This window comes from Sorex araneus, chromosome 3 (genome assembly GCF_027595985.1).
Source record: "Sorex araneus isolate mSorAra2 chromosome 3, mSorAra2.pri, whole genome shotgun sequence".
In the NCBI taxonomy this organism is placed as follows: domain Eukaryota; kingdom Metazoa; phylum Chordata; class Mammalia; order Eulipotyphla; family Soricidae; genus Sorex; species Sorex araneus.
Genome location: NC_073304.1, coordinates 121,517,808 through 121,661,383, shown reverse-complemented (window position 1 = coordinate 121,661,383; position 143,576 = coordinate 121,517,808). Strand labels below are relative to the sequence as shown.

At 48.2% G+C, this 143,576-nt stretch overlaps 3 long non-coding RNA genes across 15 annotated transcripts; all 3 read left to right on the top strand.

Annotated features, from left to right (window-relative positions):
* Positions 1–28,106: 28,106 nt before the first annotated feature.
* On the top strand, positions 28,107–33,002 carry LOC129403418 (uncharacterized). Its single transcript, XR_008629228.1, has 3 exons — positions 28,107–28,191; positions 29,408–29,476; positions 30,496–33,002. It is a non-coding gene; the product is annotated as an uncharacterized LOC129403418 (long non-coding RNA).
* A 29,237-nt stretch (positions 33,003–62,239) lies between these two features.
* LOC129403421 (uncharacterized) lies at positions 62,240–66,166 on the top strand. The gene is made up of 3 exons (XR_008629237.1): positions 62,240–62,378; positions 63,550–63,734; positions 64,551–66,166. It is a non-coding gene; the product is annotated as an uncharacterized LOC129403421 (long non-coding RNA).
* A 15,969-nt stretch (positions 66,167–82,135) lies between these two features.
* Positions 82,136–125,736, top strand: LOC129403417 (uncharacterized). 13 transcript variants are annotated; one of them, XR_008629222.1, is made up of 12 exons: positions 82,136–82,519; positions 88,381–88,555; positions 104,526–104,616; positions 108,758–108,854; positions 109,320–109,444; positions 110,191–110,271; positions 115,386–115,478; positions 117,748–117,876; positions 120,997–121,073; positions 122,158–122,418; positions 122,827–122,940; positions 125,449–125,736. It is a non-coding gene; the product is annotated as an uncharacterized LOC129403417 (long non-coding RNA). The 13 variants fall into 13 exon arrangements; XR_008629216.1 differs by lacking the exon at positions 122,827–122,940 and adding an exon at positions 119,716–119,772 and having other exon boundaries at positions 82,139–82,519; XR_008629218.1 differs by lacking the exon at positions 122,827–122,940 and having other exon boundaries at positions 82,139–82,519; positions 108,763–108,854.
* The last annotated feature ends 17,840 nt before the right edge of the window (positions 125,737–143,576 follow it).

The window sequence follows — 143,576 nt, the reverse complement described above, 5'->3', positions numbered from 1 at the left end:
CAGCAAGGCCAGGTTTCTTTGGGCAGGCAGGCCAGGTTGTTTGGGGCTGTCAGGGCCAGGTTGCATTGGGCCGGCAGGGCAGGCAAGACAAGGTTGGTTTGGGCCGGCAGGGCCTGGTTGGTTTGGGGAGGAAGGGCCAGGTTGGTTTTGGCCGGCAGGGCCAGGTTGGTTTGGGCCGGCAGGGCAGGCAGGGCCAGGTTGGTTTGGGAAGGCAGAATCAGGGTGGTTTTGGCCGGCAGGCCCAGGTTGGTTTGGGCCGGCCGGGCCAGGTTGGTTTGCGCCGGCAGGGCCAGGTTGGTTTGAGCTGGCAGCGCAGGCAGGGCCACATTTGTTTGGGCAGGCAGGGCCAGGTTGGTTTGGGCCAGAAAGGCCAGGTTGGTTTGGTCCGGCAGGCCAGGTTATATGGGCCGTCAGGGCCAGGTTGGATTGGGCCAGCAGGACAGGCAGGGCCAGGTTGGTTTGGGCCGGCATAGCAGGCAAGACCAGGTTGGTTTGGGCCGGCAGGGCCAGGTTGCTTTGGGCCGGTAGGCCCAGGTTGGTTTGGGCCGGCACGGCAGGCAGTGTAAGGTTGGTTTGGGATGGCAGGACCAGGTTGCTTTGGGTCGGAAGGGCAGGCAGGGCCAGGTTGATTTGGGCTGGCAGGGCCGGGTTTGTATGGGCCGGCAGGTCCCGGTTGGTTTGGGCCGGCAGGGCCAGGTTAGTTTGGGCCGGCAGTGCCAGGTTGTTTTTTGCCGGCAGGGCCAGGTTTGTTTGGGCCGGCAGGGCAGGTAGGGCCCGGTTGGTTTGGGCAGGCAGGGCAGGTAGGGCCAGGTTGGTTTGGGTCGGCGGTCCAGGTTGGTTTGGCCTGGCAGGGCCGGCAGGGCCTGTTTGGTTTGGGCCGGCAGGGCCTGGTTGGTTTGGGACAGCAGGCCGAGGTTGGATTGGGCCGGCAGGCCAGGTTGGTTTTGGCTGGAAGGGCAGGCAAGTCCAGGTAGGTTTGGGCAGGAAGGGCCAGGTTGGTTTGGGCCAGCAAGGCCAGGTTGGTTTCGGCCGGCAGGCCAGGTTGTTTTGGGCCGTCAAGGCCAGGTTGGATTGGGCCGGCAGGGCAGGCAAGACCAGGTTGGAAGTGGCCGGCAGGGCCAGGTTGGTTTGCCCCGGCAGTGCAGGCAGGGCCAGGTTTATTTGGGCCGGCAGGGCCAGGTTGGTTTGGGCTGGCAGGGCCAGGTTAGTTTGCGCAGGCAGGGCAGGCAGGGCCAGGTTGGTTTGAGCAGGCTGAAGCAGGTTGGTTTGGGTCCGGCAGGGACAGGTTGTTTTGGGCCGGCAGGGCCAGGTTGGTTTGCGCTGGCAGTGCCAGGTTGGTTTGGGCCGGCAGGGCAGGCAGGGCCAGGTTGGTTTGGACAGGCAGGGCCAGATTGGTTTGGGCCAGAAAGACCAGGTTGGATTGGGGCGGCAGGCCAGGTTGTTATGGGCCGTCAGGGCCAGGTTGGATTGGGCCGTCAGGGGAGGCAAGATCAGGTTGGTTTAGGCCGGCACGGCTGGGTTGGTTGGGCCGGCAGGGCCAGGTTGGTTTGGGCCGGCAGGGTCAGGTTTGTTTGGGCCGGCAGGGCAGGCAGTGCCAGGTTGGTTTGGGCAGGCAGGGCAGGCAGGGCCTGGTTGGTTTGGGCCGGCAGGGCCTGGTTGTTTAGGCCAGCAGACCCAGGATGGTTTGGGCCGGCAGGGCCAGTTGGTTTGGGCCGGCAGGGTCAGTTTGGTTTGGGCGGCAGGACTGGGTTGGTTTTTGCCGGCAGGGCCCTGTTGGTTTTGGCCGGCAGAGCAGGCAGGGCCTGGTTGATTTGGGCCTTCAGGTCAAGGTTGGTTTGGGCAGGCAGGGCAGGCAGGGCCAGGTTGTTTTGGATCTGCATGGCCAGGTTGCTTTGGGCCAGCAGGGCCAGGTTGGTTTCGGCCGGCAGGGCCAGGTTGTTTTTTGCCGGCAGGGCCTGTTTGATTTGGGCCAGCAAGGCCGGCAGGGCAAGGTTGGTTTGGGCAGGCAGGGAAGGCAGGCCAGGTTTGTTTGGGCCATCAGGTTCAGGTTGGTTTGGCCCGGCAGGGCCGGCAGGGCGAGGTTTTTTTGGGCCGGCAGGGCAGGCAAGACCAGGTTGGTTTTGGCCGGCAGGGCCAAGTAGTTTTGGGCCGACAGGCCAGGTAGGTTTGGGCCGGCAGTGCAGGCAGGGCCAGGTTTGTTTGGGCCGGCAGGGCCAGGTTGGTTTGGGCTGGCAGGGCCAGGTTAGTTTCGGCCGGAAGTGCCAGGATGGTTTTGGCCGGCGGGGCCAGGTTGGTTTGGGCCAGCACAGCCAGGTTGGTTTGGGCCGTCAGGGCAAGGTTGCATTGGGCCACTAGGGCTGGCAGGGCCAGGTTGTTTTGGGCCAGAAGGTCCAGGTTCGTCTGGACCTACAGGGCAGGCATGACCAGTTTGGTTTGCGCCAGCAGGGCCGGGTTTGTTTGGGCTGGCAGGGCCAGGTTCCTTTGGGCCGGCAGGGCCAGGTTGCTTTGGGCCGGCAGGGCCAGGTTGGTTTGGGCCAGCAGGGCCAGGTGGGTTGGTCCGGCAGGGCAGGCAGGGCCAGGTCGGTTTGTTCCGGCAGGGCCAGGTTGGTTTGCGCCAGCAGGGCCAGGTTGATTAGGCCGGCAGGACCATTTTGGTTTGGGCCGGCAGGGCCAGGTTGGTTTGGGCCCACATGGCAGGCAGAGCAAGATTGGTTTGGCCGGCATGTCCAGGTTGGTTTGGCCCGGCAGGGTCGGCAGGGCCAGGTTGTTTTGGGCCGACAGGGCCAGGTTGGTTATGGCCGGCAGGGCCAGGTTGCTTTGGGCCGGCAGGACCAGGTTGGTTTGGACCGGCAGGGCCTGGTTGGTTTGGGCCGGCAGGGCCAGGTTGGTTTGGGCCAGCAGGGCCAGTTGGGTTGGGCTGGCAGTGCAGGCAGGGCCAGTTCGGTTGGTCCGGCAGGGCCAGGTTGGTTTGGGCAGGCAGGACAGGCAGGGCCAGGTTGCTTTGGGCCGGCAGGACAGACAGGGCCTGGTTGTTTTGGGCAGGCAAGGCCAGGTTGGTTTGGGCCGGCAGGGCCAGGTTGGTTATGGCCGGCAGGGCCAGGTTGCTTTGGGCAGGCAAGGCCAGGTTGGTTTGGGCCGGCAGGGCCAGGTTGGTTTGGGCCGGCAGGGCCAGGTTGGTTTGGGTCGGCAGGGCCAGGATGGTTGGGGCCGGCAGGGCAGGCAGGGCAGGTAGGTACGGGCCGGCAGGGCCAGGTTGGTTTCGCCGGCAGGGCCAGGTTAGTTTGGGCCGGCAGGGCCAGGTTAGTTTGGGCCGGCAGGGCCAGGTTGGTTCTTGCAGGCAGGGCCAGGTTGGTTTGGGCCGGCAGGGCATGCAGGGCCAGGTTGTTTTCGGCCGGCAGGGCACGCAGGGCCAGGTTGTTTTGGGCCGGCAGGGCAAGCAGGGCCTGGTTGGTTTGGGCCGGCAGGGCCAGGTTAGTTTGGGCTGGTAGGGCTAAGTTGGTTGGGCCGGCGGGGTCAGGTTGGTTTGTGCCGACAGTGCCAGGTTGTTTTGGGTCGGCAGGGCCAGGTTGGATTGGGCCGACAAGTGCAGGTAAGTTTGGGCCGGCAGGGCAGGCAGGACCAGGTTGGTTTGGGCCGGCAGGGCCGGTTTGGTTTCAGCCGGCAGGGCCAGATTGTTTTGGGCCTGCAGGGCCAGTTTGGTTTGGGCTGGCAAGACCTGGTTGGTTTGGGCCGGCAGGGCAGCCAGGGCCAGGTGGTGTGTGCCGGCAGGGCCAGGTTAGTTTGGGCCGGCAGGGCCAGGTTGGTTCTTGCAGGCAGGGCCAGGTTGGTTTGGGCCGGCAGGGCAGGCAGGGCCAGGGTGGATTGGGCCGGAAGGGCTGGCAGGGCCAGGTTGGTTTGGGCCAGCAGGGCCAGGTTGGTTTGGGCCAGCAGCGCCAGGTTTGTTTTGGCCGGCAGGGCCAGGTTGGTTTGGGCCGGCAGGGCAGGCAGGGCCAGGTTGGTTTCGGCCGTCAGGGCCAGGTTGGTTTGGCAAAGCAGGCCCAAGTTGGTTTGGCCAGGCAGGGCCAGGTTGGTTTGGGCCGGCAGGGCCAGGTTGGTTTGGGCCGGCAGGGCCATGTTGGTTTGGGCCACTTGGCCAGGATGGCTTGGGCCGGCAGGGAAGGCAGGGCAAGGTTGCTTTGGGCCGGCAGGGCCAGGTTGGTTTGGGCCGGCAGAGCCAGATTGGTTTGGGCCACTTGGCCAGGATGGCTTGGGCCGGCAGGGAAGGCAGGGCAAGGTTGCTTTGGGCCGGCAGGGCAGGCCGGTCCATGTATGTTTGGGCAGACAGAACCTGGTTGATTTGGGCCGGCAGGGCCAGGTTTTTGGGAGTGGCAGGGCCAGGTTGGTTCGCACCAGCAGGGCCAGGTTGGTTTGGGCCGTCATCGCCAGGTTGGATTGGGCCAGCAGGGCAGGCAGGGCCAGGTTGGTTTGGGCCGGCAGGGCCGGCAGGGCCAGGATGTTCTGGGCCGGCAGGGCCAGTTCGGTTTGGGCCGGCAGGGCCAGGTTGATTTGGGCAGGCAGGGCCAGCTTAGTTTTGGCTGGCAGGGCAGGTAGGGCCAGGTTGGTTTGGGCCGGCAGGGCCAGGTTGTTAAGCCAGCAGGGCCAGGTTGGTTTTTGCCGGCAGGGCCACGTTGATTTGGGCCAGGCAGGCAGGCAGGGCCAGGTTGGTTTTGGCCGACAGGGCCTGGTAAGTTTGGGCTAGCAGGGCAGGAAGGGCCAGTTTTGTTTGGGCTGGCAGGGCCAGGTTGGTTTGGGCCGGCAAGTTTAGGTAGTTTGGGGCCGGCAGGGCCAGCAGGGCCAGGTTGGTTTGGGCCGGCAGGTCAGGCAGAGTCAGTTTGGTTTGGGCGGGCAGGGCCAGATTGGTTTGGGCCGGCAGGGCCGGGTTGGTTTTGGCCGGCATGGCAGGCAGGGCCAGGTTTGTTTGGGCAGGCAGGGCAGGCAGGGCAGGCAGAGCCATGTTGGTTTGTGCAGGCAGGGCCAAGTTGGTTTGGGCCAACAGGACCGGGTTGGTTTTGGCTGGCATGGCAGGCAGGGCCAGGTTTGTTTGGGCAGGCAGGGCAGGCATGGCCAGGTTGGTTTGGGCCGGCAAGGCCAGGTTTTTTTGGGCCCGCAGGACCATGTTGGTTTGTGCAGTCAGGGCCAAGTTGGTTTGGGCTGGCATGGCCAGGTTGGTTTGGGCGGGCAGGGAAGGCAGGGCCAAGTTGGTTTGGGCCGGAAGGTCCAGGTTGGTTTGGGCCGGCACGGCCAGGTGTTTTGGGCCGGCAGGGCAGGCAGGGCAAGGTTGATTTGGGCCAGCTGGGCCAGGTTGGTTTGGGCCGGCAGGGCCAGGTTGCTTTGGGCCGGCAGGGCCAGGTTGGTTTGGGCCGACAGGGCCAGTTAGTTTTGCGCCGGCAGGACCAGGTTGGTTTGGGCCGCAGGGCAGGCAGGGCCAGGTTGGTTTGGGCCGGAAGGTCCAGGTAGGTTTGGGCCGGCAGGGCAGGCAGGGTCAGGGTGGTTTGGGCCGGCAGGCCCGGGTTGGTTTGGGCCGGCAGGGCAGGCAGGGTCAGGGTGGTTTGGGCCGGCAGGCCCGGGTTGGTTTGGGCGGGCTGGGCCAGGTTGGTTTGGGCGTGCAGGGCCAGGTTGGGTGGACGTGCAGGGCCAGGTTGGTTTGCGCCAGCAGGGCCAGGTTGGTTTGTCGAGGCAGGGCCAGATTGGTTTGGGCCGGTAGGGCCAGGATGGTTTGGGAGGACAGGGCCAGTTTTGTTGGGGCCTGCTGGGTAGGTAGGGCCACGTTGGTTTGGGCCGGCAGGGCCAGCAGGACCAGGTTAGTTTTGGCCGGCAGGGCCAGGTAGGTTTGCGCTGGCAGTGCCAGGTTGGTTTGGGCCGGCAGGGCAGGCATGACCAGGTTTGTTTTGGCCGTAGGGCCAGGTTTGTTTGGGCCGGCATAACCAGGTTGGTTTTTGCAGGCATGGCCAGGTTGGTTTGGGCCTGCAGTGCAGGCAGGGCCAGGATGGTTTGGCTGGCAGGGCCAGGTTGATTTGGGCTGGCACAGCCAGGTAGGTTTGGGCAGGCAGGGCCAGGTTGGTTTTGGCCGGCAGGGAAGGCATTGCCAGCTTGGTTTGGGCCGGCAGGGCCACGTTGGTTTGGGCCGGCAGGACCAGGTTAGTTTGCGCCGGCAGGGCCAGGTTAGTTTGGGCCGGCAGGGCCAGGTTGGTTTGGGCAGGCAGGGCCAGGTAGGTTTGTGACGGCAGGGCCTGGTTAGTTTGGGCCGGCAGGGTTGGTTTGGTTTGCGCCTGCAGGGCCAGGTTGGTTTGGGCAGGCAGGGCCAGGTTGGTTTGGGCCGGCAGGGCAGGCAGGGCCAGGTTGGTTTTGTCCGGCAGGGCCAGGTTGCTTCGGGCGGCAGGGTCAGGATGGTTTGGGCTGGCAGGGCCAGGATGGTTTGAGCCGGCAGGGCCAGGTTGGTTTGGGCCGGCAGGGCCAGGTTGGTTTGGGCCGGCAGGGCCAGGTTGGTTTGGGCCGGCAGGGCAAGGTTGATTTTCACCTGCAGGGCCAGGTTGGTTTAGGCCGGCAGGGCCGGCAAGGCCAGGTTGGTTTGGGCCGGGAGGACCAGGTTGGTTTGGGCCGGCAGGGCTGGCAGGGCCAGTTTGGTTTGGGCCGGTAGGGCAAGCAGGGCTAGGTAGGTTTGGGCTGGCAGGGCCAGTTTGGGTTTGGCCGGCAGGACCAGGTTGGTTTTGGCCGGCTAGGCCAGGTTGGTTTGGGCTGGCAGGGCCAGGTTGGTTTGGGCCGGCAGGGCAGGCATGACCAGGTTTGTTTTGGCCGTAGGGCCAGGTTTGTTTGGGCCGGCATAACCAGGTTGGTTTTTGCAGGCATGGCCAGGTTGGTTTGGGCCTGCAGTGCAGGCAGGGCCAGGATGGTTTGGCTGGCAGGGCCAGGTTGATTTGGGCCGGCACAGCCAGGTAGGTTTGGGCAGGCAGGGCCAGGTTGGTTTTGGCCGGCAGGGAAGGCATTGCCAGCTTGGTTTGGGCCGGCAGGGCCACGTTGGTTTGGGCCGGCAGGACCAGGTTAGTTTGCGCCGGCAGGGCCAGGTTAGTTTGGGCCGGCAGGGCCAGGTTGGTTTGGGCAGGCAGGGCCAGGTAGGTTTGTGACGGCAGGGCCTGGTTAGTTTGGGCCGGCAGGGTTGGTTTGGTTTGCGCCTGCAGGGCCAGGTTGGTTTGGGCAGGCAGGGCCAGGTTGGTTTGGGCCGGCAAGGCCAGGTTGGTTTGGGCCGGCAGGGCCAGGTTGGTTTGGACCGGCAAGGCCAGCTTGGTTTGGGCCGGCAGGGCCAGGTTGGTTTGGACCGGCAGGGCCAGGTTGGTTTGGGCCGGCAGTTTGTATGTTCTTGGATGTGAACATTCCAAATCTTTCAACTCTTAAGCCTGGAACTATAGATTCCCAAGCAGCGAGAAGGACAGAGACACTAACTTGATAGTGTGAAAGCAGTAGGGTTCTATTCCAGTATACTGGGGTCAACTATCTCACCCACAGAGTGGTTTCTTGACTGCTAACCCGAATTTAGGCAGCAAGCAGTTTAATAAGGGTTTGATTACATAAGCAGTACTTGTCTAATTGTTTCTGAAAAAATCTCAGCTAGCTATCACACAAAGGTGTTTTGGCAAATGTCTAGCATAACAGTGGTCAGGCAATAGTTAAACATAAGTTTCCATTAATAGTTCTGGTTACATATGCAACTCATTCTTTTAGGGTTCACAAAAGACAGTTCTGGGCCATTTTGACTAGGGGCATAATGAATGTTTGAGCCCACTTGCTGGCCTAGGAACTTTCCCAGGTGGGTTCCGGTTGGCTACTTTCATTGCTGAGAAACCGAGACTGGTTTTGCTGATTTCTGCAACATTAACAGGCGTCAGTATTGCCCTTCCACAAGAAAACACTGTTAGGCGGAAAAGAAAGAGTAGGAGGCTCTGGGAAAAATTACAGACTTGCACCGTTAAGATTTGTTTTGGGGTAAGTGTATTCTTTCTCCTTCATTTTTTACACAAAAATATTTATCAAAGGAGTAAACTCATAAAGTCTGTTAAAGCCTGTCCTGTAAGATCTGAGTCCTGTCAGATGTCGCCCCCAAATAAAGACAAAATAAAGAACTGAATCTTGAGAATATATGGCTGCATTTTAAAACTTTGCTGTTTGTAGACAACTTCCTCTTTGCTTTATTTATGTGTGTAGGGAGGGGAGGGGATTTGGTATTGCTGCCAGACCCAGCAGTGCTCTGGGATCACTCCTTGGGGATTCAGTGTATGAAGTTAAGGCTCCACATGCATGGCGAGATCCCTGCCCACTGGTTTTTCTTTCTGACACCTGCAAACCTTTGAAACTGCTTTGAAGCTGCAGTCTGTGCTTCATACTGGCATCATGCTGGGAGCCCCAGGCATCAGCAGCCCTGCCATGACCTCTAACAGCTGGACCTCATCTCTTTGCACCACCAGCCCCATCGTGCCAGTCAGTGTTCCTCTCACAAGGCCGATCGTATTTATATAGAATTTGAATTCCTGGGGTCATTGATAGGCCAGGAGTGCAGTTCCTGGCCTTGCAAGCAGCCTGCCATGTGGCAATCTCTGGCACAATGCAGGGTCCCTCAAGCACTGTCATGAGTAATCTCAAAGTTCTGCCACTTGTGGCCCTAAAATTCAAAACTTTGTTCTATGAATCTGGCTGGTGGGTGTTTTGACAAAATACCATTCTTTTTTCCCATTCTTTTTCTGTTTCATGCTTATGATACTCAGTGGGGTTCCGAGGACTAAACCCAGGCCAGCTGTATGCAAGGCCAACATCCTAGCAGACTGTAGCTCCAGCCCATAAATTTATTCATTTTTGATTGGAGGCTCTGCTAGGCATTGCTCAGAAATTACTCCTGACTCTGTGCTCATTGATCCCCTCATTCACGGCGTGGGAACTTCTGGGTGATTGGGAATGAATCTGGGTTGACTCCGTGCCAGCAAGCACCCTGTGCTCTGTGCTATCTCTGTGGCCGTCATAAAAATGATTTTACTATGGGTAAAGTTAAAAAAGTTGTGAAATTAGATCTTCTTTTTTCTCATTAGAACGCAACTTACTCTTTCAGTTGTGTGTTTTTATTTGGGGTCCAGTCAGCTGTGCTACGGGCTCACTCCTGAGTGTGAGCTCAGGAATCACTCCTGCTGGGCTTGGGTAGACCTTATGAGGTGAGACATGCGTATGAAAAATGCCCTCCTTGATATGTCGTCACTCTGCTCCCAGACCTAATTTTTATCTTTTGTACAAGATTTCTGTTTAGATATTATAGTATTTTCAGTTAGAGTGGACCAAAGGCACCTGAGGGATGGGCCTGCAGCTCAGCTGCTCCTGTCTTCACCATGGGTAGCCCAGATGCCAACCCACTTCTGCATCCCCTGGATACAAAGGAGCATCTGACAGTGTCTCCCCTGGGTGCATGTGCTGAAGGGTGTGGCCAGTCAGGACAGTTCTGGCACCAGGGCAGGGACTTCTGGTTAGGGCCCTGTGGTGGTTCCCTCTCTGATGCTCACAGCTCTGATTTATCGTCCAAGTTTTGGGCAGAGCTTCGTGCTGATCCTCAGGAATTAGACGTTGGAGAGAGTGTCACCCTGCTGACCATCCCCAGGTAGTTGGAGAGTGACAAGATGACAGAGCGCAATGACAGGCTTCCAGGGCTGTCAAACTCTTGAGTTGATTCTGGAAGGAGCCCTGGGATGTGTCTCCTGGTCGGAGTGCCCCATGCTCTGGTGTTTGACATCTTTGTCCCTGTTTGTTTTGTTGAATTTGTATTTGGGGGCTGGAGCGATAGGGCAGCAGTTGGCGTTCACCATTCACGCGGCCGACACGAGTTCGATTCCTCCACCGCTCTTGGAGAGCCCGGCAAGCTACCGAGAGTATCGAGCCTGCGGCAGAGTCTGGCAAGCTACCCGTGTGTATTGGATATGCCAAAAACAGTAATGATAAGTCTCTCAATGAGAGATGTTACTGGTGCCCACTCGAACAAATCGATGATCAACGGGATGACAGTTACAGTGACAGTGTTTGGGGGCCATACCCAGGGATGTTCAAGGAGTACTTGCAGCTCAGTGCTCAAGCATCCCCCATGCCAGGTCTTGGGAATCTTTTGATGTACCAGAAAAATAGGCTGGTTTGTTCAGGTTTGTTTTCTGAGGTAAGATGAGGTGACTTGCGGTGAGTTGATGGGAGGGTCACACCCTATTGTGGAGAGCCTCCACAGGACCGAGTGCCTCGTAAACAACACCTGTTCTTGTTAATTTCACCGTGCTTTGAAAACAGGATGTCCTGTCACGCCCACAAGGTGTAACTAGCCTATCAGCTGCAGACACTTGGGCGTAAACAAGCAGCGAGAGGTATATAAGGAGGGAAGCTGCCTAGCTAGTGGGTTCCCCCCTGGTTCCTCTTCCTTCGTCCATCCATTGTTTGTCCTCTTTTCCGTTTGCATGAGAAGGTTTCTTAATAAATCGCTGCAAGAAGAATCTCCGGGTTGCGTTTTATGATTCTCAGGGGTCACTTCTGGCTTAATACTAAACATTGGACCAGCGTGCTTGGGGGACAAGATAGGAAAATGGGGATTGCCCGCTCTACACACTCTCCCTGAGCCTGCCCTCCTGTTTCTCCAGAGAGCCTGCTGCTCTGTTTCTTTTCTTATTATTTGTCCCACAGGGGAGGTGCTCACAAGTTCTTCATGGCTCTGTGCTACCGATTCTCCCTGACCAGTGGTAGGGGCTTCTAGATGTGCTGACTCCATATGCACCCTAGAAACTACAGTGACTCGGGTCCCAGTACCTGTGTTTACCCTATTTTGTCCTTCCCACTCTGGAGAGCCTCTGCCTGCGCAGTCACACAGTCTCACGTTCCCTTGCTGCTGTATGCGCAGTTCTGGGCATGTGCTGGTTCCAGGGAGCTGGAGGAAAGGGTCTCTCCAGCCTGCAGAGGGCTTCGGGACCAAGACGCTTCCCTGCTTTGAGAGGGATCGAGGGCGGTCCTGAACCCTTAGTTCAGAATCCTATGGCACACATGTCCTTGTACAGCTTTGAGTCACTCACTGGACATTGAGTGTCCTGTTCTCTCCCTAGTGATCAGGGGCTGTGGCATGCATGGTGTGTGTGCTTAGTGTTTTTGGTTTCAACCCAGCATCACATTTGGGGTCCTGCTTGGTCTGTGCTCAGATGTTCCTCTCTACAGTGCTCACTGGAACAGTGGTGCTGGGACTCAGCCTGGGGTTTTAATGTGCAACTCTCTCTTGAAACCTTCTAGTATAGCGCCCTCACATTTTACCCAATCCAGCTACCTTAGCGTGATCTCTGGGCCCATCCACCGGAGTTGCACATGTAATATCGTTTCTCCTGAGACTGTTTGCCCTGAGTCCCTCTATGGCCCTGGGGGTCCCATTGTCACTATCTACAACCGGGTGGAACAGGCCCTTACTAATGCCCCCTTGCGTACCAGACACAGAATGTTCCTTGATGTGGCCGTAAGCTTCACCCCCAAAGAAGAACGTGCCTGCACGCTGCCTTCAGAGGAAGCTCTATGGGGACTTGATGCTGTAGACCTGCCAGCACCTGCAGGCTGTCGCTGGGAGCCATGTGTGTCCGACTTTCCTGGAAGATCCACCGGGGCTCCTGTGAGTTCAGAAAGGACTGGGATTCTGATGGACAGGATGTTTGACAGCTGTACAGACCACTATTTCTTGTGGTCCTCTCTTTTCTTTCTGTTTTTCTTATTGGGCCAAACCTGTAGGTACTCAGGGGTTACTCCTGGCTCTGTACTCAGGAGTACACATATATAAAAAACAATTCTCACATATATAAAAAGCCTTATATATGTGAGAATTGTCTATCCTCAGCCTTACTGTGCATATGAAAACTGTGCATTTGGACCACAACATCCCCTTTTGCTGGATGTTGTGGTCCAAATGGCATTCAAGTGGGGCTAGAGTGATAGCACAGTGGATAGGGCTTTTGCCTTGCATGCAGCCAACCAGGGTTTGATTCCCAGCGTCCTATATGGTCCCAGAAGCACCGCCAGGATTAATTCCTGGTTGTAGAGTCAGGAACAACCCCTGAGCATTGCTGAATGTGACCCAAAAAGCAAAAAAACATAAATCAAATGGGATTTAGGAGATTGACTCAAGTTGGATACATGCAAGGCAAGCACCCTATGTCCCATACTGTCCCTCAAGTTCCTCTAAGTAACTCCCTCCTATTCCTGAATCAGTATAGTTCTTGTGCTACCCTTCACTTGAGTGTATTCATTTTAGTTTTTCCTTTTGGTTTTGGTTCAGCGCTCACATCCACATTTCTTCTAGCTCTGTGCTGAAGGATCACTTCTGGCAGTGCTCAGGCATCCATGGGGGTCCTGTGGATTAACCCAGTCTGCAGCTTACGAGGCTGGTGCATTACCCACTCTACTACTGCACCAGGCTTGCAACTTCATTTATTATTTTGTCATTTTATTTCTATTTGGTTTGGGGGCTACACCTGGAAATATGCAGATTACTCCTGAGTATATGTTGGGAAATTTCTCCCTGCAGTGCTCCAGAGCCATATGGATGCCAAGGATGAAATCCATGTTTGTATATCAAGTATGTGCCTGCCCCATTGTACTATCATTCCAGTGACATGTTCATTTTCTTTTCTATTTTTATTTTTTGGCATTTTGGGTCATACCTGGCTATGCTCAGTATTGTTCCTGGCTCTGTACTTAGGAATTACAGCTGGCGTTGATCAAGATACCATATGGAATACCTGGGTTTGAACCTGTGTCAGCTACATGCAAGGCAAACACCCTATCTGCTGTACTATTGCTCTGGATCCAAGAAGTTATTTGCTTTTGGTCTCACCCCATCAGATACCACGCTACTTCACTGCGCGGGTTCACTTCTAATGATTCTTGGGAGTCTTCAGCATGACTCAGTAGTTCTTTGAGTATTGTGTCTCTGATAGGCGCCAATCTGGGCATATAGAAAATGGAGATTTTTATATTCCCATCTTTTTTGTTTTTTTGGGTCACACCTGGCGATGCACATGGGTCACTCCTGGCTCTGAACTCAGGAGTTACCAGTGGAGTTGCTCAGGGGTCCCTGTGCGATGCAGGTAATCGAACCTGGGTCAGCTGTGTGCAAGGCAAAAGCACTACCCACTGTACTATCACTCTAGCCCTGTTCATTCCTTTCCTGTATTTTCTAGGGTTTTATCATGGACACAAGGTGTTGACCTATAGCCTTTTCCTTGTAACTAAACTGAGCATTCATTTCTGTGGGGTCAGGGCATTCTGGGATGAAACCTTTTCCAGTTTCTCAGACCTTTTGAATCATAGGGAAATTTATCCTGTAAAAAACCTTATATATGTGAGAATTGTCTATCCTCAGCCTTACTGTGCATATGAAAACTCATTCTGGAGGGAAGCCTTATATATGTCAGGAGTGTGGGAAGGCCTTCATTCACACCTCCAGCCTTCGTCAGGATAGGACATTTCATACTGGAGTGAAACCTTTTGTATCTTAGGAATGTGGGAAGGTGTTTGGTCTTTCCTCAAGTCTTTCTAGTCATAGTAAAACACATACTGGAGAGAAACCTTATGTTTGTACACAATGTGGAAATGTCTTCTATCAATCTGGGGATCTTACTAAACAGTGGAGAGACACTTCATCAGTGTCTGCTATGTGGGAAGGCTTTCACTCTACCCTTAGGCCTTACTGTGCTTAAGAGGATTTGTACTGGAGAGAGCCCTTATCTATGTGAGGAGTGTGGGACAGCCTTCCTTTATTTTTAGCCTTCACCAGGCACAAGAAAATGCATACTGGAGGGAAACCTTTTGTTTTTAAGCAATGTCGGAAGGCCTTTTCTCAGTCTCTAAAGGTTGCTAAGCACTGGGAAATTCATTGTGGGGAGAATCCTCAGGCTGTCAGACAGGTGGGGATTTCATTGTGGGGAGAATCTGCAGGCTGTCAGACAGGTGGGAAAACCTTCAGTATGTCCTCATAATTTACTCGGCATATTCAGTGTGGATAGAAACCTCGTCAATGTCAATAATGTGGGAAGGTCTTCAGTCTTTACTCAGGCTTTACTCTGCCTCTGAGAACTTATAATGGAGAGAAGCTTTATATATGTAAGGAACTTGAAAAGGCAATTTGTCAGTCTTCATCCCTTACTAGACATGAAAATGGATACCAGGGGCCGGAGCGATAGCACAGCGGGTAGGGCGTTTGCCTTGCACGCGGCCGACCCGGGTTCGATCCCCGGCATCCCATATGGTCCCCCAAGCACCGCCAGGAGTAATTCCTCAGTGCAAAGCCAGGAGTAACTCCTGAGCATTGCTGGGTGTGACCCAAAAAGCAAAAAAGAAAAAAAAAAGAAAATGCATACCAGTGTGAAATCTTACGAATGTTAAGAATGTGGGAAGGCCTTTGTGTTCCACTCAGGCCTTAGGAGACAATGTTAAATTCATACTGGATGACATGCCCTAACCCCAAGTAAGAACAGGCCCCTTCAGTAATACATGGTTTGTTTGTATAAGGAAGTGGGGTGACCCAATGTGGAGATATGGAGGAAATAATCCGAGTATTGTGGGACACACTTCCCATGACGTCAGCACATAAGGGAAAGGTACTTGCTTGTTATCACTCGGGTGCAGCGATGTCAGTGTCCCAGCATTTGGACTTGATGAGTCTGTTACCTTGTAATTAATGGGCCTTAGTGATTGAAGCCAGGAAAATGGTGATTAAATTAGAATTAAATAAACAGGTACTAAATCCTCCCCTCACTTCAGGCTGTCAAGGCTGACCTCTGTCTCATTCTTTGCCCAGACTCTGGCTTGGTTCACAGGCCCTGGTTTGGTTTGTGGGGATTAATGACAGAGATTAACCATGATGCAAACCCTTTGAAATTAGAAAAACGGCAAACCTCCATTCTTCAAGCCCTCTAGTAGTATGCTCTTGGGAGAGTCACTGAGCTGTGCTCAGGACATCATCCTGTCTCTGAGGTCAGCAATCCACGTTTGGGGTGGACTCAGGGAAACTTATGTGTCCCTGGGGTTGGTGTCACATCAGCTGCATGCAGGGAAGTACCTTACCTGCTGCAGCATCTCTGCACTCTCTATATTCAGGTTTCCTTAGATTTAGAAAACCATTAAGGAAAAAATTTCATAAAGTATTAAGTAAGCAGAATGGCCTTGACAAGTTTCTTTAATAGGGTGGATAGAGACACTTTACATGGACTTTACTGTGCATAGAAAGACATTTGCTGTTTTTTGAGATGATCCAGAGGCCCCTGAATCAGATGTTTTACAAATGGTGGGAACATGAGAGATTCACCAACATCCACCCCCATCTCAGTAGGAAAATCCACGTAACTGTGATTACTAGTAATAAAGGGTAAACCTGGGTTCCAGTGACCTCAATTCAGCAGTAGTGAGGGGAGAAAAAGAAAGGTCAGACTTTTGCTTGGAAGCAGTAAAGTTCCAGCAATCTAATACTCACCAGAATGGAAAACACCATTGTGATCTGTCAAAAAGGCCAAACAAGGACACAAAATTACAAGTATGGTTTACTGACTGTTAGCTTCATGTATGCGTCCATTCTGGGGTTGGTCTACATGCCCCGTTTTATATGCTTACTTATATATTTTCGTTTGGTGGCACACCTGGTAATTCTTAAGGGTCACTCAAGGTGGTGCTCGGACCCTATTTGGGATACCAGGAATGGAATTCACGTCGACCAAGTTCACAGCAGGTGGCAGTGCACTGTACTCTCTCTCTGTGTTTATAATTTTGTTCTGGAACTGCCTCCTGGGTTTTCCTTACAGAAAAAAACTACTACTTGTGTGTTATCAAGGGGTAGAATGTTGACTGGACAGTGCTCTCTGATGTCTTACCAGCCCTTGCTCCTGTTCCAGTGTCTCTCCAGGTCTCTGGGCTGCTGCGTGGCCAGTTCCTCTCTGCATCTTCAGGACTGACTTGGAGGTCACTGCTTTCACCCCACCTTGATTGATGACTTCCCCAGAAACTCATTGCCCCATGCCCCACATGCTTCCTATCTTCCTGTTTTCCTTTAAAGAGCCCCCTTTGCATTTCTCCTGATGGACTGTGTGAGAGCATTGGTTCATTGTTTGCCCAGCACAAGACCAGAGGATACTCCTTAATCCCCACTATCCCCCAATGTGTGACAGGCCACTCCAGCAGCTCCCTCTCCACCCCTTTACGCAAGCCCACCCCTTCGAGCCACAGATTCAGCTGGGTGGGGATAATGGTTTTCTGCACATCTGAAGTCTGGACCTTTAAGGCTGCTTGCTGAAATGGAAGTGACATCACAGTGGGGCCTTCCTGGTGATTCTATTCCTGGAAATGGGTGAGAGTCATTGTTCACTTGGGTAAAGGACAAAGTGGGGCCCCTGTGAGCACGTGGGGATCTGAAGTCGATTTTGTGGCAGGACGGGAGCAGGCTCCCATGAGTGCTCAGTGCCTCCCCATCTCCATACTGAGCTGCGGGTCACCACCAGCTTGGGGGGCACTTTTGCACTTGTTTTTCACTTGTTCCCTGATATCCAGGTGGTTCCTGAGGTGCAACGGAGCTTTGGGGGGTGCAGGGGTCGAGGGTGTGAGTGTGTGATCTTGAGGGGCTCCTGCAGCCACAATCGCCTCCAGCTGTGAGATGGGGCAATGGCAGGTGGGTGCAGGGCTCAGAGCGGGGGCTGTGGGCCTGGGGCTTAGGGACCTGCCGTGGGCAGGAGCTTGGCCATCTGACCCCCCAGCTGACCGTGTTGGAGCCTTGGCCCCAGTCTCGCTGCTGTAGAATCTCCAGATTCACTTTGAGGGGTAGAGTCGAATCACACTCAATGGCAAGAGATCCTGTTCCGGTCCTACTTTTTATTGGCTGCCCTGGTGGGATGGGGCATCCCGAGCAGTGGATCTGTAGGTGACTGGGGTTTGCCAATGACAGTTTTCTTTTTGGGCCATTTTTGGTGTGGGCTATTTTTGGGTGGCTATTATGCCCTGGGATACCCCGAGGGCTTACTCTGGCCCCCGACTCAGATATTATTCCTGGAGTGTTCTGGGGGCTGTGGGGATGCAGAGGATTGTCTGGTGTCAGCAAGGAAAGTATCGTAACAGCTTTACTGTCTGTTCGAACAGGAATTTCTGCATTGTAACATCAAGTTGCAAGCTCTGCTGAGACCCCTGGCTATGAGGTGAGTACTGCAGGTAAAGGGTATGTGTGTATTTGTAGAAAGTATAGCACGTAAAGGGTGTGTGTGTGTGTGAGAGTGTGTGTGTGTGTGTGTGTGTGTGTGCGTGCGCTCGAGCATGTGTAGAAAGTTGTTTTTCAGAGGAGAGGGAGTGAGGGATTCCCCTCACCCCCTACCCTTATAGAGCCACATTTCAGGCTTTTTTTGCAGGGGGTACAGTCCTGATGTTGGTTGTCGCTGATGTGCAGGAGCTCCTGTCCTTGGAATCTGCCCCTGGCTACGCCTTTGAGAAACTTTTGTGGGTCCCAGGGAGGAATTCTCAGGCCAAGGCAGGGATGAGTTTTCAGTCTTGTAGCCAAACCCAGAGCTTGTGTTGCGAAAGGCAGCACAGATGCCAACCCATTTTGCCTCCCCTGGGGAGACAGAAGCATCGGGCAGTGTCCCCCAGGCAGGTCTGTGAGCTGGTGCCTGAGGGTGTGGCTGGGTGATGACATGCCATCAGACACACCATCCCCAGGTAGGAGGAGAGTGACAGGATGAGGCGAGGCAGTGACAGGAGGCTTCCTGGGCTGAATGTCTCTAAGATGTTTCAGGAAGGACCCTGCCATATGACTCCTTGTCGGAGGGCCCAGCTCTTTTCTGTATGAACCCACATTTGAGTCAGTTGTATTTGGCTTTTGCACCACACCCAGTGTAAAGGGTACTCATACCTCAGTGCTTAAGGATCAGTTTTGACACGTCTCAGGGACCATAGAGGGTGCTGGGGGGTCAAAGGCTGGCTTCGGAGTGTTTTGTTTTCTTTGGAGGGCTACAACCAGTGACTCTGGGAATACTCTTGGCTCTGCACCCTGGCATTGCACCTGGCAGTGCTTGTGGAACCATGTGTGACGATTGGGTTCACCAGCCCGACCTGCTGTCCTGTTACTCTGTCCTGCTGCTATGTTTTCTTTCGTATTTATTTTTGTGCGACAGTGGAGGTGCTCAGGCCTTCTTGGCTCTGTGCTCTGGATTCTGACCTGATACTCATCACTGGTCCCCCGGATGTGCTGGCCTCATTTGCGCCCTGGTAGCTAGAGTGACTCAGGTCCCAGGTTAGGTGCGTCTCCCATTTTGTCCTTCCCCCTGTGGAGAGCCTCGCCTGCTCTCTCACACAGTCCCGCATTCACTCGCTGCTGTTTACAGTTCTGAGAAAGCCCCAGTTCCAGGGAGACGGAGCAAAGGATCTCGGGCTTTTGGGCTCAAGACACTTTTAACTGCTTTGAGAGGCATGTGCAGTGACCCTGAACTTTGCTCAGAGTCCTACAGGCTCATATGTGCACACACAACTTTCAGTCGATGCTGGACATGGAGTGTCCCCTTCTCCCTAGAACATGGGCTGTTGGGTGCAGGGGGTGTATGTTTAGTGTTTTGGCCTAAAAGCAGGGTTACTCCTTTGGGTCCCACTGGTTCCGTGCTCAGTTGTTACTCCCCACAGTGCTCATAGGAGTAGTGACTGGGATGTCCCTGGGGTTACTGTGAGCAAGGCCGCCACCTTCAGTAACCTTCCAGTAGAGCATCCTCACATTTCAGCAGATGCATCTCTCTTAGAGCAATGTTGGGACCTGAAGTGAGTGGAGTCCTGTGAGCACACTGCGTCTCCCCATCCCTGCACTGTGAGCAGTGGGGCTGCGCCAGCTTGGGGGGGTCCTTTAGGACTTGTTCTTCACCTGTTTCTGATAAGCAGGTTGTTCCTGAGGCGCGGCGGGGCTTTGAGGGACCCAGAGGCTTTGGGGCTGTCGTGGGGGCTGTGTCCGGATGCAGGGGTCTCGTACATGAGTGGGTGATTGTGGGGGTGTACCTTTGTCCACGATCGCCTCCAGCTCTATAAAGGTTCAGCAGCGTGTGGGTGCAGGGCTGAGATCGGTGGCTTCGGGCCTGAGGGCTTCAGGACCTGCAGAGGGCAGGGGTTGGCCATCCCTAACCTCCCAGCATGGGACTGAGCTGGCTCTGTCCCAGAGCTGTTGGTCCTGGTGCCACTAGTGTAGAACCTCCAGATTCACTTTGAAGGGCAGGGCCCCAGCTCCCCTGCAGCAGGAGGCCCAGTTGTCCTCTGTTCTATGACTGTCATGATGGGGCTGGGTTACTCAGTCATTGGGTCCCTGCTGGTGTTTGCAACTGACATGTTTTCAGTGTTGTTTAGGTTTGGCTTGTGTACCACATCCGGAGATACTCAGGGTTTACTCTCGGCTCTGCACTCGGGAATTCCTGCTGCCGTTGCTTTGCGGACCATATGGGATGCTGTTGATCAATCTGGTTTGGCTGTATGTGCATGTACGCAAGTTTCCTACCCACTTTATTCCAACTTTTGTGCGTTTTTTTCTAGGTCAAGAATTGCTGCTTCTTAAGGTCCAGTTGAATAATACCTCTCCTGACCAGATGACCCCTACCTGTTTGTTATGGTGAGTAGTGAGGTTAAAGTTTTGCATTTTTTTAAAAGAGAAATAGTTGTTTTCTGGGGTGGGTGGTGTTGTTTTGGAAGCTTTGCTCAGGGTCACTACTGATGTGGTGAAAATAATTTGATTATAAATTGCCAGAGCAATAGTAAAGCAAGTAGGGTGCTTTCCTTATAAGCAGCGAACTCAGCTTCGATCTACATCTGGCATTTTATATAGTCTCTGAGCCCCACTAGGATGCAGGGGTCGTTTGTGTGACTATGTGATCCTGGGGGGCCCCTTTCGCCACCATCGCCTCCAGCTCCGGGATCGGGCAGCAGCGGGTGGCTGTGGGGCTGAGCACTGGGCCTGCTGTGAGGGTGGGCGGGGATTGGCCTTCCTGACTCTGACAGCACAGGACTTTGCTGGACCCTGTCCAGAACCTTTTATTTTGTTGTGGGGACTTGTGTTGCTGTAGGTTTTCCTGGTGGTCCTCAGGCCTTCCTTTGGGCGGTCCTCAGGGAACAGCCCCTGTCACCCTACCTGCTGTTCTCTCTTTGACTTTCTAAGAGATTTCCTTCAGTGTTTGTGTTTAAAAGTGAAGGAGTGAGCCCATAACAAAGCTAGTTGGGTGGAGTGACAGTACTGCGGGGTGGGTGTTGGTCTTACCCATGACTGACTGGGGTTTGATCCCCAGTATCCTATATGCTCCCCCAAATGTCACCGGTTCTATGCAAATACATAAGCCTAAGAATTAGTTTGAGGATTGTCAGGCTCCTTACAGGGATCCTCCCGAAGGATCTTCCCTCTGCTGTTGGCCTGTTTGGACTGTGAGAACCACAGAGATGCCCTCCACCTGCCCGGCCTATCCACCCAGGGATTGTTCGACTAATTCTTACCTTGATTGCTGTGATTGATTTCAGAACTCAAACCACAGCATGAGGATTTGTTGTTGCTGAAATTTCACTTGAGAATGTTGTCACCAAATAGGAGTGAATGGCAAGATTCACACGTGGAATAGACATATTTCTATGCTGGCGGGATAGCTCAGTGGAGCGAGCATGTGACTTGAAAGGTGGGGTCCAGGCTCCATCCCTGCACCTCATCTGTGTTCCCGCAACAGCTCAAGAGGAAATCCAGAGTGTAATGCTGGGAGTGGAGGGCCTTAGTCTCACTGGGCACTGACATTAGTCAAATTAAAACCTAAATACATTGTATTATTCTTCATACTAATGGAATACTGTGTTTGCCTCTGTAGAATGTTCGTGCAAGTGTTAATGTTTCAAAGAAGTGGTTGGTGGGCCCTAGTGATAGCACAGTGGGGAGGATGCTTGGCTTTGTATGAAGTAGAAAGCTGGATCCATCCCCAACACCCAGAAGGTCCCCAGCACCCCACTAGGACCCATCCCTGAGCACTGCTTGATGTGCCCCCTCACAAAATTAATACATTGCTGGAGCGATAGCATAACAGGCAGTGCGTTAGCCTTGCACATAGCTGACCTGGGTTCGATTCCTCCATCCCACACGGCAGAGCCTGGCAAGCTACCCGTGGCGTATTCGATATACCCAAAACAGTAACAAGAAGTCTCACAATAGAGACGTTACTAGTGCCAACTCGAACAATTGGATGAACAATGTGATGACAGTGCTACTATAAGAAACATAAAATTATAGCTGAACATTACATCAGCATATCTCAAAAAAAGAGACTTTCTCTGCACAACCAAGGTACAATTCTTGACTACTAGTACAAATTTTGAAGAATTTCATTTTTGTGTCATAATAGCACAGCAGTAGAGCGTTTGCCTTACATGCGGCCTTCCTGGGTTCGATTGCTCTGTCTTTCTCGGAGAGCCTGGTATGCTACCGAGAGTGTCCTGCCAGTACAGCAGAACCTGGCAAGCTCCACGTGGCATATTTGATATGCCAAAAACAGTAACAAGAAGTCTCACAATGGAGACATTACTGGTGCCCGCTCGAGCAAATTAATGAGCAACTGAATGACAGTGCTAGAGTGCAATTCATCCACTACCAAACTACTAAATGACTACTCATTACAGAGGAGAGAAGGGACCTTTTGTTCATGTGGCTGATCCATTTTAGATCCCAGTTAAATTCAGTACATAGTCAAACTTGAGCACTGTTTGAAGAGTTGCTGAGCACAGAGCTAAGAGCAGCTTGAGAACCCCAATGGCTATGAGCACACACAGATCCATATAAAGGAATATTGATTACACATGTAATACTTTTCCATTCACCAATTCCTAAGCCTGATTCTAGGTCACCCACAAAATTAGTTTAACAAATTCTGGGCATGTGATTCACTTAGTTTCTAGCCCACTCCTGTAACTGAATACATGAACAGTTGGAGCTACTCCAGCAATTGGAAGTTCAGTGCAATGTAAACAACAATCAGGACAGTTCAGTTGGGAGGTGCTGACCCAGGATCCATGGTTAGAACCCCAGAGGGTTCCCCGAGCCCAGTGTGGAGTGATCCCTGAGCAGTCAGGGAAAATGCTCGGCACTACAGAATGTGCACCCCCAAAACGGATAATGAACACAAAATATTATGATATCTGGATATTAACGCCCAGTGATTTCTGAGCATTGTTTTTTTGCGGTGTTGGTTGGGGGTCAGGTTTGGGGCTATTACTGGTGGGTATTTGCAAGGAAATCCTTGTGGATTTTATTCCCTTTGTGAAAATATAAACACTCTGGCTTCATCCTCTGACTGTCCGGTAGTTGGCGACCCCACAGATTTCCTGCTGACCTGATCCAAGTTCAGGAACGGGAAAAAAATCAACTTTCCTGACCAGAAAGTACCAGGTCAGGAATAGTTGGAGTCTGGCCCTTTAACACTCCAGCCGGAAGTGTGGGTGACGTCACCGAGTTCCTGTCTGAGGGTGGCGGCATTTCCATTCGGCCGCAGAGCATGGGGACTGGGGCAGGAGGGGAAGGGGGATCCCGGGGCGGACAGGGGGTCCTGGCTGGGTGGCTTTGTGCCGTGGCGGGGGCGGGGGGGAGGGGGGCGGCGGCCCCACCCGGGTGGCCCCTCGCCCTGCCGAGGTCTGTCCAGTTCGTTCCTGCCCTTCAGGGAGACGAGGGGGATTCTGAGGGAACTTACCTCAGGGCTGCCGCGGGCGCGAGTCCCGGGGAGGCCTGGCGGCGCCCGGCGGGGCTCGGGGCAACTCCGGGCTCTGCACTCGGGATCCTCCGGGGGTCGGGGGACCCCGTGGGGTGTCGACAAGGCCCCGCCCTCCCCGCTGCCCTGTCGCTCAGGCCCGGCCACAAAGAGAGACAAGAGGGAGCCTCAGTTCCCCAGTTTCCCGCACGTCGGCGGGGCGTGCGCGGCCGCCTCCCCATTGGTTCCTGCGGGGACACTCGGAGCCCCCGGGGGTCTCGGGCTGGGGCGGGGGGTCACCCGGGAATGTTCCCGGGCCGGTCCTTGTCCGGCCACTTCTGTCATTGTGACTATGGAGTCGGGGCCGAAGGGTCGGTTTCCCTGGAAAGGGGGGAGTTAGTCTCTCTTTTAATTAAAAACAAAGTTTTGTTTCATAATACTTGACCGACATCCCGCCGCGTGCAGGGTCCCTCCTGGCTCTGCACCAGGGGGCTCTCCTGGCGGGACTCAGGGTCCTGTGGAATGTCAGGCTCGGTCCTGTCAGCCCCGTGCACGGCAGATGCTCTCCCAGTGCACTGCCCTCTGCACTGGCCGGGGACTCAGGAGTGTGTGGCTGACCGTTTGATTTTCCCGGGTTCCTGCGCCTGCGGTAGGTTTTTGGGATCCTGGGAGATGCGGAGCTGAAGAGACTCTGGCAGAAGTGGGTCTAGCATCCGGGCTGTGTTGGAGCAGAGTGGTCCTTGCAACCAAATGTAGCAGGTGGTAGGCTGGTCACTTCCAGGATGTACCCCTAGATGTACCATAATGCAATCTAGGATTTCCATTGGTCACCGCACCCTTATTTCTTTGTTTTACATAATTTTTAGATTTTTTTAGGGTGAGGGAACACATGGCAATGTTCAGGGGTTATTCCTAACTCTGCACTCAGGGATCACACCTGGGGGTGCTCAGGGAAACATGGAATGCCGGCAGTCAAACCTGGGTAGACACGTGCAAGACAAGAACCTCACCCACTATATTTCTGTTATTATCAATTGTAGTTTTTGGTCCACAGCTGGCAAGTGCTCAGGGCTCACTCTTGGATCTTAGCTCAGGCGTGGCTCCTGGCAGTGCTGGGGTGGGGAAATCTATGTGCTCTTGCATATTAACCCGGGCTCAGCTGCTTGAACAAAAAGCATCCTATCCATTTACTATCTCTGCTAACTCTGATTTTATTTTTCCCCAGAAAAATAATTTCTGCTTCCCCTGTTAGGTTTCAGAGCAATCCCTCATTGACGGAGGTATTTCTCCAGGACGAGAGGCTGCCCCTTCTGTTCTGGTGAGTACTTGCAGAAATGGGATTTTCAGGGACCTGTTGCACTAGGTTTTAGATGTATCACTCTAGGGGCGGGAGCCTTAGTACAGCCAGGACAGTGTTGGTCTTGCTCAGGACGGACCTGGGTTCAATCCTCCCATACCCCATAGGAGTGTCTGAGCATCAAGAGATCTGGCCCAAAAACCACAAAGAAAGAAAAGCTGAGGGGGCTGGAGCGAAAGCACAGCTGGCAGGGCATTTGCCTTGCACTCGGCCGAGCTGCACTCAATTCCCAGCATCCCATATGGTCCCCTGAGCACCGCCAGGAGCAATTCCTGAGTGAAGGGCCAGGAATATCCCCTGTGCATCGTCAGGTGTGACCCAAAAAGCAAAGCAAAGAAAGAAAAGCCGAACAGTAGGAGAGCAGACAGGGCACTTGCCTTTCATGCGGCTGAGGGGTTTGTTCTCCAGTACTGCATAGGGTTCCCTGAGCACTGCCTGGTGTCTCCCAAACCTCTTTTTGGCTGCTGTGGGCTTCTCTCCTACCTCATCTTTTTGTTTCCCCCTTTATGCTACAAACTTGGAGTTGATCAGGGACTCTTCCCCTCTGTCCATGTGTCTCTGGATGTAGGGGAGCCGTGCCGTGTCCCCCACCAGTAAAGGAGGTGCTCAGCCATTGAGCTACTCTCCCTGGTCTATCTCACTACTTGGAGAGCAGACGGGCTGGGATTTGAGGACATACCTGGCAGTGCTTGAGGGTTGTGCCCTGCTCTGTTCACATTAGCAGTGCCAGTGGGTACTGGTGAAGGTCCCCGAGGTTTCATATGACCAGCATGTGCTCCAGCCTGGGGTGCTCTCTCCTGCCCCTGTGTTCATACCTTCATTGGAAGTTCTTAGATGTGAACATGCTGGAAAACTTCCAACAAGATGCTGTCAGAGGAAACAAAGGGGTTGGAGTCTTTGAGAAAAATTATAGACTTTCATCATTTAGATTTCTTTTTGGGCCAGATGTATGTTCCACCTACTTTTCTTACACAGGATCACATAACTGAATGAGTAAAATGACATAATCTGTGAAAACTTGACCTGTAAGTTTTGAGCATCTCAGGGTGTGGCCCAAAAATAAACCAAAGAATTGAGCCTTGAGATTTATTGCTGGATTTCACACATATCTGTTAGCAGACTACTTTTTCTGTGCCTTTGTCGGAGGGGAGGGGAGTGGCGATCTCAAATCCAGCAGTACTCAGGTATTCAGGGTGTAAAGTTGAGTCAGACAGATGCAATCCTTGGAAATCACAGCCTGTTTTCAGCTCAGGGTCACACCAGGCGCTGCCAGGTGTCCGCAGGCCTGCCATGAACTCTACCAGTTGGGCCATGTCCTAGCCTCCACCGGCATGCCAGTCTGTTCTTATCAGAAGGTTCACAGGATTTATGTAGAATTTGGATTCTGGTGTAAGAGATAGGCCAGGAGTGCAGGCCCTGGCCTTAGAAGCAGACTGCCACAGTATAATAGTTTCATTTCCAGTTGGTCATGCCTTCGATGCTAATGGGTCACTCCTGGCTCTGCTCATTGATAACCTCCTGCAAGACGTGGGAACCGTTTCCATCTGACGGAGATTGAAAGTTGATTGAAGTACATGCCAGGCAAGCACCCTATGCTCTGTGCTATCACTGAGGCCATCATAAAAAGGGTTTTACTCTGGTTAAATTCCAGGAAGTTGTGATAGTAAATGTACTTTTTCCTACTAAGTACACAACTCACTATTCTTGAGTGTGTGATTTTGCTTTGGGATTACATCCACCAGTAGTCTGGGCTTCCTTCTGAGTCTGCACTCAGGAATTACGCCTGGTGGGTTTGTGGACGGTATGGATGAGGGAGGTCAAACCCTGGTAGCTGTGTAGAAGGCCAGTGCCCACCTTTCCCTGTGTTTTATTGATCTGACTCTGGGATCTGATTTTTAACTATTCAGCTATATATCTTTTTTCAGAAATTATAGAATTTTCAATTAGGGTAGACCCAAGAGCCCTAAGAACAGGTCAGCAGGTCAGCTGCTTGCTTTACCTTCCATGAGAGCGAATGGCATTGTGGATTACAACGCACTTCTTTGTCACTTGGAGAGGAAGGAACATCCGGGGATGTCTTTCTGAGTGGGTCTGTGAGCTGGCCTGAGGGTGATGCTGGGCCATCATCATGAGGCCCATGAATTGTGCTCCATTCTGGAGCTCATAGGTCTGACTTCTCTTCCAGGTGATTCCACGGAGCCACCTGCTAATCCTTGGGAATTACAGAAGCTTCAGACAATGGTGACATGCCACTGACACACTGTTTCAGGTGGGAGGAGAACAATGTGGTGACATGATGCAGTAACAGGCACGTACCGGTTTCTAGTGTCTCTGTCTCTTGAGTTTCAGGAAGGAGTTCTGGGATGTAATTCCTGGCCTGAGTGCTCCGACTCTTTGCTATTTGAGGCTACTTTGTCCTTGTCTGTTGTTTTCCTTTTATTTGGATTTAGCCACAACAAGCAGTGCTCTCTGAGTACTTCTATCTCAGTGTTCAGTTATTCCTACCAGATCTCAGGGTCCCTATCAGGTGGCGTGGATTCAAGACTGTCTTCAGTTTCATTTGTTTTTTTTTTTCTTTTGAGCAACATTTAGTGATCATTATATTTTAGGACAGGAATGATTGTGTGCTTTATATCTGTTTCACTTATAGTAATTGTCTTTGCAAAGTGACTGTACTTTGATCTATGCAACATTTTCCTTTTTAAATTTTTTTTAAAAAATTTTTAATTAGTGAATCACCGTGAGGGTACAGTTCACGGATATACATATTTTCCTACTTGTATTTTAGTCATACAATGCTCGAGTACCCATCCATCCACCAGTACCCCTTCTCCACCACCGATGATCCCAATATCCCTCCCACCCCCTCATTCCATACCCCACCACCCGTCCCCGCCTCTGTGGCAGGGCACTCACTTTTGTTTTGTGAGGTGAGGGGAGGGTCACAACGAGTGATTCTCTTTGGTTACTTCTGGCTCTGCACTCAATGTTGCAGCTGGCAGTGCTTGCCGGACCAGATGGGACAGTGGGGATTGACAGTCCTGCCCACTGTCCCCAGACCCTCTGTAGTGTAACTCCATCTGCCGCTTTGTTTTCTATTGTATTTGTTGTTATCCCACAGTGGATGTGCTCAGGGCCACTGGAGACCTACCATCAGCTGCGGGCCTTCGGTGAGAGCAGCCTGGGAGCAGGGCTGCGCTTTGTGTTCCCCAGGGACAGTGGTTCTGATGGGCCAGGATTATTGACAGCAATGCTGATAACTTTCATATGTTCATTTCTCTTTGTTTGTTTTTGTTATTTGGCCACACTTGGCAATCGTCAGGCTTGCTTCTGGGATGCAGGGTGTCTACCCAGGCCAGTCAAGAGCATGGGAAAGCCCCCCACGTGATGTACTATCGATAAACTTCCTGTGAATATTTCCTTCCATTGCTAGATGAATCTACTTCTTGTACGACCACAGGGGCCCATGGGGGTGCTGTGGACTAAACCGGCTCAGCACCTATATGGCACGTATTCTATTGTACCTGACCTGCAACTTCATTTGTTATTTTTTTCAGTTTTGATTATTTTAGGGGACTATACCCAGCAGTGCTCAGGGATAACTCTGGCTGTATATTCAGGAATTTCTTGTGGCATTGCTCCTGGCCCTTATGGTTGCTAGGGATCAAACCTATCTCTGTGCGTCATCAGGTGCCTGCCCTGCTGGACTATCGCTCTGAGCATAAGTTCACTTTCTTTTTAGGGACTCATGCCATTAGTTTCTGTTGTATTTCAGTGCTTTGAGTCACTTCCTGTGCTTTTTGGGGTTCTTCAGCATAACAATTTCAGACTGAATTTAAAACTTGGGACTTCTGTGACTGATAACTACCAATTTGGGGATATCAGAGTTTCTGTTCAAGCTCTTTTAGGAATTAGCTTAATTTTGTTTGAGACATATGGTGTTGGCTTGTCACCAATATCATTTCTCTATTGGGACAGGGATTTCTGGGGTGAAGCCTGCGGTGATCTCCTGGCTTGAAGGAGGAGCCCTGAGGTGGGGTAGAAGAGGCATGTGTGCAGGTGAGTGTCTGAGGACCCTTTGTGGCTCGGGCCCTGCGAAGTGTGTGGATGCCTGAGTTCATGTGAGTCACGCTGCTGACCATGGAGGCCTCGGGCTCTTGGATACAGGTGTCTGTTCACGCTCACGATGCCCTTTATTTCACGAACTGCTTGTCATAGAATGATCCTGTGCTTTCCTTTCTTGGCTTTGTTGTCATTTTTCCTTATCTGTCAGGTAATGTACAATATTCATGGGATTCACAGCCATTGGCCCCCTGTTTGTGCTTCAGTGGTTTCTTGTACAGCCTGCACTGGTGGTATACCCTTTCAGGGGAATCTGTTTACCACTCTTCTCTCTGTGTCATGCTTATTTTTGCCCTCAGATCATTAGAATGTTTTGGCAGTATATTAAATTTATTTTTGGCTGTAGGGCTCAGAATTTTCAGTGTTTATTCCTGGCAGTTTTCAGAGGTTACTTTTGGTGGTATTCAGGGATCAAACCCTGTCAGCTTCATGTGATGGAAGTGCCTTCCCTGCTGTTCTATCTAATCCACTAAGACACAACTTTTGTGGGGCTGGAGCAATAATACAGCAGTTAGGGTGCTTGCCTTGCATGTGGCCAACCCGGGTCCAATTCCCAGCATCCCATATGATCCGCTGTGCACCGCCAGGAGCAGTTCCTAAGTGCAGAGCCTGGAGTAACCCCTGTGAATCGCCAGGTGTGACCCAAAAAGCAAAAAAATAAGAAGTAAAAAAGAAGTGTCTTTTGCTTTTCTGTTTACATAATGAATGTATGAGCCTACGATAAAATACTGATTTGAGATAGAGAGCTGATACCTCAGGAAGGGTAGTTGCATTGCACATGGCAGACACAGGTGAAAACTTGACATCTCATATGTTCCCAGGTATCACCAGGTCTGGATAAAAAGCAAAACTGAAAAGGCTCCTTTGTGGATTTGCAAGCTGCTCCTAGCATTCCCCACAATGGACGTCATTCAAATACTTTCCATTACTGATTCTTTTTTTTAATTTTTGTTGGATAACACCAAGCAATGCTCAGGGGTTACTCCTGGATCATTCACTCAGGAATTACCACTGGCAGTGCTTGGGGAACTATATGGGATTCTGAGAATCGAACCTGGGTTGGTCTTGTGCAAGGAAAATGCCCTATCCATAGTGCTATCACTCCAGTCCCAATATTACTAACCCTTCCATTGTGTTTTATGTTTGATTTCAGAAAGGAAATCACAGCTTCAGGGGATTTCACTGCAACAATTTGATTTGGGAATTGAGTCACCAAAAACGAGTGAGTCGGTATGATTTGCATATTGAATATAATATTATGTTGGCAGGATAGTTCCTTGGAAGAAGAATGTGACTTGAAAGTGGAGGTCTGGCCACTGCAGGGTGGAACTTTGTAGCCTAATGTTTGAGTAGAGGGTCCAGAGTCTTAGTGGATGCTAAAATCAGTCCTTTTAAAATCGAAGGATATAATTTTGGTTATTATTATTCATATTTCTTGCTTTTTCATTCTCTCACGGTGATGCTGACTAGTTACTTCAGGCTCAGCTCTCAGGAATATCTCTGGGAAGTGCTTAGAGCACCATCTGGGATGCCAGAATTCAAACTGGGTCCACCAAATGCAGTGGGAATGCCCTCCCCACTCTTCTAGCATTCATAACCTGTCCTAGCATTCTTAATGCTGTTCTAGCATTCTTAAACGAATTCCTACTAGTATTTAGAAGAAATACTGTGATTTTTCACTGGATTGAAAGTAGGCACAAGAGTTAATTGCTTAAAAGAATTGGTTTGTTGCCACGAGTGATAGAGTATTGGGGCAGACTTGCCTTCCACAGGCTGGAAACCTGGACTCTATTCCCAGCACTGTTCCGTGGGACTCACCGTCAGTGATCCTTGTCACTTCTTGGTGTGGTCATTCTCAAAATAAATACAAACTACAAACCAAAAAAGAATAAAAAACCTCGATCCTAGAGAGGATTTGTTTCTTGTGAAATGTTTTCAGTGGCCCCCATGGTCCATCTTGCTGTGTAGGATTGTAGCCATGCCTTAACACATGGATAGGGGCTCCACACTGTGCTACAAACAAACCCAGACTCGGGTGTATTTTATTTTGTTGGAAACTACTTCTTTGGCATTCTGCAGACAGTCCTATGTCCATTTTATGTATATGTTTATCGAGTTGAGAATATTTGAACAATTTAATGATTGTGCAGCCTTCATTATGTGGAAACATTGGGTCATCCCATAGAACATCCATCCACCTGTCATAAATTGCATTCCTAGTGGTGGAAATGTTGGCCGCAGTTTCTTTTCACAGAGACTATAAAGGAATGGAGCAGTAATTGGAATCCTCCTGTGCATTGTACAAGGAAGCAGCCAACCCCAGTGGAATGTCTCTGATCCTGCACTCTGTGACAATATCTCCAAGTCAGCAATCCCGCCCTCTGCTCCATGGGGATGCTGAGAAAGGCTAATGTCTTCTGAGGGATATCAGTGTGGAGAGAGCGACCTCACTGTGAAGAACCTCTCACCTGGGAAAAGTTCCTCACAGTCTGTTCTCCTCAGTTTCTGGACACAAACACCTCAAGGCAGCAGCCCCAGGAATGTGGGAGAGGAGCACTGTTTATAGTGAGTCCCACATTCCGACATTGGCATAAGGAAAGTCACCGTGTACTGACCCTGTCCAAGAATAATGTTCCCTTAGAAACCTACAGTAGACAGAATCCCCAGGATCGTTACCAGGGAGAACAAACTTTGAGGCAGGTATCATCGCAGTGTGTCAGTGCAAAGATTCCAAACTGGAGAGAAACTGTTTATGTTTACAGACTGTGGGAACGCTTTCACTTCCCCCTCAAAACGTATTATACATCAGAGAATTCACACTGCTGAGAAACCTCATGCATGTGAGCAATGTGGAGAGGCCTTTACCTTGTCCTCACAACTTGATGGCCTCAGGGAAATTCATACAGGAATGAAAACTTACTCATGGCAGGACTGTGGGAAGGCCTAAACTTGCTCCTCTGATCTCTTTCATCACAGAAAGAGTCATTCTGGAGAGAAACCTTATTCACGTCAGGACTGTGGAAAGGTCTTTGCTTATCACTGAAGCCATTCTGTGCACAAGGATAATCACACTGGAGAGAAACAGTGATTCTGTAAGACATATGGAAAGGCCTTCACTTGATGGGCAGCCCTTAAAGGGCACATGAATACTCATTCTGGAGAGAGAAGTCTTATATATGTCAGGAGTGGGGGAAGAACTTTAGCAGATCCTCAGTTCTTAGTATACATAGGAGAATTCATACTGGCAAGAAACTTCATAAACTTAAGGCATGTGGTAAGGCTTTCAGTGATTTATGAGCCCTTAATAGGCATATGAATACTCATACTGGAGAGAAGCCCTTTGTATGTCAGGAGTGTGGGAAGACCTTTAGCAGATCCACGTATCTTACTGTACATAGTAGAAATCCCAGCCTTATGTATGTCAGGAGTTTTGGAAGGCCTTCAGCATGTCCTCCTATCTTTCAGTACATAGGAGAATTCACACTGGAGAGAAGCCTCATAATTTTTAAGTTTGTGGAAGGGTCTTCACTCAGCAGTCAATCTTTACTCAGCATATGAGAAGTCATACTGGAGAGATGCCTTAGTAGTGTCAGGAATGTGGGAAGGCCTTTAGCTCATGCTCAGTGCTCACTGTACATAGGAGAACTCATTTGGGAGAGAAGCCTTTTGTATGTCAGGAGTGTGGGTAGATCTTTCTCAGATACTCAGAGCTGACTAGACATAATAGAATGCACACTGTCGAGAAACCTTAGAAACGCAAGGCATATAGAAAGTCCTTCATTTGATCATCTTCCCTTATAACACATATGGGTACGTACAGTGCAGAGAAGTCTTATGTATGTCAGGAGTCTGGGAAGGCCTGACATTCATAAGGCATAATACAGTAGTAGGATAGCCTTAACACTTACGTGTACTCATAGGAGAATTCACACTTGAGAGAAACCATATTAATGTAAGGACTGTGAGACAGCCTTCATCAGCACCAGCGATTTCATACTAGAGAGAAATTGAATGTGAGAAATGTGGAAAGCGTATTATTTCTCATGCCTTTGTGTTGGGGCTGGACTGAGCTATCAGGGTGAGCCCATGTATACTGTACCGTACTACGGACAGGAACATAGGGACCCATGAAAATGGGCGAGACTTCTCGTGTGTCCTGACTGGTTTGGATGAAGCTGAACATTTTCCCCCTTCAAGCTGCCTTCAGAAAAATAATTTCAGAATACTGAAAAGAGCAGTTTTTCCTTCTCTCACAGAAGCCTGGCTGGTCTTTGACATGCAGATGGTGTTAGCCAGGCCTGACCTTTGATATTGTAAATTGTAGATTTCAGGTGCAGGCCCAGCTTTGTCTTTGGGATGCAGATTTCAGGTGCCTGCCCAGTTTGTATTTGAAGTGGCAAGCACAGCCTAGTCTTTGGGATGTAAATCCAGGTGCCTGAAGAAGGTTTCAGTTTCGGTTTTGTATCCAGGTGCCTGTAGGTTTCAGTTTCGGTTTTGTATCTTTCCCTTCTCAGTTCTGTATTCTTTTCCCGAGGCTATAGGCCTACCCATACAAGGAAACAATATGTTCCATTGTCTCAATGTTCTCCCTGTAACATTTTTTGATGCCTTTGGTGACGTCACTATATTGCGCCCTTTAGAGGTACCATGATCAATAAAAGGAGGTCCACGAGGCCCTCTGCCTTTGCTAAGAGCCAGAGCGAGCCTTAGTCCTCCAATCAGTGAATATTTCTTCCGCATTCCTATCTCAGCGCCTCCGATTGCAGAACGTTCACGCAACACCTTTGTAGTCATAGGAACAATACTGGAGAGAAGCTATATGTTTCCCTTTTTCCTCCATTTTTTAAATTTTAGTTCTGGGGTTCTGAGTTGTTTTGGGTGGTGTATGTTGTATAATCTGGAGAATGGGGATATCCCTCACAAATTATGCAAGGATGTGAATCGGATCAAGTAGAGTCATTGCTGTGAAATTATTTTGTAAGTTATAAAGTGAGAGCCTGGCAAGCTACCCGTGGCATACTTGATGTGCCAAAAATATTAACAATGACGGTCCTCATTCAGCTGACCCTGAGAGATCCCCCAATACGCCATCAGCCTACACTGGCATGTGCCAGGGACAAATGGAGACGTTACTGGCACCCACTCGAGCAAATTGATGAACAACAGGATGACAGTTCTACAGTGAAGTTATAAAGTGCCATTTGAACATTAGGCACATGGATGTGGCATATAAATATAAGTCGGTATTTCTGGCTTTAATCTTTATTTTAAAGTTGGCTTATTAGTATAAAGTAGCAGATTATGTTAAAGGAATTTGGGGGAGAAATGACGTATTAATAATGTTTTGGGGAAAGGGTTCTGATCACTGTTAGGTCATAGAAAACAATAAGACTTGCAGTTTATTTGGGTCATTTGTATTTGGGATAATTAAGTGGGTAATCCCCTCTGGTCACTTTGTCTTCTGACATCTTCTTTCTGTGTGCTGGCCTCCTCTTACCACTTAATCCGTCCTCACTTCTCCTCCAGGCAGTGACCTTTACAGTGCAGCTATATTTTCATTCATTATTAGTGGGCTTATATGTTGGGCCTGTCATCAGATTGGACGGTGTGAAATCATCATTTTGGTTGGTTAAAAACAGTCAGTTCAGCTTGCTCAGACTAATACAATAGGTACTCAATAAAGTGTTGCTAATTCTCTCATTGGATCAATAAGCCAAGCAGGGTGTTTTGCTTTCTAGCTCCTTGGATCGTGGTTTTTTATGATTTTTTTATGCTTCTAATCCCTTATCAGAATAAGAATTTTTGGTGCTTAAAATGCATATCTACAAATAATGCCAGTTACATTGAAATACAGTTATGGAAATTAAAAGAATCCAAACTTGTCACATAGTAATGTGTGCTTTTAAAATTAATTCATTGAACAGCAAGATCATTGAATTAAAACTTGGGAATAGTTACTTGTTTTTTTAATGATAGCTGCTTGAAACTTTTTTGCACTGTGCACAGGAGATGATCATTATGGAATGGCCTCTGATGATCACTGAGAAATATGGAATGCTGAGAAAGAGCTGTCAGCACCTGAGAGCTGTCAGCTACCTTTGGTAGCTGAATGATCACTGGGGAGAGTTACCAGATTCTCATTTAGAATGGAAGGCTGTTAGCAGAGGTGATCTAAGTGGCAAGTTTAAGATACTTAAAACTTAAAAGCGGTGATAAATGTGACTGATGTCAGTAACATCACTGTCATACGAGTAAAAATATTGTGATATGATGTAAAGTCAAGGCAGAGATAGTGCTAATACTGTTGTTATGCTTTGTTGCCTATCTTCTTTTTTGGGCGTCACCTGGTGTTGCTCAGGGGTTACTCCTGGCTTTACACTCAGAAATCACTCCTGGTGCTACTCAGGGGACCATATGGGATGCCAGAGATCAAACCCAGGTCATTTGCATGCAAGGCAAATGCCCTACCCGCTGTACTATTGGTGTGGCCCAAGGCAGTCTTGTTCATATCTAGGGCTGTAGTCTTACATTTCAAAGACTTTGGAAGTTAGAAGGCCATAAATCATCTTACAAGTGTTGCAAAGATGTCTACATTTGTGGACGTCTGCTAGACTTGATCCAATGCTTTGGCAGTATTAAAGTATTAAGGCTTTATACTTCCAGACTTGAGGGCTAGAATCTGTCCAGACAGTCCTTGTTTGCCTACCAGTGTTTAAGAAATTTAATGGACTCTATTTATATTATTTTGCTTGTAGATTCCAAATATAAATTTACATATAGATGTGGAACCTTTTTGCTGTGTGTGTAGGGGTGCACAGCTGGAGATGCTCTGGAGTTACTCCTGGCTCTGCACTCTGGAACTACTTCTAGCAGTGAACCGGGGACCGTGTGAGATACTGGAGATCAAATCTTGGTTGGCTGTGTACAAGACAAGGTCCTACAAATTGTACTATCTCTTTAGCTCCAGACATGCAAACTTTTTAAAGAGAATTCCATTGAAATTTTCTATAGTTACTAAAATATAAAATTTAAAAAGGACTTTGTGAAAATGACTCACAAAAACTGTGTCTGTTAAAAAAGTGTGCTAGTGTTTACATGGAAAGATCATGTGCAAATGATACAGTGAGTACTCCAGTGGTTCAGAGAAAGAAGGCCGCCGTGTGGATGGGATGGCAGGGCGAGCTGGGCCTTGGAGAGGAGGAGTTCAGTGGATAGACACGAGTGCGGGAGAAGACATTTGCATCAGGGAGGAGGTGTAGGAACTTTGGGTTTGCTCCTGGGAGTATATGTTACTTCAGAGAATGCTGCTTGAGTTTGGAGATGTGGTACAGCGGGTAGCGTTCTTGCCTTGCAAGGGGATGGCCTGAATTCAATACCATGCACACATATGGTCCCTGGAGCACCACCAGGAGCGGTTCCTGAGCACAGAGACAGGAGTATGCACAGAGTGCCCTTGACTATAGTCTAAAAACAAACTAACCAAAACAATAAAAAAAGAGATTGCTTCTTATTTTTGTTTGGCTTTTTAGGTCACACCCAGTGATTCTCAGCGGTCACTCATATCTCTGCACTCATGAATTACTACTGGCGGTACTTGGGGGAATACATGGGATGCAGGGATCAAACCTGGACTGGTCATGTGCAAGGCAAACACCTTACCCACTGTTCTTTCACTCTGACCAAAGAGATTGCTTCTTAAGCTCCCACACATGCATAGAGTTTCAATAAATAGAACCATAGAAATGGTCAACTTTGGTAACTAATCATCAGTGCAAATTCTTTGTTCTTTTATGTTTGTAAAATAATTATTTTCCTAATGTATACTGATTACTGGCTTCCTCCACCACTCTCAGAGAGCCCTGCAAGCTACGGAGCGTATCTCGCCCGAACGGCAGAGCCTGGCAAGGTACACGTGGCATATTCAATATGCCAAAAACAGTAACAATAAATCTCACAATGGAGATGTTATTGGTGCCTACTCGATCAAATCGATAAACAACAGGACGACAGTGCTACAGTGCTTTTTCTTTCTTGCACTTCGGTGATGCTCAGGGAACCATTCCGAATTCTGATGTGTGAACCCAGATTTCCCGCATGCAAGACAAGTGCCCAGCCCACTGTACTACCCCTCTTCCCCCATCCTCTGGATTTGAAATTGTGTTTCTGAAACTGCCTTCTGTGGTTTCCCTTGTAGGCAAGAGTCCAGTGGTTGCGCTTTTTCCAAAGACTCTGTTCTTCCAGCCTTTTTCCTTTGCAATGTCTGTCCAGGACTCTGGGCTGCTGCTAGGCCAGTTCCTCTCTGCATCTCCAGGGCTGGCTCTGGAGTCATTGCTCTCAGCCTATCTTGATAATTCGCCAGTATCAGGTGTCTTGAAACTACCTGCCTCTTTTACCTTCAATCAGACCACCCGCGTTTTTCCTGAGGGACTGTGATAGCATTGATTGAATGTCTGACTGACCAGTACAGGATCAGGGGCCTTCTCCTTCCCCCGCAGCTCCCCACTCTGTGGCCCACCACCCCATCAGCTGCCTCTCCACTCCTTTATTTAGTCCGTTCCCCTTGCACCACCAGTTCACCTGGGTTCTGTAAATCTGGGCCATGGCCCTTAAAGGTCCCTGGCAGAAGAGGAAGTGCCGTCATAGAGGGCCCTTCAGGAATGCTTTCTATTCAAGCTGTGGTTGCCTGGCTCGGGCTGCCATTGGTCTCGTGGGTAGAGGAGGAATTGGTGCCCGGCGTGGCAAGGCGACTGTGAATACAGATTTTGTGGCAAGATCGGAGTGGCCATCGCGAGTGCCTGGCGCCTCCAGATCTCTGCACTGTGAGGGGCGGGGCCTGCCAGCTGGGTTTGCTGTTTCGCTTGTTTTTCACTGGTTCTGGATATCCAGGTGGTTTTTGAGGTGTGGCGAAGGCTTTCAGGGATCCAGAGGCTTTGGGCGTTGCAGTGGGGGTTGTGCCAGGGTGCAGGCGTCGCGGGTGTGAGCGAGTGATCTTGGGGGCTCCCCTTGGCCAGGATCGCCTCCAGCTGTGGAAGGGGTCCGAGGCGCGTGGGTGCAGATTTGCAGGGGCTGCAGAGGGCAAGGCTTAGCCCTCCTGAACCTGCCAGCACCGAACTGTGCTTGGCCCTGTCCAGAGCTCTTGGTCCTTGCATCACGAGTGTAGAACCTTCAGACTCATTTCCACAGGCAGGGCCATCTGCAGCAGGAGACCCAGTTGTCCTCTGTCCTTTGATTTACTGCCATGGTGGGGTGGGGCCACCCATGTCGTGCTCCCTGCGGTGGGTGGGATTTGCAAGTGAAACTTTTTGATTATTGTTTTGGTTGGACTTGTGTACCATATCAGGAGATGCTCTGGGTTTACATTCAGCTCTGGGGTCTGGAAATCTGCTGATAGTACTCGGGGTCTGCATGGGATGCTGGGGATTTATCTGGGTTGGCTGCATGCAAGGCAGATTCCCTACCCGCTTTACTGTCTCTTCTCCCAACTTTTGTGATTTTTTCCCCTAGGTCAAGAATTTCTAATTTCAAAGGTTTATTTGCAAAGCACCCCACACATGTAATCCCTCCCTGGCCAGACTACCTCCAGCTATTGTGATGAGTAATGGGGCTAAAGTTTTGGGGTTTCTTTAAAGAGAAATAATTGATTTCCAGGGTTGTTGGTAGTGTTGGGGAAGCTTTGCTCAGGGTCACTCCTGATGTGGTGGAAATAATTCACTTAGAAAGTTCCAGAACAAGTACAACAAGTAGGGTGCTTGCCTTGCATTCGGCCATCCCAGGTTCAATTTACGTGTGGTATTCCATATAGTCCTTTAGCATCACTAGGGCTGAGCCCTGATCCCAGAGCTGCAATAACCTCTGAGCACTGCCAGTTGCCGTCCAAAATCGAAACACATGCACACACACAGACATACAGAGAGGATGTGAGAGCAATGAAAGAGAGTACTAGAATTCAAGAGAAAATATGAATTTCTGTAGTGTAGAAAAAAACAGAAAAGAGGGCTTAAGGACCCACTTTAAATGTGTCAGTCTTGAATTTGTCTTTGCACATGAGTGTTGGATGTTAACCCTAAGCGCTTTAGGCTTGATCCATAAATTGCCAGTTTTCTTCCCCCATAGAAGGTTATAGTGCTCTCATGAGCTCTCCTAATCCTCCGATTTTATCTTTAACTCATAAAATCAAACCTACTGGTGATTCCAGACTTTGCATCTGTGGTCAATTATTTGTATTTCTCTTTCCGCTATAACTGATATTATCTATAATCTATTACTATAGAGCAATGTTCTTTGCTTCAAAAGAAAAAAGTTAATGCTAAGCACTTACTATTTGAGGGTTAATTGACTAGAATATTTATTCCTGGGCATCCATCGTATTTACTTGACTCAGGCTTCAGTTGCCATAGTTTCTAACCCCAGAGAACTGGATCTCACCAAGAATCTCTGGATGGACCTGGGGCAAGCAGCAAAGCTATTTTGGCTTCAATACGGGACAGTCTAGAAATCATAAATCATGGTTTTGTTTCCATGCTGTCATGACTTAAAAGACCAGACCCTTTAGGGGAAGGGGAAGGTATACCAGCCTGAACACTCCATGTAAAATTTATGATAAAAGCACATCCAGCTTTTAACCTTAACTCCTGGATCCCAGAGAAGTAAGTTTTGGAATGTTTCTTACTGTGTGATTCAGATAAATACAAATATTAATAAGAAGTAAACTTAATTGTTAAATACGTACAAGTAGGTAAAGAGCAAAGCAACACAGATGCTTGTAGCCCCTGAGTGAATTTCTCAGTCTAGTCTCAGACAGAACGTTTTCTTGAGTTAATTCCTCCAAAAGAGTTGTCTCTGTTGAAATGCTTGACCTTTGTAAATGATAAAGCACAATACATGCAGGCCTGTCCCTCAACACCTCTCAGGTGTTCTATAAGTATGCTATTCGGCTCGGAATTAAAGGCTCACTATGCACTGCCCATTGGCCATCAGTTGTTGTCATCCCCATGTCTTTGTTTCTCTGGCGAGAGAGACCATCAAACATGTTGTACCATGGGACCTAACCTCCTCACTAATCTTCACATCTGGCGACCTGGGGAGGGCGCCTTAGAATTCACACTTGAGTATTTTTTGTTGTTGTTGTTGCTTTGTTTCATTAGTTACCTTTTGAATCACTTGGGGGCTTGTAAACTTGTGGGACCCTATGGGATTCGGGGAACAAACCAGAGTCAGGTGTATGCAAAGCAAGTGCCATATCTGATGTGCTTTCACTCAAGCCCCAGAACCTAATTTTTATCTGATCCACTAGATTTCTGTTTAGATGTTATAACATTTTCTGTTACAGTGGACCCAAGGGTTCTGAGAGACAACACCACAGGTCTGCTTTTGCCTTGCCTTCCCTGAGAGCAATGGGTAGCCCAGATTCTAATCCGCTTCTGCATCCCTTAAAGAGGAAGGAGCATCTGGTAGACTCTCCCTGGGTGTTTATGTGAGCTGCTGCCCAAGGGTGCACCCAGTCAGACCTTTACGAATCCAATGCACGACTTCCAGTCAGGGTCATACAGATTGTGCTCCTCTCTTGCTCACGGCTCTGACATTTCCAAGTCTCTGTCAAAGCCTCGGTGGGGTCCTCAAGAATAACAGTCTGGAGAAGATGGTGTCTGACACGCTGTCCCCAGGTAGGAGGAGAGTGACGCGAGGAAGCTCTACAGGGAAAGGAGTGCACAGGTCTCCAGTGTGGACTGTCTGGGAGTCACTTCAGGAAAGAGATGTGGGATGTGGCTCCGGTGGGAGTGCCTGATTCTGCTGTCTGAGGCCACTTTTGTCCACATTCTTTTTTATGTTTGGCTTTGGTGTGACACTCAGTGGCTCTCAAGGAGAGCTCACAGTTTAGTGATCAGTTGTCAATCACGACAGGTCTCCCGGGCCTTACAGACGACAGGCCAGGCTGACTTCTTGGGGGTTTTGCTCTTTTTGTTAGGGATGTGAGTGGTTAGGGGGCGGGATCACACCTTGTGACTCTTGGAGGGACCCACCCAGGGAATGCGCCTACAGTGCTTGGGGGACTATATGGGACAGGGTTATCGACAGACCTACCCGCTGTTCCTGTACCCACTGTACTGTTACTCCAGCCTTCTGCTTTGTTTCCTTTCATATCTCTCGTCTTCCCACAGTGGAGGTGCTCAGGGCTTCTAAGAGGAAGAGCTTAGGATTCCCACCTGATGGGCATCAGGGACCCTAGGGTGTGCTGGCCCCTCTAATGACTCAGACCCCACAACTTGCGATTCCCTATTTTATTCTTCCCACTCTGGAGAGTCTTAGCTGCTTCGCCACAGTCTCGGGTTCAAAAGATGCTTATGTGTCTCTCTGAGCATGCGCTGTTCCCATGGATACCGGTCAGAAGATCTCTGGGGCCGCCTGAGTTATTGGGTGCCAAGAAACTTTTAATCTTAGAGAGATTTTGCCCAGTCTTGAACCGTGATTCCAGAGTCTCATTGGCACATATGTCCACCCATAGCTTTGAATTTCTGACTGGACATTGAGTATCCCTTCTCATCCCTAGAGCAGGAATGTGAGATGTATCATGTGGGAGGTCATGTCTACTGTAATGGTCCACCCTAGTGTTGCTTCTGTTCGGTCCTCCTGGGGGCGTGCTCAGCTTTTACTCTCTGCAGCACTCACAGGACCAGTGGTGCTGGGCTTGGCCATGGGGTGTCATGGGGTGGCCATGGTGTAAGGCCAGTGCCTCCAAGAACCTTCAAGTGCAGCACCTTGACATTGCCGCATACGTGGCTGTCTTATTGTGATTTCTTGTGCCAGTCAGCCAGGAAAGTGCATGGAGGCTGGTTCCTCTCAAGGGAACAGGGGAGATGTCCTGAGCCCATGTAGGGCCGTCCTCAGGCCCCAGAAAACAAGAGTGGGGACAGGCCCTGACTCCCCAACCCTGTGAGTGTCTGCTCAGGACACAGTGACCTTCTCCGATGTGTCTGTGAACTTCACTCCGGAAGAGTGGACATGTCTGGATGCCTCTCAGTGAAAGCTGTCTCCGTGATGCTGGAGACCTACCAGCACCTGCAAGCCGTCGGTAAGACCCGCATGGGGTGCACCCTGCGGCTTAGACCTCCTTGCACTCTTGGGGTGTAGCCAGGTCTGCGTCTTCAACAGGGTCTGTGATCTGAGTAGTTCTTTCCAGTGCTAAATCCATTTGCTTCTATTACAGACAACTTCAGTGTGTTTGGTTTGGTTTTGGTTTTAATTTCTGTCCAAGTACACATTCTACCTGGCTGTGTAAATGATCATCTCGGGCTGCTCAGAGACCTGGGAGCTGCTTATAATTTGTCCCGGTTGTCAGCTCCAATGGTCGGAGCATTACCTCCAGTACAATCTCACCATGCTGTTAAGTTCAAGAATTTTGTTTTGTTTTGATTTGGTTTGGGGGTTTCACTGAGAACACTGCGGGATTACTCCTGGCTATGCTCTGGGAGCTTGTGGGCTAAAGGGGATCAAACCGATATTTGTGCACAGCACAGGTGTCCTGCCCGCTGTACTATCTTCCCCAACAGAAGTTTATTTATTTCTTAGGAATTCAGCCATCAGGTCCTGATCTATTTTAGTGTTCAGGGTCACTTGCAGTATTTCTTGGGATAATGATACTTCAGCATGACTCAGGGTTTGCTCCTGGACTCTGCACTCAGCGATCACTACTGGCAGCCTCAGGTGTCCATATAAGATGTTGTTAATGATCCAACTGGGATTGACCTTGACTGTAAAAATCTAAGGCATGCCGAGGGGCTTGTGCATTCACGGGCTCTCTGGGCGGCTGTGTCTCACTGCCCGCGTTCAGTGCTCTGGAACCACTATGTATGGGCTGGATCGGGATGGCCTTTGGCCAAGGACAGTCGAAGGAAGAACGAGGACCAAGCTGGTTGCGGATTAGTTACTATTTATTCAATCTTCCATCTTTCTCATCTCCCACACTCCCAGCTCAGTCCTCTCTCTGGATCTACTGCAGCCCTCTGTGGATCCCTTGTCTCTCTTCTCCCTTTTTCCTCTTGCCCTTGCCCCCAGGTTACACACTGCCAGGTAGCAAAATCACGATAAGAAAGCCCTTCCTGAGGGCTGGCATTTCAAAGTCCTTCCTGACTCTTAAGCTATTTTTCTCCTTTCCTTAGTCCAGACACTCATTAACATCTTAATGCTAGTTATTTTTGTATGGACATTGCAAGATATACATTGAGGCTTGTAAGGCAGCTCTCCTGGCAACATCTTGCCACAGACTGCCACATCTTACCACAGCACTCAGGCCAGATTAATCATTCCTCACCCTAGCAGGGTCTAAATCTAGTTATCACTGTTTGGATCATGACAACATTTGTCCATGATCAAGCTCCTAACTTATAGTTAAACATTAGGCACTTTGGCCAGGCCCATCTCGATGCCAGGGTAGCATACAACACACCGATTGCCTTGGGTTCTTCCCGTCCGTCGTCGGGACCCTGCTTTTGGGGGTGCTAGGAAGTAAGGGCAGCTGAGGCTTAGGTCAAGATAACAGATGCCCAGGAGGAAAATATCATGTAGAGTTAAATGATTCCCAGGTTACAAAAGCGTGGCATTAGCTAAGTCTTCCTGTGTCCATACAAAAAGGACATGGCTCTGAATAAACTATGCAAAGGACTCAAGGAGAAGAGAAAAACAATATTTACAAGTCAACAGAACACTAAGAAAGAAGTTACAAATAAACACAGAGGAATGGGAGCACTGTGACGGGAGTAACCTAATAAACCTAAACTACCTAAGGCTATGTATTCCTACACTTGACCAAAGCAAATGTCCACCTGCTGGGCTCTGTTAATATCTGTTGATTTTTAAAAGTTTTTAAAAAATGGGGGGTCCTGGGGCTGGAGTGATAGCACAGCGGGTAGGGCGTTTGCCTTGCACGCGGCTGACCCGGGTTCAAATCCCAGCATCCCATATGGTCCCCTGAGCACCGCCAGGGGTGATTCCTGAGTGCATGAGCCAGGAGTGACCCCTGTGCATTATTGCTGGGTGTGACCAAAAAAAAAAGCAAAAAAAAAAAAATGGGGGGTCCTGCCATCTCTGTCTATTTTGGGGTTTCTTTTGCACTTGGGTTGACTGCACTCAGTAACCACTTTTAGAGGGACTCAGGAAACTCAGTATGGTGCCAGGACAGAGAGATAACTACAAAGAGGAGGGCATCCCATATGGTCACCAAGCACTTGCTGGGTGATTACTGAGTATAGAGTCAGGAGTGACCCCTGATCATCTCTGGTATGACCCTGACAAAATTAAATACAGTGCTCGGTCAAAGGCGTGTAAACTATGCATGATGCCAGAGCTATCCTATTTGCAGTATTTTCTGGTCTCTCCTATTTCACTCTTAAATGGGAACCTGGGTTCTGTGTCACTGATTACCAGCCATCTGCAGCATATCGAAAATAGAGATACTGTTTCATACCTTTTGAGGAATTTGCCCGATTTCGTACGGACACATGGGATTAACCTGTCGCCTTTTCCTTGTCACTGATCCATGTCTCTGGGAGCAGGACATTCTGAGGTGAAGCCTGTGGTGATCTCTTGGCTGGAAGCATGAGCCCTGAGGCCAGGGAGGAGAGGTGTGTGTGCAGGTGGTTGTCGAGGATCCTCCATGGCTAGCTGCTTGGCAGTGTGTGGGTGTCCTGAGCTCGTGACAGACATGTGGCTCTGTCTGGGGGTTCGGGCTCCTGCATCCAGGCATCTGTGTTGTGCTCATGCTGTTCTACTTCCCCTTGAACTTTCATTCACAGAATTACCGAGTGCTTTGGTTTCTGCCTTTATCATTTTGCTTCATCTTTCATGCATGTAGATTTGTCCAGGGGATTCAGGGCCCTTTTGATCCCCGTCTGTGCCTCACCAGCCTGGCTGGACAGCCTCCAATGTACAGGCTCGGGTGCCCTTTCCAGGATCAGCTGGGTGACCTTTGTCTTCTCTGTCCGGCATATCCTTGCTCTCAGATCAGTACACTAGTCGTCAGATACAGTAAGAATTCCTTGTTTTTCTGGAGGGGCTCAGTGATACTCAGGGCTTTTCCTGGTGAATCTCAGGTTGCTTATTTTTCTCTTTGTTTTTTTGATACCCTGTTGCTTTGTGCTTGGATTTCTGTGTATGTTAACTTGTAAATAATGGGTCTTGGTGATGGAAGCAGGATGAAGATGACTAAATAAACAGGTACAAAATGCCCCTTGCTTGGAGCTGTCTCAGCTCACCACTACATCATTGTTTGCTCTCACTCTGGCTTGGCCAAGATGAACAGATTTGTGGGAATGATGGCAGAGATCAACCACGATGCTGCAGTGAATCTTTTGAAAGTAGAAAAATGGGAAAACCTCCATTTTCCATGGCTTCCTGTGTTAGGTTTTGGGGAGCCGCACCCACAGGTTCAGGCCTTAGTGTTGGTCCTGGCTCAGGTATCCATACCTGAGGGGTCATAGGTATCCTTACAGGGGCTTATAATTCAGGTCAGCCTTGTGTAGCAAGCACTTTGTCTTCTGTATCATTTCTACACTTCTTGAATGTATATTTTTGTTAATTTACACATATGCTGAAGATTAATATTCACATTAAGTATCTAATGAAAGTTGTCTGGCAAGGTCCTTGAATAGGCTGGATTTGAGACTCTTGAAATGAAATTTACTGTGCAAAGAAAGATTTTTTTTGCTTTCTGTATCACACCTGGAGATGCTTCGGGCTTACTCCTGGCTTTGCACTCAGGAATTACCCCTGATGGTGCTCGGGGGACCATCTGGGATGATGGGAATCGAACCCGGGTTGGCCACGTGCAAGGCAAATGGCCTACCCACTCTACTATCATTCCAGCCCCCACAGAAAGACATTTGCTGTGACTTTAAATCTGTGGAAGGGGCCCCTTGAGTCTAATGTTTTCCAGATCTGGACATGGGAGAGCCCCCTGCTCCCACACCACAGCAGGCAATTCCATTCAGCTGTGATTCCTAACAACAAAGGGCGGTCTCATTCCTGGATCCCACCACTCTCACTACCATAGTAGTTTAGCTGGCCTCTGGAGTCATGCTCGTGCAGCTGCGGAGAGGCCGCACAGGTGCAGCCCCTGGGATCACATCTTGGCAGTTGGCGGGGCCAGTGCCGCACCAACATCAGGTTTTAAATGTCTCACTCTAGTGACCTTGCAATAGCACTGCCATAGGGGCGTTTGTCTTGTGCACTGGCACACCACTGGGCCCGCTCAGCATTATCAGGTATGGCTCCAAGCCCATCTCACAAAAGGGTCTCACCCCAGAATTTGTCTTGGCACATGAGAATTATTTGAAGTTTTGGTGGTTGGGGGGAATTTCTCCTGCCTTTTCTTTCCCCCCATTGACACAGACTTGGAGCTGGTCAGGGACTCGGCCACTCTGTCCATGAGTCTCTAAGATGCAGCAGAGACTTGCCATGTCACAGCCAATAAAGGATGTTTTTAGTTGTCTGATCTCCTTTTCCTGGGTCTATCTCAGTCACTGCCAGATGTGTCTCCAAATTCAATTCCATCTGCTTCCAGATCTGGAAAACATTAGACTCAAGGGGCCCCTTCCACAGATTTAAAGTTGATCCCCTCACTATCCCAGGGAGCAGATGGAGTTGAATTTGGAGACACATCTGGCAGTGACTGAGGGCTGCTCCCTGCTCTGTGCTCAGGGAACCAGTGGATAGTGGTATCAGGGCTTCCAGCTGGTTTGCATCCACTCCAGCTTGGTGTGCGCTCTCCTGCCTCTCTGTTCCTACCTTCATTGGAAGTTCTTAGATGTGAGCATTCTGGAATACTCTCAAAAATAGGCTGTCAAGAGGAGAAGGACTTGTAGGCTCTGAGCAAAGTTATGTACTTACACCATTGAGATCTGTTTTGGATAAGTATAATTTTCTCTTTCCTTCTTCTCTTAGAAAAATCACATAACCAGGAAAGAAATATCATATATAATCACTGAGAACTTGACCTGTAATCTTTGAGCACTTCTGAGCCCCCAAGCAAAAACAAACCGAAGAGCTGGCCCTGGAGAATATACTATCGAATCACACCTCTGCTCTTGGCAGATAACTTTGTCTTTGTTTTTGGGACTTTGGATATGGGGACTTTTGCCAAACTGTGAGTTCTGAGTCCTATAGGCACATATATCCACTCACAGCTTCGGGTAGCTCACTGGACATGAGTGTCACCTTCTTGTCCCTTTTGTCATGGTGGTCATGCCTAGAGGGGAGCTGAGGGGGTCTTTAGTGTTTCGGGCTGTACCGAATATAGCTCTTTTGTGTTCCACTGAAACTGTGCTTAGGTCTTACTCTCTGCAGTGCTTGCTTGACCAGTGGAGCTGAGATTGGCCATGAGGTGAGAGTGTTGTATAATGCTGGCACCTCCAGGAACACCCTAATATTGTGTCCTCACATTGCTCCATATCTGGCTGCCTTAGACTGATTTCTGGGTCCTGTCAGCCAGTAGTTTACGTGGTTCCTTCTGAAGGAAGGGCCCTGAGCCCCTCCCTGGCTGTGGGAGGTGCAGTGCATTTGGCACAGAAAACGGTGAAAATAGGGTAAAAACAGCAGTGAATCCTTTGAAAGTAGCTTTCGGTAGCTTGCCGGGCTCTCTGAGAGGGATGGAGGAATCGAACCTGGGTTGTGCAAGGCAAACACCCTGCCCAATGTGCTATCGCTTCAGTCCAAGCCTGAGTAAACTCTAAAATTCACGCTGGATGGTTTGATCCCCTAATAACAATCCCTAAGGTCACAACAGACCCCTGCAGTACAGCAACTTTTCTTTGAATGTGAGGACGCAGGTGGTACAAAAGTGCAGCCAAGAAGGAAATAATCCTGCTGCATTGACAACCTTCCCATGACGTCATGACGTCCGTTCTATAAGGCAAAGGTACTTGCAGATTATCACCCGGGTTGCAGATATGCCAGTGTCCTGGTTTTTGTCATTATTCTGTGTGTGTTAACTTATAATGTTTCTTGGTGACAGAAGCAGGAGGAAGGCGAATAAACAACAGGTACAAAAACACCGCTTGCTCGGAGCTGTCAAGGCTCACTGTGTCACTGTTTGCTCTTACTCTGGCTTGGCTCAGAGGCTCTGGTTTGTGGGAATTATGGGAGAAATCAATTACGATGCTGCAGTGAATTCTTTGAAAGTGGAAAAGCAGATGAACCTTCATTCTTCAAAACTTCTTGTTTTAGGTTTTGGGGAGCCAAGCCCCAGTTTCTCAGGACTTTCTGCTGGCTCTAAGCTCAGGGATCCATATGGGGGGACATAGGTGTCTTTATGAGGGTTTTAAATCCAGGTCAGTTTTGTGTAAGCAAGCACCTTATCTGCTGTATCGTTTCTACACTCCTTATATTAATATTTTTGTTAAATATACATATGCACTGGATATTAATATTACCCCAAATTATCATCTTATGAAAATGGCTCTGGCAAGGCTCCTCATAGGGTGGATTGGAGATGTTTGAAATGGATTTTACTGGGCACAGAGATACATTTGCTAGTTTTTTAAACTGTGGAAGGGATCCCCTGAGTCCAATGTTTTCCATATGGTGAGAACATGGAGAGCCCCAAAGCTCCCGCCCTCCCTCCCCCATCCCCACAGGCAATTTCAGCTGTGATGACTAATAATAATGATGGTCACATTCCTGGGTCTCAGTCTTGGATCCCACACTTCACTTCATAGTATTAGAAAACAAAACTTTTGCATTGGGAAGCGGTTAAATCTAAACCATCTAGTAGTCACCTGAATGATCACTGTCATCCCATTGCTCAGAGATTTGTTCGAGCGGGCACCAGTAACATCTCTCATTGAGAGACTTATTGTTACTGTTTTTGGCATATCCAGTACACATGGGTAGCTTGCCAGGCTTTGCCATGCTGGCTCCATACTCTCAGTAGCTTGCTGGGCTCTCCGAGAGGGGCGGAGGAATCGATGTTGGGTCGGCCGTGTGAAAGGCGAACACACAACCACTGTGCTATTGCTTCAGCCAACTTGAATGATAAAAATAATTTATTTAGATTGCTAAAAAGGCCACACAAGGTTGAAAGTGACCAGTATGGTTTGCTGCTCTTTTGCTAAATGTATCCCTCCATTCATAGTATCTTTCCATATCCTGGGATTTATTTGTTACACTATATGTTTAGGGATATGCCAGATACAGTAACAATAACAGGTCTCATTCCCCTGACCCTGAAAAGAGCCTCCAATCCTTGTGAAAAAAACAGTAAGGAGAAGCTGCTAAAATCTCAGGTCTGGGATGAATGAAGATGTTACTGGCACCTGCTCACGTAAATCGATGAACAACGGGATGACCGTGACAGTGATACGGTGATGTTTGGGCAGCAGAGGATATACCTGGCTGTGATTAGGTGTTACTCCTTGCTCCATTTGCCATGCAGGGATGGGCTCCGGGTGATCAATTTCAATGCAGGCATCAAACTACTGGACGATCCCTCCTGGTTCATAGGCTGAGTTTGATACCCTGTTTCTGAAACTGCCTCCTGGGGTTTTCCTTGTCGTTGAGAGTCAGCTGCTCCCGTGTTGTCAAAGAGTAGTGTTTCAACCGGACAGTCCTCTCTGAGTCTCTCTTCCCAGCCTTTGCTCCTGTTCCAGTGTCTGCAGCTCTGGGCTGCTGCTGGGCCAGTTCCTCTCTGTGTCTCCAGTGCTGGCTTCAGTGTCTACTTCCAGAGCCATCTGGATCTATTACCTCCCAGACAAATTCATTGTTCTGGGCCCCAGCTGGTGCCACCTTACCTGTTTTACCTTAGGTTATTTCACCTGTGGTTTTCCTGCTGGCCTTGCATGTGAAAGCATTGGTTGAACATTTGATTTAGGATTAGGGGTCTCCTTAACCACCTGTGCCCTCTGGGTGATGAGCACATCAGCAGCCGCCTCTCCACTCCTCTATGCGAACCCATGCCCATCGCAGCTCATACTTCCCTTGGTGGGCTTAATGGTTTTGTGCGGACCTGGAATCTGGCCCTTTAAGACTGCTTGCAGGAAAGGAAGTGACGTCACACAGGGCTTGGCAGTTGCGGGTCGCCTGGACACGGGTCCAGCCATCTGCTCACGTGGTGCCTCTTCTACCTGCTGGACTTTGAAGGCCAGTTTGTGGGAGGACGGGGCAGGCCCCCATGAGTGCCCTCTCGACCACCACTTCGCACTCATCTCCACACTGGGAGCCAGCTTGGGTGCTCTTTCGCGCCTGTTTATCACTGTTCCTTTCACCCAGTGGGACGCGGGGCTTTTTGGGGTGCAGAGGGGATGTAGACCCCCCAATTTTTATTAGAGGGCCGGGGCGTTGTCAGAGCACTTGGAGCCTTTGCTCTCCACCTTATAGACCCAGATTCTATCCAGAATACCAGGACCGACTCCTGAGAGCAGAGTCAGGAAGACCCGTTTAGAGTCTGCTATGTGCCCCGAAAGGAATAAAATAGAAGCAGGTTTATTATGGGGACAGGCCGGCAGGTCCCCAAAGACAAAGAACTATGCTGCTGTCTGTTGTTTATTTATTAGTTTCCTTGATGCCCAGGGCCATCCTGAGGTCGTGGTTGTCACAGGTAGTTAGGGTTTGCAAATTAATTTAGGCTATTTTGGGTGAGTTTTAATTTGGGAGGGATTTTATTCCCATAGGCTCAGTGCTTACCCGTGGCTCTGGGCTCAGGTATTATTCCTGGCAGTGCTCTGGGCTCCGTAAGGGATGCAGTGTTGATCTGGGTCAGCAAGGCAAGCATGCTGCCGCCTTACTGTGTGTCCTCCAGTATTGGTGCTTCTGTACCACAGGAACCTGCTCGCTCACATCAGGTTGCAAAGCCTCCCCTACTTCTCATCTCTCCTGGAACAGCGACCCAGGCTATTGGGGTGAGTACTGCGGGAAAGATGGTTGTTGTTTGTCTGAAGTAAATATGGCCTTGATTTTGCGGGTCTTTCCAGGTTCTATGTATATTTGCCATCTCATATGGTCCCCGAGCCCTACTGGGACTGATCTCTCATCCCAGATCTAGAAATAATTCTTTTTTTTTTTTTGCTTTTTGGATCACACCCAGCGATTCTGAGGGGTTTCTGCACTCAGGAATTGCTCCTGGCAGTGCTTGTGGACCATATGGGATGCCGGGGATCTAACCCGGGTTGGCCGCGTGCAAGGTAAACGCCTACCTGCTGTGCTATTGCTCCGGCCCCTAGAAATAATTCTTGAGCAGTCTTGGTTGTTGCCCTCAAATGAAACATAAACAGGAGGTGTGTACTCACACCAGCTGGCAGGCTGTCCTGCTAGGCAAGTGCAGAAGCCTTCCAGAAGAAGCACAGGCTTTGGATTAGGTAAATCCACATCCTGACCCACCTGTTATTTTATTTTTTTATTCTGTTTGCTTTTCGGGTCACACCCAGCGATGCACAGGGTCACTTCTTGCTCTGCACTCAGGAATTACCCCTGGTGGTGCTCAGGGGACCATTTGGGATGATGGGAATTGAACCCGGATCTGCCGCGTGCAAGGCAAATGCCCTTGTCCCTGTGCTATCACTCCAGCCCTCCACCTGTTATTTTAATCAGCACCTACAAAATTAGTTTACTCACCAGGCCCATATCCTGGCACCCAGTAAATTTCTGTAAGCACTGCAAAGGAAGCATTGATAGAGAAGTGAGAAAAAGTGATTACACAAAGCAATCTTCTCTTGATCTCTAACCACCTCCCTTTTTTTTTTTTTAATTTTTATTAAATCACCATGTAGAAAGTTACAAAGTTCTCAGGTTTATATGTCAGTTATACAATGTTCAAACACCCATCCCTTCACCAGTGCCCATATTCCACCACCAGAAACCCCAGTATACCCCCCGCCCCCACCCCCTACCCCCTACTGTATAACTAATGAATTTCACTTCATTTTTTCTTTACCTTGATTACATTCCATAATGCAACACAAAACTCACTATAGTTGTTGGAGTTTCCAACCAAGAGAGACAGACCTACTACATTTGATAATTAGTTTTTCATTGCTGGAAATGAAGAGATATGTAGCCCCACTGCTACAAGTACATAACTCTCTCTCTCTTTTTTTTTCCTTTTTCCTTTTCCCTTTTTTTTTTTTCTTTTTCCCCCTCATCCCCCTTCCTGCACCTCATAGTATGGTGTACGCCACGCCGCGTCGGCCAGCGTGGGGCTTTTGCTTAGTTCACAGTCCAGAGGTGGCTGCTACATTAAAAACCTTCAATATTTCAACAAAAACTTACTGTTATTATTTGGAGTTCCCCCCCAAGTCAGACCTGTTCAAATGGAACCGTTTCACATTGCTGATAATTATAAATGTTAAGTCGCGCGGATGCTGCCGCGTCCGCGCGGTTTTGGATTTCTGTATAAAGTCCAGGGAAAATTCTGCCAGAAATTACATAGCCCAGCTCACAGTCCCAGTGCATTGCTGTAAGAAGTCTCTGAATTCAAAGTCTTTAGGCGCAGAGGGTCCGATTCGCGCTCAGCGGCTCCGGATTTATCTGGGCCGAGGGCGTGCCGGTTACGCCCCCTTCCCATGAGTTCCTGGGAGCCCCAACAGTAAAAACCGAATACCTGTGGGTTTGGAGTCACAGAAGATGGCGCCTGCCACGTGGGTGCCGCCAGCCCGCCGCTTTCCGTGCAGGAAGACAGGGTGGGGAGGAAAAAAAAAATCCACCCCTGGCAGCACAGAGTTGTAGCCCAGTTCGGTGTCCCAGTGCATCGCTATCGGATGCTGCGCTGGATGCCCCAATGTGTTACATCTTTGGAATCAAAGTCTTTAGGCGCAGAGTGTCCGTGGTTCACTTTTTTTTTTAAATAAATTTATTTATTTTTAATTAATGAATCACCATGAGGGTACAGTTACGGATTTATACACATCTGTGCTTATGCTTCCCCCATACAAAGTTCGGGAACCCATCCCTTCACCAGTGCCCATATTCCACCACCAGTAAACTCAGCATCCCTCCCATCCTCCCCAATCCCATCTCCCCCCCCACCCCACCCTGTCACTGTGGCAGGGCATTCCCTTCTGTTCTCTCCCTCTAATTAGCTATTGTAACCACCTCCCTTTTGTGGATCCTGAAACACTGTTCCTATTTTACTCTGTGAATGGCAGGCACCTTAGTGGAGGGGTTACAAGAAATTCAGTGTACTAGAATGCTTATTGAACAAATCCACTAACTCAAACTAAACTTCTAAACTAAGTAAATTTTATATTTTAATGTAACAAATATCAAAGGTAACAAATATATATATATATGTCTATTGCATCATAGACAAGCAATAGGACGACAGTTCTGAAAAAGAAATCGTCTCCTGCACACCCACTGTACAACTGTTCTTCACCACTGGTTCAAATTTTGAAGAATTTAATTTTTGCTGCAGTAGTAGTGGTAGTAGATAATTCATCTACTACTAAACTAAAAGTGACTACTGAGCTACACAGCACTAAAAGTACTCTTTTGGATCACACCCAGCGATGCTCAGGGTTAACTCCTGGCTCCTCCCTCAGGAATTACTCCTGTCAATGCTTAGGGGACCATGTGTGATGTTGTTGATCGAACCTGGTTCGGCTGCATGCAAGCAAATGCCCTACCCGCTGTGCTATTGCTCCAGCGGCTAAAGGGCCTTTTTGTTTGTGCAGCTGAACCGCTTTAGATCCCGTTTGAATTCAGTGCATTGCCGAACTTGAGCACTGTCTGAAGAGTTTCTGAGAATAGAGAGGAATAGCTTGAGAACACCAATGGCTGTGAACATACACAAACACACACAGGAATATTGCTTACACATGAAATAGTTTCCCATTCATCATCAATTCCTGAGTCCTCTTCTGCAACATCCCAGAACCCCATTCTGGGCAAGATGATTCAATTGGTTTGTAGCTCCTCCTGTAATGGAGATCATGAACAGTTGAAGTTACTCCAGCAACGGGAAGTTCAGTGCAATGTAAACAAACATCAAGGCTCAGACAGTCCAGCAGAGAAGTAGCCGACCCAGTTTCGATCCTTAGCACCCCAGAGGGTCCCTGATCTCAGTGTGGAGTGATCCATGAGCAGTCAGGAATAAGTCCTCAGCTCTACAGAAATTCCCCCAAAATGAATCAGTTATCACAAAAGAGCATGATAGCTGAATATTAACAACCATTGATTTCTGAGCAATAATTTTTAGGGGGTGGTGTTTTGTGGGTCAGATCTGAGGCATAGTTTTGGTGGCTGTTTGCAAAGGAATCTTTGTGTATTTTATTCCCTTCAGGAAAACAAGGACTTTGACTCCATATGCCCTGTGTTCAGTGTGTCACTCTCCTGGTATTCCAGATCTGGAGACCCTCCAGTGTTCCTGGTGATCTGATCCAAGACCAGAGATGGGGAAAAATTAACTTTCCTGACCAGAAAGTACCTGGTCAGGAACATTGGAGCCTGGCCCTTTAAGAATCTGACGGAAATGTAGGTGACCTCATGGAATCAAGTAAAAGTCGAAGTTTCCAGTCATCCACAATTTGCATTGTGTGTGTGTCTTTAACGTTTTCAGCCAAACCCAGTTTTACATTTTGACCCTGCTGGTTCAGTGCTCAGTTGTTGCTCTCTGCAGTTTTCACTGGATCAGTGGTGTGGAGTTGACCTTGGGGTGGCTGTGTGCAAGACTGGCACCTCCAGAAAACTTGTAGTATAGCGTCCTCACATTTTTTTAGATCTGAGTGCCTTGGATTGATGTCTATTGTGATTTCTCCTCGTCAGCCAGGAGGGTGAATGGAGAGAAATCGAGGTTGGTTCATTCCTAGGGAAAGTGCCTGAGCCCTGTTAGCGCTCTGAGGGGTCCCATCCTCACAGCCTGGGAATGAGGTGGAGATGGGCCCTGACTCCCACTCCCCTGTGTTTTGGCTCACGGCACAGTTTCCTACCCCGAAATGGCCGTGAGATTCTCCCCGGAGGAGTGGACATGCCTGGACGCTGATCAGAGAAAGCTCTACAGGGACGTGATGCTGGAGACCTACCAGCACCTGCAGGCTGTGCTGAGAGCAGTGTGGGGCTGACTGTGCCTGGCCAGACCCGCAAGGGCAAGCAGCGACCATGCTGGGCTGTGTCTTCTACAGAATTCGTGATTCTGACAGGCCAGGATCATTGACAGCGATGCGAATCACAGTTTATCAGGATTTTTTCTTTTTTCTGTTTTTGTTTATTGGCTACACTTGGCAATTGTCAGGCTTTACTGCTGAGATGCAGGGGATCTTCAGGCAGCCTGAGCATGGTAAAGTGCCCACATACTGTACTGGTTTCAGGTTCCTCAAAAAAATTCCTTCCATTGTTAAATCAGTTTACTTCTTGTACTACCCGTCACTTCAGTTTGTTTGTTTTTGTTTTCCTTATTTGTTTTTAACATCTTATTTATTTAGCTTTTGGGGTCACACTCAGCAATTGTTCTGGGGTTGCTTCTGGCTCAGCACTCAGGAATTACTCCTGGCAGTGCCTAGGGAAAAATATAGGATGCTGGGGATTGAACCCGGTTTGGCTGTGTGCAAAGAACATTCCCTACCAGCTGACTATCACTCCGACCCTTTTGGATTTGATTTGGGGCCATAGTCCACATTCCTCTTGGCTCTGTGCTGACTGATCACTCCTGCAGTGCTCAGGAGCCCATGGGGGTGCTTTGTACTACACCAAGTCAGCATCTATAGTTCAGTTGCCTTACACGCTATACTCCTTTACTAGGCCTGCAACTTCATTTATTACTGTTTTTTTTCAGTTGATTTGATTAACTGAAAATTTAATTAATTTAAATTTAATTAATTTGATTTGATAAAGGGAGTAAAGCTCGGGAATTTCTCTTGACAGTGCTATATGATTGCCAGGGATCAAACCCAGATGTGTCTGTCACCAAGCGCCCACCTTGCTGGAGTATCACTCTGAACATGAATTCATTTTTTTTAGGGCCTCACCCCATCACATGCTATTTAGAGCTTAGAGTCACTTCCAGGGCTTTTTGGGAGGGCTACAGTATGACTCAATTTCAGACTGGAATTAAAACCTAGGACTTATGTAACTGTTAATTGCCCACTTAGTGCATATCAGATGTGGGATTCTATTCAAGCCTTTTGAGGAATGTGCCCGATTTTTTTAGGGACACAGGGGGATGGCTTGTCATGTTTTCCTTGTCGCTAATTAATACCCTGTTTCTATGGTGACAGGGCTTTTTAGGGTGAAGCCTGCGCTGATGTCCTGTCTGTAATGAGGACCCATAAGCACAGGAAGAAGAGGCCTGTGTGGGAGTGAGTGTCTGAGGACCCTCCCTGGCTTGTGCCCTGAGCGTGTTTGCTTTTGGAAGTGGTATAATCTCAACCCTACTAGCCTCCAGAATGATTAAAACCATTTTTGGTCTGTCCAAAAGACCAAGTCTACAAAATGATCCTGCAAGGTTTGGTGCTCATTAGCTCCTATGCACCTCTGTTCTTAGTATTGGTCCACACGTGGGATTTATTTATTGAAGTACGTTTTAATTAATTTATGCCATACTTGGCAGTTCTTAGGGGTTTGTCCTGGTTTTGTTCTGGATGCCAGAATGGAACTCAGATAAACCATGTTCAACACAAGCATTAAGCCAAAGTACTATTCTCCAGCCCCAGACTCTTGGTTGAAAACATGTCTCTAAAGCTGTATCCTGGGGTTTCCTTGTAGGTGAGAGTTCACTGCTCGCATGTTTTCAAGGGGTAGATTGCTCACTGTACAGTGCTCTCTGATGTTTTTGCCAGACTTCGGTCCTGTCTGTTGTCTCTCCAGCTCTCAGGGTTGCTGCTAGGCCAGTTCCTCTGCATTTTCAGGGCTGGCTTCAGAATCACTGCTTTTACCTCATCTTGATGGATCACTTCTGGAGAAACTCATTTGTTGGAATATTTTCCCTTTTTCAGCTGCCTTCTGGAGATAATTTCAGAGGCAGTTTCCCCTTTTTTCACAAGAAGCCTAGCTGGTCTTTGACACGCAGATCTTAGGTGCTAGCCAGGCCTGACTTGACATTGTAGATTCCAGGCTCTGGCCCAGACTAGTCTTTGGGATGTAAATTTCAGGTGCTGTCTAGTTTGTAATTGACGTGTACATTTCTTGTGGCAGCCAAGCCCCCGTCTTTGGGATGTAAATCCGAGTGCTTTCAGCCCAAGGAAGGCTTCAGTTTTGGTTTTGTATCTTCTTTCCGGGGGGCCTAGCTCCTAGATTACTGGCCTGCAGATACAAGAGAATTATGTTGCCTCAATGTTCTTCCTGTAAGATCTTTTGGTGCCTTTGGTGACGTCAATGTATTGCGCCCTTTGGAAGGGCCATGATCAATAAAAGGGGTTCGGAGAGAAGGAGTTGGGGAGGAGAGTGTATAGAGGGAAGATTGGAATAAACTGCAAGTGAGACCAACCATCTTGGCTCCATTCCTTCCTTCGCCTGCCACATCATCGCCATCAACCTCCCTGGGGTGGGGGAAGTGGCCGGAGGGTACCGAACTCGGGTGGCGGGAGAGACAGCACTGCTGCCCTAGGCCCTGTGCCTGGCTCGGTGCAGTGAGGCGCTCTTTCCCTCGCCCGCGCCTTTCTTTTTATTTTAGTTTTAAACACTCGTTGACTCATGAGCCATTTGTCTGTTTTGCCTTGAATCAGCCTGCTTCTGTTTTTATGATGGAGGCATATGTGGGAGCACTGGTTCTATGTTTGACCAGTACAGGGTAACGGGACTCCGCCTTTAACGCACTGCCCTGAAGTCTGTTACCGGCCCCTCCAGCACTTGCCTCTCCTCTCCTTTATCCGAGCCCATCCCCCTGGCACCGATTCACTTGGGCTGGCATAATGGTCTGTCTCCACTTGGAACCTGGCACTTTAAGGCTCCTTGCTGAAATTGATGATGCCACAGATGGGAGTCTTCCATGTGCACATTTATATCCTAATGATGTCAGGTGGATCAGGCATCCTACGGGCATGGGTTTAAAGGACAACGTGATATATCACCATCGAAGGGGGACACTGACGGCCAATTAGTGGAAGGATGTGAGCGCCTCTCCCTTCTAGTCCCTGTACCCGCGACCCACGGGGCCGTGCCAGCTTTGGGGGCACTTTGTGGTTGTTTTTCACTCCCCCTCAACCATATCTAATTTGTTTCTGGGGTCCACTGTGCTCCCAAGGCTTTAGGAGAATGTGGAGCTTTGGTAGATGTAGTGGGGGGAATTTTGCGCAGCACAGGGGTCTCAGGTATGAGCGTGTGATCTTTGTGGGCATCTCCTCCTCCAGATCTGTGATGGGGCAGTGAGTCCTGGGTGCAGAGCAGAGCATGGTGGGCTGCGGGTCTTGGAGTGCCAGACCTGCTATTGGCAGAGGTCTTCAGCATCCCAACCCTCTCAACCAGGGGTTGAGATGGATCCTCCCCTGAAGCTTTTGGTTTAGACATGCATATGCAAACTGCCAGATCTCTTTGAGGGGCAGCTCCTCAGCTCCCATTGGTGAAGGACCTTGTTGAAGTTCGTGTTTTTCATTGGCAGCTGCCATTAGGAATCCTGGGGGCCTGGTCCTAGCATGTGGCTGGGGGTTTTAAATAAAATTTACTTTTCTGACAATTTTAGTTGTTGTTTTTTTCTTTTTTTGGGGGGGTGGCACACCTGTAATTCCCCAGAGGATACTCTAGGCTCTACTCTCAGAAATTTTTTCCATCAGTGATCATGTTTTCACATGGGATGCCTAGGATTGATCATTTTCACCGTATTCTCTTAACTGTCTCTCCGCCCCCACTTTAGTGTCTTTTTCCTGATAAAGAATTTCTGCTCTCTCAAGTTAAGTTGAAAAATCTCTCAATTCGTCACCAGCTCTTTGACCCTGACTAGGCGACCCCGGCTGTTGGGGTGAATATTGCTTGTAAAGGGGTTATTTTTATTTATTTTTTATTTTTTATTTTTTTATTTTATTTTATTTTATTTTATTTCTTATTTTTTTTTTTTAATTTTTATTATATCACCATGTGGAAAGTTACAAAGTTTTCAGGTTTATGTCTCAGTTATACAATATTCAAACACCATCCCTTCACCAGTGCCCATATTCCACCACCAAAATCCCCAGTATACCCCCCGCCACAGCCCCCCCAACTGTATAACTGATGAATTTCACTTCATTTTCTCTCTACCTTGCTTACATTCCATATTGCAAAACAAAACTCACTATTGTTGTTGGAATTTCCCTCCAATGAAGACAGCCCTACTAAGGAAGCGTTTGATAATTGGTTTGTCATTAAAAGATTGTATGTTTTAAGTTTTTAGAAAAGGTCGCGCGGCCGCGTCTCGGATGTGTTCCAGTCCCGCAACCCGGAGCCGTGTTAGTTGCTTCTCAGTGTCGCCAGGGTTCCATCCGGAGAAGGTGTACCAGCTGTACCTCCTCCGTCTGGATCCCCGGTGTTGTTGGCCCGGATTCGGGTCCGGAGCATTTCTCCGGCCGCGTTGCTCACCAGACTGCCTGGCCTCTTCTCTGTTGAAGGTGGGAAGATGGCGCCGAGGGTGGGTCGAGGGCGGGGCTTCTGGCGGCCGGGACCATTTGGAGTTTGGGCAGGCGCTGCCCCGCTCCAGTGCCCCCCCGCGGCTCGGATGTGTTCCAGTCCCGCAACCCGGAGCCGTGTTAGTTGCTTCTCAGTGTCGCCAGGGTTCCATCCGGAGAAGGTGTACCAGCTGTACCTCCTCCGTCTGGATCCCCGGTGTTGTTGGCCCGGATTCGGGTCCGGAGCATTTCTCCGGCCGCGTTGCTCACCAGACTGCCTCAAAAGGGGTTATTTTTAAAGCAAGGGGTTATTTTTTATTTTCTATTTGATAAGGTAGTTTACTATATTTGATTACATTTAATATTCAAACACTAATCCTGGGTAGTTGGGTTTTTTGATGAGGAGGGGATAGTTCTCTAGGGATCACTCGTACTTTGTTGGACAGAAATTTATTTAGACAGCCTGATTGCTAGTACTTTGGGGAGGTCTCTAATCTTGCACGAGGCCAACCCAGGTTCAATCCCTGGAATTCCAAATGGTCCCCCAAGCCACAACAGCAGTGTTCCCTGACTGCCAAGTTCAAATAGCGCTGAGCACTTCCTGTTGTGACCCAAACATTGAAACACACTCACACTCAGACATACATACTCATGATAATTTTGTGAGCATAACAAGGATAAAGTTTTGTTCATGCTGATTCCCTGTGGCAACACCCACACAGAGCCACTTAGGGGGCTGTGATTGCTGTGGGCAGCCCTGAAGCTCAGGGGTGTTTAATCATAGGGGCTCCTGGCCTAGGAGGTATCCCCAGGCTGGGCTCATAAAGACCTTTCCTTGGGACCCAGGGAGGAGTCCTGGATCTCAGGGCTGCAATATCCTCAACTATCCACCGAGCCCCTCACTCCTCTCCTGACAGACAGCCCAAATTCCAGCCTACTTGCATCCCCAGGAGAGGAAGGAGCATCTGGCAGTGTCTCCCTGAAGTGGGGCTTGACCTGGTACCCCAGAGTGCCTGCCATCAGGACATCTCTGGGGCCAAGCAGGAACCTTCCAGGTCAGGGCTAGAGGTCTGTCCTCTCTCTGCTCACTGCTCTGATTTCTCCTCCAGGTCTCTGTTTTGGAGCCTAATGCTGACCCTTGGGAATAACAGGCAGGGTAAGACCATGCTAAGGCATGCTCCAGGAGGTGGTTTGCATGGAATCTTAGTGATCTTTCTTCTTTTCATAAAAAACAAAGACTTTGCTGCATATGCCATCTGTTCAATCCCTCACTCTCTATTTGTCTTGTACTTGGTGATCTCCAGACATTCGGGTCACTTGACTAAAGGCAAGAAACAGAAAAAAATTACATTCCTTACTAGAAACGGCCTGGTCAGGAGTCCTTGGAGCCTGGCCCTTTAAGGCCATGAGCGGCGATGCAGTGATGTCACAGAACCCAGCGCTTAGCTTCCCGGAAGTTCCAGTCCTGACATTGTTGCCTGCTGAGGAGCAAGGAAGGTGCAGGCATTGGGGTGCTAAGGGACAGGAGGCGTCTCCAAGGGCCTTTTGTCTCGCCAGCCAAGTGTCACCAAGTGGGCCAGGGGTTGCTCAGTGGTGGGGTGGGGGGCTGCGGCCCTTCACCTGGCACCGCTGCACCGTGGGGGAGTTTATCTTGTTTATTCACTGATTTCAAGGAGCAGCGGGGTTTTCCTCAGGAGACTCTCGAGAGATGCGGAGGGGGTGTCAGTCTTGGGAGGGCGCTGGCCCGTTCCTCGCGACCACGCAGGGTCCCCCAGCATGGCTGGGAGTGATCACCCCAAAATCTCCAAAGAAACCCGGGTGTGAGACTGGCGCGGGGCTGGGAGGAATAAGAGCTTGGGGAGTGAGGTCTCGGAAAGTTCCAGAACAGCAAAAATAACGGGACAAACAAGTGAGGGTCAATTCTTTTTAAATGACTGTTCTATGTGTTATGGGCCACACCCACAGTGCTCAGGGCGACTCCCTTCTTTGTGCTTCGGGATTCGGGATGCCAGGACTGCGCCCTCCCTGCTGACTTGTCACTGGGCCCCCATCCAAAGAGAAAGTGTCAGAGCCAGAAGAAGTCTCAGTTTCCCCGGGGCATGTGCGACTGCATTAGGCGTGTGTTAGCTCCCTCACAAAAATGGTCACAGGGGTGGGGGCAGGGGTCATGTGGGGAGTGTCCCTAGGACAGCCTGTTGCTGGCCGCCTTTCATTCCTGAGACTGAATCCAGAGTCATCCTAAGGGTCATAGATACCCTTTTCAAAGGTATCTGTGGAGGCTTTTTTTTTCTATACCTTTAAAAAATATTTGTTTAGGGGTAACTCCTGACTGCACTCAGGGTTCTGTCCTGGGGGTGCTCAGGGGATCCTAGGGGCTGCTGGCTGCAGTCACAGTAGCATACAAGGCAGATGTCCTCTCAGTGTACTAGCCTCCTGCCCTGTGAAGTTAGGGGATACATTCCTCACTTTTTGGGACTCAATAGTATCTGGTGGAGCTTTTTGACTTTCACATGCTCCCCACTTATTGGTAGGTTCTAGGGGTTCTGCAGGAAGCTGTCAGAGGATGCAGAGCCTGGTGGCAGAGGGGGTGATGCATCAGAGCTGCTTTGGACATCAGGGGTAATGCAACCTAGTGTGAAATCTTACCAGGAGTAACATGCACATTTAAGTGGGTGCCCTGAACCAGAAGTAACCCAGGAGAATCACTCGTTGTGACCCTTCCATCACCTCCCAAAAGGGAATTCCCTGCCACAGAGGCGAGGTGGGGTGGGGGGGTGGAGTGGGGAGGGGTAGAGGGATACTGGGATCATCAGTGTTGGAGAATGGGCACTGGTGGAGGGATGGGTACCTGAGCATTGTATGACTGAAACACAAGCACGAAAATACATAAATCTGTTAACTCTACCCTCACAGTGATTCACTAATTAAAAAGATTTTTTTAAAAAGAAATACGTTGCATAAATCAAAGTACAGTTACTTTGCAAAGACAAGTACTATAAGTGAAACAGTTTTAAAGCACACAATATCATTCTTGTCCTAAAATATAATGATCACTAAATGTTGCTCAAAATAAAAAAAATACAAATGAAACTGAAGACAGTCTTGAATCCATGCCAACTGACAGGGTTCCTGAGATCTGGTAGGAATGATAATTGAGCACTGAGTTAGAAGTACTCCTCGAGCACTGCTGGTTGTGGCTAAACCCAAATAAAAGGAAACCAACAGACAAGGACACAGTAGCCTCAAATAGCAGAGAGTCGGAGCACTCAGGCCAGGAATTACGTCCCAGGACTCCTTCCTGAAACTCAAGACAGAGACCCTAGAAACCTAGATGCCTGTCACTGCATCATGTCACCACATCATTCTCCTCCCACCTAGAGACAGTGTGTCAGATGGTGTGTCACCATTGTCTGCAGCTTCTGTAATTCCCAAGGACCGACATGTGGCTCCATGGAATCATCTGAAAGAGAAGTCAGACACATGAGAACCAGAACGGAGCACAACTCATGGACCTGACCGGCGTCACCCTAAGGCACAGCTCAAGACCCACCCTGAAAGACTTTGCTAGATGTTCCTTCCTCTCCAGGGGACACAAAAGTGCGTTGTAATCCACGATGCCCTCCACTCTCAGGGAAGGTAAAGCAAGCAACTGACCTGCTGTCCTGTTGTTAGGGCTCCTGGATCCACACTAACTGAATATTCTATAACATTTTAACAAACATATCTAGCTCAATAGGTAAAAATCAGGTCCTGGAGAAAGATCAATAAAACACAGAGAAGGGAGGGCACTGGCATTGCACACAGTTACCCGGGTTTGACATCCCTCATCCCTACAGTCCACAAAGCCCACCAGGAGTGATTCCTGAGTGAAGAGTCAGAAGGAAGCCCAGACTACCGGTGAATGTGAAACAAAAACACACACTCAAGAAATATGAGTTGTATACTGTAGGAAAAAGAACATCTACTATCACAACTTTCTGGAATTTAACCAGAGAAAAAACTTTTTTTGATGGCCTCAGAGATAGCACAGAGCATAGGGTGCTTGCCTGGCATGCACTTCAATCAAGTTTCAATCTCCATCAGACAGAAAGTGTCCCCACGTCTTGCAGTGGGTGATCAATGAGAAGAGCCAGAAGTAACCCATTAGCATCTCGGGCATGGCCAACTGAAAATGAACCCATTATACCATCGCAGGGTGCTTCCAAAGCCAGGGCCTGCACTCCTGACCTATCTCTTACCCCAAAATTCAAATTCTATATAAATCCTGTGAAACCTCTGATAAGAACAGACTGACATGCAGGTGGAGGCTAGGACAAGGCCCAACTGGTAGTGGTCATGGTAGGGCTGTAGACACCTGGCAGCTCCTGGTGTGACCCTGAGCCAAAAACAAGCTGTGATTTCAAAGGTTTGCAGGGGACAGTAAGTGAGAACTTCCCATGCATGCGTCCGACTGAACTTTACACCCTGAATCCCTAAGGAGTTATCCGTGATTACTGCTGGATTTGAGTTTGCCACTCCCCACCCCTCTAATAAAGTCACAGAGAAAGTCATCTGCCAACAGTGATGTGTGAAATCCAGCAATAAATCTCAAGGCTCAATTCTTTGGTTTGTTTATTTTTGGGCCACACCCTGGGATGCTCAGAATTTACAAGTCAAGTTTTCACAGATTATGTCATTTTATTCATTCAGTTATTTGATCCTGTGTAAGAAAAGTAGGTGGAACATACATTTGGCCCAAAAGAAATCTAAATGATGAAAGTCTATAATTTTGCCCAGAGACTCCAACCCCTTTGTTTCCTTCTGACAGCCTCTTGTTGGAACTTTTCCAGCATGTTCAACTAAGAACATCCAATGAAGGTATGAACAGAGGGGCAGGAGAGAGCACACCAGGCTGGAGCACATGCTGGCCACATAAAGCTTGGGGACCTTCACCGGCATCCAGTGGCACTGCTAATGTGAATAGAGAAGGACACAGGCCTCAAGCAATGCAAGGTGTATCCTCAAACCCCAGCCCATCTGTTCCCCAAGTAGTGAGAGAGACCCATGGAGAGGAGCTCAAGGGCTGAACTCCTGCTTTACTGGTGGGGGACTTGCCACGGCTCCCCTACATCCAGAGACACATGGACAGAGGGCAGAGTCCCTGATCAACTCCAAGCTTGTAGCAAAAAGGGGAAACAAAAAGATGAGGTCGGAGAGAAGCCCACAACATCCAAAAAGAGGTTTGGGAGACACCCGGCAGTGCTCAGGGAACCCTATGGAGTACTGGAGACCAAACCCCTCAGCCGCATGAAAAGCAAGTGCACTGTCTGCTCTCCTATTGCTTGACTTTTCTTTCTTTTTTTGCTTTTTGGGTCACACCTGGCGATGCACAGGGGTTATTTCTGGCTTTGCACTCAGAATTACTCCTGGCGGTGCTCAGGGAATAATGTGTGATGCTGGGAATCGAACCTGGGTCAGCCACGCGCACGGCACGCCCTACCCGTTGTGCTTTTGCTCCAGCCCCATTGGCTTTTCTTTTTTTTTTTTTTATGGTCTTTTGGGCCACACCTCTCAATGCTCTGACACTCCTAGGGGGCATGGGAGGATTGAACCCAGGTCTGTCCTGAGCAAGACAGTGTCCTGGCTGTATTAAGGCTCCCGCCCCTAGAGGGAGACATTTAAAACCTAGTGCAACAGGTTCCTGCAAAGCCCGTTTCTGCAAGTACTCACCAGAACAGAAGGGGGAGCCTCTTGTCCGGGAGAAATTGACAATGAGGGAATGCTATGAAATTTGACAAGTGATTTTTTTTTTTTTTTTTTGCTTTTTAGGTCACACCCGGCGATGCACAGGGGTTACTCCTGGCTCATGCACTCAGGAATCACCCCTGGCAGTGCTCAGGGGACCATATGGGATGCTGGGAATCGAACCCAGGTCGACCGCGTGCAAGGCAAACGCCCTACCCGCTGTGCTATCGCTCCAGCCCCGGAATTTGACAGGTGAAACAGAAATTATATTTCTGGGGGAAAATAAAATCAGAGAGCTAGAAGAGATAGCAAATGGATAGGATGTTTTTAGTTCAAGCAGCTGAGCCTGGGTTAATATGCAAGAGCACACAGGTTTCCCCACCCCAGCACTGCCAGGAACCATGTCTGAGCAAAGAGGCAAGAGTGAGCCCTCAGCACTTACCAGCTGTGGACCAAAAACTACAATTAATAATAATAAAAATATTGTGTGTGGGTTTCTTATCTTGCACGTGTCTACCCAGCTTTAATTGCCGGAATCCCTTGTTTCCCTGAGCACCACCAGGAGTGATCCCTCAGTGCAGAGGTAGGAATAACCCCTGAAAATTGCCATGTGTTCCCTCACCCTAATAAAAAAAACACTGTAAATTATATAAGACAAAGAAATAAAGGTGTGGTGACCAATGGTCATCATAGATTGCATTATGGTATATCTTGGGTTGCATCCTGGAAGTGACCAGCCTATTACCTGCTACATTTGGTTGCACGGACCTCTCTGGTCCAACACAGCCCGGATGCTACACCCCCTTCTGGCAGGGTCTCTTACAACTTCGCATCTCCCAGGATCCCAAAACCTACCGCAGGCGCAGGAACCCGGGAAAATCAAACGGTCAGCCACACACTCCTGAGTCCCCGGCCAGTGCAGAGGGCAGTGCACTGGGAGAGCATCTGCCGTGCACGGGGCTGACAGGACTGACCCTGACATTCACAGGACCCTGAGTCCCGCCAGGAGAGTCCCCTAGTGCAGAGCCAGGAGTGACCCTCAATGCTACGGGATGTTGGACAAAGATAATGAAACAAAACATTGTTTTTTAATTAAAATAAAAGAGAATCGCCTTTCCCACCTCTTCCAGGGGAACCGACCCTTTGGCCCTGACTCAATAATCACCCCAATGACAGAAGTGGCCCGCAAAGTACTGGCCCGGGAACATTCCCGGGTGACCCCCCGCCCCAGCCTGTGACCCCCGGGGGCTCCGAGTGTCCCTGCAGGAACCAATGGGGAGGCGGCCGCGCATGCCCCGCAGACTTGCGGGGAAACTGAGGCTCCCTCTTGTCTCTCTTTCTCTGTGGTTGGGGCCTGAGCGACAGGGCAGCGGGGAGGGCGGGGCCTTGTCCGACACCCCATGGGGTCCCCCGACCCGGGAGGATCCTGAGCGCTGAGCCCGGAGTCGCCCCGAGCCCCGCCAGGCGCCGCCAGGCCTCCCCGGGACTCGCACCCCTCCGGCAGCCCTGAGGGAAGTTCCCTCAGAATCCCCCGCGTCTCCCTGAAGGGCAGGAACGAACGGGACGAACCTCTGGAGGACGCTGCGGCCACCCGGTTGTGGTCCCCCTCCACCGGCTACTGAGCAACCCCGCCGGGACCCCCTGTCCACTCCAGCCCCACTCTTCAAGCTGCGACAATGGTGCCCGACTGGAACCTCAGACTGGGCTCTGTGACGTCACCCACACTTCTAGCCACTCAGTCTTAAAGGGCCAGACACCAACTATTCCTGACTGGGTACTTTCAGGTTAGGAAAGATAATTTTTCTTCCCGTTTCTCGTCTTGTATCAGGTCAGCAGGGTATCTGGGGGGTTGCCAGGCACCGGATAGATGGAGTGAACACATGGCCTATGGCGCCAAAGATTTTATGTTTTCACGAAGGGAATAAAATTCACAAAGATTTCCTCACAAATACCCACCAGAATAGTGCCCCAACCCTGACCCACAAACAAAAGCACCAAAAAATAATGCTCAGAAATCACTGGGCGTTAATATCCATATATTATGTTTTGTGTTAATTTATCCAGGAGTATGTTTTGTGTTAACTAATTTGGTGGGGCACATTCTGTAGTGCTGAGGACTTACACCTGACTGCTCAGGGCCACTCCACACTGGGCTGGGGGAACCCTCTGTTGTCCTAACCCTAGAACCTGCGGTAGCTACTTCCCAGCTGGACTGTCCTAACCCTGATTTTTGATTTCAATTCACTGAAATTCCAATTGCTGGAGTAGCTCCACCTGTTCATGTTACAGGAGTGAGCTAGAAACTAAGTGAATCACATGCCCAGAATTAGTGAAGCTAATTTTGTGGGTGTTGCAGAATGAGGCTCAGGAATTGGTGAATGGGAAAGTATTATACGTGTTATCAATATTCATGTATATGTGTTTGTGTATGTTAATAGCCATTGGTGTTCCCTAGCTCTGTGCTCAGCAACTGTTCAAACAGTGCTCAAGTTCGAAAATGAACTAATATGAACTGGGATCTAAAATGGATCATCTGCATGAACAGAAATTCCCTTCACTGCTCTGTAACTGAGTAGCCATTTAGTAGTTTAGTAGTGGATGAATTATGTAGCAAAAACTAGAATTCTTCAAAATTTAAAACAGAAGTCAAGAAGAATTGTACAGTGGGTGTGCAGGAGAAAGCCTTTTTTTCTGACATGTTGACCAATTGTTCAGCTATGATTTGATGTTTCTAATAGTAAAAGATGAAACTTAGTTTAGAACTTTACATTTTATTTAGTGGAGTTATTTGATAACCATATTATTATACTGAATTTCTTGAAGGGCGCCTGCCAGTCAAGGAGTAAAATAGGAACAATGGCTTAGGGCCCACAACAGTGAGGTGGTTAATGATCAATAGTTGATTGGTTTTTTTTTGTGTAACCATCTTTTCTCTCTTCTATATTAATGCTTGCTTCACTATGCTTACATAACTTCTGGTTTTCAGGACATGGGCTCAGTGAGTGAAAGTAATTTTGTGGGTGCTTATGAAAATGACAGGTGCGCCAGGATGAGGTATTTCTTGACCAACAGCCTGTGCTTTTGCTGTGAAGCTGCTGCTCTTGCCTAGCAGGACAGCCCGCCAGCTGGTGTGAATACACTCCTCCAAATTTTATTTCTTGATATCTCCATGTCTCCTTGAATCTGACCCAACAAAAACGCTGGGGCTCATTTGGGATTTGATGGTGGATATTGGCACAACAGGTCCCTGGCTGTGAACAGTTGCAGAGTTTGTTCAAAGGACCAATTTGCCTTTGCTTTGTTCAAACCTATGCCCAGTTGCCCAAAGCATTGGCAGAATCAATGCCCAGAAACCTCTAGATTAGCTATCAGGAGTCCTGTGTTTCTCACCAGAGAGTTGGCTAATGATCTTCTCTGTAGGTGTATAAGTCACTGTCTGGGTCTGGGACTGCGTGGAAAGCTGAACGCAGAGCCAGTGCCCCAAGCAGGCCTGGTCATGACATTTTGAGATGGACCACAGGGGCCATTTCAATCATTTCAGCACAAGCACATTACTCTCAGGGTCAGTGAGATTTTTGTTATTTTTGTTTTCTTTTTGTATTAATTTTGTGCTTCTTGGGTCACACCCAGTGATGCACAGGGGTTACTTCTGGCTCTGCACTCAAGAAATACTCCTGGCGGTGCTCGGGAGACCACAGGGAGGCTGGACATCAAACCTGTGTCGGCTGCGTGCAAGGGAAACGCCCTACCCACTGCACTATTGCTCCAGCCTAGTATTAATTTTGTGAGGGGGCACACCAAGCAGTGCTCAGGGATTAGTCCATGTGGGGTGCTGGTGGCCATGTGAGGTGTTGGGGATGGAGCCCAGGTGCACACATCATACAAAGCAAGTGCCCATCCCACTGCACTATCGCTAGGGCCCACAGCCAGTCCTTTGATACAATTAACAGTTGTACTGACTTTCCATACATGGCAAATTCACATTATTCCATTATTATAAAAAATACAATTTTTTAAAGTCTTAATTCGACTAATTTCAGTACCCAATGGGACTAAGGCCCTGCACTCCCAGCATTAGGCTCTGGATTTCTTCCTGAGCTGTCAGACTATTTGTTGGGGATGGAGCCTGGACCCCCACCTCTCAAGTCACATGCTTGCTCCACTGACCTATCCCGCCATCATAAAACTATCTATTCAACATGGAAACCTTGCAAGCTCACTCAGATTTGGTGACCTCATTTACAAATCAAATTGCAACAACACCAAATCCTCATGCTGTGTTTTAAGCTCTGAAATCAATTGCAGCAAGCAAGGTAAGAATTAGCTGAATGGCCCCTGGGTGGATAGGCCGAACATGTGGAGGACATCTCTGTGGTTCTCACAATCCTAACGGGTACACAGCAAACGGAAGGTCCTTCGGGAGGATCACTGTGAGGATCCTGACAATCCTCAAACTAATTCTTAGACTTTTGTATTTGACTAGAACTGGTGACATTTGGGAGAGTATATAGGATACTGCAGATCAAACCCTGGTCGGTCAGGGGTAAGACCAACACCCTCCCTGCTGTACTGTAGCTCCACCCAACTAGCTTTGATATGGGCTCACTCCTTCACTTTTAAACACAAACACTGAAGGAAATCTCTTAGGAAGTCAGAGAGAGAACAGCAGGTAGGGTGACAGGGGCTGTTCCCTGAGGACCGCCCAAAGGAAGGCCTGAGGACCACCAGGAAAAACCTACAGCAACACAAGTCCCCACAACAAAATAAAAGTAATTTTTTCAGGATGCTCAAAAACCATCCTGATGATTTGAGGGAAAACACAAACGTAGAGATAGAGGGGGCAGGGTGGGAGGTGGATCTGCTGCTCCTAAAAATGGCACCCCAACATTGCAGGCTGTGCAGCCAGGCTAGTAACGGATAGAGGGGGATGGGGCACGTAGGGTCCTGAACCTCACAGATGCGTGACAGATGAAAAAGAATGGAGCAAAGTGAGTAAAGCAAAGGCAGGACCATTATGATTGACAGTTTGGGTGAAGGAAGTGTAGTGTGAGCGTGACACAGAAACCTGGATCCAGGAGCCAGAGGCCTCCAGGGTCAGCAGCACCTTTCACACATTCACAGGGAATCCACACAGAGCACAGGGCCCAAGTCCAAGGAGAGTCCTCAGAAAATCATTGTGAAATGCGCTGCTGACCCTGGGGGGCTCGGGCTCCTGAATGCAGCATCTGTGCTGCGCTCATGCTGCCCTTCACTGCATGAATTGCCTGTCATGGAATGATCCTGATGTTTTCTCTCTTGGCTTTGTCTTCATTATTACTTATCTGTCAGCCATGTACAATAGTCGTGGGATTCACAGCCCTTGGCCACCCATCTGTGCTTCACCATCCTGTCTATCCAGCCTCCAGTGGTGTTGGTCCCTTTCAGGAGCTGCTAGAGTCCCCTCTGCCCTCTCTTTCATGCTTATTTTTGCCCTCAGATAATTAGCATGTTCTGTTAGTATATTGCAATTTTTTTATTTTGGTTTTTGGGCCTGGGAATTTTCAATATTTATTACTGGCCGTTTTCAGTGGTAACTTTTGTTGGTACTGAGGAATCAGCTCTTCAGCTTCATGCAAGGGAAATGCCCTACCTGCACTTCTCTCTAACCCAGAAAGAATATGTTTTGTTTTGCATTTAAAAAGTGAATGAGTGTTGGGGTCTCAGCAGCCAGTCTGAGACCCTGGCCAAATCCCCTGCCCTTAGAGACAGAAACAGGCTCTCTTCAAACAGGGCCCCAAGGCCCTGTGCCAGCACTCCACCCAGAAGGGCTCCCTGGTCGAGGAGATAGTGGGATGAAACTTGAAAGTCACCGCTTGTCTGAGCTAAGCATACCCGGCCTTGGAAAGAGGGAACATAAATCATCAATTAACATCTGTAAAGGGCCCAGCAAAATGTTTACTTCAGAGCTGATAACCAGCTGTCCATTCCACCCACTCCTCCCTAAAATTTCTTCTTTAAATATTGGTATTTGAGCTTAATAAAACGAGAGTTGTGTTGACCTCCAACTCTCCCCTCTCTGCGTGGTTCTTTCTCGATGGCGGTGGTAGGGTGGCCGCGGTGCGCAGGGGGGCAGGGCAGAGGCTTCTTCCCTTCCCACTCCCTCTCCTATAGGGAGTAAGTCCGGTGGCTGGGGGATCATACTCCAGTTTGCCGGGGTCTAATGGCCAGGATCCTGACATCTGGCGCCACGAACAGGGACGGTGTGGACGTGGACAGCAAGGACATCGCTGGAATAAGGTATGATCCCCTGACCACCCCGCATCCATGCAGTAAAATAGGCGACTGCATTGGAGATGCCAGGCTGGTAATTCTGGAAGGGGAATGCAACTGGAGCTAAAGCTCTGCCCCCTGATAGTAAGGCAGGCTATCAGAAGAGTCCTCCTCGGGACAGGACTGTTTCAGTCAATTCTCACTTTGTTTTCGCTTCTCCCCCTGCCTATGGGGTGCCTAGCATCTGTTCTGTATTGTCTCATTCTTGCTGTGTATTTTCAAAAGGCCAGCAGCAACCACCTTTCTCCCCGCGGGCACGGGTCGAGCACTTAAATGCCACAGGGCGCTCGCCGCTAGAAAAGACACCCGTGATAGGATGAGGGGGTCACAGCCTCGGGTTCCAGATAAACTCGAGTCCCCCGCAGAAGAAAAACTGTGCAACGGGCAGGAACTCGTAAATAAGCATTCCATCCGTCACCATTTATTGCGGGCGCTGCTGAGTCTCTCTCCTCCGTATTCTTTCCTTTGCCTTGGTGGTCTCCTAGAGGGGCCATCATCTATCCTGACCTTTTTGACACTACTAGATTCCCTAACATCATGGACAACTCCATTCAGAAGGTGCATCACCTGGCTCTGAAAGCCCTATGTTATCTGCTAAAGAGTCGGGGGCTAGAATTCTCTGAAGATAGGGCAGCTAAGATCTGGGGCACTATCCTTGAGGTGGCTCCGTGGGTTCCCACTGGGGACCTCTTCTCCTGGGACACCTGGATCAGGTCGAAAAGCTTGTTAGGGGACAGACAGAAAAAACAGGCAAAAGTCCCCCACCAGGTTTGCATGCAACAGTAGCAGATCTAAAAGCATGCTTCCAGGAGTGGCCTGGAGAGTGGGCCTCTCCAGATTCTAAACAAGCAGCTGTCTCAGGGCTGCCCCTTACTGATCAGGACATAGAAGATGAGTAGCTGAAGAAATTCTTGGGGGAGATAGACCTGAGCCTGTTCACCCCACTGCCCCTCCAGAAGGAGCTTCTACTCCCTTTTTCGACCCAAGACTGGAGAAGGACTGTTGGAAACCCCTCTGGGCCTTCCCGGTTCAACCCGGGGGGAGCCTGGCCTGCAGTTTGATATGGGGCGCTTTCTTTAAGGAAGAATGCCACATGCAGGCAGACCGCAATGCTGCTGCCCAACCCCCCATCCCCATAACATACAGGCAGCAGATCAGTGGAGCGCAGGCCCCCAGCAGGCAGCCATCCCGGACCTTATCAAGATCAGGTTCGCGCCTTGGCGTTATCAGCCTGGAGGCGGCTTGAGGAAGCCCCTCTGAGGCTCCCCGGGGTGGAATGCAACAAACTACAGAGCATAGGGCCGCTTGTACGGGCATGAAAACCAGCCCCATAGATAATTGGACATGTGCTACCCAAGATTCAGGGTCCCCTAGGCAGACCCAGGTTCTAACTGCAACCTTGCAGAATCAGAATAAACTACAGAAGGGGCAACCCCCAGGCTTGTCAATAAAAGGGGGAAAAGAGACCAGTGTGCATGTTAGCATCCCCATTGTCAGCAGGGCACCACCAAAGATACCCATACTGCTGGCGGCAAGGAGTTCAAAGGACAGCTAGACTCAGCCGCAGATAGAACTATGATTAGAATTGAGGAGCCCCTTCCAGAATGGAAAGAAGTGTGTCACTAAGGCAGCCTATCCCCATGTCTGATAAGAAGATACTAGTTCCCTGCCTCAAACTAGTCTTGGCCAAGAAAGAAAAATGCTAGCATCTGACCACCTTAGGTTTCAACAACTTTGAAAAGGTTTTGCCGGCTTATATCAACAAAAGCGCTTTTTTGATCCATTTCTAACAAGCAGGAAACTGGCTGATCAGGCTGGGAAACGGGGGAGCAATGTTCCCAATCGGCCGACAGGGCTCACTTTGCCCTGGGGACTGCCCCCTCCTTTCTCAGTCTATCAGTTTTCTCCCTGCCCTTTCTGAAGGATCAGATCGATCAATCAACTGCTGATGTGTGCACATGTACATGTAGTGATTTTAGTCAGTTTATTGTTCATCTGTCTGTCTGTCTGTCTGTCTGTGGAACACTCGAGTGTTAGAGTTAGTTTAAAGTCAGCAATTCTTAGACCTGGGCAAATAAAATCAAGGGAGGTCAGAGTGATACGAAGCCCAGCAATTTAAAAGATCTAAGTATCTTTGAAACTTGTTAGATCAGGATTAAACAAAGATTTCTAATCAGAATGTGGCGCCTACAAAGAAATTAAAATTTTCAATCTAAATTTCTTATTGGAAGAACATTAATAATTGAAATTATTTTGAATTCCAGTATCTGTACTATCTAAGAAAAGCTACAGAATTAGAGCCAGAAACTAAAATGAAATAAGAGTTCAGAGAATACAAGGCTTTATCCTACAAGGTTCAGCCAATTAATAATAATAATAATAATAATAATAATAATAATAATAATAGGCCATTTTATAAACAATAGAGGTACAGAAGACATTAAAATTAAGTTTTTTCATGTTTTCATAAACAGTGGCTGTTCAAGTATTTTCTTACGCTAATACCAAAGTTTGGTAAGAACCAAAGGCCTTTTTCTGTGTCTGAAAGCATGTTTGTATTATTGTAAAGTATCTGGTATAGAAAATTCATGATTTGAAATAACTAAGGCAGAAGAACTATTGTCTAAATGTGTATATTTGTTTGCATCTGAATTGGATTGTTAGAACAACTGACCCAGGGGCATCTCAGGCAGTCAACTAACCCCTGGACCATCCCTGTGTTTGTCATCCGAAAAGCCTCAGGGAAGTGGAGAATGCTTCAGGACCTTAGGAAGGTAAATGAGCGAATGAGAATCCAGGGGATCCCGTTGAGTGAATGCCTTGGATCCCTGCCATCGATTGTAGCCTCTTCCTAACTGTTCTTGATATAAAAGACTGCTTTTTTTTTTCATCCCCCTACACCCAAATGATTGTGAAAAATTTGCCTTCTCAATCCCCAGCACCAATTTTTCAGGCCCAGATGAGAGATATGAATGGACAGTACTGCCCCAACGTATGGCAAATAGCCCCTCTTTTGCCAACAGTATGTAGCATCCTTATTGACACCCATACAAGAAATGACTAATGTAATTCTTTATATTTATATGAATGATGTTATAATAGGGAGCCCCAACGAGGCTGTTGTCAGTCAAGCATATCAGAAACTCCAGGAGCTCTTGAAAGAAGGTTTAGACATTTTGAAATTTTGATAAATTTCAAAAGTTGGCACCTTTTTCCATCCTTGGCACTACCCTCTGGCTCGACCATGCCACCCCTCTAAAACCCCAGCTCAGTGTACAGGAAGCCTATTCTCTCCCTGGGTTGCAAAGACTCTTAGGAGAGATTAACTGGTTCCGGGTGTGGATCCCTATCTCCTCAGGACAGCTTGCCCCCTTGTCCTCAGCACTGAGGGGACGAGAGCTGGCAGATGTTATTGAACTAGGGCCTGCGGAAAGAGCTGCACTAAAACCAGCTTTTAAAACAAAAAGGGGGAGCCAGCCCCCACCAGCAGTTAGGACTTGCACTCTTCACATTAAATATATTAAATTTTTCAAAAGTATGCCTTTTCACCGGCACTGGCAACTAAAAATTTTAGAGCTACTTAGCAAAAGGCTATTAAGGGGCTAATTTCAGATGTCAGCCCTATAGTCTGAAGCCACAGCATTGTGCATTCCCAGCTCAGCCAGCCCTGCCTCAGTTGAAGACTGTATTTCAGACCCTCCCTAACCTCAACAGTAAATTCTAATCACACTTTCACCCAGCAGATAAGACTTGCTAATTTAGTTTGTTAACTCTTCTTCCAGGTATCTGGTTCTTGCAACTTTATAAATGAGAATGGGCTTGGGAAACAATTGATTCTTATATTTGCATTAAAATCTGACAGACACACAAAAAAGAAATAGTGGGAAACCTCCTTGTAGGAGGAAAAGTCTATGCTTATATTTTGACAGATAAACACCTACTAATGTACTTTGGGTCCTGCTATGGCTTCATCTGGAGTAAACTTCATCCTCCTGGTATAGACCTCAAACCACCTGAGACTCCACAACCCTCCAAACTTCAACCTCAAACAGATCTCAGCTGGAAATCACAAGCAAATCTGAGGAAGAGTCAAAGGACCCCCATAGGGAAGGACAGGCTGAATTGGCCTGAGGACTTAGTCTGGGATTTACGGTACCAACCTAATCCTGAACCTCAGAGAATTTTGTACACAAGTGTAAAATCCTTACTGTTTCATGGTAATCTATGAGTGTTTTAATCCTTAAAAAGTGTTTTCCTAGAAATCAGAATTCTAAAAATGTCTCCAGGTTAATACATGTTGTAAGAACTTTAGTTGTGAGCATCTTTAAATCCATAAGAACTGATATAATGTTTGTGACTGCAGAGTAGTTTTGCCATGTTAAATAAGATGATTGCCAATTTGTGTCCAAACTTGTGATATCATTTTGTACCAGTTTCAGTGAGTTTAAACTTGTGGGATGACTACAGATGTATGTCTTAAGTCAGAAAGATAATGTATGGAGATATCATCAGTGAAAAGTAGAAAAGCAAAGTGTAGTTGGCTTTGAAATGGAAAAGTTATAGGACATAATGGATGTAAAGGAAGTTTGAGGTTGTGTTTTGAGGAAAAGAAACTGTAATCAATTCATATTGTTGTAAAAACTCTTTAAAGTATATCTGCAGAATTGTTCTAGTATCCAGACTCCTGTTACAGTGCTCTTGGATCATTGCCCTGAATCCTTTACTATAAAGGAGACTCTTTACCCCTACAGGTAACCCATCAGCCCATTCAGAAGAGGGAGGTGATATCCACTCTAACCATAGCCACGCTGTTTGGAATTGAACTGGCAGGAGCCAGGACCGGTATCGCTTCATTCGCGACCCAGCAGAGTGGATTCTCATCCCTCAGAGCGGCCATCGATGAAGACTTGGAGAGGATCGAGACCTCCATCAGTCATCTTGAGAATCCTGACGTCCCTGTCAGAAGTGGTGTTGCAGAACAGGAGAGGACTGGACTTATTAATGTTGCAGCAGGGGGGGTTGTGCACTGCATTAGGGGAAGAGTGTTGTTTTTATGCTGACCACACTGGAGTTGTACGTGATTCTATGGCTAAGCTGAGAGATGGGATAGCTAAGCGAAAAAGGGAGCGTGAGGCACAAGAAGGAAGGTTTGAGAGATGGTTTAGAATGTCACCTTGGCTTACCACACTTGTGTCTGCCCTGGTTGGGCCGGTCATTTTGCTGTTGTTACTTCTAACTCTTGGACCATGTATTGTAAACTGCCTTGTTCAGATGATAAGAACCCGATTCGGGGCTGTGGTAATGCTTACCCACGCAATAGATAAACTTGCAGACCCTCGGCCAGGAGATGCAGCCTGGGTGCATGTGGCCATGGAAGGAGTGTGTGAGTGTGTCACCTAGCCACCACTCGGGGAACAACGCTGGGTCGGAGAGCCAGAGATGGGTAAGACCTCAGAGGAGGCAACCTAAGACAGGCCCGACCCCTAAGGCCCCAGCGTGAGGCTGTCGGGTGGCCCCCGGCAGCTGGCTCTTATAAAACAAAAAGGGGGAGATGTTGGGGTCTCAGCAGCCAGTCTGAGACCCTGGCCAAATCCCCTGCCCTTAGAGACAGAAACAGGCTCTCTTCAAACAGGGCCCCAAGGCCCTGTGCCAGCACTCCACCCAGAAGGGCTCCCTGGTCGAGGAGATAGTGGGATGAAACTTGAAAGTCACCGCTTGTCTGAGCTAAGCATACCCGGCCTTGGAAAGAGGGAACATAAATCATCAATTAACATCTGTAAAGGGCCCAGCAAAATGTTTACTTCAGAGCTGATAACCAGCTGTCCATTCCACCCACTCCTCCCTAAAATTTCTTCTTTAAATATTGGTATTTGAGCTTAATAAAACGAGAGTTGTGTTGACCTCCAACTCTCCCCTCTCTGCGTGGTTCTTTCTCGATGGCGGTGGTAGGGTGGCCGTGGTGCGCAGGGGGGCAGGGCAGAGGCTTCTTCCCTTCCCACTCCCTCTCCTATAGGGAGTAAGTCCGGTGGCTGGGGGATCATACTCCAGTTTGCCGGGGTCTAATGGCCAGGATCCTGACAAATGAGTGAGCTCATAACCAAGGTAATTCAATCTGGAGAGATAGTACAGCAGGGAGGGTACTTCCCTTTCTTAAGCCTCACCAAGGTTGAATTCCTTGCATTGCATATGGTTCCCCAGGTATCACCAGGTCTGGTTAAAAAAGAAAACCCAAAAAGCTATTTTGTGGATTCCCAAGCTACTCCCAGCATTCTCCACAATGGACCTCAGTGGACTACATTCCATTGCTAATTCTTCCATTGTGTGTTGTGTTTGATTTCAGAACTTCAATCGCAGCTTCAGGGTTTTTCATTGCAGCAGTTTGATTTGGGAACAGAGTCACTGAAGACGAGTGAGCTGGTAAGAATTGCACATTGAATATAAATACTATGCCGTCAGGATAGTTCATTGGAACAAGAATGTGACTTGAAAGGAGGAACTTCAGGGAGGAATTTTGCAGTCTAATGCTGGTTTAGATGGTCTGTAGTTTCACTGGTGCTAAAATCAGTCGTTTTAAAATCTAAAGATATTCCTATTGTTATTATGTTTACTATTTCTTTCTTTTTCATTCATACGCAGCAATGCTGATCAGGTACTTCAAGCTCAGCACTCAGGCATTACTCCTGGAAGTGCACAGGGTATCATGTGCGATGCCAAGGGTCAAACTGCATCCACCACATGCAGTGGAAGTGCTCTCCCCACTGTGCTAGCATTCCAACCCCAATTCCTGTATCTTTAAGTTCGAAGAAATACTATCATTTTTTATTGGGTCAAAAGTAAGCACAAGATGGACTGGGGTGATAGCACAGCGGGTAGGGCGTTTGCCTTGCACGTGGTCGACCCCGGTCAAATCCCAGCATCCCATATGGTCCCCTGAGCACCGCCAGGAGTAATTCCTCAGTGCAGAGCAAGGAGTACCATAACCTGTGCATCTCTGGGTGTGTCCCAAAAGGCAAAAAAAAATAAGCACAAGAGTTCATTGTTTAAATAACTGGTTTGTTGTCACTAGTGATAGTGCTTTGGGAGTAGACTTGCCTTCCACCAGGGTGGAAACGTGGCTCCATGCCCAGCATTTCGGCTGGTCCCTTGGAACCACCGTCCATGATCCCTGGTACCGCTTGGTGTGGCCCACCTCAAAATAAATACAAACTACAAACCTAAAAAGAACAAAACAATTCATTGATCCTGGAGAGGACTCATTTGTGGTGAGGTGTTTTCAGTGGCCTTCATGGTCCATCCTCCTTGATAGGGTTGCAGCCTTGGCTTAACACATTATGCACTTCCCCCTGTGCTATAGCTTAACACATACATTATGGGCTCCATCCTGTGCTATAACAAACCCAGACTTGGGTGTGTTTTTTTGCTGGAAACTATTTCTTTAACATTCTTCAGACGGCCGTCTGTCCATTTTATGTATATGTTTCTTGAGTTGGAAAAAATTAAAACAAATTAATGATTGCGCAGCCTTCAATTTTGTGCATCCACCATGTAGAAACATTGGGTTGTTCAGTGGAACATCCATCCACTTGTCATGAATTGCATTCCCCGTGGTGGAAATGTTAGAAACCAACCTGTAGGCCTCAGTTTCTTTTGACAGAGAGACTCTTAAGGAATGGGGCAATAATTGGAATCTTCCTTTGCATTTGTCTTGTGTAATTAAGAACCTTCCCGATCTATCAGCTCTGCACTCCTTGTATTCAGATTTTTATCAGATTTACCTAAGCATTGAGGATAAATATTTCTGAAAAGTTTAGGATAATGGCCCTGTCAATGTTCTTTGATAGGGTGGATTGAAGATAGTTGAAATGGACTTGACTATGCATAGAAAGATTTCTGATGGTCTAGGAAAGGGTGGATTGGGCGTCTTGAGGAAAATGTGTTACAGATGGTGGGAACCTGGAAGAGCGCCCAAACTCCCATCTCCGCAGGCCATAGCATCAACCATGATGACTGACATAAAGGGCGGTCACGGTCCTGGATTCCACTCTCCTCATTTCAGTTATATTAGGAGAAAATATGACAAAAAGTTGCTTTTGGAATTGGCATAATCTCAATCCTACTAGCCACCAAATTGATTAAAACCGTTTTGGGTCTGTCCAAAAGACCAAGTCTACAAAATGATCCTGCAAGGTTTGGTGCTCATTAGCTCCTATGCACCTTTGTTCTTAGTGTTGGTCCATACATGGGATTTTTATAGAAGTAACTTTTATGTAATTTATGACATACTTGGCAGTTCTTAGGAGTTTGTCCTGGCATTGTTCTGGATCCCGGAATGGAAATCAGTGAAACCATGTTCAACTCAAGCATTCAGCCAAAGTACAATTCACCGGCCCCAGACTCTTGGTTGAAAACATGTTTCTAAAGCTGTGTCATGGGGTTTCCTTGTAAGTGAGAGTTCTCTGCTTGCGTGTTTTCAAGGGGTGGAGTGCTCACTGTACAGTGCTCTCTGATGTTCTTGTCAGACTTCGGTCCTGTTCATTGTCTCTCCAGCTCTCAGGGTTGCTGCTAGGCCAGTTCCTCTGCATTTTCAGGGCTGGCATAGAGTCACTGATTTTTCCCCATCTTGATGGATGACTTCCCGGAGAAACTCGTTGACCCATGAGTCCTCTGTCTGCTTTGCCTTGAATAGCCTGCTTCTGTTTTTATGATGGAGGCGTGTGTGGCAGCACTGGTTCTAAGTTTGACCAGTACAGGATAAGGGGACTCAGTCTTAACTCACTGCCCTGAACTCTGTGACCGGCCCCTCCAGCACTTGCCTCTCCTCTCCTTTATCCGAGCCCATCACCCTGGCACAGATTCACCTGGGCTGGCATAATGGTCTGTCTATACTTGGAACCTGGCACTTTAAGGCTCCTTGTGGAATGGATGACGTCACAGACAGGAGTCTTCCATGTGCACATTTATTTCCTAACGATGTCAAGTGGATCAGGCTTCTTATGGACATGGGTTTAATGGACAAAGTGATACTTCACCATCAAAGAGGGACACTGAAGACCCATTAGTGGCAGGGCGTGAGTGCCTCTCACTTCCAGTCCCTGTACTGTGACCCACAGGGCCACGCCAGCTTTGGGGGCTTTGTGGTTGTTTTTCACTCCCGCTCAACCATATCCAGTTGGTTCCTGGGGTCCGCTGTGCTCCCGAGATATTAGGAGGATGTAGAGCTTTTGTGGTTGCAGTGGGGGGAAATTTGTGCAGTACAGGGGTCTTGGGTGTGAGCGTGTGATCTTTGGGGGCATCTCCTCCTCCAGCTCTGCGATGGGGCACTGAGGCCTGGGTGCATAGCAGAGCATGGGAGGCTGTGGGTCTTAGGGTGCCGGACCTGCTGATGGCAGAATTCTTGACCATCCCAACCCTCTCAACCAGGGTTTGAGACGGAAGCTCTCCTGACGCTTTTGGTGTAGACATGCATATGTAAACTGCCAGATCTCTTTGAGGGGCAGCTCCTCAGCCCCCAGTGGCGAAGGACCCTGTTAAAGTTCGTATTTTTCTTTGGCATCCGCCATTAAGAATCCTGGGTGCCTGGTCCTAGCATGTGGCTGGGGGCTGTAAGTGAAAATTTACCTTCTATTTTAGTTTTTTTTTGGGGGGGGTCGGGCACACCTGTGGTTCCCCAGAGGTTACTCCAGGCTCTACCTTCAGAAATTGTTTCCATCAGTGATTCTGGTTTCAAGTGGGATGCCAAGGATTGATTGGTTTCACTAAGGGAAGCACTGTATTCTCTTTAATGTTTCTCCAATCTATTTTGATGTTTTTTTCTGATAAAGAATTTCTTTATTGAAATAAAAATTGAGAAGTATCTCTCAATTCTTCATAAGCTCCCTGACCCTGACAAGGTGACCCTGGCTGTTGGGGTAAATTTTGCTTGTAATGGGTTTACTTTTAAAGTAAGGTGTTATTTTTTATTTTATAATGTAGTTTACTGTATTTGATTACATAATATTCAAACACCAATCCCAGGTCATTGGGTTTTTTTGAGGAGGAGATTCTTATATAGGGATATATAGGGATCACTTCTGCTTTGTTGGAAAAAAAATTATTTTGAAAGGGACGGAGTGGCAGTAAAGCGGGGAAGACATTTACCTTGCACAAGGCCAACCCAGGTTCAATCCGTGGAATTCCAAACAGTCCCCCAAACCACAACGGGAGTCATCCCTGAGTGCCAAGTTCTAATAAGCCCTGAGTACTGCCTGTTGTGACCCAAACATCAAAACACACTCACACGGAGACATACACACTCATGATAATTTTGTGAGCAGAACGAGGATAAAGTTTTGTTCATGCTGAGTCCCTGTGGCTGCCCCCACGCAGAGCCACTTTGGGGGCTGTGGTTGCTGTGGGCAGCCCTGAAGCTCAGGCGTGCTTAATCAAAGGGGCTCCTTGCCTAGGAGGCAGCCCCTGGCTGGGCCCAAAAGGACCTTCCTTGGGATCCAGGGAGGAGTCCTGGATCTCAGGGCTGCAATATCCTCCTCTGTCCACGGAGCCCGTCACCCGTCTCCTGTCTCCTGGCTGCCCAAAAATCTGCCTACTTTACATCCTCAGGAGAGGAAGGAGCTACTGGCAGTGTCTCTCTGAGTTGGGGCTTGACTTGGTACCCCAGGTGCCTCCCACCACGACATCTCCAGGGTCAAGCAGGAACTTTCCAGATTAGGGCTAGAAGTTTGTCTTCTCTCTGCTCACCACTCTGATTTCTCCTCCAGGTCTCTGTTTTGGAGGCTAATGCTGTTTCTTGGGAATAACAGGCAGGATAAGACCATGGTGAGGTATGGTCCAGGAGGTAGTTTGCATGTAATATTAGTGCATTTTATTCTTTTCACTGTCACTGTCATCCTGTTGCCCATCGATTTGGTCGAGCGGGCACCAGTAACGTCTCCATTGTGAGACTTGTTACTGTTTTTTGCATATAGATTATGCCACGGATAGCTTGCCAGGCTCTGCTGTGCAGGTGAGATACTCTTGGTAGCTTGCCAGTCTCTCTGAGACGGTTGGAGGAATCGAACTCAGGTTGGTCGTGTGCAAGGCAAACACCCTACTCGCTGCATTATCACTCTAGCTCTTATTCTTTTCATGAAAATATAAAGACTTTTGGCATATGCCATCTGTTCAGTCCCTCACTCTCCATTTTTCCTGGACCTGGTAACCCCTAGATATACTGATCACCTGACTGAAGGCATGAAACAAGAAAAAATTACATTCCTGCCAGAAACTAGGTGGTCAGGAGTCCTTGGAGCCTGGCCCTTTAAGGCCGTGAGCGAAGATGCAGTGACGTCACAGAAACCGGGCCACTTTGCTTCCCGGAAGTTCCAGTCCGGCCATTGTTGCCTTCTGAGGTGTAGAGAAGGCGCTGGCGTTGGGACGCTGGGGGTCAGGGGGCGTCCCAAGGGCCTTTTGTGTCACCAGCAGAGTGTTGCCGAGTGGGCAGTGGTTTGCCCAGTGACGGGGACGGCGGCTGTGGCCCCTCACCCGGCACCGCGCCCCCCCTTTATTCACTGACTTCTGGGAGCAGCGGGAGTTTTCCTGAGGAGACTCTCTAGAGAGACGTGGAGGGGGGCGTCAGTCTCGGGAGGGCGCTGGCCCGGTCCCCGCCACCATACAGGGTCCCCCAGCACGGTCGGAGCGATCACCTCGAAATCTCCAAAGAAACCCGGGTGTGAGAAGCAGCGTGGGGCCGGGGAGGAACATGAGCTCTGGTGAGTGAGGTTGCTCAGAAAGTTCCAGAACAACCAAAATAACGGAACAAACAAGAGAGTCGTTTCTTTTTAAATTATTGTTCAGTGTGTTTCGGGCCACTCGCATGGTGCTGGGGGCGACTCCTGGCTTTGCTCAGCGATCCCTGCTGGGGTCAGGGTACACCAAGGGGTGTTGGGACATGAGTCCGGGCCCGAGGCCCGCGCCCTCCCTGCTGACCTGTCGCTCAGGCCCCCATCCAAAGAGATAGTGTCAGAGCCAGAAGGAGCCTCAGCTTCCCCGGGGCATGTATGGTCGCATTAGGCATGTGTTAGCCCCTCACAGGCTGGGGGCAGGGGTCATGTGGGGAGTGTCCCTAGGACAGCCTGTTGCTGGCCGCCTTTCATTCCTGAGACTGAATCCAGAGTCATTAAGGGTCACAGACACCCTTTTCAAAGGTATCTGTGGAGGCGTTTTTTTTTTCTTTTCCTTTAAAAAAGTATTTGTTCAGGGCTAACTCCTGGCTCTGCACTCAGGGATCTGTCCTGGGGGTACTCAGGGGATCCTAGGGGCTGCTGGCTGCAGTCACAGTAGCATACAAGGCAAATGTCCTCTCAGTGTACTAGCCTCCTGCCCTGTGGAGGTAGGGGTTACCATTCCTCACTTTTTGGGGCTCAATAGTATCTGGTGGAGCTTTTTCACTTTCACATTTTCCCCACAAATTGGTAGGTTTTGGGGTCCCACAGGAAGCTGTAAGAGGATGCTGAGACTGGTGGCAGAGGGGGCACTGCATCAGGGCTGCGTAGGACCTCAGGGGTCATGCAACCTAGTGTGAAATCTTAGCAGGAGTAACATGCACACTTAACTGGGTGCCCTGAGCTCTCCCATAGTGCAGTATATGGTCACCGTTGGTTCCCTCGCCTTTATCGATTTATTTCAGTTAATTCATTTTTAGTAATTATTTTTAGTGTGGGACACACCTGGCTATACGTGGTTACTCCTGATAGTGCTCAGGGAAACATGCCAGTAGTCAAATCTGTTTTTTCTGTTTGCAAGAAAAGCACTTCTCCTGCTGTACTATGTCTACAACCCCTTTGCACAGAAAAAAATTTTATTTATTATTATTTTTTTTAATTGTAGATTTTGGTTCACAGCACTCAGTGATCAGTGCTTAGTCTAGGATCTGAGCTCAACATTGTTCCTGGCACTGCTCGGGGACCGTATCTGCTGTGGAGAATTGAATGTGGTTTCTCAGCTAGAAAGAAAAACAACCTATCAGCTGTACTGTCTCTGCTAACCCTATGTAATTTTTTATAAAGATTTTTGGCTTCATCTGTCAAGTGTCTCAGCACAGCCCTCCCCACTGTCCATCTCTCCCAGACCAGGTGTGTTAGGCAATGGTACAGCTAGTAGGGCACCTGGCTTGTGTGTAACTTGCCTCATCATTTCGTACGGTTCGATGAACACTGCTGGGTTTGGCACAAAACTCCTCCAGAGAAAAGTTACACTCCAGAATTTGTCATGACAATGAGCATTCTTTGAACATCTTTTTTGGGCTTTGTGAATATATCTCCTGCTTGTTTTTTTCCTTGATTTTATTTTTTTTGGATCAGACCTGGCTCTGCACTCAGGAATTACTCCTGTTGGTGCTTGGGAACCATATGGGGGGATGCTGGTAATTGAACCCGGGTAGTCCACATGCAAGGCAAAAACCCTACCTGCTGTACTATCGATCCAGCCCCCTGCCTGTTCTCCTCTGGTTTTTCTTTTTGCTACTGACTTGGAGATCGACAGGGACTCTGCCCCTCTGTCCAGGTGTCTCTGAAGTTCCAGTCCAGCTCCTTCAAGCACGTGCTCTGCCCTTTGAGCTCCTCTTCCTGGTTCTACCTCACTACTAGGGCAGCACATGAGGTGGGGTTTTGGGCCACACTTGCCAGTGCTTGAGGGCTGCTCCCTGCTCTCTGCTCACTGTACCAGTGGACAGTGGGTACCAGAGCAGCCCCCTCTCCCTCCCCTTGCCAGGCTTCCAGTTGGCCAGCAACAGCTCCAGGCTGGTGTGCTCTCCCCTGCCCTCTGTTGATACATTTGTTGTAAGTTCTTGGATGTGAACATTCTGGAATATTTCAATGGTTAAACCCAGAACTATGGGTTCCCAAGCAGCGAGAAGGACAGACACTAACTTGATAATGCAAAAGCAGTAGGAGTTGTATTCCAGTATACTGGGGTCAACTATCTCACCCACAGAGTGCTTTCTTAACAGCGAACCTGACTTCAGGCAGCAAGCAGTTTATATAGGGTTTGATTATATAAGCAGTACATGTCTTACTATTTCAGAAAAAAACTTAGCTAGTTATCCAACAAAGGTATTTTGACAAGTGTATAGCATAATAGTGGTCAGACAATAGGCAAACATAAGTTTCCAGTAATAGTTCTGTTTACATAACCTACTCATTCTTTTAGGGTTATCAAAAGAAATTTCTGGGCATTTTGACTAGGGGCATAGTGATTGTTTGAGCCCACTTGCTGGGCCTAGGAGCTTTCCCAGGTGGGTTCAGATTGGCTACTTTCATTGCTGGGTATCCAAGACTGATTTTGCTGATTTCTGCCACATTAACAGGGGTCAGTTTTGCCCTTCCACAACAAAACGCTGTTAGGAAGAAAAGGAGTTCGAGGCTCTGAGAAAAATTAAAGACTTTCACCATTAAGATTTATTTTGGGGTAAATGTAATCTTTCCCCTACATTTTCTTACGCAAAAATATCTATCAAGGGAGTAAAATCACATAGTCCATTAAAGCCTGGCCTGTTAGCTCTGAGTCCTGTCAGGTGTGGCCCGCAAAGAAAGACAAAGTAAAGAACTGACTCTTAAGAATATAAGGCTGGATTCCAAACCTTTGCTGTTGGAAGACAATTTCTTCTTTGCTTTTATTTATGTGTGTAAGGAGGGATGGGATTTGGGATTGCTGCCAGACCCAGAAGTGCTCCGGGATCACTCATTGGGGATTCAGGGTGTGAAGTTAAGTCTGCCACATGCATGGCAAGTGCCATACCCACTGGTTTTCTTTCTGGCGCCTGAAATCTTTGAAACTGCAGTCTGTGCTGCATACTGGCATCATGCTGGGAGCCCCAGGTACCAGCAGCCCTGCCATGGCCTCTAACAGCTGGACCTCATTTCTGTGCACCCCCACCCCCATCGTGCCAGTCTGTGTTCCTCCCACAAGGCTCATAGAATTTACATAGAATTTGAATTCCTGGGGTCAGAGATAGGCCAGGCGTGCAGTCCCTAGCCTTGCAAGCAGCCTGCCATGGGGCAATCTCTGGCACAATGCAGGGTCCCACAAGCACTATCATGAATAATCTCAAAGTTCTGCCACTTGTGGCCCTAAAACTCAAAACTTTGTCCTATAAAACTGGCTGTGGATTGGGGTGTTGACAGAATACAATTTTTTTCCATTTGCTTTTTCTGTTTGATGCTTATGGTATTCAGTGGGGTTCCGAGAACTGAACCCAGGTCAGCTGTATGTAAGGCCAACACCCTAGCAGTCTGTAGCTCCAGCCCATAAATTCATTCTTTGTTGGTTGGAGGCTCTGCTGGGCAATGCTAAGCAATTACTCCTGGCTCTGTGCTCATTGATCCCCTCATGCACAGCTTGGGAACCTCTGGGTGATGGGGAATAAACCTGGGTTGGCTGCGTGCCAGCAAGCACCCTGTGCTCTGTGCTATCTTTTTGGCCATCATAAAAATGCTTTTACTCTGGGTAAATTTTAAAAAGTTGTGAAATTAGATCTTCTTTTTCCTCATTAGAACGCAACTTACTCTTTCATTTGCGTGGTTTTGTTTGGGGGCCAATCAGCAGTGCTACAGGCTCACTCCTGAATGTGAGCTCAGGAATCACTGTTGCTGAGCTTGGGGAGACCCTATGAGGTGGCGGGAAATCAAACCAGAGTCAGCCATGTGCATGACAAATTCCCTCCCTGATATGTTGTCACTCTGCTCCCAGACCTAATTTTCATCTGTAGTACAAGATTTCTGTTTAGATATTATAGTATTTTCAGTTAGAGTGAACCCAAGGCACCTGAGGGATGGGACAGCAGCTCAGCTGCTCCTGTCTTCACCATGGGTAGCCCAGATGCCAACCCATTTCTGCATCCCCTGGATACGTAGGAGCATCTGACAGCGTCTCACCTGGGTGGGTCTGTGAGCATGTCCCGAAGGGTGATGCCAGTCAGGACAGTTCTGGCACCAGGCAGGGACTTCTGGTTAGGGCCCTGTGGTGGTTCCCTCTCTGATGCTCACAGATCTGATTTGTCATCCAAGTCTTTGGGCAGAGCTTCATGCTGATCCTCAGGAATTAGTCGTTGGAGACAGTGGTAACATGTCACCCTGCTGACCATCCCCAGGTAGTAGGAGAGTGACAAGATGACAGAACGCAATGACAGGCTTCCAGGGCCATCGGTCTCTTGAGTTGATTCTGGAAGGAGTCCTGGGATGTCCCTGTTTGTTTTGTTGAATTTGTATTTGGGGGCTGGAGCGATAGCACAGCAGTTGGGCATTCACCATTCACACGGCCGACACGAGTTCGATTCTTCCACCCCTCTTGGAGAGCCCGGCAAGCTACCGAGAGTATCGAGCCTGCGTGGCAGAGTCTGGCAAGCTACCCGTGCATATTGGGTATGCCAAAAACAAACAATAAGTCTCTCAATGAGAGATGTTACTAGTGACTGGTGCCCGCTCGAACAAATTGATGATCAACGGGATGACAGTTACAGTGACAGTGACGGTGTTTGGAGGCCATACCCAGGGATGCTCAAGGAGTACTTGCAGCTCAGTGCTCAAGCATCCCCCATGCCAGGTCTTGGGAATCTTTTGATGTACCGGAAAAATAGGCTGATTTGTTCAGGTTTGTTTTCTGAGGTAAGGTGAGGTTAGGTGCGGTAAGTTGATTGGAGGGTCACACCCTATGATTTTCAAGGGTAAATTCTGGCTTAATAATCAACATTGGACCTGCAGTGCTTGGGGGACAAGATGGGAAAGTGGGGATTACCCGCTCTACCCACTCTCCCTGAGCCTGCTGTCCTGTTTCTCCAGCCTGCTGCTCTGTTTCTTTTCTTATTTTTTGTCCCACAGGGGAGGTGCTCACAAGTTCTTCATGGCTCTGTGCTACCGATTCTCCCTGACCAGTGGTAGGGGCTTCTAGATGTGCTGACTCCATATGCACCCTAGAAACTACAGTGACTCGGGTCCCAGTACCTGTGTTTCCCCTATTTTGTCCTTCCCACTCTGGAGAGCCTCTGCCTGCGCAGTCACACAGTCTCACGTTCTCTTGCTGCTGTGTGCGCAGTTCTGGGCATGTGCTGGTTCCAGGGAGCTGGAGGAAAGGGTCTCTCCAGCCTGCAGAGGGCTTCGGGACCAAGATGCTTCCCTGCTTTGAGAGGGATTGAGGGCGGCCCTGAACCCTTAGTTCAGAATCCTATGGCACACATGGACATTGAGTGTCCTGTTCTCTCCCTAGTGATCAGGGGCTGTGGCATGCATGGTGTGTGTGCTTAGTGTTTTTGGTTTCAACCCAGCATCACATTTGGGGTCCTGCTTGGTCTGTGCTCAGATGTTCCTGTCTAAAGAGCTTACTGGAACAGTGGTGCTGGGACTGAGCCTGGGGTTTTAATGTGCAACTCTTGCTTGAAACCTTATAGTATAGCACCCTCACATTTTACCCAATCCAGCTACCTTAGCGTGATCTCTGGGCCCATCCACCGGAGTTGCACAAGTAATATCGTTTCTCCTGAGACTGTTGGCCCTGATTCCCTCTATGGCCCTGGGGGTCCCATTCTCACTACCTAGAGTGGGTTTGAACAAGCCCTTACTAATGCCCACTTTTGTACCAGACACAGAATGTTCCTTGATGTGGCCGTAAGCTTCACCCCCAAAGAAGAACGTGCCTGCATGCTGCCTTCAGAGGAAGCTCTATGGGGACTTGATGCTGTAGACCTGCCAGCACCTGCAGGCTGTTGCTGGGAACCATGTGTGGCCGACTTTCCTGGAAGATCCACTGGGGCTCCTGTGAGTTCAGAAAGGACTGGGATTCTGATGGACAGGATGTTTGACAGCTGTACAGACCACTATTTCTTGTGGTCCTCTCTTTTCTTTCTATTTTTCTTATTGGTCCAAACCTGTAGGTACTCAGGGGTTACTCCTGGCTCTGTACTCAGGGACCCCTTTTGCTGGACGTTGTGGTCCAAATGGCATTCAGGTGGGGCTAGAGTGATAGCACAGTGGATAGGGCTTTTGCCTTGCATGCAGCCAACCAGGGTTTGATTCCCAGCGTCCTATATGGTCCCAGAAGCACCGCCAGGATTAATTCCTGGTTGTAGAGTCAGGAACAACCCCTGAGCATCGCTGAGTGTGACCCAACAAGCAAAAAACATAAATCAAATGGGATTTAGGGGATTGACTCGAGTTAGACACATGCAAGGCAAGCACCCTATGTCCCATACTGTCCCTCAAGTTCCTCTAAGTAACTCCCTCCTATTCCTGAATTAGTATAGTTCTTGTGCTACCCTTCACTTGAGTGTATTCATTTTAGTTTTTCCTTTTGGTTTTGATTCAGCGCTCACATCCACATTTCTCCTAGCTCTGTGCTGAAGGATCACTTCTGGCAGTGCTCAGGCATCCATGGGAGTCCTGTGGATTAACCCGGTCTGCATCTTACGAGGCTGGTGCCTTGCCCACTATACCACTGCACCAGGCTTGCAACTTCATTTATTATTTTGTTTTTTTTTTTTTTCTATTTGGTTTGGGGGCTACACCTGGCAATATGCAGATTACTCCTGAGTATATGTTGGGGAATTTCTTTCTGCAGTGCTCCAGAGCCATACGGATGCCAAGGATGAAATCCATGTTTGTATATCAAGTATATACCTGCCCCATTGTACTATCATTCCAGTGAAATGTTCATTTTCTTTCCTATTTTTCTTTTTTGGCATTTTAGGTCATACCTGGCTATGCTCAGTATTGTTCCTGGCTCTGTACTTAGGAATTACACCTGGCGTTGATCAAGGGACCATATGGAATACCTGTGTTTGAACCTGTGTCAGCAACATGCAAGGCAAACACCCTACCTGCTGTACTATTGCTCTGGGTCCAAGAAGTTTTTTGCTTTTGATCTCACCCCAACAGATACCACGCTAGTGTATCTGCGCAGAACCTTCACTGCGCAGGTTCACTTCTAATGATTCTTGGGAGTCTTCAGCATGACTCAGTAGTTCTTTGAGTATTGTGTCTCTGATAGGCGCTAATCTGGGCATATAGAAAATGGAGATTTTTATATTCCCATTTTTTTGCTTGTTGGGTCACACCTGGCGATGCACACGGGTCACTCCTGGCTCTGAACTCAGGAATTACCTGTAGAGGTGCTCAGGGGACCATGTGCAATGCAGGGAATCGAACCTGGGTCAGCTGTGTGCAAGGCAAAAGCCCTACCCACTGTACTATCACTCTAGCCCTGTTCATTCCTTTTTTGTATTTTCTAGGGTTTTGTCATGGACACAAGGTGTTCACCTGTAGCCTTTTTCTTGTAACTAAACTGAGCATTCATTTCTGTGGGGTCAGAGCATTCTGGGATGAAACCTTTTCCAGTTTCTCAGACCTTTTGAATCATAGGGAAACTTATCCTTTAAAAAACATTATATATATGAGAATGCTCTATCCTCAGCCTTACTGTGCATTTGAAAACTCATTCTGGAGGGAAGTCTTATATATGTCAGGAGTGTGAAAAGGCCTTCATTCACACCTCCAGCCTTCGTCAGGATAGGACATTTCATACTGGAGTGAAACTTTTTGTATCTTAGGAATGTGGGAAGGTGTTTGGTCTTTCCTCAAGTCTTTCTAGTCATAGTAAAACACATACTGGAGAGAAACCTTATGTTTGTACACAATGTGGAAATGTCTTCTATCGATCTAGGGATCTTACTAAACAGTGGAGAGAAACTTGATCAGTGTCTGCTATGTGGAAAGGCTTTCACTCTAACCTTAGGCCGTTCTGTGCTTAAGAGGATTTGTACTGGAGAGAGCCCTTATCTATGTGAGGAGTGTGGGACAGCCTTCCTTCATTCTTTAGTCTTCTCTAGGCAGAAGAAAATGCATACTGGAGAGAAACCATTTGTTTTTAAGGAATGTCAGAAGGCCTTTTCTCAGTCTCTAAAGATTGCTAAGCTCTGGGAAATTCATTGTGGGGAGAATCCGCAGGCCGTCAGACAGGTGGGAAACCTTCAGTATGTCCTCATAATTTACTCAGCATATTCAGTGTGGATAGAAACCTCATCAATGTCAATCATGTGGGAAGGCCTTCACTCTGTAATCTCAGGCTTTACTCTGCCTCTGAGAACTTATAATGGAGAGAAGCTTTATATATGTAAGGAAATTGAAAAGGCAATTTTTCAGTCTTCATCCCTTACTACACATGAAAATGCATACCAGTGTGAAATCTTATGAATGTTAAGAATGGGGGAAGGCCTTTTTGTTCCACTCAGGCCTTAGGAGACAATGTTAAATTCATACTGGATGACATGCCCTAACCCCAAGTAAGAACAGGCCCCTTCAGTAATACATGGTTTGTTTGTATAAGGAAGTGGGGTGACCCAATGTGGAGATATGGAGGAAATAATCCGAGTATTGTGGGACACACTTCCCATGACGTCAGCACATAAGGGAAAGGTACTTGCTTGTTATCACTCGGGTGCAGCAATGTCAGTGTCCCAGCATTTGGACTTGATGAGTCTGTTAGCTTGTAATTAATGGGCCCTAGTGATAGAAGCCCGGAAAATGGTGATTAAATTAGAATTAAATAAACAGGTACCAAATCCTCCCCTCACTTCATGCTGTCAAGGCTCACCTCTGTCTCATTCTTTGCTCAGACTCTGGCTTGGTTCACAGGCCCTGGTTTGGTTTGTGGGGATTAATGACAGAGATTAACCATGATGCAAACCCTTTGAAATTAGAAAAATGGCAAATCTCCATTCTTCAGGCCCTCTAGTAGTATGCTCTTGGGAGATTCACTGAGCTGTGCTCAGGACATCATCCTGCCTCTGAGGTCAGCAATCCACGTTTGGGGTGGACTCACGGAAACTTATGTGTCCCTGGGGTTGGTGTCACATCAGCTGTGTGCAGGGAAGTACCTTACCTGCTGCAGCATCTCTGCACTGTCTATATTCAGGTTTCTTTAGATTTAGAAAAACATTAAGGAAAAAAATTCATAAAGTATTAAGTAAGCCGAATGGCCTTGACAAGTTTCTTTAATAGGGTGGATAGAGACACTTTGCATGTACTTTACTGTGCATAGAAAGACATTTGTCGGTTTTTGATATGATCCAGAGGCCCATGAATCAGATGTTTTACAAATGGTGGGAACATGAGAGATTCACCAACATCCACCCCCATCTCAGTAGGAAATTCCACGTAACTATGATTACTAGTAATAAAGGGTAAACCTGGCTTCCAATGACCTCAATTCAGCAGTAGTGAGGGGAGAAAAAGAAAGGTCAGACTTTTGCTTGGAAGCAGTAAAGTTCCAGCAATCTAATATTCACCAGAATGGAAAACACCATTGGTATCTGTCCAAAATGCCAAACAAGGACACAAAATTACAAGTATGGTGTACTGACTGTTAGCTTCACGTATGCGTCCATTCTGGGGTTGGTCCACGTGCCCTGTTTTATACTTCATGTCTGTAGTAACTGATTTGCATTTCTCTTTTCACTATATATAATCTATAATCTATTACTATCGAGCTATGTTCTTTGCTTCAAAACAGAAAAGCCATTAAAGCTGTACTCTTGATATTTGAGAGTTAATTGAATCTGAAATATATATACTCCCGGGCATAATTACTTGGTCATAATTAATTTGCTCAGTCTTCAGTTGCTGTAGTTTTTAACAGCCCAGAAAGCTGAATCCACAGAGAATCTCTGGATGGACCTGTGGCAAGCAGCAAAGCTCCCCTGTCTTCAATATGCAATAGTCTAGAAATCATGAAGCACTATATTGTTACAAGCCATCATGACCTAAAAGACCCGACCCCATAGGGTAGGGGAAGCTAAACCGTTCCAAGGATTCCATGTGGAATTTATGGTAAAAGCCCATCCAGCTTTTAACCTTAGCTCCTGGACCCCAGAGAAGCAAGATTTTGAGAATATGTTTCTTTCTGTGTGTATCCAGATAACTGCAAATATTAATAAGAAGTAAACTTAATTATTTCATATGTACTAGCAGGTTAAGAGCAAAGCAAGATAGATGCTTATAGCCCCTGAGCGAACTTCTCAGTATAGTCTCAGACAGAACGTCTCCTAGACTTAATTCCCCAAAAAGAAATGCCTCTGTTGAAATGGTTGACCTGTAAATGGTGACTCACAACAGATGCAGTCCTGTACCTCAACACTCTCACATGTTCTATAAGTATGCTGTTCGGTTCTGAATTAAAGGGCCACTGTGCCGTGGTCCATTGTTCATCAATTGTTGTGGTTGCCGTCTCTTTGTGCCTCTGGTGAGACGGAACATTGAATGCGTCCTACCATGGGACCTACCGTCAGATGGAGGCGGGGATGGCTGTGTTCCTTTCTGACGCTCAGTTTTCTTCACATCTGGCAACCCGGGGTAGGCACCGCAGAATTCACACTTGAGTACTTTTTGTCGTTGTTTTGTTTCATTAGCACAGTGGGTAGGGCTTTTGCCTTGCACATGGCCGACCCTGGTTCGATTCCTCTGCCCCTTCACAGAGTCTGGCATGCTACCCAGATATTCTCAGCTGCACAGCAGAGCGTGGCAAGCCCCTGTTTGCCAAAAAAGTAATAACGAGTCTCACAATGGAGACATTACTGGTGCCCACTCAAACAAATAGATGAGCAATGGGATGACCCTGCAGTGTTCGTGGCTTATTCCTGCCTCTGAGCTCAGGGATCACTTCTGGCAGGGGTCAGGGGCCCATATATGTGCTCGGGTACTGAACCTGGGTCAGCCAAGTGCAAGGTGAATGCCTTACCCGTTGTGGTAACCACTCTGGTCCCTAAGATACAATATTCATGACTTAAAAGTAGACTCACTCTAGAATCTCCAGTTGTCAGACACACATAACGTGGTTTAGAGTAAATTCCCTGGATGTTTATATAATTTTGTGATACAGCACACCATGGTGTGGTTTTCAGAAATATTCCTGCATGGCAGGAGCGAGTGCTAGATGAGGCCCATGCAGATGTGCTGACTTGGGATTCCAGTGAATCATGAGCAGGACAGGCCCAGGGCCAGCAGGTCAGAGCTGGGACTGCCTGGGGCTAACCTGAACCCCGAAGTGACCTTGGTCCCTGGAAAAAGTGCCCAGGCCCATGTCCCTGTCCACTCTGCAAGAGGGCAGCTGAAGGTTTACCCAAACCCACTTCTCTGTCCCCTGGAAAGGCCCTGTGAGTGCCCCCAGGGCAGAGCCCCAGTTGGGCTGTGGTCACTGGGGCCTGCAGGGGCCACATCTTCGTGGAAGCTCCTGTCCTTAGAGTTAGTCCCTGGCCTGAGGGACCTTCCTGTGGGGCCTGGGTGGAGTCCTGGGGCTCGGGCAGGGCTATGGTTTCTTCCCCTGTAGGCTGAGCTGAGGCTCCTGTCCCAGTACACTGTCGAGTCACAACCCACCTCTCTGTCCCCTGGACAGGCAGGAGTATCTGTCCGTGTCTCCCCGAGGATGGGTCTGTGAGCCGGTGTTGAGTCTCCGTCTGGTCACTACATTTCTGGCTCCAGTGCAAAGACTTCTGGTCAGGTGGGGGTGGGGCTGGCTGTGCTCCTCTATGGTGCTCACAGCTCAGTACTTTCCTTGGAGCCTCCTCTGATCCACAGGAAAAACAAAGGCAGGAGATGGTGACGCACCCTCTGCTACACCGTCCTCAGGCAGGAGAGTGACAAGATGACACAGTGCAGTGACAGGTCACACTGGGACGACAGTCTTGGGTAGTTTCAGGAAGGAGAGATGGGATGTGGCTCCTGGCCTGATGACCGGCTCTCTGTTTGAGGCCACTTTTTTGTTGTTTATTTTGTTGATTTGAATGAGCCACATTAGTGGTGCTCAAGGATCACTCCTGTCAGGACAGGGACTGTGTGGGGTACCAGGGGTCCAACACTGATTACACTAATTTGGGTTGTTTTGTTTTGGTAGTTTCTGAAGGGGAGGGGCCTTCCCTGTAGTTCTCAGAGGTTATTTCTGGCTCGGTATGCAGGATTCCATCTGGCAGTGTTAGAGGGACCATAGGGGACGGCGGTATCACCAGTCCTACCCGCTGTCCTTAGACCCACTGTCATGTTAACCCAAATCCTGATGCTTTGGTTTCTTTCATGTTTATTTTTTTGCCACAGTGGAGGTGCTCAGGGCTTCCTCTTGGCTCTCTGCTCCAGATTCATGCCTGAGAGGCATCTGGGGACCCCAGTGTGAGGCGTATGTATGTACGCTGATGGCTACAAATGTCTCAGGCCCCAGGACTGGCGTTTGCCCTGTTTTGTCCTTCCAGCTCTGAGAGACTCGTCTGCTCAGTCACACAGTCTCACATTTACACGCTGCTGTGTGTGCAGTTCTGGGTATGCGTCTGTCCCAGGGAGTTGGTGCAAAGGGCCTCAGGGTCGAGTCACTTTTACCTATTTTGAGATGAATTTGGGGCAACCCATATATTTGTAAGGACTGTGGGAACACATTCAGTCTTCCTTATTACACAATGTAATATTCATACTGGAAAGAAAACTTACATATGTGAGCAATGAGGGAAGGCCTACATTATGCACTCATGCCTTAGAATCACAAGAAAATTCATCTTGGAGACAGACTGTACATTTGTAAGGACTGTGATAAGGCCTTCACTCAGACTTGGCGTCTTATTAAGCAAATAAAATAAAATCATACCGGAAAGAAACCATATAATTGACTTGTGGTAAGGCCTTCACTCTGCCCTCTAGCCTTACTATGCATTTAAAAAGTCATAGTGGAGAGAAATCTTACATATGTAAGGAATGTGCAAGCCTTCACTCAACCTGTAACCCTTACTAGCCACGTATACCGGAGAGAAATCTTGTGTTTGTATGTGTCCGAAGACCTTTGCATACTTGCACACTCCATGAGTTGATACCTTCAGAACAGCACCCCCAGCGTTTTGTTTGGACCAGGAGTGTTAGGGGGCTGCAGAAGTGCAGCCAAGAAACAAATAATCCAGGTAGCGTGTGACAAACTTCCAGTGACATCATTGCTATAAGGGAAAGGTACTTGCTGATTCTCACCTGGGAATCAGCAATAGCAGTGTCCCAGCGTTTGGATTTCATGTACGTTGACTTGTAAATAATGGGACTTGGTGATGGAAGTCCGGATTAAGGTGATTAAATAAAACTGCATTGTACTGCAGTGCCGTCCTGTTGTTCATTGGTTTGCTCGAGCTGCACAAGTAACGCCTCCATTGTGAGACTTGTGCTTACTAATTTTGGCATATCAAATATGACATGGGTAACTTCTCAGGGTCTGCCATGGGGGTGGGATACTCGTTAGTTTGCCAGGCTCTTCGAGAGGAATGGAGGAATCGAACCCTGGTCAGTTGTGTGCAAGGCAAAAATGCCCTACCCACTGTGATATCGCTCCAAGAAGTAAATGTAAATAGGTAATATCTCTTAAATATAAATAGATATCACTGTCATCCCATTGTCCATAGATTTGCTTGAGCTGGCGCCAGTAACTTCTCCATTCGTTCTAGCCCTGAGATTTCAGCAGCCTTCCTTTATTCCGCATTCCCAATGAAAGAGATCCATTAATGTTTCCATTTTGGGAAATTGAATAAGCCACTTGGAGCTTGCCAGGCTCTGCCATGCGGGCACAATACTCTCAGTACTATCTTTCAGATATAACAATATTCACATAAATTTATTTTCTGCATCTATTTGATATTGCACATTTGTTTTCTCATCAATTTTAATCCGAAACTTTTTTTTTAATGTTATTTTACTTTAATCCGAAACTTTTTAACAACAGTTTTAGCTTTTTGTCTTTAGTAAATTAAATGCATACATGCATAATCACCCCTCACTCGGGACTGCTAAGATTCACCATTGTCTTAGTGTTTGCTCTGGTTCTGTCTTGGCTCAGAGACCCTGTTTTGAAGGGGTTTATGGAAGATATCAACCACAGTGTTGCCGAGACTCATAAATCAAAAATGAGCCAAACCTTCATTGTTTAGACCTTCCTGCTTTATGCCTGAGGGACTGTGGTCAGGCCTGCACCTGGCTCTCAGCTCACGGCTCAGTCCCTGGGAGAGTTCGAGCACGTCATGGATACTGGGGTTGGAATGCAGGTTGCCCATATTTACAAGCACCTTACCCGCTTTATCTTCTCTCTGCATACATAGCATTCAAGATATTATTTCAGACTTTCATACGGATTATGGATGTATATTTCCAAAAGCTATCATCTTAGGAGAATGGCCCTGGCAATGTTCTTTAATAGGGTAGATGGATTGGAGGCCGGAGCGATGGCACAGCGGGTATGGCATTTGCCTTCCACGCAGCCAACCCAGGTTCGATTCCCAGCATCGTATAAGTTCCCTTGTAGCCTAGAATCCTAGAAATGGGGCTTTCTCGAAAGACTGTGTTCTTCCAGCCTTTTCCCCTTTCCAGTGTCTGTCCAGCTCTCTGGGCTGCTGCTAGGCCAGTTCCTCTCTGCATCTCCAGGGCTGGCTTTGGAGTCACTGATATCACCCCATCTTGATAATTCGCCAGTGTCAGGTGTCTTGTACCTACCTGCCTGTTTTACCTTCAATCAACACACCCGCATTTTTATGAGGGACTGTGATAGCATTGGTTCAATGTTTAACTGACCAGTACAGGATCAGGGGTCTTCTTCCCCCTCAGCTCCCCACTCTGTGGCCCACCGCCCCATCAGCTGTCTCTCCACTCCTTTATTTAGTCTGTTCCCTTTGCACCACCAGTTCAGCTGGGTTCTCTAAATATGAGCCATGGCCCTTTAAGGCCCCTGGCAGACACGGAAGTGACATCACAGAGGGCCCTTCCGGAATCCTTTCTATTCTAGCTGTGGTTGCCTGGCTCTGTCTGCCGTTAGTGTCCTGGGTAGTGTAGGAATTGAAGCCCGGCGTGAAGGCCAATTTTGTGGCAGGACCGGAGCGGCCTTCTGGGAGTGCTCGAGCCTCCCCATCTTTGCACTGTAAAAGGCAAGGCCCCACCAGATTGGGGGGCGAGGTCGCGCTTGTTTTTCACTGGTTCCGATATCAGGGGGTTTCTGAGATGTGGCGAAGGCTTTCAGGGATCCAGAGGCTTTGGGCGGTGCAGTGGGGGCTGTGCCGGGGTTCAGGGATCGCGAGTGTGACCGAGTGATCACAGGGGCTCCCCTTGGCCAGGATCACCTCCAGTTCTGGAATGGTCTGAGGCGGGTGGGTGCGGGGCTACAGGGCCTGCAGTGGGCGGGGCTTAGCCCTTCCGAACCTGCCAGCACTGGATTGTGCTCGGCCCTGTCAGGAGCCCTTTTCCCTGGCATCACGAGTAGAACCTTCAGACTCACTTCCACGGGCAGGGCCGTCTGCAGCAGGAGACCCAGTTATCCTCTCTCCTTTATTGACTGCCGTGTTGTAGCGGGGCCACCCGTGTCTTAGTCCCTGCACGTGCTTGGGTTTGCAAGTGAAAGTTTTTCCTTATTGTTTTGGTTGGGCTTGTGTACCATATCAGGAGATGCTCAGGGTTTACATTCGGCTCTGCACTCGGGAATTCTGCTGATGGTACTCGGGGACTCCAAGGGATGCTGGGATTGATCTGGGTTGGCTGCATGCAAGGCAGATTCCCTACCCACTTTACTGTCTCTCCTCCCTACTTTTGTGTTATTTTCCACTAGGTCAAGAATTTCTGCTTTCTAAGGTTTAGTTTCAAAGAACCCCATACGGGTAATCCCTACTCTGTCTATCCGGTAGTTGGAGACCCCACAGATTCCCTGCTTACCTGATCCAAGACGAGAAACGGGAAAAAAATCAACTTTCCTGACCGGAAAGTACCCGGTCAGGAATAGTTGGAGTCTGGCCCTTTAAAACTCCGGCCGGAAGTGTGGGTGATGTCACAGAGTCCCTGCCTCAGGGTGGTGGAATTTCCGGTCGGCCTCCATTTTCAGAGCTTGGGGAGCGGGGTCTGAGGGGAAGGGGGTACCTGGGGCGGAGAGGGGTTCCTGGCGCGGTTGCTTGGTGCCCTAGCCGGCGGCCCTACCCAGGTGGCCCCCGCGTCCTGCTGAGGTACGTCCCGTTCGTTCCTGCCCTTCAGGGAGACGAGGGGGTTTCTGAGGGAACTTCCCTCAGGGCTGCGGGTGTGTGCGAGTCCCGGGGAGGCCAGGGCGCACCAGGCGGGGCGCGGGGTGACTCCAGGCTCAGCGCTCGGGATCCTCCGGGGTCAGGGGACCCCATGGATTGTCAGAAAAGGCCCCGCCCTCCCCGCTGCCCTGTCGCTCAGGCCCCAACCACAGAGAAAGAGAGACAAGAGGGAGCCTCAGTTTCCCCAGTTTCCCCGCAGGTCAGTGGGGCATGCGCGGCCGCCTCCCCATTGGTTCCTGCAGGGACACTCGGAGCCCCCGGGGGTCACAGGCTGCACTCAGTTCCCGGCATCCCATATGGTCCCCTGAGCACCACCAGGAGTAATTCCTGAGTGAAGAGCCAGGAGTATCCCCTGTGCATCGCCAGGTGTGACCCAAAAAGCAAAAAAAAAAAAAAAAAAAGCCGAGCAATAGGAGAGCAGACAGGGCTCTTACCTTTCATGCGTCTGAGGGGTTTGTTCCCCAGTACTCATAGTGTTCCCTGAGCACTGCCTGGTGTCTCCCAAACTTCTGTTTGGCTGTTGTGGGCTTCTCTCCTACCTCATCTTTTAGTTTCCCTCTATTTGCTACGAACTTGGAGTTGATCAGGGACACTACCTCTCTGTCCACATGTCTCTGGATATAGGGGAGCCGTCCCATGTTACCCCAAGTAAAGCAGGTGCTCAGCCCTTGAGCTCCTTTCCCTGCACTGCTTGGGGAGCAGATGGGGTGGGGTTTGTCAGCACACCTGGCAGTGCTTGAGGGCTGTGCCCTGCTCTGCTCACAGGACCAGTGACAGTGGGTAACGGTGAAGGTCCCCGAGCTTCCATGTGGCCAGCATGTACTCCAGCCTGGTGTGCTCCTCTCCTGCCCCTCTGTTCATACCTTCATTGTAAGTTTTTAGATGTGAACACACTGAAAAACTTCCAAGAGGCTGTCAGCTGGAAACGAAGGGGTTGGAGTCTCTGAATAAAATTATAGACTTTAATCATTTAGATTTCTTTTGGGCAAATGTATGTTCCATCTACTTTTCTTACAGAGCATCACATAACTAAATGAGTAAAATGACATAATCTGTGAAAACTTGACCTGTAAATTCTGATCATCCCAGGGTGTAGCGCAAAATAAAGCAAACCAAAGAATTGAGCCTTGAGATTTATTGCTGCATTTTACATATCGCTGTTCGCAGACGACTTTATGCCTTTGTCAGAGGGGAGGGGAGTGGTGATCTCAAATCCAGCAGTACTCAGGGATTCAGGGTGTAAAGTTGAGTTGGACGGATGCAAACCTCGGAAATCACAGCCTGTTTTCAGCTCAGGTTCACACCAGGAGCTGCAAGGTCACACCAGGACCTGCCATGAACTGTACCAGTTGGGCCTTGTCCTAGACTCCACCGGCCTGCCAATTTGTTCTTATCAGAGAGTTCACAGGATTCATACAGCATTTGAACTGGAGTACGAGATAGGCCAGGAGTGCAGGCCCTGTCCTTGGAAGCAGACTGCCACAGCATAATAGTTTGATTTTCAGTTGGTCATTTCTGCGATGTTAATGGGTTACTTCTTGCTCTGCTCATTGATCACATCCTGCAAGATGAGGGGACTCCATAACCCACCACCCCACCCTGTCTCTGTGGCAGGGAATTCCGTTTTGTTTTGTGAGGTGATGGGAGGGTCACCCAGTATTTACGGGATTCAGCATATGAAGTTAAGTCGGCCACATGCATGACAAGTGCCCTGCCCACTGTTTTTTCTTTCTGACACCTGAAAACCTTTGAAAGTGCTTTGAAACTGCAGTCTGTGCTGCATACTGGCATCATACTGGGAGCCCCAGCACCAGTAGACCTGCCATGGCCTCTAACTGCTGGACCTCATCTCTGTGCACCCCCACTCCCATCATGCCAGACTATGTTCCTCTCATGCGCCCAGGCCCATGCCCCATCCACTCTGCAAGAGGGCAGCTGAAGGTTTATCCAAACCCCCTTTTCTGTTCCCTGGAGAGTCCCTGTGGGTGCTCCCATGGCAGAGCCTTTAATGGGGCTGTGACCACTGGGGCCTGCAGCGGCCGCATCTGCGCAGAAGCTCCTGTCCTCAGAGTCCCTGGTCTTAGGGACCTTCCTGTGAGCCTGGGTGGAGTCCCGGGGCTTGACAGGGCTGTGGTTTCCTCCCCTGTAGGCTTAGCCGAGCGCTCCTGTCCCAGTACGCTGCCGAGTCACAACCCACTTCTCTGTCCCCTGGACAGGCAGGAGCATCTGTCCGTGTTTCCCCGAGGATGGGTCTGTGAGCCGGTGTTAAGTCTCCGTCTGGTCACTACATTTCTGCTCCAGTGCAGGGACTTCTGGTCAGGTGGGGGTGGGGCTGGCTGTGCTCCTCTCTGGTGCTCACAGCTCAGTCCTTTCCTTGGAGCCTCCTCTGATCCACAGGAAAAACAAAGGCAGGAGATGGTGACACACCCTCTGCCACACCATTCGCAGGCAGGAGAGTGACAAGAGGACGCTGTGCAGTGACGGGTCACAGTGGGCCACGAGTCTCGGGTAGTTTCAGGAAGGAGAGATGGGATGTGACTCCTGGCCTGAGGACCGGCTCTCTGTTTGAGGCCACTTTTTTGTTGTTTATTTTGTTGATTTGAATGGGCCACAGTAGTGGTGCTCAAGGATCACTCTTGTCAGGATAGGGGACTATATGGGGTGCAAGGGGCCCAACGCTGATTACACTCATTTGGGTGTTTTTATTTTGGAAGTGGCTGAAGGGGAGGGGCCATACCCCATGGTTCTCAGAGGTTATTTCTGACTCAGTACGCAGGTTTCCATCTTGCAGTGTTAGAGGGGCCATATGGGAGGGCGGTATCACCAGCCCTACCCACTGTCCATGGACCCGCTGTCATGTTACTCCATCCTGCTGCTCTGGTTTCTTTCATGTTTATTTTTTTGCCACAGTGGAGTTGCTCAGGGCTTCCTCTTGGCTCTCTACTCCAGATTCACCCCTTAGGGGCATCTGGTGACCCTAGGTATGTGGGGTATGTATGTACCCTGATGGCTACAAATGTCTCAGGCCTCGGGACTGGCATTTGCCCTATATTGTCCTTCCAGCTCAGAGACTCACCTGCTCTGTCACACAGTCTCACGTTCACACGCTGCTGTGTGTGCAGTTCTGGGCATAGGCCTGTCCCAGGGAGTTGGTGCAAAGGGCCTCAGGGTCAAGTCATTTTTACCTACTTTGAGATGAATTAAGGATGGCTCTCATATTTATAAGGACTGTGGGAACACATTCACTCACTCCTTATTACACATAGCATATTCGTACTGGAAAGAAAGCTTACATATGTGAGCAATGTGGGAAGGCATACATTATGCCCTCAAGCCTTAGAGTCACAGGAAAATTGATCTTGGAGACAGACTCTACATATGTAAGGACTGTAGGAAGGCCTTCACTCAAACTTGGCATCTTATTAAGCACAGAAAAAAATCATACCGAAAAGAAATCACATAATCAACTTCTGGGAAGGCCTTTAGTCTGCCCTCTAGCCTTACTATGCATTTGAAACATTATAGTGGAGAGAAATCTTATATATGTAAGGAATGTGCAAGGCCTTCACTCAATCTGTAACCCCTACTAGACATATGAAAATGTATAACGGAGAGAAATCTTGTGTTTGTAAATGTTGGAAGACCCATGTATAACTCTCAGGGCTTTTAGACATCATAAAATGCATAATGCATGAGTCGATCCCTTCAGAACAGCCTCCTCTATGGAAGAGAAGTTTTGTTTGGACCAGGAGTGTTAGCGGGCAGGATGAGTGCAGCCAAGAAGCGAATAATCCAGGTAGCGTGTGACAAGCTTCCAGTAACATCATTAATATATGGGAAAGGTACTTGCTGATTATGACCTGGGCGTCGTAGTGACCAGCATTTGATTTTGCGTGTATGTTAACTTGTAAATAATGGGTCTTTGCGATGGAAGTCAGGATTAAGGTGACTAAATAAAACTGCACTGTACTGTATTGTCGTCCCATTGTTCATTGTTTTGCTCGAGCAGCACAAGGAACGTCTCCATTGTGAGACTTGTGGTTACTGTTTTTCACATATCAAACAAGCCACAGGTAGCTTGCCAGACTCTGCCATTCGGGTGGCATACTCTCGGTAGGTTGCCGGTCTCCGAGAGGGACGGAGGAATCAAACCTCACGTGCAAGGGAAACGTCCTACCCGCTGTGCTATTGCTCCAAGAAATAAACATAAATAGATAATACCTCTTGAAGCAACAAAAAGATTCAAAAATTCTTAGAGAGTCTTAAAAATCCTGTAATCAGATATAACAATCTCTGTATCACTGTCATTCCATTGTTCATGGATTTGCTTGGGCGGGCGCAAGTAACGTCTCCATTAGTCTTGGCCTGAGATTTTAGCAGCCTAGCTTTACCTGTCATCCCCAACAGTGCTGCATTGGAGGCTCTTTCAGGGTCAGGGGATAGAGACCCATCAATGTTACTGTTCTGGCATATTAAATACTCCATGAGGAGTTTGCCAGGCTCTGCCGTGTGGGCAGGATACTCTCAGCACTATCTGTCAGATATAACAATATTCACATAAATTTGTTTCTACACATATTTGATATTGCAAGCTTGTTTTCTCATCAATTTTAATCCGAGACATTTTAAAAAGTTTGTGCTTTTTGTCTTTTGTAAATTAAATACATACATGTATAAATGCCCCTCACTCAGGACTGCCAAGTTTCACCATTCTCTTTTTTTTGTTGTTGCTTTTTTTTTTTTTTTTGCTTTTTGCGTCACACCCAGCAATGCACAGGGGTCACTCCTGGCTCATGCACTCAGGAATCATCCCTGGCGGTGCTCAGGGGACCATATGGGATGCTGGGATTTGAACCCGGGTCGGCCGCGTGCAAGGCAAATGCCCTACCCGCTGTGCTATCACTCCAGCCCCATCACCATTCTCTTAATCTTTGCCCTGATTCTGTCTTGGCTCAGAGGCTCCCTTTTGAAGGGATATATGGTGGACATCAATCACAATGTTGCCGAGATCATAAATCAAAAATGAGCCAAACCTTTATTGTTCAGGCCTTCCTGTTTTATGCCTGAGGGACTGTGGTCAGGCCTACACCTGGCTCTCCGCTCAGGGCTTCGTCCCTGGGAGAGATCAACGACATCACAGATGCTGGGGTTGGAGTACAGGTTGCCCAAATTTACAAGCACCTTACCCGCTTTATCATCTCTGCATACATAGCGTTCAAGATATTATTTTAGACTTTGATATGGATTAAGGCTATATATTTCCAAAAGCTATCATCTTGGGAGAATGGCCCTGGAAATGTTCTTTAATAGGGTAGATGGGTTGTGGGCTGGAGCGATAGCACAGCGGGTATGGCATTTGCCTTTCATGCAGCCAACCTGGGTTTGATTCCCAGCATCCCATATGGTCCCTGAGCACTGCCAATGTGGCTTTCACAAGGGGCTGGGGTTTGCCAAAGAAAATTTACATTTTACCCTATTTTTGGTTTGCTGTTAATATTTTTTCCAAAGGCGTTCCACCCAGAGATGCTCAGGTTTGACTCCTCTCTCTGGACTCAGGAATTATTCCCTCGGTGCTCAAAGGGTTGTATCGGATGCGGAAGATTGGTTCGGGCCAGCAAGGCAAGCATCCTACCTGATTATCTGTTTTACCCCAAAATTGGTGTTTCGTTTAGGTCAGGAATTTCTATTCTCACACGTCAAGAAGCAAAGCCTCTGTCACTTCAAATCTCCCTGATCTGGTGACTCCCGGAGACTGCCCACTGGGTGAGTACATGGGTCATTTTGTTTCTCTGGGTTGTGTGTTTGGAGCAGATAGGGTTTTGTGGAGCTTTACTTGGGATCACTTGTAGTGTGCTTGGGAAGATTCTACTCAGCAATGCCAGGAGCCGTAGTACAGAGATTAGGGCACTCACCTCGCACCTGCCAAGCAAAAGCTGCGCCCTGCACCTCAGGATTCCTCATACCTGCTGAGACTGATCCCTGAGTGCAGAGCTAGAAATCACTCCTGAGCACTGCAGATTCTGGCCAAAACACACACACACACACACACACACACACACACACACACAAAATATGTGAGAGCAAAGACAGAGAAGAATGAGGATTCAAGAGAAACCATAGGCTTCTACAGCATAGAAAAAGCCATTAAACAGGGTTTTAAGGACATGCTCTATCACTGTTTAAATGTTTCATGTGACAATTTGTCTTTGCATGTGAACTTTTATTTTTTTCCCACTCCTTTGTTAATTTCCATTTAGTTGTCGCTGTACTTCTGGGCCACACCCTACAGTGCTCAGGCCTTACTCCTGACTCTAAACTCAGGGATCACTGCTGCCAGTTGCTCATAAGGTTTGCGCAGTTATTGGTCTTGGGTAAGCTATTAATACATGCTGTACTATCACTCTGTCCCCCAGAATAGAAGATTTCTAGTTAAATAATAGAAATAGTTCATATCATTGTCCTTCGTAAACAGCCAGATATGGGATACTTATACTCAACAGCCAACCTTGGTTTGGTTCCTCTGTCGCTCTCGGAGAGCCTGTCAAGCTACCGAGAGTATCCGCCTGCATGGCAGAGCCTGTCAGGCTGACTGTGGTGTATTTGATATGCCAAAAACCAGTAACAAATCTCACAATGGAGACAATACTGGTGCTCGCTTGAGAAAATAAATGAAAAACCAAATGACAGTGCTACAATTCACCCATTCAGGGGTTACTCCTGGCTTTGCACTCAGGAATTATTCCTGGCGGTGCTTCTGGGACCATCTAGGATGCCGGGGATCGAACCTGGGTTGGCCGAATGCAAGGTCAGCACTCTTCCCTCTGTACTATCGAGCAAATTGATGTACCACTGGACCACAGTGCTACAGTGCAATTCACCCACTGCTAAACTACTATATGACTACTCATTAGAGAGCAGGGAAGGGACCTTCTGTTCATGTGGCTGATCCATTTTTTTTTTTTTTTGCTTTTTGGGTCACACCTGGCGATACACAGGGGTCACTCTTGGCTCTGCGCTCAGGAATTACCCCTGGTGGTGCTCAGGCAGGGGACCATATGGGATGCTGGGAATCGAACCAGGGTTGGGCGCATGCAAGGCAAACGCCCTACCCACTGTGCTATCTCTCCAGCCCAATGGCTGATCCATTTTAGATCCCAGTTCAATTTAGTGCATAGTCGAACTTGAGCACTGTTTGAAGAGTTGCTGAGCACAGAGCTAGGAGCAGCATGAGAACACCAATGGCTATGAGCACAGACAGTCACATATAAAGGAATATTGATTATAGATATAATACTTAAACATTCCCCAATTCCTAAGCCTGATTCTGGGTCACCCACAAAATTAGTTTAACTAATTCTGGGCATGTGATTCACTTAGTTTCTAGCTCACTCCTGTAACTGAATACATGAACAGTTGGAGCTCCTGCAACAATTGGAAGTTCAGTGCAATGTAAACAACAATCAAGGCTAGGAGAGTCCAGCTGGGAGGTGCTGACCCAGGATCCATGGTTGAAACCCCAGAAGGTTCCCCGAGCCCAGTGTGGAGTGATCCCTGAGCAGTCACGGAAAAGTGCTCAGCACTACAGAACATGCCCCCTCAAAACGGTTTAAATGAACGGAAAACATTGTGATTGTGATATCTGGATATTAACGCCCAGTGATTTCTGAGCATTATTTTTTTGTTGTGTTGGTTGGGGGTCAGGGTTGGGGTGCTTACTGGTGGGTATTTGCAAGGTAATCTTTGTGCATTTTATTCCCTTTGTGAAAATATAAAATCTTTGACTTCATACTCTGTCTATCCGGTAGTTGGAGACCCCACAGATTTCCTGCTGACCTGATCCAAGACGAAAAACAGGAAAAAAATCAACTTTCCTGACCAGAAAGTACTTGGTCAGGATTAGTTGCAGTCTGGCCCTTTAAAACTCCGGCCGGAAGTGTGGTGACGTCACAGAGTCCCTGTCTGAAGTGGGTGGAATTTCCAGTAGGCCGCCATTGTCCGAGCCTGAGGAGCGGGTTGAGAGGAAGGTGGTGCCCAGAGCGGACAGGGGATCCCTGCGGGGTCGATCACTGCCATGGCCTGGGGTGGCAGCCCCACCCGGGTGGCCCCCTCGCCCTGCCGAGGTCTGTCCAGTTCGTTCCTGCCCTTCAGGGAGACGCGGGGGATTCTGAGGGAACTTACCTCAGGGCTGCCGGCGGGCGCGAGTCCCGGGGAGGCCTGGCCGCGCCCGGCGGGGCTCGGGGCGACTCCGGGCTCTGCACTCGGGATCCTCCGGGGGTCGGGGGACCCCGTGGGGTGTCGACAAGGCCCCGCCCTCCCCGCTGCCCTGTCGCTCAGGCCCGGCCACAGAGAGAGACAAGAGGGAGCCCCAGTTCCCCAGTTTCCCGCACGTCGGCGGGGCGTGCGCGGCCGCCTCCCCATTGGTTCCTGCGGGGACACTCGGAGCCCCCGGGGGTCTCGGGCTGGGGCGGGGGGTCACCCGGGAATGTTCCCGGGCGGTCCTTGGGGGGCCTCTTCAGTCATTGGGGTGATTATGGAGTCGGGGCAGGTAGCATATCACTGTCATTCCATTGTTCATGGATTTGCTTGGGCGGGCACCAGTAACGTCTCCATTAGTCCTAGCCCTGAGATCTTAGCAGCCTCTCTTTACCTGTCGTTCCCAACGGTGCTACATTGGAGGCTCTTTCAGAGTCAGGGGAATGAGACCCATCAGTGTTACTGTTTGGGCATATTGAATACGCCACGAGGAGTTTGCCAGGCTCTGGCGTGCGGGCAGGATACTCTCAGCACTATCTTTTAGATATAGCAATATTCACATAAGTTTATTTTCTACACCTATTTGATATTGCAACTTAGTTTTCTCATCAATTTTAATCCTAGACATTTTATTTTATTTATTTTTTTTGCTTTTTGGGTCACACCCGGCGATGCACAGGGGTTACTCCTGGTTCTGCACTCAGGAATTACTCCTGGCAGTGCTCAGGAGACCATATGGGATGCTGGGATTCGAACCCGGGTCAGTTGCCTGCAAGGCAAACACCCTACCCACTGTGCTATCGCTCCAGCCCCAATCCTAGACATTTTAACAACAGTTTGCGCTTTTTGTCTTTAGTAAATTAAAGACATACATGCATAAATGCCCCTCACTCAGGACTGCCAAGGTTCACCATTCTCTTAATCTTTGCCCTGATTCTGTCTTGGCTAAGAGGCTGTGTTTTGAAGGGACATCAACCACAATGTTGCCGAGAATCATAAATCAAAAATGAGCCAAACCTTCATTGTTCAGGCCTTCCTGTTTTATGCCTGAGGGACTGTGGTCAGGCCTACACCTGGTCAGGGCTTCGTCCCTGAGAGCGTTCACACATTCATGGATGCTGGGGTTGGAATACAGGTCGCCCATATTTACAAGCATCTTACCTGCTTTATCATCTTTTTGCATACATCGCATTCAAGATATTATTTTAGACTTTGATATGGATTAAGCTATATATTTCGAAAAGATACCATCTTAATAAAATGGCCCTGGAAATGTTCTTTAATAGGGTAAATGGGTTGGGGGCTGGAGCGACAGCACAGCGAGTATGGCATTTGCCTTCCATGCAGCCAACCTGGGTTTGATTCCCAGCATCCCATATGGTCCCCTGAGCACCTTCCGGATGTGGGTATCAAAAGGGACTGGGGTTTGCCAAAGAAAATTTACGTTTTACCCTATTTTGGTTTGCTGTTTATAATTTTTTCAAAGGCATTACACCCAGAGATGCTCAGGTTTTACTCCTTTCTCTGGGCTCAGGAATTATTCCCTCGGTGCTCAGGGGGTCGTATCAGATGTGGAAGATTGGTTGGGGCCAGCTAGGCAAACATCTTACCTGATTATCTGTCTTACCCCAAAATTTTTTTTTTTGTTTAGGTCAGGAATTTGAATTTTTATTCTCACACGTCAAGAAGCGAAGCCCCTCTCATTTCAGATCTCCCTGATCTGGTGACTCCCGGAGACTGCCCACTGGGTGAGTACAGTGAGTAGTTTTGTTTTTCTGGGTTCTGTGTTTGGAGGCAGATAGTGTTTTGTGGACAGGGGAGCTTTACTCAGGGATTACTTCTAGTGTGCTGGGGAAGATTTTACTCAGCAATGCCAGGAGTCGTATTACAGAGATTAGGGTGCATGCCTCGCACCTGCCAAGCAAAGGCTGAGCCCTGCACCTCAGGATTCCTCATACCTGCCGAGAATGATCCCTGAGTGCAGAGCTAGGGATCACTCCTGAGCACTGCCTTTTCTGGTCCAACATACACACATGAAATATGTGAGAGCAGAGACAGAGAAGAATGAGGATTCAGGAGAAACCATAGGCTTCTGCTGCATAGAAAAAGCCGTTAAACAAGCTTTTAAGGACACGCTCTTTGACTGTTTAAATGTTCATGTGAGAATTTGTCTTTGCATGTGAATTTTTCTTTTTTTCCCCCTCCTTTGTTAGTTCCCATTTTGTTGTTGCCGTACTTCTGCGCCACACCCTAAAGTGCTCAGGCCTTACTCCTGACTCTGAACTGAGGAATCACTGCTGCCAGTCGCCCATAAGCTTTGCATGGGTACTGGTCTTGGGTAAGCTGATAGTTTATGCTGTACTACCTCTCTGTGCCCCGGAATAAAAGATTTGTAGTTAAATAATAGAAATAGTTCATATCATGGTTCTTAATCAACACCCAGATATAGGATACTTATACGCTACAACACGCTGTTTGTACAGTTCTCAAATATATTGCTGCAAGACAGGAGCGAGTGCTGGGTGAGGCCTATGCAGTTGTGCTGATTGGGATTAGCGTAAGTCAGGACCCAGAAGAGATGGGTACTAACTGAACAGACCTGGGGCTGTACCTTGGGCTGACCTGGACATAGAAGTGACCCTGGGCTCCAGTAGAAATGTCCCATGCACGTTTCCCTGTCCACCCTGCCAGAGGGTGACTGAATGTTCATCCCTGCTGAATTCCTTTAGCTGCCCCATGGCAGAGCCACTTTCAGGGCTGTGTTCACTGGGGGCCGGACAAGGGGCAGCCCTGGTGCGGGCCTGTACGGACCTTCTTGTAGGATTCAGGGAAGGTCCCAGGGCTCAGTTTCCTCTCCTGTAGCCGAGCCCAATACTCTGGTCTGGTCAGACAGCCCGGATACCAACCCACTTGTGTCTGCAGGAGAGGAAGGAGCTTCTGGCAGTGTCTTCCAGGTGGGTCAGAGATCTGGTGCCGGATTGTTTTTGCTGGTCAGAGAGTTTCCAGTTGCAGTGCTGGGACTTCTGGGCAAGGTTGGTAGATTGTGCTGCTCTGTGGTGCTCATGGCTCTGACTTCTCCTCCAGGTCTTGCACAGAGCTTATTTCAGATCCTCAGGAATTAGAGATGGGAAGATGGTGACACGCTTTCTGATTCACTGTCCACAGGTAGGAGAAGAGTGACAGGAGGACACGGGTGTGAACAAGCTTCCTGGCCGATCTGTCTTGAGCTATTTTATGAGGGAGCCCTGGGACAGGGTTCCTGGCAGGGGTGACTGAGTGATCTCTGAGGCCACTTTTGTCCCTGTTTGTTTTGTTATATTTAGACTTAATTGTGGTCAAGAAGTACTCCCAACTCTGTGCTCCTGGGTCACTGGTGTCAGACTCGGATCTTATTGGGTACTAGTGGTATAAGGCTAACTACTTGATGGGGGTTGTTTTGTTGGGGAGGTGATGGGGGGCCACACCCTGTGATTCTTGGGAGTATTCCTGGCTCTGCACTCCAACATTGCACCTCAGGGTTCTTGCTGGACCATATGGACAGCAGGGATCGCCAGCCCTACCCGGGTTTCCTGGACTCACTCTCCTGTTACTCCATCCTGCTACTTTGTGTTCTTTCATTTTTGATTTTGTGCCACAGTGCAGCTGCTCATGGTTTCCTCTTAGCTCTTTGCTCCGGATTCACCCCGGACTATCAGCAGGACCCAGGAGTACAGGCCTGTCTGCACCCTGGCTGCTCCAGTGACTGGCCCCGGGACATGCATTTCCCCTGTTTTGTTCTTCCTGCTGAGAGAGCCTCGCCTGTTTAGTCACTGTCTCTTGTTCACTCGCTGCTGTGTATGTGCAGTTCTGAGGGAGCAAAAGATCTAGGGCCAGCAGAGGTATTGGGGGTCAAGTCACTTACACATTCCATGGGAAGGATTTGGGGTGGCCCTGAAAGAGGACTTCCGAGTCCTACGGGCCCACATGTCCTCACACAGCTTTGAGTCACTTGCTGGACATTGTGTGTCCCTTCTCATCCCTGGAACACAGAACAGGGACTGTGGGATGTGGCATTGGCGGGGGAGGGGTGTCTCGTGTGTTGGTCCAACTCAGTGTTGCTTTATTTGGTCCTGCTAAGTCTATACTCAGGTGTTACCCTCTGCAGTGCTCATCAGATTTAATCCTGGGGTGGCTGCTGGCAAGCCCAGAACCTGCAGGAACCTTCTGGTATAGTGTCATTGTAGCACATCTGGTTTCCTGTGAGGGATTTCTGGGCTCATCAGCCTGAAATGTGGGTGGAGGCTGGTTCCTCCTGACTGAAGTGGGGAACCCTGAGCTATGGAATGCTGGAATTCAAACCCCGTGGATTGCGTGCAAGGCAAATGCCCTGCCACTATGTTGTCATTGCAGCCCCTAAGATCATTTATTTAGAAGAGTCTCATCCCCTCAGTTGCTGTTTGACTCAGTGCTTGGGGTCACTTCAAGTGATCTTCAGAGACCAGATGGCGCCTGGCATCAAATCAGAGGTCCCTGCGTGCAAAGCATGTTCCCCAATCCGGTGCATTGCCTCCATTGGACTCTTTTTGGTCTTTGAAATTTGCTTTGGGACAAACCTGCAGGACTCAGGGTTTTTTCCTGGGCTCTGCACTCAGGGATCATGCCTGGCTGGTGGGGGACCGTATGGGGTTGTCAGGGATGGAACCTGGATTGATGGGCAAGACCTTTGCCCACCTGCTGTACTATCTCCCTACCCCCATCTTCCCTTTTTTGTGGGGGGTTACACCAGGTGTTGCACAGGGGTTACTCCTGGCTCAGGCATTCAGAATTACTCCTGGATGTCCTCTGAGGGCCATATGGGATGCTGGGCATTGAACCCGGGTCGGCCGTGTGTATGTCCATCACCTTACCCACTGTGCTATCAGTCCACACTCTCCCCTTTGTTTTTTATTTTAATACACATTTGGTGGGCTTGTGAACTTTGTCCTTGCTTGGGTGCTTGGGTTTACTCCTGACTCTGCACCCAGGGAGATTGAACTCAGTGCCTCCAGTGGCTGGTATCCTGGAAACATTATAAAGGGCACGTGGATAAAGGAGAATATAGGGTCTCTCGGAAAACTGACTGTGAAGGCCAATTTTGTGACAGGACACGAGAACCCATGTGAGAGCCTTGCTCATCCCCGTCACCACACTGTGAGTGATGGGGACGCGGTAGTGTGAGGGGCACTTTCATGCTTGTTGTTCACTTGTTTCCCGATACCCCGGCAGTTCTGGAGTCTCGGTGGAGGCTTAAGGGGGATGCATTTTTTTGCAGGATGTGGTGAGGTTGTACTGAGACACAGGGGTTGTGTGTGTTAGTATGTGATCCTGGGGGAACCCTTTGGCCACCATTGCCACCTCCTCAGATCAGGCAGTGGCGGGTGGGTGCGGGGCTGAGCTCTGGGTCTACTGTGAGGGGGGGGCGGGGCTTGGTCTTCCTGACCCTGACACCACAGGACTGTGCTGGACCCTGTCCAGGAAGCTTTTATTTTGTTGTGGGGCCTTGTGTTGCTGTAGGTTTTTCCTCGTGGTCCTCAAGCCTTCCTTTGTGCGGTACTCAGGGAACAGCCCCTGACACCCTGTACACCAACCTGCTGTTCTCTCTCTGACCCACTAAGAGATTTTCTTCCACATTTATGTTTAACAGTGAAGGATTGCACCCATAACAAAGCTAGTTGGGAGGAGCGACAGTACAACGGGGAGGGGAGGGTGTTGGTCTTACCCATGCCCGACTGGGATTTGATCCCCAGTATCCTTTATGCTCCACCAAATGTCACCGTTCTAGTCAAATACAAAAGCCCAAGAACTAGTTTGAGGATAGTCAGGCTCCTCACAGCAATCCTCCCGAAGGACTTTCCATTTGCTGGGTGCCTGTTTGACTGTGAGAACCAGAGATGCCCTCCACCTGCCCGGCCTATCCACCCAGGGATTATTCGACTAATTCTTACCTTGATTGCTGTGATTGATTTTAGAACTCAAACCACAGCATGAGGATTTGTTGTTGCTGCAATTTGACTTGAGAATGTGGTCACCAAATAGGAGTGAATGACAAGATTCTCCTGTGGAATATTTTTATGCTGGCGGGATAGTTCAGTGGAGCGACAATGTGACTTGAAAGGTGGTTGTCAGCGTGAGAAGTGCAGCGTGAGAACACCAATGGCTATGAGCACACACAGATCCATATAAAGGAATATTGATTACACATGTAATAAATACTTTTCCATTCACCAATTCCTAAGCCTGATTCTAGGTCACCCACAAAATTAGTTTAACAAATTCTGGGCATGTGATTCACTTAGTTTCTAGCCCACTCCTGTAACTGAATACATGAACAGTTGGAGCTACTCCAGCAATTGGAAGTTCAGTGCAATGTAAACAACAATCAGGACAGTTCAGTTGGGAGGTGCTGACCCAGGATCCATGGTTAGAACCCCAGAGGGTTCCCCGAGCCCAGTGTGGAGTGATCCCTGAGCAGTCAGGGAAAAGTGCTCGGCACAACAGAACGTGCCCCCCAAAAATGGTCATTGAACAGAAAACATTATGATATCTGTATATTAACGCTCAGTGATTTCTGAGCATTGTTTTTTGTGGTGTTGGTTAGGGGTCAGGGTTGGGGCACTTACTAGTGGTTACTTGCAAGGAAATCCTTGTGGATTTTATTTGCTTAGTGAAAACATATACACTTTGGCTTCATACTTTGTGTATCTGGTAGTTGTTGACCCCACAGATTTCCTGCTGACCTGATCCAAGATGAGAAACGGAAAAAAATCAACTTTCCTTAGAGAAAGTACCCGGTCAGGAATAGTTGGAGTCTGGCCCTTTAAAACTCCGGCCGGAAGTGAGGGTGGCAGCATTTCCTATTGGCCGCCATTGTCAGAGCTTTGGGAGCGGAGTTGGAGGGAAAGGGGGTGCCCTGGGCTGACATGGGGTACCCCGCGGGGTCACTCCATGCAATGGAGGGGGCGACGGCCCCACCCTGGCGGCCCCAGCGTCCTACCGAGGTTTGTCCCTTTCTGCCATTCAGGGAAATGAGGGGGTTTCTGAGGGAACTTGCCTCAGTGCTGCCAGCAGGCCCGAGTCCCAAGGAGGCCTGGCCGCACACAGTGGGGATCGGGGCGACCCCCGGCTCTGTGCTTGGGATGCTATGGGGGTCTGGGGACCCCATGGGTTGTCAGTCAAGGCCCCACCCTCCCCTCTTGCCCTGTTGCTTAAGCCCCAACCAAAGAGAAAGACAAGAGGGAGTCTCAGTTTCCCCAGTTTCCCCGCAGGTCAGCGGAGTGTGCGAGGCCGCCTCGCCATTGGTTCCTGCAGGGACACTCGGAGCCCCCGGGGTCACGGGCTGGGACTGGGGGGGTCACCCGGGAATGTTCCCGGGCCGGTCCTTTGTGGGCCACATCCGTCATTGTGGGGATTATGGAGTCGGGGCCAAAGGGACGGTTCCCCAGGAAAGGGAGGGGGCGAGTCTCTCTTTTAAATAAAACCTATGTTGTGTTCTGTAATTTTTGACCGACATCCTGCAGAATTCAGTGTCCGTCCTGGCTCTGCACCAGGAGACTCTCCTGGCGGGTCTCAGGGTCCTGTGAATGTCAGGGTCAATCCTGTCAGCCCCGTGCACGGCAGGTGCTCTCCCAGTGCACTGCCCTCTGCACTGGCCGGGGACTCAGGAATGTGTGGATTAACGTTTGATTTTCCCGGGTTCCCTGCGCCTGCGGTAGGTTTTGGGATCCTGGGAGATGCAGAGCTGTAAGAGACCCTGGTGGATGCGGGTGTAGCATCTGGGCTGTGTTGTACCAGAGGGGTTCGTGCAACCAAATGTTGCAGGTAATAGTCTGGTCACTTCCAGAATGTACCCCTAGATGTACCATAATAAAATCTAGGATGACCATTGGTCACCAAGCATTTATTTCTTTGTTTTACATAATATTTATAGTGAGGGAACACATGAAAATTTTCAGGGGTGATTCCTACCTCTGCACTGAGGGATCACTCTTGGTGATGCTCAGGGCAACACAGCATTCCGACAATCAAACCTGGGTAGACACGTGCAAGAAATAACCCCACACAGTATATTTTTATTATTAATAATTATAGTTTTTGATCCACAGGTGGCAGGTGCTCAGGGTTAGCTCAGGTGTGGCTCCTGGCAGTGCTGGGTTGGGGAAACCTATGTGCTCTTGCATATTAACCTGGGCTCAGCTGCTTGAACTAAAAGCATCCTATCCATTTACTATCTCTGCTAACTCTCTGATTTTATTTTTCCCCAGAAAAATAATTTCTGCTTCACCTGTCAGGTTTCAGAGCAATCTCTCATTGACGGAGGTATTTCTCCCGGACCAGAGGCTGCCCCTTCTGTTCTGGTGAGTACTTGTAGAAACGGGCTTTGCAGGGACTTGTTGCACTAGGTTATAAATGTCTCACTCTAGGGGCAGGAGCCTTAGTACAGCCAGGACAGTGTTGGTCTTGCTCAGGACGGACCTGGATTCAATCCTTTCATTCCGCATAGGAGTGTCTGAACATCGAGAGATGTGGCCTAAAAGACCAAAAAGAAAGAAAAGCCGATGGGATTGCAGCGATAGCACAGCTGGTAGGGCATTTGCTTTGCATACGGCTGACCTGTACTCAATTCCCGGCATCCCATAGGTCCCCTGAGCACCGCCCGTAGTAATTTCTCAGTGAAGACCAAGGAATAACTCCTGTGCATTGCCAGGTTTGCCCCGAAAAGCAAAAAAAAAAAAAAAAAAAAAGAAAGAAAAGCCAAGCAATAGTAGAGCATATAGGGCACTTGCCTGTCATGTGGCTGAGGGGTTTGTTCCCCAGTATTCCATAGGGTTCCCTGAGCACTGCCGGGCATCTCTCAAACTTTTTTTTGGCTGCTGTGGGCTTCTATCCAACCTCATCTTTTAGTTTCACTCTTTTTGCTAAAAACTTGGTGTTGATCAGGGACTCTTCCCCTCTATCCGTGTGTCTCTCCATGTAGGGGAACCGTGCCATGTTCCCCACCAGTAAAGCAGGTGCTCAGCCCTTGAGCTCCTTTCCCTAGGTCTGTCCCACTACTTTGGGAGCAGACGCGCTGGGATTTGAGGAAACAACTGGCCTTGCTTGAGGATTGTGCCCTGCTCTGTTCACATTAGCAGTGCCATTTGGTACCGGTGAAGGTCCCCAAGCTTTCATGTGGCCAGTGTGTGCTCCAGCCTGGTGTGCTCTCTCCTGCCCCTCGGTTCATACCTTCATTGGAAGTTCTTAGAGGTGAACATGCTGGAAAACTTCCAAGAAGAGGCTGTCAGAAGGAAACTAAGGGGTTGGAGTGTCTGAGCAAATTTATAGACATTCATGATTTAGACTTCTTTTGGGCCAAATGCATGTTCCGCCTACTTTTCTTACATAGGGTCACATAACTGAATGAGTAAAATGACATAATCTGTGTAAACTCTACCTATAAGTTCTGAGCATCCCAGGGTGTGGCCCAAAAATAAACAAACCAAAGATTTGAGCCCTGAGATTTATGGCTGGATTTCACACATCACTGTTGGCAGATGACTTTCTCTGTGCCTTTGTCAGAGGGGAGGGGTGTGGCGATCTCAAATCCAGCAGTTCTCAAGATTTCAGGATGTAAAGTTGAGTCGGACGGATGCAAACCTTGGAAATCACAGCTTGTTTTCAGCTCAGCTTCACACCAGAAGCTGCCAGGTGTCCGCAGCCCTGCCATGAACTGTACCAGTTGGGCCTTGTCCTAGCCTCCACCGCCATGCCAGTCTGTTCTTATCAGAGGGTTCACGGGATTTATATAGAATTTGAATTCTGGGGTAAGAGATAGGCCAGGAGTGCAAGCCCTGGCCTTCGAAACAGACCGCCACAGTATAATAGTTTCATTTTCAGTTGGTCCTGCCTGCGATGCTAATGGGTCACTTCTTGTTCTGCTCATTGGTCATCCCCTGCAAGACGTGGGAACACTTTCCATCTGATAGAGATTGACTTGATTGAAGTGCATGTCAGGGAGGCACCCTATGCTCTGTGCTATCAGTGAGGCCATCATAAAAATGTTTTTACTCTGGATAAATTCCAGGAAGTTGTGATAGTAAATGTATTTTTTCCTACTAAGTACACAACTCCCATTTCTTGAGTGTGTGTTTGTCTTTGGGATCACATCCACCAGTAGTCTGCCCAGTCTTTCTTCTCACTCTGCACTCAGGAATCCCTCCTGTTGGGCCTTCTGGACTGTAGGGATGAGGGAGGTCAAGCCCGGGTAGCTGTGTGCAAGGCCAGTGCCCACCTTTTCCTGTTTTATTGACCTGACTCCGGGATCTGATTTTTACCTATTCAGCTACATATGTTTGTTCAGAAATTATAGACTTTTCAGTTAGGGTAGACCCAAGAGCCCTAAGAACAGGACAGCAGGTCAGCTGCTTGTTTTACCTTCCCTAAGAGCGAAGGGCATCGTGGATTACAGCACACTTTTTTGTCCCCTGGAGAGTAAGGGACATCTAGCAATGTTTTTCTGGTTGTGTCTCTGAGCTGTGCCTGAGGGTGATGCTGGTCAGGGCCTTTCTGGATCCAGTGTGGGGACTTCCAGTCAGGGCCATGAGTTGTGCTCCGTTCTGGAGCTCATGGGTCTGACTTCTCTTCTAGGTGATTCCCTGGACCCACGTGCTGATCCTTGGGAATTACAGAAGCTGCAGACAATGTTGAAGAGCCATCTGATACACTGTTCCCAGGTTGGAGGAGAACAATGTGGTGACATGATGCAGTGACAGGCAGGTATCGGTTTCTAGGGTCTCTGAATCTTGAGTTTCAGGAAGGAGTCCTGGGATATAATTCCTGGCCTGAGTGCTCCAACTCTCCCTATTTGATGCTACTGTGTCCTTGTCTGTTGGTTTCCTTTTATTTGGATTTAGCCACAACCAGCAGTGCTCAGTGAGTACTTCTAACTCAGTGCTCAATTATTCCTACCAGATCTCAGGGACCCTATCGGGTGGCATGGATTTAAGACTTTCTTCGGGGCTGGAGAGATAGAAAAGCGGATAGGGCATTTGCCTTGCACACGGCCAACACGGGTTCGATTCCAGCATCCCATATGGTCCCCTGAGCACCGTCAGGAGTAATTCCTGCAAAGCCAGGAGTGACCCCTGAACATTGCTGGCTGTGACCCAAAAAGCAAAAAAAAAATAAATAAAAAGGCTCTTCAGTTTCATTTTTTTTTCTTTTCAGAAACATTTAGTGATCATTATATTTTAGGACAGGAATGACTGCGTGCTTTATATCTGTTTCACTTACAGTACTTGTCTTTGCAAAGTAACTGTAGTTTGATCTATGCAACATTTTTCTTTTTTAAAAAAATTTTTTTTCAATTAGTGAATCACCGTGAGGATACAGTTAACATATTTGCATATTTTCGTGCTTGTGTTTCAGTCATACAATGCTCGAGTACCCATCCCTCCACCAGTACCCATTCTCCACCACCGATGATCCCTGTATCCCTCCCAACCCCCCACTCCATACCCCACCACCCCACCCCATCTCTGGTATGGTATTCCCTTATGTTTTGTGAGGTAATGGGAGGGTCACAACGAGTGATTCTTTTGGGTTACTTCTGGCTCTGTAGCTGGCAGTGCTTGCTGGACCATATGGGACAGTGGGGATTGACAGTCATGCCCACTGTCCCTGGACTCGCTGTAGTTTAACTCCATCTGCCGCTTTGTTTTCTATTGTATTTGTTGTTATCCCACAGTGGATGTGCTCAGGGCCACTGGAGACCTACCATCAGCTGCGGGCCTTCGGTGAGAGCAGCCTGGGAGCAGGGCTGCGCTTTGTGTTCCCTAGGGACAGTGGTTCTGATGGGCCAGGATTATTGACAGCAATGCTGATAACTTTCATATGTTCATTTCTCTTTGTTTGTTTTTGTTATTTGGCCACACTTGGCAATCGTCAGGCTTGCTTCTGGGATGCAGGGTGTCTACCCAGGCCAGTCAAGAGCATGGGAAAGCCCCCCACGTGATGTACTATCGATAAACTTCCTGTGAATATTTCCTTCCATTGCTAGATGAATCTACTTCTTGTACGACCACAGGGGCCCATGGGGGTGCTGTGGACTAAACCGGGTCAGCAACTATATGGCAGGTGTTCTATTGTACCTGGCCTGTAACATCATTTGTTATTATTTGTTTTCAGTTTTGATTGTGTGAGGGGCCTATACCCAGCAGTGCTCAGGGGTCACTCTGGCTGTATATTCAGGAATTTCTGGTGGCAGTGCTCCTGGCCTGTATGGTTGCTAGGGATCAAACCTCTCTCTGTATGTCATCAGGTGCCCACCTTGCTGGACTATCGCTCTGAGCATGAGTTCATTTTTTTTTTTAGGGACTCACGTCATCAGTTGCTGTTGTATTTCAGTGCTTGGAGTCACTTTCTGTGCTTTTTGGGGGGCTTCAGCATAAGAATTTCAGACTGAAATTGAAACTTCGGAATTCTGTGACTGATAACTACTAATTTGGGGTATATCAAAAGTGGAGTTTCTGTTCAAGCTCTTTTAGGAATTAGTTTAATATTGTTTGGGACACATTGGGTTGGCTTGTCACCAATATCATTTCTTTACCGGGACAGGAGTTCCTGGGCTTTAAGGAGGAGCCCTGAGCCCAGGAAGAAGAGGCATGTGTGCAGGTAAATGTCTGAGGACCCTCCGTGGCTCAGGCTCTGGGAAGTGTGTGGATGCCTGAGTTCATGTGAGTCACGCTGCTGACCCTAGAGGCCTCGGGCTCCTGGATACAGGTGTCTGTGCCACGCTCACTGTGCCCTTAATTTCATGAACTGCTTGTCATAGAAAGATCCTGTTCTTTCCTTTCTTGGCTTTGTTCTCATTTTCCCTTACCTGTCAGGTATGTAGAATATTCATGGGATTCACAGCCATTGGGCAACTGTCTGTGCTTCACCATTCTGCTGTTCAGCCTGCACTGATGGTGTGCCCTTTCAGGGGAATCTAGTTACCACTCTACTCTTTCTTTCATGCTTATTTTTGCCCTCAGATCATTAGCATGTTTTGTCAGTATATTAAATTTATTTTTGACTTTGAGACTCGGAATTTTCAGTGTTTATTCCTGGAAGTTTTAAGAGGTTACTTTTGGTGGTACTCAGAGATCAGACCCTGTCAGCTTCATGTGAGGGAAGTGCCTCCCTGCTATTCTATCTAATCCACTAAGAAATATCATTTGTGGGGCTGGAGCCATAATACAGCAGGTAGGGCGTTTGCCTTGCACGTGGCCAACACGGGTTCAATTCCCAGCATCCCATATGGTCCCCTGAGCACCACCATGAGCTTTTCCTAAGTGCAGAGCCTGGAGTAACACCTGTGAGTCACCAGGTGTGAACCAAAAAGCAAAAAAAAAAAAAATAAGAAGTAAAAAAGAAGTGTCTTTTACTTTTCTGTTTACAGAGTGAATGCATGAGCCTATGAAAAATTGCTGATTTGAGACAAAGAGTTATTACAGCCGGGAGTGTAGTTGTCCTGTACATGGCAGACATAGGTTAAAACCCTGACATCTTATATGCTCCTAGGTATCACCAGGCCTGTTTAAAAAACATAACCCAAAACACTACTTCGTGGATTCGCAAGCTGCTCCCAGCATTCCCCACAATGGATGTCCTTCGAATACTTTCCATTACCGATTCTTTTTTTTTAATTCTTGTTGGATAACACCAAGCAATGTTCAAGGGTTATTCCTGGATCATTCCCTCAGGAATTCCCGCTGGCAGTGCTTGGGGAACTATATGGGATTCTGAGAATCGAACCTGGGTTGGTCTTGTGCAAGGAAAATGCCCTAACCACAGTGCTATCACTCCAGCCCCAACACTACTAACTCTTTCATTGTGTTTTATGTTTGATTTCAGAAAGGAAATCGTAGCTTCAGGGGTTTTCACTGCAACAATTTGATTTGGGAATTGAGTCACCAAAAACGAGTGAATTGGTAAGATTAGCATGTTGAATATAAATATTTTGACAGGATAGTTCCTTGGATCTAGAATGTGACTTGAAAGTGGAGTTCTGGCCACTGCAGGGTGGAACTTTGTAGCCTACTGTTGTGAGTAGAGGGACCCTAGTCTTACTGGGTGCTAAAATCAGTCCTTTTAAAATCTAAGGATATTATTATTGTTGCTGTTATTATTATTATTATTATTATTATTTTTATTTCTTGGTTTTGTTTTTCATTCACTCACGGCGATGCTGATTAGTTACTTCAGGCTCAGCACTGAGGAATAACGCAGGAAAGTACTAATGGCACCATCTGGGATGCCAGAATTCAAACCGAGTCCACCATATGCAGTGGAAATACCCTCCCCACTGTTCTAGCATTCTTATCCCAATTCCTACTACCTTTAATTTTGAAGAAATATTCTGATTTTTCAATGAATTGAAAGAAGGCAGGAGAGTTAATTGTTTAAATGAATTATTTTGTTGCCACGAGTGATAGAGTATTGGGGCGGACTTGCCTTCCACAGGATGGAAATCTGGGTTCTATTCCCAGCAATGTTCCATGGGACCCACCATCAGTGATCCGTGGTACCTCTTGGTGTGGTCCACCTCAAATAAATACAACCTACAAACCAAAAAAGAACAAAAAACCTCATTGGTCGTGGAGAGGATTTATTTGTGGTGAAATGTTTACAGTAGCTCCCATGGTCCATCTTGCTGTGTTGCGTTTCAGCCTTGCCTTAACACACGGATCCGGGGCTCCACACTGTGCTACAAACAAACCAGGACTCGGGTGTATTTTATTTTGTTGGAAACTACGGCTTTGAAATTCTGCAGATAGTATTATTTCCATTTTATGTCTGTGTTTATCGAATTGAAAAAATTTAAACAAATTAATGATGGTGCAGCCTTCAATTAAGTGCAGTCACTATGTGGAAACATTGGGTCATCCCATAGAACATCCATCCACCTATCAGAAATTGCATTCCTCGTCGTGGTAATGTTGGTCTCAGTTTCTTTTGACAGGGAGACTATGAAGGAATGGAGCAGTCATTGGAATCCTCTTCTGCTTTTTACAGGGAAGCAGCCAGCCCTAGTGGAATGTCTCTGATCCTGCACTGTGTGACAGTGTCTCAGAGTGAGCAATCTCGCCCTCTGCCCCATGGGGATGCCGAGACAGGCCTAATGTCTTCTGAGGGTGATCAGAGTGGAGAGATCAACCTCACAGTGAAGAAGCTTTCCCCTGGGAAAAACTCCTCACAGTCTGTTCTCCTCAGTTTCTGGACACAAACCCCTCAAGGCAGAAGCCCCAGGACAGTGGGAGAGGAGCACCGTTTATGGTGAGTCCCGCATGCTGACATTTGCATAAGTAAAGTCATCATGGACTGACCCCGTCTAAGAATAATGTTCCCTTTGAAACCCCCAATAGACAGAATCCCCAGGATTGTTACCAGGGAGAACAAACTTTGATTCAGGTGTCATCGCAGTGTTTCAGTGCAAAGATTGCAAACTGCAGAAAAACCGTTTATGTATATGGACTGTGGGGAAGCTTTCACTTCCCCCTCAAATCTTATTATACATCATAGAGATAACACTGCAGACAAACCTCATGCATATGAGCAATGCGGAGAGGCCATTACCTTGTGCTCACAACTTGGTGTCTTCAGGGAAATTCATACAGGAATGAAAACTTACTCATGTCAGGATGGGAAGGTCTAAACTTGCTCTTCTGATCTTTTTCATCACAGAAAGAGTCATTCTGGAGAGAAACCATATTCATGTCAGGACTGTGGAAACGTCTTTGCTTATCACTCAAGCCTTTCTGTGCACAAGGATAATCACACTGGAGAGAAACAGTGACTGTAAGACATGTTGAAAGGCCTTCACTTGATTGGCAGCCCTTAAAGGGCACATGGATACTCATACTGGAGAGAAGGCTTATATATGTCAGGAGTGGGGGCAGAACTTTAGCAGATCCTCAGTGCTTACTGTACATAGGAGAATTCATACTGGGAGAAACCTTATAAATGTAAGGTATGCAGAAAGGCCTTCACTAATTTATAGGTTTCAATAGGCATATGAATACTCATACTGGAGAGAAGCCCTTTGTATGTCAGGAGTGTGGGAAGACCTTTACCAGTTCCACGTATCTTATTGTACATAGTAGAAATCCGTGCCTTATGTATGTCAGGAGTGTGGGAAGGCCTTCAGCTGTCCTCCTATCTTACAGTACATAGGAGAATTCACAATGGAGAGAATCCTCATAATTGTAAAGTTTGTGGAAGGGTCTTTACTCAACATATGAGAAGTCATACTGGAGAGATGCCTTATTAGTGTCAGGAATGTGGGAAGGCATTTAGCTCATCCTCAATGCTCACTGTACATAGGAGAAATCATTTGGGAGAGAAGCCTTTTGTATGTCAGGAGTGTGCGTAGACCTTTCTCAAATACTCAGCTGACTAGACATAACAGAATGCACACTGTCGAGAAACCTTAGAAATGTAAGGCATGTAGAAAGGCCTTCATTTGATCATCTGCCCTGAAAACACATATGGGTACTCACAGTGCAGAGAAGCCTTATGTATGTCAGGCGTCTGGGAAGGCCTGACATACATAAGGCATTATACAGTAGTAGTATAACCTTAGTATTATATTTACTACTCATAGGAGAATTCACACTTGAGAGAAACCATATTAATGTAAGGACTGTGAGACAGCCTTAATCAGCACAAGCGATTTCATACTAGAGAGAAATTGAATGTGAGAAATGTGGAAAGCGTGTCATTTCTCATGCCTTTGTAGTCATAGGAAAATAAATGGAGAGGTTTTTCTTTATTTGCTTTTTGGGTCACACCCGTCTATGCACAGGAGTTACTCCTGGCTCATGCACTCAGGAATCACCCCTGGCGTTGCTCAGAGGACCATAGGGGATGCTGAGATTGGAACCCGGGCAAGGCAAACACCCTACCCGCTGTGCTATCACTCCAGCCCCTCTGTGAGTCCTTTTGGTGGATGTATGTTTTGCAATCTGGAGAATCGTGATATCCCCCAGAAATTTTGCAGGGATGTGATTCGGATCCAGTAGAGTCATGGCTGTGAAATTATTTTGTAAGTTATAAAGTGAGAGCCTGGCAAGCGACCCGTGGCGTACTTGATATGCCAAAAATAGTAACAATGACGGTCTTCATTCTCCTGACCCTGAAAGAGCCCTCATTACGCCATCAGCCTACACTGGCATACGACAGGGACAAATGGAGACATTACTGGCGCCCGCTCGAGCAAATTGATGAACAACAGGATGACAGTGATACAGTGAAGTTTTAAAGTGCCTTTTGAACATTAGGCACACGGATGTGGCGTATAAATATAAGGCATTATTTCTGGCTTCAATCTTGATTTTAAAGTTGGCTTATTAGTATAAAGTAGCAGATAATGTTATTAATTTGGGGGAGAAATGAAGTATTGATAAAGTTTTGGGGAAAGGGTGTTTGATTAATTAATAAAGTTTCTGATCACTGTTAGTTCATAGAAAACAATAAGACTTGGGGCCGGAGCAATAGCACAGCGGGTAGGGCGTTTGCCTTGCACGCGGCAGACCTGGGTTCGATCCTCGGCATCCCATATGGTCCCCCAAGCACCGCTAGGAGTGATTCCTGAGTGCAGAACCAGGAGTGCAGAACCTGAGCATCACTGGGTGTGACCCAAAAAGCAAAAAAAAAAAAAATTCAATAAAAAGAAAACAATAAGACTTACAGTGTATCTGGGCCATTTGTATTAGGGATAATTAAGTGGGTAATCCCCTCTGGTCACTTTGTCTTCTGATGTATTCTTGCTGTCTGCTGGCCTCTTCTTACCACTTCATCAGTCCTAACTTCTCCAGGAAGTGACCTTCACAGTGCAGCCATTTTTTCATTCATTATTAGTGGGCTTATATTTTGGGCCTGTCATTAGATTGGACTGAGTGAAGTCATCATTTTTTTTGGTTAAAAACAGTCATTTCAGCTTGCTCAGACTAATACAATAGGTACTTAATAAAGTGTTGCTAATTCTTTCATTGGATCAATTAACCAAACAGGGTGTTTTGCTCTGTAGCTCCTTGGATCTTGGGTTCTTATGATTTTTTTTATGCTTTGAATCCCTTATCAGAACAACAGTTTTTGGTGCATAAAGTACATATCTACAAATAATGCCAGTTACACTGAAATACAGTTATCAAAATGAAAAGAATCCAAACTTGTCATATAGTAATGTTTACTTTTAAAATTAACACATTAAACAGCAAGATCATTGAATTAAAACTTGGGAATAGTTACTGTATTTTTTTTTTTTCAATGATAGCTGCTTGAAACTCTTTTTTGCACTGTGCACAGGAAATCATCAGTATGGAGTGGCCTCTGAAGATCACTTAGAAGTATGGAATGCTGAGAAAGAGCTGTCTGGACCTGATGCTAGACTTTGGTAGCTGAATGATGCTGGGGAGAGTTACCAGATCCTCATTTAGATAGGAAGGCTGTGAGCAGAGGTGATCTAAATGGCAAGTTTAAGATACATGAAACTTAAAAGCGGTGATAAAATTGAGTGATGTTCAGTAACATCTCTGTAATATGAATAAAAATATTGTGATACGATGCAAAGTCAAGGCAGAGATAATGCTAATACTATTGTTGTGCTTTGTTGCCTGTCTTCTTTTTTGGGGTCACATGGTGATGCTCAGGGGTTACTCCTGGCTTTACACTCAGAAATCACTCCTGTTGGTACTCGGGGGACCATATGTGATGGCAGGGATAAAACCCAGGTCATTTGCATGCAAGGCAAATGCCCTACCAGCTGTACTATTGCTGTGGCCCAAGGCAGTCTTGTTCATATCTAGGGCAGTAGTCTTACATTTCAAAGACTTTGGAAGTTAGAGGGCCATAAGTCATCTAACAAGTGTTGCAAAGATGTGTACATTTGTGGACGTCTGTTAGGCTTGATCCAATCCCTTGGCAGTATTAATGTATTAAGGCCTTATACTCGTAGACTTGAGGACTAGAATCTGTCCAGACAGTCCTTGTTTACCTACCAGTATTTAAGAAATTAAAGTAGACCCACTCTTTTTGTAGATTCCAAATATAAATTGACATATAGATGTGTAAATTTTTTTCTGTGTGTGTAGGGGTGCACAGCTGGAGATGCTCAGGCGTTACTCCAGTCTCTGCACTCAGGAACTAGTTCTAGCAGTAAACCGGGGACCATGTGAGATGCTGGGGATCAAAGCTTATTTGGCTCTGGACAAGGCAAGTTCCTACTCATTGTACTATCTCTTCAGCCCCAGACATGGAAACTTTTATAAGATAATTTCATTGAAGTTTTCTGTAGTTACTAAAAAATATTATAAAGGTCTTTGTGAAAATGACTCACAAAAACTGACTATGTCTGTTTAAAAAGTTTGCTAGTGTTTACATGGGAAGATCATGGACAAACAATACAGTGAGTACTCCAGCGATTCATAGAAAGAAGGCCGCCGTGTGGATGGTAAGGCAGGGCGAGCTGGGCCTTGAAGACAGGTTCAGTGGATAGACACGAGTGCGGGAGAAGGCATTTACAGCAGGTAGGAGCCGTAGGAACTTTGGGTTTACTCCTGGGAGTATATGTTCCTTAAGAGAGTGCTGTGTGAGTGTGGAGATGTGGTACGGTGGGTAGGGTGCTTGCCTTGCAAGGGGATGGCCTTAGTTCAATACCATGTGCACATATGGTCCCTGGAGTCCCACTAGGAGTGGTTCCTGAGCACAGAGCCAGGAGTATGCACCGAGTGCCGTTGACTGTAGTCTAAAAACAAACAAACCAAAACAATAAAAAAGAGATTGCTTCTTATTTTGTTTTGGCTTTTTGGATCACACCCAGTGATTCTCAGCGGTCACTCATATCTCTGCACTCATGAATTACTACTGGCGGTACTTGGGGCATCAAATGGGATGCAGGGATCAAACCCGGACTGGTCATGTGCAAGGCAAACACCTTACCCCATGTCTATCTCTCTGGCCAAAGAGATTGCTTCTTCAGCTCCCAAATTTGCAGAGATTTTCAGTAAATAGTATCATAAAAACGGTCAACTTTGGTCACTAATCATCAGTGTAAATTCTTTGTTCTTTCTTGCCTGTAATATAATTATTTTCCTAATGTATACTGATTTCTGGCTTCCTCCATCCCTCTCAGAGAGCCCAATAAGCTACGGACCATATCTCACAAGAACGGCAGAGCCTGGCCAGCTACATGTGCCATATTCCATATGCCAAAAACAGTTACAACAAATCTCACAATGGAGATGTTACTGGTGCCCACTTGAGCAAATCGATGAACAATGGGACGACAGTGCTACAGTGCTGTTTCTTTCTTGCAGTTCGGTGATGCTCAGGGGACCATTCGGAATTCTGAGGTGTGAACCCAGATTGCCCACGTGCACCTCTTGCCCCATCCTCTGGATGTGAAATTGTGTTTCTGAAACTGCCTCATGTGGTTTCCCTTGTAGGCAAGCGTCCATTGGTTGGGCTTTTTCCAAAGACTGTGTTCTTCCAGCATTTTCCCCTTTCCAGTGTCTGTCCAGCTCTCTGGACTGCTGCTAGGCTAGTTCCTGTCTGCATCTCCAGGGCTGGCTTCAGAGTCACTGCTCTCATCCCATCTTAATTCCCAGCATCAGGTGCCTTGTACCTACCTGCCTGTTTTACCTTCAATCAACCCACCCACATTTTTCCTGAGGGACTGTGATAGCACTCTAAATCTTAGCCATGGCCCTTTAAGGCCCCTGGCAGAAGCGGAAATGATGTCACAGAGGGCCCTTCAGGGATCCTTTCTATTCTAGCTGTGGTTGCCTGGCTCGGGCCACCATTGGTCTTGTGGGTAGAGGAGGAATTGGCGCCCGGCGGCAGGGTGGCTGTGAAGGCAGATTTTGTGGCAGGACCGAAGTGCCCTCCTGAGTGCCCTGCGCCTCCCCATGTGTTTGGTAGTTGAAATATTGCTTTTCTCCTTCTCCTCTCCTTTTTGCATAGTTTACTTCATAGCAATATCTTTTCTGTAGGAAAAGACAGGAAGACAGTTAAGTCTATGCTTTTGGAACTTTGAAGTCCTTTAACTCCTTTGACTCCTTTAAATCCTTTAACTTCGATGAATATTAACTCCTGGGCATCTGTTTTCTCGAGACACTAAATCCTCAGTTGTCCATAGTTCTTGGCACCTCAAATGCAGGGTCCTGATGGACCCAGGGCAAACTATGAGCTACCCTGGCATGGAATCAGGATAGGCCAAGTACTATCATACGGAACTGTAAGTTAAGAGCATGGACAAATTCACTTATGATCCAAAAGTAACAACTGGATTAGGATCCTGCTAGGGTTAGGAAAGACTACAGTGGCTTGAGAACTGTGGTCTTAGATCTATACTCTGGGATCTTTAGCAAGATGTCCCGAGGACAGCGACCCTACAAGCTTCATGTAGTTTGTGTCCACACAAATTGATGAGAACGATTATTTAGAAGTAAATCTAAAATAGTGTGGAGAGACTAGTTTGGAGGACAGGAGGAGATGGGAATGAGGGCTAGGGTGAGACTGGATTGGGTAGCTTTGTGAGACTAGAAAAGACACGTGGGGAGAACGGAATAAACTGCATCTGATCACCAGGTCAGGTGGGGTATAGTGCACCCTTTCAAACTCCTCAACTACAGGAGGTCCCCTGCAGTTAAGGGCTCTCAGCTGCATAATACCTTTGCTACGTCCAGCTAGACCTGATTGTTCTAAGCGAGATTATTGTTTCCAAGTTGCAAGCCAAAGCTACGGGGATTGCTGTGCCTCCAGGGCCATGAATACCTGTAAATACCACGCCTTTGTAAATAGTTGTTCTTGCTGCATTTTGTATAGACACCAGGCAAAAAACCAAAGCAGCGAGAAGCAATAAGGATAGTACTACTCCCACCTCCACCCACTCTTTGATAAAATAGAGGGGACTTCTACTCTGGTCTTATTAAGGTGGGTAAGGAAGGGATAAAAGCAGGCCATGGTGTGCAATGGCCCAAAAAGCTGCTTCTTCAGCTCGTATCATCACAGGAACCAGGTTGAACAGGAGCACCAGTTTCCACCTCTTGATCTACTGGAGGCGTGGTCTTCCGTGTCAGACGTTCAGGAATCCACACTGGTTCTGCCCTGTCCTGTGGAAAAACACAAACAGAACCCCTGGCCCAGGTTAACACGGGGTCCGGGCCATGCCATACACCAGAAAGGATATCCTTCCATTTAACATATCCTTGGCACACAGGGATCTTTGAAGAATGCCTGTCTGCAGAGGAGGCGCCCTTATCATCAATAATAAAAAAATTTAGAGTAAAAAGTGCAATAGAGATTCTTTCTCGAGGGGGCCGTCCCAGGCCAACTCCCCCTTTTTGTTTTATTAGGCATGCTTTAAGGGTGGAATGGGCACGCTCAACGATGCCCTGTCCTTGTGGGTTATATGGGAGGCCATGAGATAAAGAGACTCCCATCTGGGCACAAAATGCGGTGAATTTAGCAGAGGTGTATGCCGGACCGTTATCTGTTTTCAGTTGGGCTGGGATGCCCCCGGCTGCCCATGCTTCAAGGCAATGAGAGATAACATTTGTGGACCGCTCTCCAGGAAGGGGAGTGGCATGAATGATACCGGAGCACGTGTCCACGGATACATGGAGATATTTGAGCCTGCCAAATTCCGAGAAATGTGTAACATCCATTTGCCAAATGCGTAAAGGCACAAGACCACGAGGGTTTATGCCCATGGAGGGGGCAGGAAGAAAAGGGACACAGTGTGGACAATGTAAAACAATTGCCCGAGCTTCGGCTCGAGGTATTTGAAATCTATGTTGAAGGGTCCGAGAAGAAACATGGAAACGGTCATGAAAATTTTTTGCTAATTGTAAAGGAGACTGAATAACAAAACAAGATGGTCTAGTGACAACACAAGCATTGCCTTCTGCTAAGGGACCCGGAAGGCCTGTGTGAGAGCGGATATGTGTGACAAAAAATGGTTTTTCATGGGTCCAAAGAATTTGCTGTAAAGCAGATAACAAGGAGGCTATCGAGCTGGAGGCCTTTATGAGTCCTGCTACCTCCAAGTGAGCAAAGAGCATTTACGACATATCGTGAATCAGAGATCAAATTGAAAGCAAAGGGGCAATGCTCAAACACTGTCAAGACAATGCGGAGTTCCACAACTTGAGGAGACGTAGTTGGAAATTGCATACGAATAGGATCTTGACCCTCTATCATATAAGCCCCCCAGCCTGTACTTGAACCATCAGTATAAATGTTTGGAACATCCTGAAGGGGTACATAAGAGGTGACTTTGGGGAAAATTACCAGATGGGTTTTAAAGAAGGTCATTAGTGGATGTTTGGGATAATGATTATCAATAACATTGGGAAAAGAAAATCGGAGAATCGCCCAATCATCATGTAAGTTACACAAAGAAACTATTTGAGTGGAATTATAGGGGGTAATAAGAGTATCTGGAAGTTTTCCAAAGTATTGCAAACAGTCCTGAATACCAATCATAGCCAAACGGGCTACAGCTGCAGGGTATAATTCCACGGCTTTTGCCGGAGAGACCCTAGGATGAATCCACAGAAGGGGTCCCTCCTGCCATAGGACTGCAGTAGGTTGCCCATATGTTGAAAGCACACAAAGTAAAATAGGAAATTCAGGCTGCACGCGTGTATTGCCAGCAGCAGTAAGAGCTTGCTCAATTTTGCAAATTCCATTAAGAAGGTACGCCAGTCTAAGTATTGTCTGGGCGTCAACACCGCTCTAGCCACCTGTTGCCAATCATTTGGCATCATACAATATCTGAATAAGCCTTCTACTTGAGTTAAGGTAAATGCCGTGTTGGCTCCATACATCTTTACTGATTCTGCCAAGGACTTAATTATTTTAAAATCTAGGGGCCCGTGATATCGCTGTTGATTGTTATCTTCAAAAACAGGATAAGTTAACTGTAGCTCTTACCTAATTTCTGCCCAGAGCCTGGGTTTTGCAAAAGAAAGTCCGCCTCCCGCTTTGTTAAGATAAGGGTGCAGATCATCCTCAGAGCCCTTTAGCGGTAAGTATCGGTCACTATCATGTATCACAGCTTCCTCTTCAATAGGGGGGTCAGAATCCCCGTTAGCCCGTCCCTGCTGAAATTGACGTAGCGAGGGATAAAGAGACGGACGGGTCATGGATGGTTCTTGGGGCCTTCCTTTCTTTTTTGGGGCGCGTCCCTCCATCAGCGGGGTTCCCCTAGAGGCCTCGCTTTCCACGTCCGAACCCTCCTCTGGCTCAGAGGCTATAATGCCATGACGGCTGCCTCTGTCCTTCTTTGTCTCTTCTAACACTACTTGTCCTGGTTGTACGGCCTTATCGCACTTTTGATCCTTAGAGTAAGCATAGAAAGCAAAAATGAAAAAAAAAGGGAAAGACAAACATCCAACCAACAAACGAAACATACACATCCATGGATATTATTGTCCTGACTCACCACAGGAACTTGATCGTCACGACTTCTCGTGAACCTTAGTCCTGACTTACCACAGGAACCTCATCGTCACGATTTCTCGTGAACCTTAGTCCTGAATAAATCGCAGCAAGTTCTGAATCCACCGGGGGGTACTGGAGGTCGGGTTCCCCGTACGGGCCACCAGCTGCCACGCGCCGCTTCGTCCAGCGAAGAAACACGCAACTCGGAGGTCCTTTTGGCTATGATTTATTCAGGAACTTTCTCATGCGTTAGAGAAGAAATCAGGAACGGGGACGTGGAGTAAGGAGGAAAAGGGGACGCATGAGGGAGAACCGACTAGCTAGGGGACCTCCCCCCTTATATACCTCTCGCTGCCTGCTTACGCCCACGTGTCTGCATCTGATAGGTTAGTGACAGCTTATGGGTGTGGCAAGACATCCTGTTTCCTTATTAGCAGTTGTTTACGAAGCACGGTGCAATTAACAAGAAACAGGTGTTGTTTACGAAGCATGGCCCCGTGGAGGCTCTCCACAAGCATCTGTCTTCAATCTTGATTTTAAAGTTGGCTGATTAGTATAATGTAGCAGATTATGTTAGTAATTTGGGGGAGAAATGAAGTATTAATAAAGTTTTGGGGAAAGGGTGCTGATCACTGTTAGTTCATAGAAAACAATAAGACTTGCAGTGTATCTGGGTCATTTGTATTCGGGATAATTAAGTGGGTAATCCACTCTGGTCACTTTGTCTTCTGACGTCTTCTTGCTGTGTGCTGGCCTCCTCTTACCACTTCACCAGTCCTAACTTCTCCAGGAAGTGACCTTCAGAGTGCACCAATTTTTTCATTATTAGTGGGCTTATATGTTGGGCCTGTCATTAGATTGGACTGTGTGAAACCATGAGTTTAGTTGGTTAAAACAGTCATTTCAGCTTGCTCAGACTAATAAAATAGGTACTCAATAAAGTATTGCTAATTCTCTCATTGGATCAATAAACCAAGCAGGGTGCTTTACTGGCTCTGCACTCAGGAACTTCTTCTAGCAGTGAACCGGGGACCATGTGGGATGCTGGGGATCAAACCTTAGTTGGCTGTGGACAACGCAAGGTCCTACACATTGTGTTATCTCTTCAGCCTCAGACATGGAAACTTTTATAAGATAATTTCATTGAAGTTTCTGTAGTTATTAAAAAATAAAACTTAAATAGGTCTTTGTGAAAATGACTCACAGAAACTATGTTTAAAAAGTTTGCTAGTGTTTACATGGGAAGATCATGGACAAACAATACAGTGAGTACTCTAGCGATTCATAGAAAGAAGGCCGCCGTGTGGATGGTAAGGCAGGGCGAGCTGGGCCTTGGAGAGGAGCTCAGTGGATAGACACGAGTGCGGGAGAAGGCATTTGCAGCAGGTAGGAGCCGTAGGAACTTTGGGTTTACTCCTGGGAGTATATGTTCCTTTAGAGAGTGCTGTGTGAGTGTGGAGATGTGGTACGGTGGGTAGGGTGCTTGCCTTGCAAGGGGATGGCCTTAGTTCAATACCATGTGCACATATGGTCCCTGGAGTCCCACTAGGAGTGGTTCCTGAGCACAGAGCCAGGAGTATGCACCGAGTGCCGTTGACTGTAGTCTAAAAACAAACAAACCAAAACAATAAAAAAAGAGATTGCTTCTTATTTTGTTTTGGCTTTTTGGATCACACCCAGTGATTCTCAGCGGTCACTCATATCTCTGCACTCATGAATTACTACTGGCGTTACTTGGGGCATCAAATGGGATGCAGGGATCAAACCCGGACTGGTCATGTGCAAGGCAAACACCTTACCCACTGTTCTATCACTCTGGCCAAAGCTCTGAAACATACAGATAGTTTCAATAAATAAAATCATAAATACGGTCAACTTTGGTAACTAATCATCAGTGCAAATACTTTGTTCTTTCGTGCCTGTAAAATAATAAGTTTCCTAATGTATACTGATTTCTGTCTTCCTCCACCCCTCTCAGAGAGCCCGGCAACCTACTGAGGGTATCTCACCTCAACGGCAGAGCCTGGCAAGCTACATGTGGCACACTCGATATTCCAAAAACAGTAACAACAAATCTCACAATGGAGATGTTACTGGTGCCCACTCAAGCAAATCGATGAACAATGGGACGACAGCACTACAGTGCTGTTTCTTTTTTTTTTAATTTAAATTTTATTGAATCACCATGTGGAGGGTTACATAGTTCTCAGGATTGTGTCAGTTATACAATACTCAAACACCCTTCCCTTCACCCGTGCCCATATTCCATCACCAACCACCCCATTAAACCTCCCACCCTCTCCCGCCCCCCCAGTCCCTGCCCTTGTAAATGATAAGTTTCACTTCGTTTACGCTTTATCTTGGTTACAGTCCATGTTTCAACACATAACTCACTATTGTTGCTAGGGTTTCCCCCAAAAAAGAAAAGACAGTCCCACTGTCAAGGAAGCATTTGATGGCTCTCCATTGCTGAGAATGTAGAGATATTAAGTCCCGCTGTTTGTTACATAACTTTTCTATTTTTTTCCCCCCTCGTCCCGCGCCACCGAGATCACGCCTGTTTAGTAATCACCACGCTGCCTGACAAAGGGAAAACAAACCAAAAAAGATGGTTATTTCCCGTCATCAGCCGGCGTGGGGCTCTGGCTTAGTTGATAGCCTGGTAGAATGTCTGCAAGCAGTTTCTGGAATCAAAGGTAATAAATATGCTGGTATCGGCCCCGGCTCGAGATTCCACCAGCATCCCGCTGTTCCAAGTACATAATAATTTATTCCCTTGTATCCCATTCCCACGCCACCAGGTCCATGTCAGCTTAATGGACATCATACTATGGTTAACGCCACGCCGCGTTTCTTCCCGAGAAAGAAGGATATTTCTTCTCAGCCGGCGTGGGGATATGGCTTAGTTCAGTCTATAGAGATGGCTACCACTTTGATAGCCTTCAATATTTCAGCAAAAGACTTAGTATTCTTGTTAGGATTTCCCACCAAAGTCCGACCCGATAAGAAGGAACCATTTCATATTGGTGATGATTAAATGACAATAGGTTGCACGGCCATGGCAGCGGCCTCGCGGCTTTGAATTTCTGTATAAAGTCCAGGGAAAGTACAGCCAGAAATTACACGTCGCTACAAACTTTAACCCTATTATGGTCCCCCCAAAGTCCAACCCATTACAAAGGAACCATTTCATATTGCTGATGATTAGATGACATTAGGCTGCCGAGGCCACGCGGTTTTGGGTTTCTATATAAAGTCCAGGGAAAATTCTGCCTAAAATTCTATCGTTACAATTTTTTACCCTTCAACAAAAAACTCAGTACTATTGTTTGGAGTTTCCCCCCACGGTAAGCCCTGCCAAAAAGGAACATTTACACATTGCTGACAATCAAAAGATATTAGGTCGCGTGGCTGCTATCGCAGCCTCGAGGTTTTGGATTTCTATATGAAGTCCAGGGAAAATTCTTTTGGTAATTGCATCACTCGCTGGCAGCGCCTGGGCCAGAAGCTCCGGGCACACAGTTTGGAGGCATTTTGGGGGCGCCACTCGTGTCCAAAGTGATTCAGTGTGCTGTTTCTTTCTTGCTCTTCGGTGATGCTCAGGGAACCATTTGGAATTCTGAGGTGTGAACCCAGATTGCCCGCATGCAAGGTAAGTAAGTGCCCAGCCCGCTGTACTACCCCTCTTACCCATCCTCTGTATTTGTTTCTGAAACTGCCTTGATGTGGTTTACCTTGTAGGCAAGAGTCCAGTGGTTGGGCTTTTTCCAAAGACTGTGTTCTTCCAGCATTTTCCCCTTTGCAGTGTCTGTCCAGCTCTCTGGGCTGCTGCCAGGCCAGTTCCTCTCTGCATCTCCAGGGCTGGCTTCGGAGTCACTGCTCTCACCCCATCTTAATTCCCCAGCATCAGGTGACTTGCACCTACCTGCCTGTTTTACTTTCAATCAACCCACCCGCGTTTTTCCTGGGGGACTGTGATAGCATTGGTTGAATTTTTGACTGATCAGTACAGGATCAGATCTCTTCTCCTTCCCCCCGCAGCTCCTCACTCTGTGGCTCACCGCCCCATCAGCTGCCTCTCCACTCCTTTGTTTAGTCCATTCCCCTTACACCACCAGTTCACCTGGGTTCTCTAAATCTTAGCGATGGCTCTTTAAGGCCCCTGGCAGAAACGGAAGTGATGCCACAGGCGGCCCTTCAGGAATCCTTTCTAATCTAGCTGCGGTTGCCTGGCTCGGGCCGCCATTGGTCTTGTGGGTAGAGGAGGAATTGGTGCCCTGAGGCAGGGCGGCTGTGAAGGCAGACTTTGTGGCAGGACCAAAGTGCCCTCCGGAGTGCCCCGCGCCTCCCCATGTGTTTGATAAGTGAAATATTGCTTTTCTCCTTCTCCTCTCCTTTTTGCATAGTTTACTTCATAGCAATGTCTTTTCTGTAGGAAAAGACAGGAAGACAGTTAAGTCTATGCTTTTGGAACTTTGAAGTCCTTTAAATCCGATGAATATTAACTCCTGGGCATCTGTTTTCTCGAGACACTAAAGCCTTTGTTGTCCATATTTCTTGGCACCTCAAATGCACGGTCCTGATGAGGGACTAGATGGACCCAGGGCAAACTGTGAGCTACCCTGGCATAGAATCAGGATAGGCCAAGTGCTATAATACGGAACTGTAAGTTAAGAGCATTATAAGTTAAGAGCATGGACAAATTCACTTATGATCCAAAAGTAACAACTGGATTAGGATCCTGCTAGGGTTAGGAAAGACTACAGTGGCCTGAGAACTGTGGTCTCGGATCTATACTCTGGGATCTTTAGCAAGATGTCCCGAGGACAGCGACCCTACAAGCTTCATGTAGTTTGTGTCCACACAAATTGATGAGAACGATTATTTAGAAGTAAATCTAAAATAGTTGTGGGACTAAGTAAAGGAGAAACACAACTCTAGGTGGTATTCTGCCCTTGAGAGGATCTTCTGGCTGCAGAAGATCTTTCTCTTAACAAACTATGTTGATTGTGTGGCCTCACATGGGTATAGTTGCTACCAAGGATGCTTGGAAGTTGGGTTCAAGACCTAGGCTATAAGACGGAGTGCAGAGAGACTAGTTCGGAGGACAAGAGGAGATAGGAATGAGGGTCAGTGTGAGACTGGAACGGGGAGCTTTGTGAGACTGGAACAAATACGTGGGGAGAATGGAATAAACAGCACCTGATCACCAAACTGCCTGGCGGCCCTGTTCATTCCTTCATGTGTCTGTTGTCGGTGGCTGCAGCCCGTGTTGGGGGAAGCAGATCATGGCCACCAAAAGCATGTGGTGGATGAGAGACCACGCCATTGCCACCGCAGCTCACTCTTTTATTTTGTGAACTTACACAACTCACCAGCACACACGCCTCTGTTCCCTGGCCTTAGGACTCCTTCCAGCCAGAACACTGCAGATTTCACTCTGGAATGCCCTAAACCCCAAAGACACATCTACATAGGCCTGCATCCAGCATTCACTACTGTTGTGCAGGAATGTATTTGGATAAGAAAATTATCCTCATGTCCCGGTGTTTACTATACAACAGGATGTAAAAAACTGTCTCACAGTTGGAGCATCTGGAGTGAGTCTGCTTTTTAAAGATGAGCATTATAGTTGGGGCCAAGGTAGTGATACAGTAGAGAAGGTGCTTGCCTTGCTCTTGGCTGACCCAGGTTTGATACCCAGCACCCGAGATGGGTTCCTGACCCTTGGAAGAAATGATCACTGAGAGTAGAGAAAGGAGTTAGCCATGAACACTGCAGGGTGTGGCCCCCAAATACTGCAACAAAAAAGGTAACTAATGAAGAAAAGAAACCCAAAAGTAAATTCATGTGCAAAGACAATTTCTACAGTAAAACACTTAAAGAACTGAACAGTGGATCCTTAAATCCACTGTGTCTGGACTTATATTATGCTGCAGAAGCCCATGTTTTATCCTGAATACTTATTCTTTGTTCTCTACTCTCACATCCTCTGTGCGTGTCTTTGGTTTGGGGCAAAAACCAACAGTATTCAGGGATTATTCCTACTCTGGATGAGGTAGTCCTGGTGGGGTTCGGGGAAAAGATAAGATGCCACAGATAGAACCTGGGTTGGTCGCTAGCAAGGCAAGTACCATACTTGCTATATTCTGGCCCTTTTAAATAAATTATTTCCAGCACACCAGGAGTGAGCCCTAGGCAAAGGTTCTATTCACCCCGGACCCCCATAAAAAATTAATTTCTTTCTTCAAATATCTTATTTACCAGCACTACTCAAAACAACACTGTGGGTAGCCTGCTAAGGGAAAGATGAAACAAAGGGGGTGCTTTGCTCTGTGACTTTAAGAAGCACATAGTCCTACACATTCTTTTTGCCCTTTTTGGGTCACACCTGATGGATGCTTAGGATTTCCTCCTGGCTCTGCACTCAGAAATTACTACTGCACCAAGCTCCACATTGTCGGCCGAACACACAAACCCAAGGTCTGACTACTTAAAAAAAAAAAAAAACTTAACCACAGTACTCACCCCAATAGCCTGGGTCGCTTGATCACGGCGAGATGAGAAGTGCGGAGGCTTTGCAACTTGCTGTGAGAGAGCAGAAATTCTTGATGTACAAAAACACCAACATTGAAATCAGACAGACAGTAAAGGGCTAATGTGCTTGCCTTGCTCACCCTGATCAATCCTCGGCATCTCTTATGGAGCCCAGATCCAGGAGTAAGCCCTGAGCATCTACAGGCATGGACAGACCCCCTCGGACTCATAAAAACACCAAAAATAGCCCCCAAAAGCAAATTTTCATTTGCAAACACTAAGCATCTATGACGACCACGCCTCCTGGATGGTCCCAGACATCATGGTAATTAATACATCAGCAACAACAGCATGATCTTGATTTTCGGGAGCTGCCGCTCTGCCCCTCAAAATAAATCTGTCTTCTATTACATTTTCTCGAAGACCACTCAGCCAATACTAAGTGGTTATTCCTGGCTCTGCACTCAGGAATCAGTTCTGGTCATGCTCATGGAATGGAACCTGGGTCTGAAACATGGAAAGCAAAGGCTCTAAGTGCTCTGATATTGTTCCCATCTAAGTAAAACAGTAGCCATGTCGGGGTCAAATTTTCCTGGACAGGGTCCAAAGAAGTCCCGTCCCCGGAGGGTTGGCACAGCCACGCCCCCTTGTTCCTGGCAGTTCCCGCACCCCCAAGGCCCACAGGCCCCGTACCAGGCCCTGCACTCACCCGCCACCACCTCATTCCGGGTGGGAACCTTGGGTTGATGCCAGGTGCCACCTGTTCTCCCAAGATCAGTTGAAGTGACCCCAAGCACTGAGCAAAACAGTGGCTAAGTGGGTGAGAATCTAAGACAAAATTGATCTTAGAGGCTGGAATGACAGCATAGTGCAGGGCAGGGCATTTGCCTTGCACACAAATCACCGGGGTCCCAATCTCAACATTCCATGTGGTCCCTGAGCACTGCCAGGAGAAATTCCTGAGGGCAGAGTCAGGAGTAACCCCTAAACACCACTGAGTGTGACCCAAAAGCCAAAAAATAAATGAATGGAATTTAAAAATTACAAATAAAATGAAAATGCGGAATGTGTCCCCCAAACAATACCAAGAGCAGAAGCAAAGCACTCAAGTCAAGTGTGGAAAGAGAAGTAAATGTATTTGGTTTGTTTTGGGTCACACACAGCAATGTATAGGGCTTAATCGTGGCTCTGGGCTGAGGAAATATTCCCGGCTGTGCCTGGGGACCATATTGGATGCTGGGGATCTAATCAGGAGTGATTCCTGAGTGCATATCTTGGAGTCACTCATGTGCATTGCCAGCTGACCCAAAAATGAAATACAGCAAGAAAATAAAATAAGTTGGACTCATAAGACATAAAGCCAGGGACTGGGGAGATATTCCAGCAGGTTGGAGCTCACCTGTACCCTGCAAAAACTTGATTTCTGACACTTGTTCTTTCCTCTGGGGTGGAACTCATGGCCATGTTGGGGAAGGTCACCATGTCCTGAACACAGACATATGGAGCAGGAGTGATGTCATCCCACCCCATACTATGGGGCGTGAGAATGAGACACCCTAGCGCCCTAGAGGAGCTCAGGGCCTCACTCCCTTCCCCATTCCAATTGGGAGGAAACAGCCTCCATCCACATTTGGGGCTGATGAGCCCAGGAATCCCTCACAAGAAGGCAGATCTACTACAATGACACTAGACTAGAAGGTTCCTGCAAGTTCTGGACTTGCCTGCAGCCACCCCAGGAATAAATCCAATGACCACTGCAGAGGATAACACCTGAGCACAGACCCAACAGGACCAAAAATAGCAACAATGGGTTGGACCAAATCACTAGATACCACACCCTACCAATGCCATATCCCACAGTCCCTATTCTATGTTCTAGGGATGAGAAAGGGACACACAATATCCAGTTAGTGACTCAAAGCTGTGTGAGAACACAAATACAATAGAAGACAAAAAGGCAGATGGAGTTACACTACAGCGGGTCCAGGGACAATGGGCAGGACTATCAATCCCCACTGTCCCACCTGGTCCGGCAAGCACTGCCAGCTGCAACATTGAGTGCAGAGCCAGAAGTAACCCAGGAGAATCACTCTTTGTAACCCTCCCATCACCACCCAAAGGGAATTCCCTGCTGTAGGGTGACAGGGGAGAGGACAAAGTAATGTCATCCTACACCCTGCCACAGAGGCAAGGTGGGGTGGGGGGATAAAGTGGGGGGTGGAAGGAATACTGGGATCATCGGTGGTGGAGAATGGGAATTGGTGGAAGGATGGGTACTTGAGCATTGTATGACTGAAACAAAAGCACGGAAATACGTAAATCTGTTAACTCTACCCTCACAGTGATTCACTAATTAAAAAGATTTTTTTAAAAAGAAAAATGTTGGGGCCGGAGCAATAGCACAGTGGGTAGGGCATTTGCCTTGCACGCAGCCGACCCGGGTTCGATCCCCGGCATCCCATATGGTCCCCCAAGCACCGCCAGGAGTAATTCCTGAGTGCAAAGCCAGGAGTAAGCCCTGAGCATCGCTGGGTGTGACCCAAAAAGCAAAAAAAAAAAAAAAAAGAAAAAAGAAAAAAGAAAAATGTTGCATAGATCAAAGTACAGTTACTTTGCAAAGACAAGTACTATAAGTGAAACAGAAATAAAGCACACAATATCATTCCTGTCCTAAAATATAATGTTCACTAAATGTTGCTCAAAAGAAAAAAAAATAATCTGAAGGCAGTCTTGAATCCATGCCAACTGAACGGTTCCAATAGATCTGGTAGGAATGATAATTGAGCACTGAGTTAGAAGTATTCCTCTAGTACTGCTGGTTGTGGCTAAACCCAAATAAAAGGAATCTAACAGACAAGGACAAAGTAGCCTCAAATAGCAGAGAGTCGGAGTACTCAGGCCAGGAATTACAATCCAGGACTCCTTCCTGAAACTCAAGAGACAGAGACCCTAGAAACAAGTACCTGCCTGTCACTGCATCATGTCACCACATCATTCTCCTCCCACCTGGGGACAGTGTGTCAGATGGTGTGTCACCATTGTCTGAAGCTTCTGTAATTCCCAAGGATCGGCAGGTGGCTCCATAGAATCACCTGGAGGAGAAGTCAGACACATGAGAACCAGAACGGAGCACAACTGATGGACCTGACCAGCGTCACCCTCAGGCACAGCTCAAAACCCACCCAGAAATACATTACTAGATGTCCCTTCCTCTCCAGGGGACACACAAGTGCATTGTAATCCATGATGCCCTTCGCTCTCACGTAAGGTAAAGGAAGAAGCTGACCTGCTGTCCCGTTGTTTGGGCTCCTAGGTCCACACTAACTGAACATTCTATAATTTTTAACAAACATATCTAGCTGAATAGGTAAAAATCAAATCCTGCAGACAGATCAATAAAACACAGAGAAGGGAGGTCACTGGCCTTGCACACAGCTACCCGGGATTGGCCTCCCTCATCCCTACAGTCCACAAAGCCCACCAGGAGTGATTCCTGAGTGAAGAGTCAGAAGGAAGCCCAGACTACTGGTGGATGTGATCCCAAAGAAAAAACACACACTCAAGAAATGTGAGTTGTGTACTTAGTAGGAAAAAGAACATCTACTATCACAACTTTCTGGAATTTAACCAGAGCAAAATCTGGCCTCAGAGATAGCACAGAGCATGGGGTACCTGCCTGGCATGCACTTCAGTCAAGTTTCAATCTCCATCAGACAGAAAGTATCCCCACGTCTTGCAATGGGTGATCAATGAGAAGAGCCAGAAGTAACCCATTAGCATCACAGGCATGGCCAACTGAAAATGAACCCATTATACTGTGGCAGTCTGCTTCCAAGGCCAGGGCCTGCACTCCTGGCCTATCTCTTACCCCAAAATTCAAATTCTATATAAATCCTGTGAACCCTCTGATAAAAACAGACTGGCATGCAGGCGGAGGCTAGGACAAGGCCCAACTGGTAGTGGTCATGGCGGGACTGTAGACACCTGGCAGCTCCTGGTGAGACCCTGAGCCAAAAACAAGCTGTGATTTCGAAGGCTTGAAGGGGACAGTAAGTGAGAACTTCCCATGCATGCACTTGCCATGCATGCGTCCGACTCAACTTTACACCCTGAATCCCTAAGGAGTTATCCCTGAGTACAGCTGGAATTGATTTTGCTACTCCCCTCCCCTCTAATAAAGGCCCCTGTGGTTGTACAAGAAGGTGATTCATTTAGCAATGGAAGGAACTATTCACAGGAAGCTTATCGATAGTACAGCACGTGGGGGGCTGTCCCATGCTCTTGACTGACCTGGGTAGATCCCCTGAATCCCAGCAGCAAGCCTGACAATTGCCAAGTGTGGCCAAATCACAAAAACAGAAACAGAGAAATGAACATGTGAAAATTATCAGCATTGCTGTCAATAATCCTGGCCCATCAGAACCACTGTGCCTGGGGAACACAAAGCCCAGCCCTGCTCCCAGGCTGCTCTCACCGAAGGCCCGCAGGTGGTAGCAGGCCTCCAGTGGCCCTGAGCACATCAGCTGTGGGATAACAACAAATATAATAGAAAACAAAGCGGCAGATGGAGTTACACTACAGTGGGTCTGGGGAGAGTGGGCAGGACTGTCAATCCCCACTGTCCCATCTGGTCCAGCAAGCACTACCAGCTGCAACGTTGAGTGAACAGCCAGAAGTAACCCAGGAGGATCACTCGTTGTGATCCTCCCATCACCTCACAAAAAAAAAAAAAAAAGGGAATGCCCTGCCACAGAGGCGGGTTCAGGTGGTGGGGTATGGAGTGAGGGGGTGGGAGAGATATTGGGATCATCGGTGGTGGAGAATGGTTACTGGTGGACGGATGGGTACACGAGCATTGTATGACTGAAACACAAGTACGAAAATATGTACGTCTGTTAACTGTACCCTCACAGTGATTCACTAATTAAAAAATTTTTTTAAATTTTTAAAAAGGAAAATGTTTCATAGATCAAAATACAGTTACTTTGCAAAGACAAGTACTATAAGTGAAACAGATATAAAGCACACAATCATTCCTGTCCTAAAATATAATGATCACTAAATGTTGACCCAGCAATACCACTGCTGGGAATATATCCCAGAAAAGCCAAAAAGTATAGTCGAAGTGACATATGCACTTATATGTTCACCGCAGCACTGTTTACAATAGCCAGAATCTGGAAAAAACCCGAGTGCCCTAGAACAGATGACTGGTTGAAGAAACTCTGGTACATCTATACAATGGAATACTATGCAGCTGAGAGAAAAAAAATGAGGTCATGACGTCTGCATATAAGTGGATCAACATGGAAAGTATCATGCTAAGTGAAATGAGTCAGAAAGAGAGAGACAGACATAGAAAGATTGCACTCATCTGTGGAATATAGAATAATAGACTATAAGACTAACGCCCAAGAATAGTAGAAATAAGTACCAGGAGATTGTTTCCA